The sequence below is a fragment of the Chanos chanos genome, chromosome 12 (assembly GCF_902362185.1).
Source record: "Chanos chanos chromosome 12, fChaCha1.1, whole genome shotgun sequence".
NCBI lineage: Eukaryota > Metazoa > Chordata > Actinopteri > Gonorynchiformes > Chanidae > Chanos > Chanos chanos.
The window spans coordinates 19,814,451-19,919,493 of NC_044506.1; the positions used below are offsets into that span (position 1 = coordinate 19,814,451).

Genomic DNA, 105,043 nt, shown 5'->3' on the forward strand with positions numbered 1-105,043 from the left:
ATTCGGAATAGGTTGTCGGTTATCTTAATGACAAATAGCTCTCACAAACTAATTTTCACAAAATGAATTTACAAATTATGGCGACATTAATTAACATGTGTATTATCTGTTTACTTTTCCGCCAGCGGTTTAAAAACAGTTCATTTAGTAGGCTGAGTTTGCGACTTAAAGCGGAGATTTTGTGCTCCGTGGTCCTGTTCTTCCTGCGCTTTGTGGCATGACCACGGTGTTTCAAACTTACAGCAGACACACCTCCGCTGTCTCAGAAAACGTTTGCTTCTTCTCCCCGACCCGCCTCTCTTGCTTCTTTCCATTAAAATGTTATCAGGTCACCATCCACAGCATTAAACGCTTGCGCTGTCGAAGACGTTCATACGTTGATGTCAAGGGCAACAAAGTCTTTCATTAACGAGTTTAATTGACAGAGGAGGGTCCGCGCTGACGGTCACAAAGTCCGAGTGGCTCCACAGACCTTGAGCGCCTTCGCTAAGGTCTCCGTGATGATAAGGTTCGATGGGTGTGCGCCTCTTCGCGGACATGTGAGAGGTAGATCGTAGGTTGACAGATCCCTCACTGGAAAAGCAAGAATTTTCCGAGGACTGGTTCCCAGCAGCTATGATCACCTATCAACCGCGGTGCACGGGCAGGGACACGGCGCCCGTGTATTCCTCTGGAACCAAGTCAGTCATAACTCAGACTGATAACTCAGACACACGCATTAGAAATACAGGGGACTAGGTACTGCATCAGAGTATGCGTGTCAGTGGAGTTGATCACAAATCCGTGTAATCCCGTGGGAGAAACGGACAGAGTCCTATACTTTGCCTACTCGCGTACACACTTCCGGCTGATCACGTAGAAAAGGGGTCGTTGAAGTGAGGAGGGGGCTTGGTGGAGTAGGCCTGTTCTGGACTAACCCACTCTCTCCCTCTTCCAACATACCCCTCCCCACACGTCACACACGCGCGCGCGCACGAACGCACGCACGCACGCACGCAGGGGATATAAATGGCATTGATGAGGGGTCACAAATGTTTAACCAGTATAACCAAAAGAAACAAACAGCCATTTTTTTCTTATGAATAACTGGATGAAATTGAATTTCCATAAATTCTGTAAACATTTTGGATTTGTCCACAGGTAACACTGAGATGCATTCAAATGGATTTTCTCAACGCTATCATTAGCATGTTCCATATAAACAATGCGACCGTTTGTCAATGTAGACTTCGTATATCAAAATTACAAGTCTGAGACGTAGAGGTGCGTTGAGTTTGCATCTCTGCTGTTCACAGCTTGTAATTACTTGTGACAACTACTGCAATTTTTTTTGTTGTTCTATTTTTACTGTTCATTGTGTAGAAGCCATGAAAATACCTGTCATATGTCTTGGGGAAAATAAATGAACAGAAGTCTTCAAACTGAGTTCAGTTTGTGCCTCTGAGTTCAGTTTGCGCCTCTGACAGTCATGTGGTGACGCATTCCATCAGCCAAACAGAGCTTTGTCTGTGTGCTTCAGATTTTCCAAAGAATCCTGCAACCCGTTACATTAATGTCCCTTTCTACACTGATTTCTGTGTCACAGATCCCCATTACTTAATACTAACTTCATACTTCACAGTAGGAACAATGTTCTCTAAGGGATGGGCAGTGTCATGTTGTGTGCTGACAGATGAATAGCACAAAATATGTCTGTGACCCATCTGTAGATTTTCATTTTTAAAGCTTTTAAAATGGGTCTAAAGGAAGATGTTCTGGGGAACATCTAGGTGGTGCAGTGGTGCAACACACTTACTTCAGCTATTTCATTTTTTATTGTCCTACAGCTGTATTAATGTTCAGGGGGAAAAAAAAAAGAACTTGTGAACAACTTGAGAGATATTTTCAGCATTGATCGATATTTTCTAAACCGGAGTTTGCTCCCAGATAAGAACAAAAACTACATGTGCTAACGAACATGCGCAGGTCTTTCTTGATTGGTTGTCAAGAATGTTAAGGCTGGTAAATAGAGATATGAATGTGTGTGTGATGTCACCCCCCCCCCCCCCCCCCACACACACACACCCACCCCCACACCCTCAATACTAAAATCACCTTGTCTTCTATGAAACTGTTTACTTGTGTTAGCCATTGGCCTTCATCATTAAGTGTAGTTGGCCATGAACAGAATCAGGTGTCCGTGCATGTTTCGTGAATTCCATGTTGGTTTTTCATATGCACATACTTTTTCCTGTAGACTGTTACAAAAAGGAAACGGCACAGTTTAAGAATGTATCAGAAGTACAAATAGATGTCTACAGCTCTTTCACTGCGTTAACAACATAAAGCCTTAAAGTTTAGGAACATTTCCCAAATTATCAAATGAAGCTTCCCTTTAATTGCTGGAGGGTGCACGCGTGGACTTTGGACAGCCAGCTGAGAGCTGTCCGTGACATCATCCAAGCCTATATACTTGTATTGCTCCTTGACCCAATGAGACAGTGAAATCAGTTATTCCTGGTTTTTTTCTCTCTTTTGCGCTGAAATTATGTTCAGATAAACGTCCCCCTCTGAACTCGTTGGGTTCCCAATGTTCCTTCAGCTGTCTGTGCCCACCTCACCCCTGTAGACTGACCTTCGCGATTTCCTCAGGCATGAGACTGCATTTTTACCTGAGACCAACAATTTTGCTGCTTTGCAATTTTTGCTTAACCAGATTTGATATAAGCTTGGCCCTAAGAGCTTCCTCTGATGTTAGGATTACAGAGACGGGAGGCAGTCCTCCTGGTCAATTTGTTCCTGGTATTGCCGATGTATTGCAACACTCACAGTAAAGTGCCCCCTCTGCTGGTCAATTATAGAAGGACCATATTTAGTCATTTTCCAAAAAAAAAAAAAAATGTTTTGTACTCGAACCAAATCATGTCCCACAGAAATGTACACCGTGTCAATAAAACATCTTCACGTTAATTCACTTATTTATTTCAGCTTTTCTTGAGTAATACAAAACTAGCAAACTGAAAATGGCAGAGCGTAAGAAACAGGGCAGGACAAACATTTCTCGACGCAAGACGCAGCCCGTCTGTTCGTACACCCAGGAGAGTGACTATCCCCACAAGCGCACCCACACACACATTTCGTCTTAAACAGACCAGACAGAAATGTCTTTAATATTTATCAAAGCCTAAGGTTTTTCCAATCCACATCAAAACAAGCATGAACCTTGAATGTTTACTGAGTAACATATGAACACAGCAGGCTTTCCCGTAGCCTATGACACGCCATAACTGCTATAACCCAAGATGAAGGCAAACTTTTGTGCTCAAAGTGCTCAAATTTCAGAGGCATCCTCTGCTCACAATTAAAACAGTAAAAAAAAACCAACAAAACACAAAAATCAGGTTCTCAAAGACAGAAAAACACTAGGTACAAAACAAGACGCCACTGAGAACTCCAGAGTTCAGCCACTGGTTTCTCCATGACTGCAAATCTTCCAGACCAGACGTAACATGTAATGGTCTAACACGTTTTTGGTCTTGTTTTTAAATTGTAAATGGGCGGGGCACATTTAAGTGCTTCATCGTCAAAAGTACAGTCCTGGTTTGGGTCGGCGTGGAAACAGTAACAGCATTTTGATGCCCATACTTCTCAGTCTGTTGTGTTCACAGGACGTCTCTTTTCTGTCTCGAGTTTAATGTACTGCTCTTTTTATATATTTCAGCCAGTAAAAAAAAAAAAAAGTTAGAGCCAGACGCTTTGGAAGACCTAAGACTGGACGGGCGAGTCATTCAGTACTCTGGTGGGTTTGGTTCTGAGGAGGCTGGACGGACTCCAGGGCACACGGGACACGATGTCATTCGGAATAAGAGAGAGAGAGCTGGAGGGCGCGTGCAGGGGTGTCAGCTGGTCCACAGTTCCGTTGCCCAATTCTGGTTATGCGAGAGCCACTTGAGAGCAGAGCCCAGGTCCAGATGAAAGAGTTGCTCCCGGGTTTGATTGACAGTTGTGTAACGGACAGTCAGCTTGGGGTTTGGAATGAGAGCAGCGGAGAGCAGGCGAGAGCCGGCAGCCAAATACAAACTCTCCTGGTCTTCAGGTGCCCTGAAACAGACCCATGCAACACGGCAGCTGTCAATCAAACAAACGTACCTACAGACAACGGGACACATATTACATGAAAATCTGGAAGCTATGTGTGCTGGGCACCTCAACATGCAAACGTGATGGGTTATTGTTCCTAGTTCTGCTGGGGAAAAAAAATGCATTGGTACCACACAGACACTGGTACCATACACATCCTTATGTCGCTGTACTGGAGATTTCTGTTAGACTAGAAGTAATAATTCACCATATTTTCACCAAAAGTCAACTCATACTGAGTGCTATTCTACACCAAGAGTCGCCGCATTCTGCCATTCTCAAACGTATTTACCGCGGCTGAGTGGAAGCACGGTATTTACCAGCCTTTTAGCAAACGTACTCAGAGAGAGAGACAGGGACTCTCAGCGCTGGAGAAGCAGACACACACTCACCGTTTGAGTGTGATGTGCAGAGTTCGTGGGGGGTCGCTGGGGCTCGGCGGGGACAGGTTACGGGTGACGAACATTTCGAAAGCCAACGTCATCTCGATCTCGCTGAACTGACACGGCAGGATCAGAGAACCACAGCCACACTCCATGTCTTTATAGTGGCCTGCAGTCTGAGCACCTACCAGACAAAGTGTTTCGTCTGTAAATAACATGCACACTGTCTGTGCATTGTCCGTAGTGCTTGGGCTAGAGAGACACCAATGGCCGGAGCCAAATTCCTTGTGCGTGTTAACATATTTGGCCAATAAATCTGATTCTGATTCTGAAGTGTCATACACACACAGACACACACCCACAGTCACACACACACACACACACACACACACAGACACACACAGCCAATGTCACCAAGGTAAAGCAAATGAAAACCACTGCGATTCAATGTACACAACGACGGTCTGTAATCTTTAGTTCTAATCGGTCATTTCCATGTAGATCAGACTACATCGCTCACGTTTGAACAGCGTCCTGGCACGGCTCCAGTTGCTCTGTTTGCCCAGTTTGTGGATGAGGTTCTGGAGCAGCGTCATGTCTGTCGGCAAACCCCGCATCAACATGAAGTCCAGAGTATCTGCAGCCACCGGCAGCACTTGCCTCTCCATGCAGACTTGTATGTGGGTATTAAACAACCTGGCATAATCATTCACCTCAACTCCCTCTGATACAGAGACAATCACACACACACACACACACACACACACACACACACACACACACAGAGAGACAGTCACAGTCAATGTGATTCACTGGAATGTCTGTATGGCTTAATGTCTCCTTTAATCCAGTATTGCAGACATGTCATTTTGACACTGCCAAAGGCATCAGCACAAGCAAAACTCTGAATTCAGAATTTTCATGTACACTAATTTGACCTCTCACCTTACCCAATGGGCCATTAATGTGGGGTCAGGGTGACCGGCAGTGTGGAGGTTACAGACGTACTAACTCACCTATGGCTTCATTCAGTCCTGGCAGCTTGGTGAGGACCTCCAGTGTGTCTCTGTGACACGTCCTGGTGGCCAGCTGTGTCAGGAGCTGTCTACGATGTACAACATCCGCCTGCTCACAGGGCCAGGAATCAGAACTCACAAACCACTCGTGAGCTATGAACACACACACACACACACACACACACACACACTTACTTCTTTATCCCATACCGCTTATCACCCTATTTGACATAATATTCATAGTATTGTTAGACGCTTAAAAAAAAAAAAAAAGTTTTACACAGACACATGAGGTAGTGAAGGTGCATTTGTAATCTGTAACAATACACGCAGGCCTGAGGTTGTCCAACACCTGTGTCTGTAAGTGTGTGTATGTATGTATATGTGTGTGTCTATATGTGTGTGTGTGGTGTGTGTGTGTATATGTGTATATGTGTATGTATGTATATGTGTGTGTGTGTGTGGTGTGTGTGTATATGTGTATGTATGTGTGTTGTGTGTGTGTATATGTGTATGTGTATGTATATGTGTGTGTGTGTGGTGTGTGTGTAAACTCTTAACTAATGATTTTACCTCGCAGCACGTTCAGTGCTCCCTCAACACTGCCGCTGTTCAGGACCAACTCTGCTGCCATGGTGATGAGCTGACACCGGGATGCCCTGTTCTCGGTGCCGAAAAGGCCCTTTAACGTGGAGTAGTCAATATGTAGCCTGGTCATCACGTTGATCAGCTTCACACCCTTACAGAACACACACAGACACGCAGGGACACACAGACGCGCAGGGACACACAGACACGCAGGGACACACAGACACGCAGGGACACACAGACACGCAGGGACACACAGACACGCAGGGACACAGACACGCAGGGACACACAGACGCGCAGGGACACACACAGACGCGCAGGGACACACAGACGCGCAGGGACACACAGACGCGCAGGGACGAAGGGACACACAGACACGCAGGGTTAGTCACCAATGTGTTCCCTGGACAACGCATTTAAATGAAAGCCTATTCAAACCCTTACTCACTCTCTCTCTCTCACACACACACACACACACCCGTCATTACCTTTGGCCACTGCTGCGTTCTATGGTATCTAATCATTAATGAGACTCCAGTTCGCCCCAGAAGGCTTTTAACCTGATCATCACATGGCGCTTGCTGACAAACTGAGACAGGAAGAAAGAATAAACACACACACACACACACACACACACACACACAGACACACACACGCAGAAACACAGGCCTTTCAGTTATTTTATTTGTGCCTTGGTCAACAGATGATGGGACAGGCCAAAGAGACACAGGCAGCTTCCCAATGAGAGACATGTATGTATGTGTGTGTGAAAAACATCCATTCTGCCTGAGTGTGTGTGTTTTTAGCTGGGTTTGTCTGCGCGTACGTCTGTGTTTATGGCTGTGCGTGTCTGTACCTGACTCTGCAAACAGGTCATATGGTAGAGTGACCCGAGCTTTAGGCTCTTTCAGGAGCGCCATGGTAACGCAACTGCAGAATCTCATCAGCTCACTGGCACTGCGCGGACTCACACACACACTGCAGAAAACACTACCAAGCCTAGCCCAGTCCTCCTGCTGTTTACACAACTGTAACAAACACACACGCACGCACGCACGCACGCGCACACACACATGCACGCACACACGCGCACACATGAAAACAAAGGCAGAAGCCTTATGGCACAAGCAAATACGTGTATGAAAGCAGACAACGGTCATAATGAAAAGACAAAGGGTGAATTGATTTGTGTGTGTGTCTGTCTGTGTGTGTGTCTGTCTGCGTGTGTGTGTGTGTGTGTGTATATATGTGTGTGTCTGTGTGTAGTCTCACCTCCACATTAACAACAGCCTGTGCCAGTTCAGAGATCTCTGCAGTGTGTGGGTTTGTCGCTAAAGCCCTGTAGGAATGACGCACGGGAAGAGTTAGTGTTCCAAAAAAAATAAATAAATAAAAACCTTTGAGACCATCAACAAGTTTTTTTTGCACATGCTGGACATCATAGACCAGAAATTCTCAGTCATTCACAACACCAGTTTGCACTCATATGTCAGCACATTTACTCCAGAAAAAGAGAACAGAACAGTTTGATCTTCAAAGAACCTCACATTTCACTCCCATGTACAAACATGTTGATATTGCTGTACAGAGTGAGAAATGCATCTCTGAGTGTGTCCTGTGAAACATGCACCCGTGAGTGTGCATGGGTCAACTGCTCATAGTCTGCATGAATCGTGTACCCCTGAGCGCACGCGCGCGTGTGTGTGTGTGTGTGTGTGTGTGTCCCACCTGCATTTGACGGCGAGGAAAATGTCCATATGTTGTCTAGGCACCTGCAGCAGCTCCAGCTGGTTCTGCATCATCTCACACTGGTCCACGCTGAACACACACCCGGCCTCTGCCATCTACAGACACATACGTTAACACACTTTGTGTTTAAAACCTAGTGTATGTGTGATTTCAGCAGTGACATATTTTACCTCATGGCCTCCATATTTATAAGTTTCCCTCATTCCAGACTGAGGACTGAAGTTCATCAATTCATCTTATATCAAAGTTCAGTTACTACAGTGTATGTGTGTGTGTGTGTGTGTCGTTACCCTGGAGGTGAGGTGGATGAGTTCTGGCACTGCATTGAGGAGTCTTCTCTCTCTCACGAGTCCAAACAGACTCAACACCATCTCGGGAGGAGGCTGGAACACACACACACACACACACACACACACACAGTCAATGGGTCATTAACATACAGCCACACACACACACACACACAGAGTCAATGGGTCACTAACATACAGCCACACACACACACAGAGTCAATGGGTCACTAACATACAGCCACACACACACACACACACACACAGAGTCAATGGGTCACTAACATACAGCCACACACACACACAGAGTCAATGGGTCACTAACATACAGTCACACACACACACACACACACACACACACACACACTCAATGGGTCACTAACATACAGCCACACACACACACACACACACACAGAGTCAATGGGTCACTAACATACAGCCACACACACACACAGAGTCAATGGGTCACTAACATACAGCCACACACACTCATTCACATGTATACATACTCACCCATCTTTTGTGTGTGAGGAGTGTGTTAATGACAGTCACCACGTTGCCCAGCAGAGCAAAGTTAAGGAGAGAGGAGAGTAAGGAGTTGACAGTCTGCTGATCAAATACTACACCAGGAGAATTATTCCTGTAATACCCCACAAACACGTCCGCTGCAAACACAGAGAGAGAGAGAGAAATTACACCAAAACAGCCCTCATGACAGTCAGAAAAAACAAGTTAGGACAAAGGATGAAAACGTGTGTGTGTGTGTGTGTGTGCGTGTGTTTTAGAGGTCTGAATGTCTCTTACATGCTCGCTGCACGACACCAGGACGCCCAGTCCGACAGAACTTATGCACAGTGTCCATACAGAACTGCAGGGAAAACAGGTTTACATGGTCTGCTCCCCCATCAGTCTTACAATGCCTCCCCTTTCATCACGCAAAACATGACAAAACATCGTCACCCAGCACACACACACACACACACACACACCACATGTCCCTCGTCACCCATACACACACACACAAAACATGCCCCTCATCACCCAACACACACAAAACATGCCCCTCATCACCTAACACACACACACACAAAACATGCCCCTCATCACCCAACACACACAAAACATGCCCCTCATCACCCAACACACACACACACACACAAAACATGCCCCTCGTCACCCAACACACACACACAAAACATGCCCCTCATCACCCAACACACACACGCACAAAACATGCCCCTCGTCACCCAACACACACACAAAACATGCCCCTCATCACCCAACACACACACACAAAACATGCCCCTCGTGCCCCACACACACACACACACAAAACATGCCCCTTATCACCCAACACACACAAACACAACATGCCCCTCATCACCCAACACACACACACAAAACATGCCCCTTGTCACCAACATACACACACAAAACATGCCCCTCATCACCCAACACACACACACACAAAACATGCCCCTCGTCAACACACACACACAAAACATGCCCCTCATCACCCAACACACACACAAAACATGCCCCTCGTCACCAACACACACACAAAACATGCCCCTTATCACCCAACACACACACACACACAAAACACGCCCCTCATCACCCAAAACACACACACAAACAAAACATGCCCCTCATAACCAACACACACACACACACACACACAACATGCCCCTCATCACCCAACACACACAAAACATGCCCCTCATCACCCAACACACACAAAACATGTCCCTCATCACCCAACACACACACACAAAACATGTCCCTCATCACCCAACACACACACACACAAAACATGCCCCTCATCACCCAACACCCACACACACAAAACATGCCCCTCATATCCCAATATGGATACCCAACACACACACACACACACACACACACACAAAACATGCCCCTCATCACCCAACACACACACACAAAACATGCCCCTCATATCCCAATATGGATACCCAACACACACACACACACACACACACACAAAACATGCCCCTCATCACCCAACACACACCTTTTCATCCCCGTCCCTGGGCACGTGCAAGAACCAACACGTCATCCGAAGGCAGCAGTGGTGTTCACTAAAGTAATACCAGCAATACTGGATATGGAGAGTGAGAGATAGAGAGACAGAGACAGACAGACAGAAAGAGGCTGTTGATATGTCTGCACATACATGAGAGATAGAGAGAAACAGAGTGGGGACAAGAGTTTCTAAATTTTCATTTTCATACACTGTGCGTTCTACATTTCTTTCTTTGTAATGTTTTTCTATTTTTTCTAAGACTCACTTTATCATGGCCTGGTACAGGTCTGAGGGCACTGGCATCCTTACTGGGCATGACATGTCCTTTTGACCAAGACAAACAGGAGGGATGGGGGGGGGGGGGGGGGGGGGGTGCAGGTCATTTACCTTTGTACATTTTCACTCAATTCACAACTTTTACCTAATTTTACAGCTGAGACATAAGAAAAAAAAATACTAGCCCAGCATAACTGTATAATGCAAGGTTCACATATAAAGAACAGACTGAGAGAGTTAATTTGCCATCTAAACAGTTACGGGTCATAACGTATGTATCAAGAGTGCACCAATACCATTCTCTCGTGTGTCCACTCTGACCACTGACTGTCCTGAAGTCACAACTTTATTGTCAGGCACGCTCTGCACACTGGACGAGGACAAAGATGGAAACAAAGATGAGTTAGAGAGAGAGAGAGAGAAATTTGTTCTTTATACAGCTAATACATTTTCACAGACAATATCCTTCAGTAATCTGAGTGAGCTTTCCCTCACAGAACAGATGAGTAGCGTTGATTTGGATTAGCAGATTTGGCTAATCCAGTGATACCTTATGCTGTCAGACCCTTCATCTGAGAATTTAAATTGGACACGTTTAAAAAAGGCCTGATACCCCTCATCAATAACAGGAGAACCCTGAGGAAAATTCTTTCTTACATAAAGAACTATTCAAAACATTACAATGCTTTGTCAATACAGCACAAGAACTAATCACACAGACAATTACATTTTCCATTTGATCTGTTAGCAACTTTTGTAGGTTACTTCTTATATACAAGTCATTTTTTTTTTTTTTTGCAACATGCAAACCAAGACTCCTAATGCTCTCTCTCAGTGTACTCCTGGCTGAATTTTAGACAGTTCAAACTTAACTAACAGGTCTACTGTAGATCAACAACCGCTGACCGTGAAAACCAGTCCGTCACAACAAGGCTCCTTATCACTCATAACAACTATTTAGTTCCACAATCACAGAGTTCACCTCAGTGGAAGGTCAGAGAGGGAGAGAAACATTACTGGAATGGAAATGAGAAAAAGCATCCAGTGAAGCGTTCACCTTGGGTGGAGCTCAGAGGAGAGTCTGTCCGCTGGCCCGTTCTCCTGGTTATTGTTATGGTCAGTCTGACTCTGTTAAAACACGGGAGGGGAGGGGCCAAGACACATCACTCAACATGACTCGCCGTCTTTCTCAGGCAAGAGCAAAAAGACAGGATGAGAACAGAAACTCCGTTTGAATATTTAGAAGATTTCTCTACTTTCAGTCGTTTGTGCCAAACGTAAAGCGGATAACGCATGAGAACATACAGCTACTGCTGCTGTTCCCTCACACATTCAGTCTGTGCTGATTAATGAGCCAAAGCAGTGGCTGGTATTTTATTGTGTGCTTTAAGCCTGCACCGTCAGTCCGAATTACACACACGTGAACATGAGGGCATTCCAGGACTCACACATAAACAGATATAAACACTGACCTGTTGTGGGGTGGGAAGTAGCCAGGTTCTACCATGTGATGACTGGGGTTTGGAGCAGCTGTCAGTTTGACTCTCCTCTTCTAATAACAAAAGATAATTCGCATTAAAGAAAAAAAACACAGTAGTTTTAATCGGAAAAGACTATCCTATGAATACAACACCCAGGCCATATCACTTTCTTTCAGTGAATAACTAGCTGGTTGTGTGTGTATCTGTGCTAACTGTATGAATGAGCACAGGGTCAAACACAAGGGACAAACACCAGGAGTTTCATTTCACATCTAAACCAAACTTTTTTTTTTTTTTTTAAAGAAATAAGGTTGCATTTTCCATGCCCACATTTTAAGGTATTTCAAAATAATTTGCAAGTGAAATACAATCTGTGATAAATCTAGAAAAAGGGAGAACATCAGCCAGGTAAAAATGGAAAAAAAAAAAAAAAACAAAAACAAAAAAAACAATTTGACACATCAAAGACAATTATGTTTGTAAATTTAGCATTTTGCATTTAGTGCGATGATAAAAGTAAGAAAGCATTCACACCACAAACCTTTCTTGACCAATGGAGCAATCTCCTCTGACGGTTCTTTTTTTATGTCCACAACAACGTTCAGGCCTCCACCTCTACCACTGCTTCAGGAGACATTAGAGATTTTGATCCAAAAACAAGGAGCCAAAACGTAATGAAATTACATCAGCACTCAAACACGAACAACTATGATCTCTGTTGAAGGTATTAGAAATCCGACTGATGCACCAATTGTAAGTCGCTTTGGTAAAAAGCGTCTGCCAAATAACTAAATTGTAAATTGTAAATTGTAAACTTCCTCACACATACACGCTCTTAAATACACACACCTGTCTGGCTTCACGTTCCAGAAGATCCTTCGATGGTTCTTGGGAGGAGTTCTGTTCTCGGGTCGTGGTGAGGTTACCTTAGGGGTTAAGTCACTGAGCGCCTTCCGGGCTACGTGCTTTTCAGAGGACTCTTTGGCGACAACTCCAAATAGCTCTGGATCGTCTTGAATCACATCCAGGATTATGGCATCCTGTTCATACGCTTGGGCGACATCCAGAACACCATCATCTCCGAGCACAGTGCATTCTGGGGTAGTGGAGGGAAGCGGGGAGGCCTGCGTAGGGCTTTCTTTAGTGTCCCTGACCTTACACAAGACAGCAGGAGATGATCCCTCATCAGCTTCTCCAGAAGCCTGATCATCAGCAAACTGTTCCTCAGAAGACATGGCACTGGCATTGCCACCATCTTCATCAGAGGAGGAAGAAGAGGGTGAACGCATGAGGTACTCATATCGAGATTTACATTTCCTTGCTTCTTTAAGAGGAGTCACTTTGGGGGAATAAGAATTATCCACAGGTTCTGTTTTAGGAAAGCCATTTTCCAAAGACTGGGAAAACAGGCAAAGCCCAGAGGACTTGTCTGTGGGATTTTCATTCTGTTTTTCCCTTTCAGGTGGGGTGGTATCGGGAACACTATTTGATTTGATAAGATCTTCAGTCAAACTCTGGCATGTTTCAAAATCACCTTGAGGTGTGGGAGCTTCCACTAATCTGACTGATGATTGTCTTGGAACGTCATGGGATTCCATTACATCACACAAAGGGTTCTGCCACTGTGGAACCCTGGCAGCTGGAACCAACTCAACCTTTTCACGAGAGAGAATCGCCATCTCCACCTTCTCCTGTGTTCCTTCACTCCACCCATTCTCGAAGGGCGCTCGACACGTGCCGCCTGTCTCGTCTTTACTGTCTGTCTGCTCAGTGGAGGTTTTCAGAGAAGTCTCAGCAGTCTTCGCGTTTAGCTTGTTCACATCTGCTGCTGCTGCTATGGCCAGCACTACCTTGTGCTTGGCTTCATGCTGTGATGAACTGAGGCTGTTAGCTGTGCCACGGACAGGGAAAGGCCAGGACATGTAGGTGCGAGCGCAGGATGAACGTGGTCGTGATACGAACGCCTGAGTCCTCTGGCAGGAGAACTGATGAGGGAGGCAAATCTCGTCTTCTAGATCCTTCTGTGTGTCACTCTCCTCCTCTGAGGAAAGAACCACCTCCTCCTTTCTGTCAGAGAATCCATTTCCGTGTCGTGCATCCTCGGTCGCTAAACTCTGGGAGAGGTCGACGGGTTCGGATACCTTATTGCCAGTGAGTCTTCTCAGCACTAGAGGTGGCACACGACGCATCAATGGTGAAGCAACTTCGCCTCCCTCTGAAGCTGCTGGCTGTTTCCCAGAACCAATGACGAACTCTCCCCAACGGCTACCCTGACTGTGGTCTGACTGTGCGAGCACCTGTGCAGGATGGCAAGAGTAACCTGGAGCTCCACCCCCACCGGACAGTCTCAACCTCTTACGACTCTGTCTCGTTGCCACGTAACTCCCCGTGTCTTTGGTAGATCCCTCCGGCTTCTCGACCAGCTCCACAACGCATCCACCTAATGGGAGAGAAGCACAACTGTTGGTGGAAGTGGAGACATCTTGGCTTTTGCTTGGATTTCTGCGCCCGTGGGTCCTGTCGCTGTGGGGTTGGGGGCGGGTCAAAGCCCTGTACTCTCTCTTTAAACAGTGAACCCTTCCGTGTTGTTTCTTTTGTGACAGTTCAGGTGGCAAGACGCACGAGAAATCGACTGAGGGCACATCGTTAAACACTCGAGCTATATCGCACAGTTTCACCATGGGGTACTTTCTAAGCCAGATGACAAGCCTACTGGAGGACCGACTTTTAGCTGCTGGGCCGGTCTTGGTCTGGTTCTGTTTATCTGTGTGGCCCGAACGAGGATTGTGAAAGCCAGAGGGTTTGTTCCTGGAAGGAGGAGGAGTGTATTTAACGTCGCCACACAAAGGGCAGCATGAGTTTTTCACTGATCTTTTGACACATGTCCCTGAACCAAGATGGGAACCCATTCTGAAGCCTCTCCTCAGTTCATACCTCCTAAAAATATCTGCAACCGGAGATACACACCATCAGAGGGTCGTTAACACAGAAATGAATGACAAACAAGAGCCCGTCAGTATTTCATCTGCATCATACGACTAGCCTGGTTTCATAAGGGGGCATTTGATCTAAGATTTTGATTTTTAAAACTGAGTAAATCTATCATATGAAATTAATCTACCAGTTCCAGCAAGATACAATGAGAGACCAAGCTAACACTGCTGTGTGCTTCCGAGCAGACATTTATTAAAAGCACCAGCCTTTCATTTAATTTGGCTGGAAACTCCTCTTCCAGTGAATGAGTCTTACTTGGTGCTCCAGATATGGCTGATTGAGTTCCCCTCACTGTGGGGCGGGCTCCTTGTTCATCGACAGAGCTGTTAAAATCCTTAGGTTTCCCTGACTTAGGACTCCGCACTGTTCTAAAGCCATTTCGCAAAACACTTAAAACCTGCACCCTCGAAGTCTCCGTATTATATCCATCAACTTTTTTAGGTCTACCTCTAACGAGGCGCGGCGCTACCTCGTGGTGTTCTAGCCTACTGTATTCACCTGTATGTGTATTCTCACGTTTGATATCAGCGTTTTTCAGTTTCCTCACAGCCCGAGCGGACCTTTTGAGTCCAGCTGCTTCTCCAACAGATGTTTGGTCTCTAAGCTTTTCGTGGTTTCTAGCGCAAACAGAAACGTTCCGATTTACAAAAACGTCATTACTGCTGATGTAATATGACACCTCATCCTTTTCACGCTTAATGTGCGTGTGCCTCATGCATCTCTCGTCGTTTTGCCGCCTGTCTGTGTCTTCACTGCAAAAGCACAATGCAAATCGCACTCGACAACGAATTTCTCTTTGATGCCCGGATAAACTTTCCAAAGACCCCCAGCTCCCAGATACAGACTGACTTGAGTTTGGACCCTCATTTCTACAATCCTCTATTTTAGTCTCCGTTTTGAATGTCCCACCAAAACGACTAACCGTGCCATTAGACGGCGCAGTACCTTGCTTGTACCCACTCAGAGCTGGTGCGCCGTCCTCGCCACCGTCACATTCTCCGATGGGCTCACAAATTTCCCTCTGCAACACGGCTGCCGTTGAAGAATGTTGCGCTTCAAAGCTAAAGGCTTTAAATTGCGATCCAGTCATCCTTGGCACTACTGCCGTCTCTCCTTCTCGTTTTACGAGACCATCTAACCCTGTGACAGGATCGCTAATTGTGTCAGAGCCTTGTACAATACAGGGGGGGCATCTCGATTTTGGTGGAACATTAACAGTTTTGAATGCATTACGGTTTAATTTTACAGGAGCATTACGGTTTTGCATCATAGTGCTCAAATAAAGGATGATCAGCTTGAACTGGTTAAACTCTTTTTTTGTATTCGCTTCGACAAAAGCCTGTGCAAGCAACCCTGCTGCTACAGTCGGCATGCCCGTTAGCATGACATCTGTGAATACGATGTTAAGTTACTTTGCAGTCCGCAAACAGCGTGCTACGGCCCGACCACGACTTCGTGAGTTTAAGAGACAACTTAATTAGCACAATTACAATCGCTTATCAGCCCTGCAAACTTAAATATTTCAAGCAAACTTAATTAACTTAAAAAGATCCCGGGCGATCAAGTAATTGTACATGATGGATTAAAGCCTAATAGCTAAAACTAGCTACTGTTACCTTGTGAACAGTTATTTCTTTATACACAAAGATATAGACCCGTTCTCAAATTCGTCTAAAGACACAGTGGCTAGCGCACATCCGTTATATTATCTATGTGAATTTTGTTGATTGCTTCATTCACCAAACTACGTTACCGAGTATTTTCGAAGTTTACATTCCCTCCTGCCTTACTCCTAAGTTTGTCCTAAATGTCTTTAATTGAGGATTTAGCACCTGTCACAATGGTTGATACGGTAGCGCGTGCGCACTCGCCTGTTCGACGTCTCACCGCACTGGCGTCAGCAATAAAACCCTTTAAATTGGGACTGACACCTAAAAGTACAATGCACTGCTATGACGTTTTCATCAAACTAAAGACATCCGATAATCCGTCATGCATCGAGTGGCCCCATTCACAGGGACTGTTCTTAAAAGATGATAGGTCTTTCGCATGTCCAGCAAATAACTACCCCGACGTAAACCAAACGCTTTAACGAAGTTCTTGCCGTGTTTCTGCTTTTGCATAAGCAAGAAAATTGAATTGTGATGAACAGTATGATTTTGAGCAACCATTGTTCATCTGCGATGACGTATGAGACTGATTAGATTTTAAATTACACAATCCTGGGCCTTTAAATCTCTCACAAAGGTCTGGGGATACAAAATATTACAGCAGATTAAACACTGCACAGCTTTTCTTTAAAAATAAAACCAAATCATAATACAAAGATTAGACTTGAAATGACTTAAGAGTAAAGATAAATGACAAACTATCAGAAGTCAGGAAAGTCACTTGACAGAAACCTCTCTAGTAACAAAAAAGAAGGGGGAAAAAAAAGAAGACAAAGTAGAATTGAATTCTGGACACTGTAGGCAAACCAAGCAACACTGTGAGTCATAGAAACTGACATAGGAACTGACATAGAAAAAATGTAAAGATTGTGACCCAGACACCTGGTAGAAGTCAGAGGAAAATCTAAGATGATTTACACAAAGGAAAAAAAACCCTGCCTAGAACAGAGTGAGAAAGGACATTACACAAATTATAATAAAAAAATTATATAACTCTCCCCAAAACCACACTGATTAACATCTCTCTCTTTCTCCCTACAGCATGTAGTAGGGGCATTCTGTCAGCACTGATCACACCAATGGCATCTGTTAAAGCAACAGCCCAGTGAAAATTAGTTTAGCTTGTTTAGTTTGGTAGGTGATGGATGCATCTTTTGTTGGGTCTGATCACAGCAGTTTTTGATGGGATGAGCTTTTTTTTTTCTTTTTCTTTTTTAACTGACCTTATCTTCTCTGTGGAGTATGTGATATCTAAATCTTAATTCATATTGCTGTCTTTTTCTGTCCGGGTATAATGATGTTTCCGTTCAACTAGGTTTTTTCTTTTTTTTGTCCATTTAAATATTTAGTTTTCAACTAGTTTGGTGTTGAAGCAGCCTGGAATAGCACACTCTCAGCGTGTTCTGTTTTACCACTCATCTGAATCCAGTCAGAGGCCTAAAAGTTGGACATCATCTGAGAGGCTTATATTTATGTATTGCAGAAACTGCATTACACAAACGTGACAGACATTACACAGACTGCTTTAATATCTTACAAAGAAGCCTTTAAAAGAGAGGCCACAGTAGTGTATTATTTCAGAAACTGTGTCAAAAGTGTCAACCGCAGCCATGTTCATTAAACAAACATCCAAACAGCAATACTCAGTTCCCTCCACACACACAGGGTGTTACACAACTTTAGATATTTTATTTTTCATTACTGAACTTTGTTAGAATTAAACACACATGCCCGCACGCGCGAGCACACACACACACACACACACAATCTCCCTTGACCTTTTGCCCAACACACCATTTCTTAATACTCTATTTTCAGAGTCATAGTTTAGTCTCTGTCTCTGTGCATGTTAAATGGCTTTTGATTCGTGGTTCAGGCACCAAAACTAAACAAACAAACCAACAAAAAACTGTATTATATTTGGAATGGTCATTAACAGTTCAGTTTACATAAGCCTGGAGGACTTGAGGGGGAAGATGCATTACCCTCACTGCAATGATGAAGCAAACTTGTAAGACGGTTGGAGAACCTTCACATATATCACACCCATAGTGCTGGTTAATTCTTATTCCTCTCATGAGCGACTGAATTTCCTTCTCTTTCTCGTCACTTTAAACACCACAATCCACTAAATCCACTTCTTTTCAGCAACCACACCTTCATGTCCTCCTATCACCCTCTTTCACTCTGTTCCATATTTGAAGGATTGTCTGGTTGAAGTCCTCTGACTGGTCAGCAAATACATAATGTCCAGCTCCTCTTATCACCTAGGAGATTAAAAACAAACAAGGAAACAAATAAGCAAAGTGCATTCTGGGAGGAGAAATGCAATAACTCTAGAACTATATAGATGCTGCTCACAGTAATCTCTGTTAAAGAGTTGGGCCGGTGTTCTCGGATTGCTTGTCCTGATTGGCCATCAATGCTGGAACGTGATCCATAGATAATTGAAATGGGAATTCTGGGATCCATCATCTCAATGCGATGCATCATGGGTCGCTGTGCCCAGCCATAGGGTATCGTCATGTTCTTAAAGGCTGTCTCTCCACTGTCACATAAGTCAAAAAATACATAAATGCATAGACAGATAGATAGGTACATTTATAGACAGGTACACTAATAGATAGGTACGCTGATAGATAGAAAGTTAGATGTACATGTGTGTGTTTGTATGAAACATACCACACATATATGAGCTGGTGAGCTGGTGTGTGTGTACATGTGTGTGTGCATGTGTGTGCGTGTGTGAAACATATTACACATATACAGACACATATATATAAATGAGTCGGTGTGTGTGTGTGTGTGTGTGTGTGCATGCGTGCGTGTCTGTGTTTACCTGGGGGTCTGTGCATTAAGATGGTAAATGTATTCAGACACAGTTTCATCATCACAGACAGATGAATATTTCTGCTTAAAGTCTGGCCTGAGGGTCTGCAGTAAAATGGGACCTAACAGGATACAGACAAACACAGACAAAAGGAAATAAGACAGACGTGGGGATAACAGGAAAACACAGACAAAAGGAAATCAGACAGACATGTGAGGATACAGACAAACACAGACGAAAGGAAATCAGACAGACATGTGAGGATACAGACAAACACAGACAAAAGGAAATCAGACAGAAAGATGGAAATGTGAGGAAGACGGTAATGTGCCTGTCACACAACAATGTGTGATTCTTGTTTGCAACTCTCAAGTGTAATTTTTTTTTTTGAGAAATGTGACTGAGAAAAAGTATATATGTATGTAGGTTGCATCTTAGTTTGGTTAAGGGTGAATTTAGTGTGTGTTTCAGTGGATTACAGGTTAAGAGTGAATTTGGTGTGTTTTTGGTCAGTTTTTCACTGAATTAAGGGTTAAGGGTTGAATTTGGTGTCTGTTTCAGTGAATTAATGGTTAAAGGTGGATTTAGTGTGTGTTTCAGCGAATTATGGGTTAAGGGTGAATTTAGTGTGTATCTTAGTGAACTAAATGTCAAGGGTGAATTTGGTGTGTGTTTCAGTGTGTCTTTGTGTTACCCAGGGGGCCAGCAACTCTGAGGAGGGCCAGTGGGTTAAATGGGCTCATAGCAGCACCCAGAGCTTTAATCCACATCGGAATCTGACGCTCCGCTTCTGGAACACTGGGCCGCTCGGGAAAACCCCATGGCTCAACTAACACCAAATGTTTAACTCTGTAGTGATAATCACAGCAACACATAACTCCGTTAATACCATTACAGCAACATCTGTGACAACCCTGCAAAGATGACTTGCAACACAATTTAACAATCTTACAGCAATGCTTCCGTGGTACATGAAGTTTACTTTTTTAAGGTTGACTTTAGGGAAAACTTTCAGCAACATCAAATGACTGCACATACTCCAATACAGAGCAAATCTATGAGTATAACAGCACATACAGACCTGTGTGGGTACTTCAGGGCATAAGCTGCAGACAGATATCCTCCCAGGTTGTGTCCCAGTAGAATCATGAGCTCAGCGCCTACTGCTGTCCTCCACTCTTCTAACGACCGGACGAACTGTTCCTCCACTTCCTGCGGGTCGTGGCTGAAGGTTGGTCTGCTGCTACGTCCAAATCCCAGAAGGTCCAGAGCGTAGACAGGGCCGCCCTGAGACAAGGCACCCAGATTCTTCACCCACAGTCCCAGCCCTCCTCCAAAACCATGCAGCAGAACCAGGGCAGGCCCCCGAGAACCCACTGCATGGGCCGGTAGCGTCTGGGGTTCGGGTGGGCTCTCTAGGTTCTCCGCTGCGTTACATGACAGAGTCCAAATGAAGTTCCCATTGGATATGGGAACACGTCTTCTGATAAACTGGACTTTAAGATCTAAGAGAGGAGGGGGGAGACAGAGAGAGAGAGAGAGAGAGAGAGAGAGAGAGAGAGAGAGAGAGAGAGAGAGAAAGAAAAGTATCAAGAGTGAAGAGAATGGATTATAAATGTAGTGCATGTAATGTATTTTAGAAGAGGAAACAAATAAAAGGGACACACACAAGCACACGCACGCACACACACAAACACACACACAAGCAGAGAGACCCACACACACACTTACACTGGAGTATTCTATCTTCTGCATCCTTTAGATGGGAGGGAGATGTGGGACACCAGGAGGGCAGCCAGCTAGATATCCACCAGGACCTTTTACACACACACACACACACACACACACGAGCGCACGCACACACGCACACGCACACATACAGAGGGAGAGAGAGCGAGAGAGAGAGAGAGAGAGAGAGAGAGAGAGAAAGAAAGAGAGAGAGAGAGCTACGAAACTAATCTTTGATCCTGAAAAAACGTCTTATTCAAACTCATTACCCTTTGAGCTTCCACAGGGCCTGTTTATCTGAGCCTGAACACCTCCAATAGCCAGAGACATGACTAGAAAACAAAGTATTTAAGAGGTAAAGTGCATGTGTCTAAGTTCTCCTTCAGAACAGCTGTATGAAACCACAGAGCCTTCAATCAACTAACCCTTTTTATGATAAATGTATTCAGAATGTAAAAAGCAAAAGAGAATTTTAATCATATATATATGGTTCTAATCAGATACATAATGTAGAAATTGTGCGACAGCGACGCGGCCAATATATTGTTCTCGGGGGTGTCTCAAATCATTTCTATGTTTCCAAAACCCAACATCCTCTAATTCAAGACCGCCTAATTATTCTGAACCTGATTCCTTTTCTCATAGCACGTGCTGTCGAATAGCGTTAGCCAGAGTCTCTAAGAGATACTGTACTTTTGAAAATCAAATCATTGCGATAGCATAAGGACCGTGTTACTGATGGCAGTCCGGCAGTTTACTCGAGCCATAATCACTATTGATTCGTTGTCGAAACACACGACAGAGCAAGCAACATGAAAGTAAAAAGAATGAGATGTTTCGTTTTAGTGACTTTTTAATCTTGTTCGAACTCATGCACTCACACAAACATAGGTGCCCACACGTACCTACTCTGTGCCAGTTCTTCTTCCGTATCGGCCAGGGGGTTCATGGTTGAGTATCGCCTCTTTGCTACATCAGGGAAAGGAAAGTAATTTCATATCGGTCAGGCGTGGCCAGCGATGATTCCGTAAGCACACCTTTCACCTACTGTGATCACGGATTTACCGGCCGATAGGGGGAGATACTGTACCGCTGAATTAAGGCTGGCCTTGGCGTTAACCCACATCTATTTTATATTATTTACTCTAGCTTAATATTAAAACTCATGAACATCTGAGCTAGACGTTTCAGAATACTTTTGTGAACATTTGAATGTGTGTGTGTGTGTGTGTGTGTGTGTGTGTGTGTGTGTGTGTGTGTAATTACTCTTATCCTTTCCTCCCTTCATTCACACGACTGTACAGAATTAACCACCCAAGGAAAATCAAGAAATATTTCAGCCATAATAGTTGAAGCACTAATATTGTATATTATACATAGTGGGTGATTTCTTATTTTTTAACAGGTGGATGGCCCAATGGTCACTGATACTTCTCTGTAGAGTATATGAGGGGATGGCTACAAATTGCCTACTGATTATATATACTATCGTTCTTAGGCTCCCCCAGTGTTGAAGAGAGCTGATGTTATCGAAAAACTAGTCTAGAGGTTAGAGAACTGGGCTTGTGGGGTAACTGGGTTACTGGTTTGATTCCCAGGACCGATGTCCATGGCTGTGTGCACTTCACCCTAATGCCCCCTGGGTGCAAGGAATGCTGCCCACTGCTCCCGCCTCTGGTGTGTGTGTGTTTTCGCTACCGGTGTGTTGGATGGTTTAAATGCAGAGGACAAATTCACTGCTCACTGTGATCACACACACACACAGTATGTGTGTGTGTGTGATCACAGAGATTTACATTTACACTGAAAATATGTTGTGCTCATGAAAAATGACAGTGTCAGTATTTTAACTGACTGCTGAATGTGTTTATTTATTTATTTAATTTCTTTAAAAAAGTTGTTATACACAAATAGCCATGAAACAGGATAGAAAAGAACAGCCACCTATTGTAATGTGAAGAAAAGAAAAGAAAAGAAAAGAAAAGAAAAGAAAAGAAATCCAGTAGGGACAAGAGGGAAAACAACATTTTAGTCAGCTAATAATTATCACAATCGTTAAATTAAGTATAGTGATGCAACATCCCTTGAGTCAAGTCAATGCTTATAAAACTAATGTTGCAGTTAAGAGCTTGTACCACAGTCTTTCAAAAAGTCACAATACTCATTAAACCTCCCTTCACTTATGACACCAGGCTCTCCTAATTCTTGTAGGCTATTGAGGATATTGCGGTAATCATTGATATTTTTGGGTTTAAATATGAGCTTTATCTTATCGCGAAAACGTTCACTCAGATCCTTCTCCATGTCCAGTACTTCCATTAGATTGTTGTTATTTGAGTCCCACCCGTAAAAACCTCTCTTGTCCGGTTCAATCCAGGAGCCCCCTCTTGCCATAGGATTAGAGTTGATGAACAGTTTACACTCTTCAGTTTGATCATCTATAGGGTCACACGCTGCAGAACTGAGCAGGAAAAGAGCAAACTGACGGAAGTTTCTCACCGATTCAGCAAAGACTGCAGCCATGAAGTAGTGCCCCAATCTATAACAATCATGATGACATATCTTTTCTTTAAAGGTTTGGGAGCAAAAATAATGAAACTTTCTACCTTTGTTTGCGCCTAAGCCATTTAATATTTCATTGTATGTGGTAGGTTGGTAACCCACATAGCCAGCTTCATTTACATTGCCCACTCTGCCCACTAGATGAACATACATATCGTCTGTTTTCACACGGTATATGCTCTGGTTCAGTTTATAAAACACATATTGGTGTTGGTTCTCTATGTTTTCCTTGGCATGGCGCCTGATTTCCCTAACTACATCCCTTATGTCGCTTATTATGAAGATCCTGTCATTATTACTAAATGAATTTTGTGTCCACTGAATGTGGTTATTATCAGGTTTCCATATTATTTCATTAACCTCATGAAAAATGGGTCTTTCTTGATTGTCTCCATCTATGAAAATGGCCCATGCCAGTGCCTGCAGAAGTCTGAGTGGTCCAAACTCCTGATATGCTTCTGGGAGAAAACGTGTTGGCTGTGTTGGCCAGGGTCTGTCCTGCAAAGCCTGTCCCTGGTAGTACGGGACAATTCTCCCTCCTCTGCTCCCCTCCACCCTGGTCAGCAGCTTTCCTGTCTGGTCCAGTTGGGCAGTGACTTTTGTCCTGTCATCCCCAAGCCTCCAGACTCCATCCTGCTCATCCTTACTCAGCGTTTCCCCACTCAGACTCACAGAGAGCAGGGCACTGTGCAGGTGAAGTCTGCTTTCTACACCCAGGCTCCTGAGCTCTCTCAGCAGACGCTCTGCAAACTGGAGGTCTTTTCCCAGTTCACAGCCTACCAGACTGACCGTCTGGATCTCTGTGCCCATTGTACTCACCAGTCTGGCCAGCTCCTCAGCTCCATAACCCCCCAGTCTACCAATCCCATCACTACCCTTGACCCCGTGACCTACAAACGTGACCTGACTGTCGGAGGTCAGACGTGACCCTGATCCCTTCAGAAGCAGCGTTTGCTCTTTGTGATAGTGTAGGAGTGTGGAGACTGAAGGGTTTCTCTCAAACAGGGAGGAGGCGGCCTGCAGAACTACAGGGTCATCTCCCAGAGCCACAATGTTCTGCCAGTCATATCTGGTGGAGACATCATTCCATTGCACTCTCTCTCTTTCAGACTCGATCTCATCATCACACACATTCTCCTCATCACACACATGAACTGTGCTGTTTTTCTTGGCTTGCGGCAGAGGCTGGACTGTGAGTTGATTATAGTCAGCACTGAATATTAGCTGTAGATCTTCACCAGTGACACTGGCAGTGACTGACTGACCCGTCCCCTCTCTCAGGTGTGCTCCATGCTGGAATGACCAAGCAGAGGTTTAAAGGAGACAGACACATGTACAATTAATGGTATGGGAAATGGTAGAGTATTGTGCATTTTTTAATTGATATCTACATGGACATGGACCATGATTTTGTTTCTTTTTTTTTTGCTCTTTTGCAATGTTCTAATCAAGGAAGATAAGTTTCTTATTAAAGCATACAGGTGAAAGGAAATTGTTGCTGTGTTGGGAACAAAGAAATAGTAACTGTCTAAGCTAATTCATTTATGTTTGCAGTCACTCTGAGCCCTGTATTAAGCACTAATAAGTGTATAAAGGTGAGTTCAGAATTCAGTGTTCAGAATCTTACCTCATGTGGTTGAATAGCTGCGTTGTAGCACTGCACAGGTATCCCAAAGTCCCTATGAGAACACAAGAAATTTGGCCTTTAAAACAAAATCAGGCTCCTTATGGTAAACTGACTGATATACTTCATGTGTATTTGATTAACTGACTAAAGGAGTTAGCGCAGCCATCTGATTGAGTTGTATGAGACAGAACAATCATATAGTGGAAGGGCAGCAGAGACAGACAATACACATGACAAAATTCAGTTCTATTCAGTTCAGCTTGAATTTACTTGACTTTACTTTCACAACAGACATTGTTACAAATCAGCTTTACAGGACACTGGACCCGATACTGCCAACAGTGGCAAGGAAAAACTCCCTTAGACTGAGTAAGAAACCTTCATAGAGACCGAAACTAAACAGGAGGAGCTTATTCTCCTCTCGTGAACCCAGGGTGGTTAGATTGATACAATAAAACATTTCTTTTTTTTTTTTTTTTTTCAAATCTTGAACAACTGGGACAAATGTCAGAAGAGTTAAGTCTGTGTGTGTTACCTGAGGCAGAGAGTAGCGAGAGTAAAGAATAGAGGAGTGCGATGATGATCCTCATCTTCATTCTTCGGTCACTGATCTGCTGCTCAGCCGTTCAGCTGCTCAAATATTTATACCTTTTTTATTACCTCCTAGTAAAGGATATCAGTAGCTCCACATGTCCAACAGTAAAGTACTGTACTGAACTGAACTTTGCCTACAGGCAAAAAGTTGGTTGGCTGTATGATTGGATGGACGAGCCAACATGAGTGACCCGATCCACTGAGACGTTTGCATATGATATGCATGTCATGGTCAAACATTTCTGCCAAGAGTCTGAGAGCACAGTTGATATTATCCATAAAACAAACACAGATGTGTAACTTTTCCTGTCAACGTCTGTTTCACTGACAGGACACTTACACTTAGATAATTTAGTAGTACAGGCAGTGGGTGATTTGTTACATTTTTTAACCTGGGGGATGGCCCAGTGGTGAAGGGGGGGTGGCCCAATGGTCACTGACAGTACTTTGTAGAGTATATAGGGGGATGGCAGGTTAACAAGGGGGATGCATTTTGGTCATTTTGCTATGGCATCCTCCCTCATCCCCCTACAAGTCGCCTACTGAGTACAGGAGTGAAAAACCACAGTTGGAACAGTTAATAAAGAATAATCTGTCTTACTGTGCCATGCTGATGACAGCAGCAACAAATACCAAGAGTTCTGATCCTAGAGTTTTATTGGCTGTTTATAATGTGGACACTGGAGTTCTTCTTTACTCTGTCAGTCTCCAATTAACACAATTTAAAACACAAGAAACACTACAGAGTCTACAGAGGCATCAATGTACAACGTCACCAGTAAGATAAAACCTTATTAAAAAAAGGATCATTTCTAATGTCTAATTTACACTACTCAACACATTTTAAAAGAGTTTAAAATATCCATTACAGAAGATGTGGAAGAGGGACTTTGAGTGGAGTAGCTCAGACACTGGTGACGAGGGGAGAAGGAACTAGTCAAACCAAAGACTCATCAGAACAGACGGACCAAACTCAGAACAAGAGACTGTTTCTATCCTCAGCAGAGATCACACAGAGAAACTATCTGTGTGTGTAATGTGTGTCGTTTGTAGAATATTCTGCCGCATTCTAGGTTAACCACGTCACTGTCATGTCTTTAAAGACTCAGCAGAGGCCTCATTGATACATTGACGAATGATATCAAAGTGTCACAAACAGATTTTCCACAAAGACATGAATGTGCACATATATTTTCACTTAATTCCCTGGACAAATGAAAAACACAGGCATTCTTACATTTTGCATTTCACTACGAGAGAAAATTTGAATGAGCATACAGTGGCAGCCGCTGTTACGGGGTTTTGAATAGTAACGGTTGTGATAAGGAAAGTGCAGGGACATGAATTATCAGTCAGGGTCATTTATCTGTATTAACATGTGTGGTTTAGGAGAAAGAACAAGAAAGAAAATTTATCATCCTCAGTGCTGCTCCTCACCCCATCTAGCACAACATCTGTCATTCTCTATGGCACAACCTGCAGTGAGACACAACCAGATGACCATGTGTCTAACCCCTGTTGGTGACTGCCAAAGATAAGGGAAAGTTCCAGTTACTGAGGAACACAAAACATATTGCCCTGACCCAAGTGCCTATTTCACAGGAGACATGAGTCTGGTAGCCATTTCAGCCCTGGAAGGGATGTTTAATTTTAGGAAACCAAATTATACATGCAGCACACATAGGCAAAGGTGCTAGGACAATGGGTCCAGGTATGGTGGTGTTTCACGCAGGTGCTGTCTGGAGGGGGTCCCGGGCCTTGGAGTGGTCACCAGCACAGGCAAAGACTGGTGTGTGGCAAGCTTTGAGACGCTTGGGCCGGATCCAAACTGGGTCCTCCTGCTCAGATGGCAAGTGTCTCTCCTCTGGTCTACCCGGAGAGTAGTGCAGTGGGCACTTCCAGCGATGGCTTGACAACAGGCTGGGGAACTGGCAAGGCAGCTGTACCCACGGCTGACCTCTGCACTCTCCCTCTACTGGTCCACTCTGCCAGCGATGATCGTCTCCAGTGGCAGTTCAGCAGGGTCTGGGAAGCTGGGCAGAGATGTTGACTCAGCACTGCCTCAACACACTCTCCTCCTTTCCTTTTCCCAGACTCCTGCTCTTATCCTGCAGCTCATGGGTTTCCATGATCCAATGATCCCCGTGCCTGTGTGTGTGATCCCCTGTGTGTGTGATCCCCTCTGTGAGTGATCATCTTCATGCTATCGTCAAACATTTCTACTGTCATTATAAGATGTAACAGAGAGTATCTCTGGGAGCTCCACTCACACATAGATACAAACTGAAGTGTGGATGGATGAGTATATGCTGCCGTCATTAAAAACACAGCAATGCATGAGTTGAATGTGTCAGGTTACTTTTGTTTGTATGTGAATTAGTGAAGTAGTGAGAGAGTGAGTAACTGAGTTAGCAGTACATGTGTGACTGAATGAGTGAGCTGTGTTCTTGTTGCTTTATTTACTATAGGTTCATCATTATACTAGCTGGACATGGCTTTTTAATTAACCATTCCGTAAGTATTTCAGCCGTAATTACTGTTATAAAAAGCAAAGCTTTCAGAGCTGCGTTTCTGCTCTGTTATTCAGTCCTGACAAGAGGACTATAGATATCAATACACTGCGTGAGTATTATTCAATGCTTCATATATTTATTCATTTCTTAAAAAAGAAAAAGCTTTTACACAGAAAGAGTCAGAGTACAGGATAGAAAAAAACATCAACAGTTATACTTGTGGTGAAAAGCAATTTGCAATCAGATGGAGCAGTGTGAGATAACATTTCAACCAGCCAATACTCAAAGCAGATACAGCAACTTTTAGGCAAATCAAATTCTTCAGTCACGTCGCTCACAGACTTTGACATTGTAAATGTTGGAATACTCCTTAAATTTGCTTACGTTTATGATATTAGGTCCCCCTAGTGACTCTAGACCATTGAGAACATTGAGAACATCGAGATTGTCTTGTTTGTTTTGATTGTTAGAGCATATCGTTGTGACTAAAACCGCACTCACTTCTTTCTCTAAATCCAGCACTTCCTTTGCATTATTATTATTTGAATCATCCCACCCATAAAACCCTCTCTTGTCTGGCTGTACCCAGGAGCCTCCTCTTGCCATAGGATTTTTATCAGCAAATGTTTTGCACTTGTCAAGACTGAAAGAACAAGCAGCAGAACTGAGCAGGAAGAGAGAAAACTGACGAAAGTTTCGAACAGATTCAGCAAAGACTGCAGCCATGAAGTAATGACCCCACTGATAACAATTACTATAACGTTTAGAACCTGCAAAGGTCTGTGTGCAGAAATGATGAAAACCGCCACACTTAAGGGGTTTCTGTATCTCACTGTAACTCTCTGCTTTGTAGTGCAGAAAACCATTATCATTTTTAAGCGTTTTATCTGTTGTGCCAACCAAATGAACATACATATCTTTTGTGCGCACACGGTAAATGAAATCATTCAGTTTATAAAACACATATGGGGATTTTTCCTCTATGTTTTTTCTGGCATGATATCTGATTTCTCTAACTACATCTTTCATATTGTCAATTTTGAAGACCTTGTTCTTGTTGTTTTGAAATAAATTATCTGGTTTCCATTTTATGTCATTAACCTCATGAAAAATGGGACGTTCTTGATTGTCTCCATCTATGAAAATGGCCCATGTTAATGCCTCTAAAAAACTCAGCTCCTTGTATTTTTCTGGGACAAACCTTTGCGGCGCTTCTGGCCAATCCCTGTCCTCCCTCACTGCAGGTTGTTCTTTTCCTTTCCCTTTGGGATTTTTGTTTTCCCCTTGTCCTTTTCCTAAAGCCTGTCCCTGGTAGTACGGGACAATTCTCCCTCTCCTGCCCCCCTCCACCCTGGTCAGCAGCTTTCCTGTCTGGTCCAGTTGGGCAGTGACTTTTGTCCTGTCATCCCCAAGCCTCCAGACTCCATCCTCCTCATCCTTACTCAGCGTTTCCCCACTCAGACTCACAGAGAGCAGGGCACTGTGCAGGTGAAGTCTGCTTTCTACACCCAGGCTCCTGAGCTCTCTCAGCAGACGCTCTGCAAACTGGAGGTCTTTTCCCAGTTCACAGCCCACCAGACTGACCGTTCGGATCTGTGTGCCCATTGTACTCACCAGTCTGGCCAGCTCCTCAACTCCATAACCCCCCAGTCTACCAATCCCATCACTACCCTTGACCCCGTGACCTACAAGCGTGACCCGACTGTCGGAGGTCAGACGTGACCCTGATCCCTTCAGCAGCAGCGTTTGCCCTTTGTGATAGTGTAGGAGTGTGGAGACTGAAGGGTTTCTCTCAAACAGGGAGGAGGCAGCCTGCAAAACTACAAGGTCATCTCCCAGAGCCACAATGTTCTGCCAATCATATCTGGTGGAGACATCATTCCATTGCACACTCTCTCTTTCAGACTCGATCTCATCATCACACACATTCTCCTGACCACACACGTGAACTGTGCTGTTTTTCTTGGCTTGCAGCAGAGGCTGGACTGTTAGCTGATGATGGTCAACACTAGCTGTGAATTGCAGATCTTCAAAAGTGACCTCACTATTGAACAAATCAGACCCATCTCCTCTGAATGTTTCTGTGAACTGGGATAACCAAGAAATCATGGACATGTATTTAATGGTGACAGTGATAACAGTAGATCCAGCCCTGTTGATACATGCATCATATGTTCTAACTGAGAATATGATGAAATTTTCTTACTTCTGGTGGTTTAATATCAGCTTCAAAGCTCAGATCGCTGAATAGTAAGTCTCTTTGGAACGTTGACCTTTAAAATGAAGAGAAGGAAATTTTAGGACATGTTTGCAGACATACTATAATTTTGGACTGGAGCCCTGATTTCCACATTTATATTTGCACCCTAATATGACCATGTTTTTCTCTAATTTCAGACAGAAAGGGGTCAGGGCAGTGGAAAATGAGCATTTATTGTCACTATGCATATTTGTATAAAAATCAAAAAAGTAACAGTGTTTAACATTATATAGACCACTGCTAGAGATGAGCCAAGTAACTAATTCCCAATTAATATAGCAGGCAATGTCTGTAAAAGGGAACAAAAAATACAGTACACACACACACAAACACACACACACGCACACACACACACACACACACACACACACACACAGACATATATATATATGTATATATATATATATATATATATATATGTATATAAATATATAGGGTGACCATACGTTCTCTTTTTCCCAGACATGTCCTCTTTTTCAGACCTAAAAAATGCGCCTGTCGGGGATTTCTAAATCGGCAAAAATGTCCAGGATTTGGCCTTTGCTTTCCACAGTCGCCATTCATTGTGTGTGCATTTGCATTGCTTTGACCTTTTTCTTTAGGTCCCGCCCTCTCGCACGCATCCAGTGAATGTCATGTCTCTCAGGCCATAAAGATTGGTTAAACTGCATCTCATTCATTACCAATAACACCGCAGCAAAAGCCAAGAGACCTTAAGAAAGACGTAATGCCACTAAAACTTGAATGGAAAGAAATAAGGTCATGTTGCCGCTGTTATTATGCTAGCAGTTATTTGTCTTATTAAAAACTGGCAGTTAATTACAGATGCAGTTTCACATTGCATTGTCAACAGGAAACAAAAATGATATACGCTTAAATTTCCCCGGAAATTAGGAGGGGTATGCATCACAAATATGTGTATGTGTATATATATATATATATATATATATATATATATATATATATATATATATATATATATATTTATAGGGGGCTGTACCTGACTTAGAACTTTGTCAATCGAATGGGATTTGACTGTTCAATGCGAAGATTAGACTATTCATTCATTTTTTATATATATTTACAGACTATCTGCCAATCAGAGAATCCACTGGCATGAATTTCAGTGATGATGTCCACAACATTAACATAGTCAAGTGCAACAGAGTCATGGGGACATATTTTTGAGCATTTAAAAATCAGTAAAAGACAGCTGCACATGATGCAAGATTTGAACTGCGGCCTCTTTGAATTGCCGACATATCATATCGTGCTACCATATGGATTTGTCGGAAGAATAAGACAGGCAGCACACATGTATTTCTCTCTAAATCAAGCTCTTATAACCTAATTTTTTAAAATTTCACTTTAAACATTTAAAAACAACAAGTAAATGAATAAACAATTGAAACAGTTTAAAATAAGTTCACTGCATTGCCTGCTACGAAATAATAACTTGTCCTCTTCAACAGGACAGGCTCGTTAGGCTACTGTATTTCTCTTTAAACATAATAAATAAATCTTAACTGTAAACAAATAAATAAATGAATTAAACACTTGCACTTTAAGATTTGAAATCTTTAAGATGAAAAAGGAAATGTTTATTTTCAGTCTTTTCTATGGCCACCTAGCTATGCAATGTGCTTAGGATTTTTTTTTTTTTTAATTTTGTATCCAAATGCAGTATGCCAGTGTACAAATACTTTTCTCTGTAGTTCTCACATAGACAGTGACAGACTAGACAGTAGAGAGCGGACATATAGTTCCACTCTGCTTATGGCTTGTTACAGGAAACAAGAACACTATAATTCTTTGTACAGCACTGAAAAGTTAGTATTTATGCAAATGAAATCAATTGCATACCCAGCTGCTCCTCTTTGGCTATTAACCTGATCCTGGATCAAGGCTGTGAAGACACAAAGAACCAAACCAAACCATTAGCCTTCCAGGCACAGATCTGAAATAAGAGCCAAAAGCATTCATCCACATCATTATCAAACCACTCTTTTAAAATTGTTAAACCAACTGACATCCACATAATTTAAGTTTAGCCTAATAGTAATTTTAAGATCAAACTGCAAATAATCAATGTGCAAAAACTGTGCACATTGTTAAGCTAAAAAAGAACAAGATATTTAACATATTATTAGTAGTAGTGCTGTCAAATATAACAGCATAATATTTCCATTATCTGTTTTTGTTCCTGGAACTATCTGAGAAACCAGTATGGTTTATTACTATGATTTTTTTTTTTGGCAATAGAATGTAGCAGCATGTACTGTACCAGGGATCCCAGGGAGAAAGAGAGAGGAGATGAGTAGGAGGAGAAGAATGGTCTCCATCTCTGTGTGTGTCAGTCTCCACACACTTTATGGACCTTATCTGATGGTGTCCAGTACGCCTGACCTGTTCAGGGTTCAGAAGTTTAAGGTCAATAGCTAATGCCTTTGGTGTCCTGTCTAACTGAGATTAAATTGGAATGGGGACCGCTGATTGAGTATGTACATCAGCGCACTCAGAACAATGTAGCTCCAATACTTCATTATATAAAATTGTAGTGTCTTTCACAGAAGTATAAAATTTGTGCACTTTCAAGCTATCGTCTTATTCCAAATGTTCGAATAACTCCCAACAATAGCATTTACTGCCAGAGTAAAGATAAGCGTAACTGCACAGAGTCAACTGGTACACTTAATTATTTTAATAACAGTGCAGTTGATAGTGCAACCGCTTTTAATAACATACACTCTTAGTAAAAACAGAGCTCATAATAAAATAATAAAATATACAAATAAAACATTAATACAATAATTACTCACAAAAATGTTAGTTATGCCTTTTTGTGGTGTCCACTTTCCATGAACAAATACGGATGACAGAATCGAGTTGTTTTCATACATGAACCTCTAATTTAGCAGTTGGCTCTAACCAGCTTTTATAGGCCCTTGTGGAAAGACACACTTCTGTTTTTCAAATCCTCAAAATCATCAGTTACAGCAAAAACAAAAAAAAATGTCCTCATACTTCTAGGAATTCATGTACTTTTTTAAATGCAGAACTTAACTGCAGAACTTCCCTCTGCTTCTTTTCTCTGAAACAAACCAAAGCATGTCAACATACTGTATCCAACATCACTGCACATGAAAACATACACATAGTCCTACACGAAAAAATGAACTGGGCCCCTTTGACTGTTCACATGGTATAGATTCATTTACCAAAATATCTGTCCCATTTCTGTTCCTCTTTCCTTCATAGATCACTTTGTCATTGAATTCTACTTTCTAAACTCTACTCTCATCTGTATCCAAAATTTACACTGAGCCAAGCAGGAAAGCGAGTACAAGTCCTGCTCTCTTTGCTTTGAATGGACTACCATGAACTTTAAAACGTTCATAACCTTCAGTGACCTTTAAGGACACAGACATTTTCGACAGTCAGCTGAGAAAATGCCACTTTACTCTTATCTCTGGCCTGTCACTCTATCCTTGATCTTTTCTCTGTCGAGTTTCTTTGCAGGTCTAATTTCATTTATTTAATTTTTTTAGTTTCTGTATTGCCCTAGGCTAACAGCGTTAGGTAATAATGTTGGTGAATGATGATTCAATAAACTTGCATGATCACCAATAAAACAATGTTTTGACAGGTTGTAATAGGACATGATTATGTTACAACTGTTTCTGACAATTGGCATATGATGATATTGTGATTGTGACGCTGTAAGTTGCTCAGTCATTTCATTTCTGGTTGTTTTGTTCCCACAGTCACATGACAGCACTTATCAGAACAGTCTCATGGCAGCTCAGCTATATACATATTGTTTGTTTTTTGGTATGTAAGTTGCTTTTGGGAGAAAAGTGTCTGCCAGATGAATGGATCTAATTTAAACGTAATGGTATGAAACTGCTGTTACTGCCCTGCAAGACATTTAGAGAAAAGACAGTTAAATAATAAAAGCTTAACGAAAGAAAGACATGGTTGGAGGACGTGATTATTCATATGTTGTTACTGTATTTTTTCACACTCCTTCTACTCATGTTTTCTTCATTTTCTTTTGTCTAATACTACTCTTAATTCATGTGAACTGTATTTCTGAGTGTGCGACACCTCACAAGAGATGAGGACGGCACTGATGCTTGTTTGAACACTGTTTGCATTCAGTTGAGGAGCACTGCAGTGTAATTATAATTTATATAATATAAATTAAAAATGAAAGATTTATATTATTATACTTTTTTGAAAATGTGACAATAATGTGTGATGCTCAGTCAGCATTCATAAAAATGTAAAATGTCAGATGACAAAAACAAAAACAAACAAACAAAAAAAGACAAAATGCTAAAGTCTGCAAATGTGAGCATTTTGAGCAAGTTCTTCTCTCAGTTCTGTTATCTGTCTGACATTTTAGCATTCGCACATACTCTCAAGTTCTCTCTATAAAGACACTTCCCTCCACAGAGACGTTCAGAACTTAAACCTGGGGTCACACAGTTTATCCACACTACGAAACACTGTAGCCAAACTTAAATACACAGTGCAGTCAGCCCTGAATGCCACAGTAATGATTAAAGAAATATGTATTAATTAGTACAAATTGTGAAGTAGTGTTAATAAACACAAATAAAAATCTTACTTAATCTAGACAAAATAAAAGAAATGGTTAGAACTTGAATAGACTGACTAACATGTATCACTACGCCAATCTTAGTGGGTCAGATCCTTTAGGCATGACATAGAAGATGTGAGATGCAGCTTCATAATGAACTCTCCACTGTGGTGGTGGTGAAATTTATAGGATAACTGTGGGCATGTTTGCCTGGAACCGAATCAGAATTTGCCATTGAGAATTCTCTTGTTCTCATTTTGAAACATAAAATATATATCATCGGTAGCACTTTACAATGAGACTACCCCTATAAAGGATTTATAAATGGTTTGTAAGTAGATTATTAATTTGATTGTAAACACTTTATACTTCATTAATAACAATTATAACAATTCATTAATAATAATTATAAAGTTATAACACAGTTTTCATACATCAAGGCGGGCTCACTATTTGGCAAGATCAAGTTACTGTTGCACTTTTCATCTATCTGTTCTGTTAAATCTCAGATCTTGCTAGTTGCTTAGCTTACTTTATCTTGTCCCTTTATCAGTCAGCATGTTAAACTGTCAGCTTCATCATCTCATTTTTATGATCATATATTTATGAGTTTTATGACCATATATTTATGTTTCAACACTTTGCCGAGCTTCCGAAGTGCAGACTCTTCGAAACACTGCTCTGAAGTGTGGTTCAAAACGTTCATGTCACATGACCATCGCAAACTGAGGCTTTGGTGTATTTCACTGCTATTTTCAACAGGTGCGTGCGCCCCTGCATTTGATTGACAGTGTCTGGAATAAACCTGATCACACATCTGTCTCAATGGCAAACTCTCAAAATGGTTAAAAGTCAAGCAAACACATCCCAACTTCAAGGATTTTTGTGAGAGGTGAAAGATTTTGAGAGATAGTGACATAGTGACATATAGCGATTGCCGGTGCAAGTAGTGAGGGATAGTTAGGTGAGATATAAGGTTAGTGATACATATTGATTGATAGGCTAGTGAGAGACAGACAATGAGTGATAGTTAACATAAATATAGTGACGTATTAATATATAGAGAGTGATAGTGACAAATAGCATGAGATAGGTGAGAAATAGTATAGCAATTTGACAGGGGTAGATAGATTGATAGATAGGCTAGATTAAGATGGAGAATCCATGTAAGAGATTCCAATCTCTGGTGCGGGATAATTTCAACTTGAAAAACCCCAAATACAGTGAGGTTCCTAGGACACATGATCCTCTGGTTTACTGGCAGGAGCAATGTGTCGTATATCCACACCTTAGTTGGGAGTTTAGCCGTGGATGTTTCTCCTACCAGTCCTGAAAATCAAACTGGCAACCTTTCGGTCACAAACCCGCTTCTCTAAGCATACGGCCATGGGCTGCCCTCGTAAATTGTTATTGTTATTTAAAATGTGTCCCACTAAGGAAAAAATGTTGAAAAAATGCTGGCCTCATGAAAGTTTTACTAATCACAGAGTTTTATATAAGAAGTGATATAACTGGTATTCAGAATAGTATGATCAGCACAACGACAGCATGAAAATTGCAGAAACCAAACCAAGAAGTTGACACCTAGTCCTATTCATGCATTAGCGTAGTAAGTAAACCTGCCTCGAACAGTTTCTCCTGCAATGGATGCTGCCCGTAATTAATTTCTATGGACTAGATAAGGCTGTGCTTCACCTGCTTGGTTAGAAAAAGAGACCCGTAGTTCACAGATTCCCTTTAAAGCTTAGTAACTGACTTTGTCGTTGTTACTTTAATTAGGCTTTTGGCCCAGTTATCACATGATTTTTCCTCAGCGGTGTCTGTGTTACGACACCCCTGTCTTAGATCATGCCCATTTCTAAATAACACATATTTACGCACGTGTAGTTGCTGAACTGGAAAACAAAAAGGCATAATGGGAAACGTAAATGCAATGCTAATTTGCATTTGCCTTTTCATTTTGTCAGATGCAGTGTGTTCATACTGAACATTAAATCGGAAACTTTTCAATATGTTTATCCATTTGTTGTTGTTTTTTTTTTTGGTTGTTGTTGTTTGTTTGTTTGCATTTTGTTAATAGGAAAAATAACAATTCAAATGAAATAATGCTCACAAGTGTAAGAAGTCAGAAAGGTACATTAGTGTCATTGAGAGAAGGACACAAGAAGGGCTTTGAATAGTTTTAACATATTTGGGTGGTATGGCCAGTTAAGGACAGCACAAACTGGAAAGGCCAGGTTCACACTCAGAACTGGAGTGTACCTGTGGTTTTGGAAAGGTACCAGCTTGTTACAGAGTCTAGCCACCTTCTGTTTGTGTAACCAAATTGATGTGAATACCCTTCAGCGTTCTATTAAAATACCAGTGGTCTGAGATGTGCGTATGTATATATGACAGAAGGGCATATGTCTTTATGAAACATATTTAATGAAGCATTATGAGGTTATGATGAATGCTAATTATCTTTGATAACTACAGTTGACTGATGTTACACAGTTATTACAGTTTGAGGAAGAGACTAGACTAGATGCATGTGCAGGGTTGTCTCAGTTTTATCTAAGAGGAACATAATACAAAAGACTTCCAGGAATTTACAGGATTAAAGATTCAGGCTTCATAATACACACGACAGGTTGGCAATCCAACACAAAAAACTGAGGGGAAACCAGGAGTATTTATACAGACAGAGCAAGACTGGATTAACCAAACACAAGTGGAGCCAATGATTAAGCTGATAAGGGGAGGCAAAGTATATTAGGGAGTAACACAAAACCTAAGAAAACTGACCAGTAGAGGGGGAAAGAGAGATCCAGAGCGTAACAATGCTAAGATTTAAGGACATCAAGATCAACGAAACACTTAGGATCATAGAAAAGCATTTACAAAATTCTAAACAAAATTAATTTACTCATTTATTAAAATCGACTTAATAATCAAACCTAACTACAATTTAACATTCTGTTTCTCTACAAAAAATTGTTTTAACATTAGTTTTTCTTTTGCATTTTCTTTTAACTAACTTTGCATAATAGAGCTTATGAAACTAACATAGTAAAAATTACTCTACTTTAATACTAAGTATCTGTAACTTAATGTTATTCTAATTAAATGTAAATTGCTCTAATTCACGCAAATTGCTTTAACTTAACATACATTTCTATAATGTATTAACTAAATTAATAATAAACAATTTAACTTTGTCCTGTTTCATCCCAGTTTGGATTCTCCAGATCCCAGTATTACTCTAAGTCCCTGCCATCATACTCCTCTACGTGCCAGTAGAGGAGTGTGAGGTCTAAACCATTGGGCCATTCGCTTGGGTTTTAACATAGTTGCACTCCAACACAGTGCTGACCTGATAGATTTGACACTTCATGGGGCAGCATTGCATCCACTTGGGCTGTGTTTTTTCCTCATAACCTGGGGTTATGAGAAGCTTGAACTTGGCCCTGATGTTTCTGGAGACATGTAGTTCAGAGTCAGGGATGTTGTGCAATAGAATGACTTCTTTCAGAAACATTGTTTGTGTATACTTCCTTCATGGCTGTTTCAGCCTCGTTAGTGCAGTAGGTAGCGCGTCAGTCTCATAATCTGAAGGTCGTGAGTTTAACCCTCACACGGGGCACACCCTTTTTACATAAAACTGTTCGTTAAAGGCACCATTTAGATGGCTGCTCAATAGTAAAATGGATTGTGTTTGTGACCCCACGTGAGGATTGCGGGATTCATTAGGACCTGACATGTATCTCTACTGGTACAGTTTTTGTGTGAATGCACAGGTGACCAGCTGCTTGTTTCACTGTATGTTTATGAATTTCTGTAAAAATACGGCACACACAAAAAAAGGCTCGGTCTACTATGCCTGCCAGTTTCTTGAGGTGCTGGAACCAGCAATTGAAGCCTTAGAGCATGCCAGTTTAAGCGTTGATGGTGTAGTGGTGAGCATTGCTGCCTTCCAAGCAGTTGACCTGGGTTCGATTCCCGGCCAGTGCAGTTCAGCTTTACTCCCTGCACCCTCTGAGGTTTGTGTTTGGCAACCGACACCAGCTTTGGCAGCTCAGGCACAGCTCTGATAATCACAATGGGTTTGTGAAGGTGGGTGAACATGGTTCACAAGCCCACAGCTTCTCATCAAAAACTGATGATGATGACACACACAAGAGTATTTCACATGATGTGAAAAGCATTTTAGTGGTAAAGTACAATGAGCATGGTAAAATGCCACAAGTGACATTTAATAAAGTGAATGCCAGTTTAGATGTTTATCCATGGGAATAATAACGAGGAAATAATCAGCAGATGACACGTTGGGGCTCTTAGAAGACCAGCAGCACTCCAACACTGCCACAATGAAACGTGCGTATGCCAAGTTTGAACCTGACACAGAGATGAGTACTTTTCTATGTCAAAGACTGTTTTTTTTTTGTAAATGTGAACTTTGGCATGGATTTGAGTGTATGCACATTCTAAGATCAAATCTGTGTGTGATAACTTTTTATAAATGAGACCTCTGGAGTCTGTGTAGCGCAGAGTCAGGGATGACACGCGACAGAATGGGGCTGTGACAAACGTTTTTTGCCTAAAGCCTCGAGCCGCAGTTTTCAGCCTCGTTAGCGCAGTAGGTAGCGCGTCAGTCTCATAATCTGAAGGTCGTGAGTTCGATCCTCACACGGGGCACAAGCCTTTTAACATAAACCCATTTAGGTGGCTGCCCAACACCTTGGTGATGTTAAAAGGCTTCGAGGTTGCAGCTCTCAGGTCTACCTCATGGCTTTCCTGAGGTGACGGAACAGACCATAACAGCCTTGGAGCACACGCATTCCAGCGTTGGTGGTATAGTAGTGAGCATAGCTGCCTTCCAAGCAGTTGACCTGGCTTAACATAAATTTCTGTAATAAATTAACTAAGTTAATATAAAAAAAATTAAAATTGTCCTATTTCATCCCAGTCTGGATTCTCCAGATCCCAGTATTACTCTAAGTACCTGCCATCACATGAACCCTGTGCCAGAAGAGGAGTGTGAGGGCTGGGGCCTCTTCCTAGGGTCTCCAAAAACTGCTGCAGCATAGCCTGTGAGTGACACATTGAAATGAAACTAAACTTAAATAGTCAAGTGAGCAGGGAGTTTAAAAGATGTTGTCTGAATGACTTAATGTTTCTGATAGACTCAAACATAAAATTCTACTCTTGGTTCACAGATTGAAAACTGAATGATACCTGTGCTAATTGGTTGTCAGTCAGTCTTCAGGACTGGACAGCAGAAGGTACAGATCCTCCTTATAGATGGACTTAAAGCATCCAAAGAGACTCCTGGACATCACCTCAGGTATTGTAGTCATAGCTAATGTAGTCTGACAATGAGCATAATCCCTGTTGTAAAACTCGAACCCTGTGCGCAAGAGCAAAAAAGGTCATTGTGCCATTCGCTTGGGTTTTGACATGGTTGCATTCCAACACCTGACCTGATGGATTTGACACTTCTTAGGACAGCATTGCATCCACTTGGGCAGTGTTTTTCCTGATAACCTGGGGTTATGAGAAGCTTGAACTTGGCCCTGATGTTTCTGGAGACATGTAGTTCAGAGTCAGGGATGTTGTGCAATAGAATGACTTCTTTCAGAAACATTGTTTGTGTATACTTCCTAGTTGGCAGCTTCAGCCTCGTTAGCGCAGTAGGTAGCGCGTCAGTCTCATAATCTGAAGGTCGTGACTTCGATCCTCACACGGGGCACAGTCTTTTACCCCTTTGGATGTGTGCCTGGTTACGCGTCAACTTCAAAAGGTTGCAACACTGTGGCTGCCCGCCCAGGTGCTGGAACAGACAATAACAGCCTCAGGCTCAGAAAAGCTCAGCGTTGGTGGTATAGTGGTGAGCATAGCTGCCTTCCAAGCAGTTGACCCGGGTTCGATTCCCGGCCAACGCAGTACATCTTTACTCCCTGCACCCTTTGAGGCTTGTGTTTGGCAACCGACACCAGCTTTGGCAGCTCAGGCACAGCTCTGATAATCACAATGGGCTTGTCACCCCATGGAACATACATCTGATGTGCCTAGTTTGCAACGCGCTTCAAGGTAGGCGAAAATGGTTTACAAGCCCACAGCATCTCATCAAAAACTGATACAGCATTCAAGAGTTTTTCACACGATGTGATGTATCTCCACCAGTACAGTGTTTGTGTGAATGCACAGGTGACCAGCTGCTTGTTTCACTGTGTGTTTATGAAGTTCTGTAAAAATACGGCACACACAAAAAAAGGCTCGGTCTACTATGCCCGCCAGTGTCTTGAGGTTCTGGAACCAACAATTAAAGCCTTAGAGCATGCTAGTTTCAGCGTTGGTGGTATAGTGGTGAGCATAGCTGCCTTCCAAGCAGTTGACCTGGGTTCGATTCCCGGCCAACGCAGTTCAGCTTTACTTCCTGCACTGCTGAAGGCTTGCATTTGGCAATCAGCAGCAGCTTTGGTGAAGTGGCAGTTGTCATAGTGAGGTTGCTTCCCCAGGGAATGTGGACGTGGTTTGCTTGCAGTGCACATCCAGAGAGCCCTTCAAGTTGAGAGACTTCAACTTATCTGCCAGTAACTAAAGTATGCGGTGTGTAAGTTCACTCTTTCTTTTGCTCTCCCTGTCCCTTTGACCCGATCGTGGCTGAGGCCTGCTCTCCTTCCCTCACTGCCATTTAGTGTAAGTCACTCCATCCATTAGCACATCCTTTAGGTAGCTTCTTGTCTTGGTAAATTATTATCTCTGTTGCATAACCAAATGGCAGAACATCTGATCCGTCTGTAAAGACTTTCCTGCTTTCACGAGACAGGCTGCAATGCATGATGGTCTAAGTCGATCAATGTAATACAGCTTCTGTACACTACATTTTGGTGTGCCTCGCAATAATTTTGTAGTGCACTATATAGTTTTGTAAATGTACAGTTGAGAATTGCTTGTCTAATAAACACAACATAAAATCCGCTCATTCAAGTTCCAAATTGTATACCTAATGAAAAAATCATAAAAAATATTAAATTATATATTTATCGAATAACATAAGTTAAGGCCATTTTACCACAGGTTAGTTTCATGAATCTTCCAAACTAACTCAATGGTAATAATATCTCCATATCTCCAGTTCCATTTTTTCTTAACATACATCTTTTGAAACCAATACCAAAGTCACAACACTGTTTAATCTCCTAAAACTTAACACAGTCCTGGACTTTATTTATGATTGTCCATTTTTGTGTGTGTCTGAACCTTTGTGTGAGTGTGTTTGTGTGTGTGTATGTCTGTCTGTCTGGCTGTTTGAGAAGGTGAATATTTAGCCTATCTTAAAAAAACACTAGCTATGTTCCAAATGTCCACTTGCCAACTCACTGACTCACTCACTCACTGACTCACTCCTTATATAATGTTTGCTACATAGAACACTCACTAGGGGATAAGGGCAGACAGCTGTTGATACATTTCAGATGCTATTTAGATGTTTCGCTGCTACATAATTATGCACCGGGTACAACCAGAAAAAGAGAGCCTTATTGTAAAGTGTGAAATACATCAGAATGAGTCACTAACATTTATAACTGCCAAAAGGGAGCCTTACTGTAAAGTGTAAAACACATCAGCATTTACTAATGAGTGGCTGAATTTTCTCTACAGTGAAGACAGTGCCTTCTATTTTGCAACAGTACAAACCAGGAAGTAGCATAATGCTAACACCGCAGGAGGGAAGTACATCATTCATGCAGACAATTACATTTACGGTACACAGATTACATTAAACTATCACAAAAATTAACAACACAACACAAAGACTACATTATGAACAATACACATTCACTTCTACTAGCCACAACAGGAAACATTAACTGGGGTTAAACAACAGTCCATTGCCCCAAAGCATGCTGGGAAGCTCCAGCTATCTAATCCCAACACGCATCACAATATACCACTTTAATATGATAGCATTTGTCATATCAACCCCCGTGATGATAATTAGGACGGCTGCTGATAGCATGCTGAAAATGTCAAGGTAAACAATATTGCATCCTTAGTGTATGAATCTGGTATGTGACATGCAATAATTGGATATGCCAAATGAAACTTTTTGGACTATTAAGATATGCTAATGGTGGTTAAATGCAAGTAACTTATTAACAAATATCTGATGGGGCTGACAGGTATAAATGCTGGCTGATGGAGAAGACAAAGCTAAGTAAGTAACCAATGAGATCAGAGGCGTAATAGTACACATAAATGTGGGATCACTATTTGGCAAGCAACAGGTCACTGCTGCACTTTTTATCTAACGGTTTATAACAGCTTATTAATGATTTATAAAGTGTTCGCAACCTAATTAATAATCTAATTATAAACCACTCACAAACCCTTTATGAGGGTAGTCTTATTGTAAATTGGTACCAAAAATAATTTAAGAATGGAAACAACACTACAAAACGGCTGATTCATTATATACTGGACATTTGGAACACAGCAATGAACATGTATCAATGCAGACGACACCGCAGAAGCTGTGCATGTGTGAATAAAAATCATTTAATAAAATAAATAAAAGTAGCGAGAAGTGTGTAGTCTAATGTAATGAAGTACAAGTACATTTTTTAAAGTGTAAATGTACTCGAGTAAGAGTGAAAAGTATTATGCATTAAACCTTGTAAGTACAATTTAATGGAAAAAGTTACTTCAGTACATGTAACGGGGTAAATGTAACACATTACTACCCACCTCTAGTTGCTGGTTTGTGGAGGTGTCAGTCTGCACCCAGGGCTTTTAGTGGGCAATGTTCTGCCAGGTAGGAGTAATCCTCCATGTGGCCTCCAGCAGCGTGGTCTGGAAATCAGGGTCCAAGGTCTACATTGGGAAACCTTGCTCCAGGGGGGAGCTCTTTTCCCTGTATAAGTGTGCCCGCCGTCCAGGAGCCTGGAGGTCGGGATCCAGAGCCTCCACTGGGCAATCTTCCCCCCAGGGCTTAACACTCTTCCCTGGGTCAGTATGGATGGCCGCTAGGAGTGTGAACATCATGTGGAAGGTCTAGTTTCTTGCATGACTAACTTTGTTGAGCAGACATGCGGGAGGTGCAAAGTATTGCCACAGCAGGCCCCCAGTGCATGAAAAACAGCCGTTCAAATTCCCAGTGACGCATTCTCATCCAAAATAAGCTCTGGTGGACAGGACCTGGCCCGCATTGGCCCTCAAGGGCTCCCACTGGCCCCAACCCAAATAAGCCCAAACTAGGCAAGACGCTGAAGAAAACCGGATTTGTGACCTACACTTGTAGCATAGATCATTTCAACAGCATTTCATCCAGCTAGACAGCACTAATCTGAGAGTTTTGACAGTTCTTGGAGCAGCATATCATCCAGCTGGGCAACGTTTTTCATAATGAACTGGGGTTATGAGAAGCTTGGCCTCGGCCCCAATGCTTCTGGAGACATGTAGGGGTGCAGGGTCAGGGATGTTGTGTGAGAGAGCTAGTGGTGCTGGAAACATTGTTTCTGTATCTAGCTGGACTGAGGTTTTTCAGCCTCGTTAGCACAGTAGTTAGCGCGTCAGTCTCATAATCTGAAGTTGGTCAGTTCTCGCATGGGGCACAGCCTTTTTACATAAACCCATTTGTTAAAGGCACCATTTGGATAATGGATTGTGTTTGTGACCCCACGTGAGGATTGCGGGACTCATTAGGACCTGATGTGTATCTTCATCAATACATTGTTTGTGTGAATGCACAGGTGACCAGCTGCTTGTTTCGCTGTATGTTTATGAAGTTCTGTAAAAATATGGCACACACAAAAAAAGGCTCTGTCTACTATGCCTGCCAGTGTCTTGAGGTGCTGGAACCAACAATTGAAGCCTTAGAGCACACCAGTTTCAGCGTTGGTGGTATAGTGGTGAGCATAGCTGCCTTCCAAGCAGTTGACCTGGTTTTGATTCCCGGCCAACACAGTTCAGCTTTACTCCCTGCACCCTCTGAGGCTTGTCTTTGGCAACTGACACCAGTTTTGGCAGCTCAGGCACAGCTGTGATTATCACAATCGGGTTGTGAAGGTGGGTGAACATGGTTCACAAGCCCACAGCATCTCATCAAAAACTGATGATAATGACACACACAAGAGTATTTCACCTGATGTGGAAAGTGTTTTAGTGGTAAAATACCACAAGTGACATTTAATAAAGTGAATGCCAGTTTACATGTGTATCCATGGGAACAAAGCATGTGTGGCGGTCCCAAAGCATGTGTGGCGGACATGGAGATACTTTTCTATGTCAAAGACCATTTTTATACATGTGAACTTTGGCATGGATTTGAGTGTATGCACATTCTAAGATCAAATCTGCGTGTAAGACCTTTTTATAAACGAGGCCTCTGGAGTCTATGTAGTGCAGAGTCAGGGATGACACAAGATAGAAATGGGGCTGTGACGAACGTTTTTTGTCTAAAGCGTCCAACTCTTCTTTTCAGCCTCGTTAGCGCAGCAGGTAGCGCGTCAGTCTCATAATCTGAAGGTCGTGAGTTCGATCCTCACACGGGGCACAAGCCTTTTAACATAAACCCATCAACATGGCTGCCCAACACCTTGGTGATGTTAAAAGGCTTCGAGGTTGCAGCTCTCAGGTCTACCTTGTGCCTTTCCTGAGATGATGGAACAGACCATCACAGCCTTGGAGCACACGTGTCATCCCTGGCTTCGCTTGGGTTTTGACATGGTTGCGTTCCAACACAGTGCTGACCTCATGGATCTGACACTTCTTGGGACAACATTGCATCCACTTGGGCAGTGTTTGTCCTGATAACCAGGGGTTATGAGAAGCATGAACTTGGCCCTGATGTTTCTGGAGACATGTAGTTCAGAGTCAGGGATGTTGTGCAATACAATGACTTCATTCAAAAACATTGTTTGTGTATACGTCCTACATGAAAGTTTCAGCCTCGTTAGCGCAGTAGGTAGCGCGTCAGTCTCATAATCTGAAGGTCGTGACTTCGATCCTCACACGGGGCACAGATTTTTTATCCCTTTCCATGTGTGCCTGGTTACTCGTCAACCTCAAAATGTTGCAAAACTGTGCCTGCCTGCCTGCCCAGGTGCTGGAACAGACAATAACAGCCTCAGACTCTGACAAGCTCAGCGTTGGTGGTATAGTGGTGAGCATAGCTGCCTTCCAAGCAGTTGACCCGGGTTCGATTCCCGGCCAACGCAGTTCAGCTTTACTTCCTGCACTGCTGAGGGCTTGTGTTTGGCAACCAACACCAGCTTTGGTGGAGTGGCAGTTGTCATAGTGAGGTTGCTTCCCCAGGGAATGTGGATGTGGTTTGCTTGCAATGCACATCTAGAGAGCCCTTCAAGCTGAGAGACTTCAACTTATCTGCCAGTAACTAAAGTGTGGGGCATGTAAATTCACTCTTTTTTTTGCTCTCCCTGTCCCTTTGACCCGATCGCGGCTGAGGCCTGCTCTCCTTCCCTCACTGCCATTTAGTGTAAGTCACTCCATCCATTAGCACATCCTTTAGGTAGCTTCTTGTCTTGGTAAATTATTATCTCTGTTGCATAACCAAATGGCAGAACATCTCATCCGTCTGTAAAGACTTTCCTGCTTTCACGAGGTAGGCTGCAATGCATGATGGTCTAATTCGATTGATGTAGGAAACAGCTTCTGTACACTACATTTTGGTGTGTCTCGCGATGATTTTGCAGTGCACTATATAGTGTCATAAATTTACAGCTGAGAATGGGAACAGCACTACAAAATGGCTGATTCACTATATACTGGATTATACAATGGGTGAGTGGACATTTGGAACACAGCAATGGCATCAAAGCAGTCAACACCGTAGAAGCTACCTTTATAAAGGATTCATAAATGGTTTACAACTGGGTAATTAAGTTGTAAACACCTTATAAATCATTAATAAGCAATTACAAACAAGTTATAACTCAGTTTTCATACATCGATGCAGGCTCACTATTTGGCAAGATAAAGTTATTGCTGCACTTTTCATCTATCTATTCTGTTATATCCCCGATCTTGCTAGTTGCTTAGCTTACTTTATGTTCTCCTTTTATCAGTGAGCATGTTAAACTGTCAGCTTCATCTCATTTTTATGACCATATGCTTATTAGTTACCGACATTTATAAGTGCCGAAAGGGAGCCTTATTGTAAAGTGTGAACCACATCAGCATTTACTAACAAGTTCCTAACATTTATAACTTCCAAAAGGGAGCCTTACTGTAAAGTGTAAACACATCAGCATTTACTAATGAGTGAAAAGTGGCTGTGGCTTAGTTGGTTAAAGCGCCTGTCTAGTCGCTACAGTAGAATCAATGTTGTGAAAACTGTGGGAGTAGCCGAAAACAACCATAATAATAATAATGAAACTTAAGAACAATATGTGATTGCACAATCACATAATATTGAAGAAATAATCAGGCAGCAGATGACACGTTGGCGCTCTTAGATTTCCGAAGACCAGCAGCCCTCCAACATTGCCACAATGAAACGTGCGTATGCCAAGTTTGAACGCGACATAGAGAAAAGTACTTTTCTATGTCAAAGACCGTTTTTATACATGTGAACTTTGGCATGGATTTGAGTGTATGCACATTCTAAGATCAAATCTGCGTGTAAGACCTTTTTATAAATGAGGCCTCTGGAGTCTGTGTAGTGCAGAGTCAGGGATGACAAAAGTTTTTTGCCTAAAGCGTCCAACCGCTGTTTTCAGCCTCGTTAGCGCAGTAGGCAGCGCGTCAGTCTCATAATCTGAAGGTCGTGAGTTTGATCCTCACACGGAGCCTTTTAACATAAACCCATCAACATGGCTGCCCAACACCTTGGTGATGTTAAAAGGCTTCGAGGTTGCAGCTCTCAGGTCTACCTCATGGCTTTCCTCAGGTGATGGAACAGACCATCACAGCCTTGGAGCACACGTGTCATCCCTGACTTCGCTTGGGTTTTGACATGGTTGCGTTCCAACACAGTGCTGACCTCATGGATCTGACACTTCTTGGGACAACATTGCATCCACTTGGGCAGTGTTTTTCCTGATAACCTAGTGTTATGAGAAGCATGAACTTGGCCCTTATGTTTCTGGAAACATAAGAGTCAGGGATGTTGTGCAACAACAGTGAAACAAGCAGCTGGTCACCTCTGCAAACTAGGCACATCAGATGTATGACAATCCCATTGTGATTATCACAGCTGTGCTTGAACTGCCAAAGCTGATGTCGGTTGCCAAACACAATCCTCAGAGGGTGCAGGGAGTAAAGCTGAACTGCGTTGGCCGCTTGGAAGCTGCTTGGAAGGCAGCTATGCTCACCACTATACCACCAACGCTGCTAAGGAGAGTCTGAGGCTGTTATTGTCTGTTCCAGCACCTGGGCAGGCAGCCACAGTTTTGCAACCTTTTGAAGTTGACACGTAACCAGGCACACATCCAAAGGGATAAAAGTCTGTGCACATTGTCAGACTACATTAGTTATGACTACGACACCTGAGGTGATGTCCAGGAGTCTCTTTGGATGCTTTAAGTCCATGTACAAGGAGGATCTGTATCTTCTGCCGTCCTGACTGACAACCAATTAGCACAGGTATCATTCAGTTTTCAATCTGTGAACCTTCAGATTATGAGACTGACGCGCTACCCGCTGCGCTAACGAGGTTGAAAACAGTAGCTGGCCACTTTCCAGTCATTAGTAAATGCTGATGTGTTTACACTTTACAGTAAGGCTCCCTTTTGGAAGTTATAAATGTTAGGAACTTGTTAGTAAATGCTGATGTGGTTCACACTTTACAATAAGGCTCCCTTTCGGCACTTATAAATGTCGGTAACTAATAAGCATATGGTCATAAAAATGAGATGAAGCTGACAGTTTAACATGCTCACTGATAAAAGGAGAACATAAAGTAAGCTAAGCAACTAGCAAGATCGGGGATATAACAGAATAGATAGATGAAAAGTGCAGCAATAACTTTATCTTGCCAAATAGTGAGCCTGCATCGATGTATGAAAACTGAGTTATAACTTGTTTGTAATTGCTTATTAATGATTTATAAGGTGTTTACAACTTAATTACCCAGTTGTAAACCATTTATGAATCCTTTATAAAGGTAGCTTCTACGGTGTTGACTGCTTTGATGCCATTGCTGTGTTCCAAATGTCCACTCACCCATTGTATAATCCAGTATATAGTGAATCAGCCATTTTGTAGTGCTGTTCCCATTCTCAGCTGTAAATTTATGACACTATATAGTGCACTGCAAAATCATCGCGAGACACACCAAAATGTAGTGTACAGAAGCTGTTTCCTACATCAATCGAATTAGACCATCATGCATTGCAGCCTACCTCGTGAAAGCAGGAAAGTCTTTACAGACGGATGAGATGTTCTGCCATTTGGTTATGCAACAGAGATAATAATTTACCAAGACAAGAAGCTACCTAAAGGATGTGCTAATGGATGGAGTGACTTACACTAAATGGCAGTGAGGGAAGGAGAGCAGGCCTCAGCCGCGATCGGGTCAAAGGGACAGGGAGAGCAAAAAAAAGAGTGAATTTACATGCCCCACACTTTAGTTACTGGCAGATAAGTTGAAGTCTCTCAGCTTGAAGGGCTCTCTAGATGTGCATTGCAAGCAAACCACATCCACATTCCCTGGGGAAGCAACCTCACTATGACAACTGCCACTCCACCAAAGCTGGTGTTGGTTGCCAAACACAAGCCCTCAGCAGTGCAGGAAGTAAAGCTGAACTGCGTTGGCCGGGAATCGAACCCGGGTCAACTGCTTGGAAGGCAGCTATGCTCACCACTATACCACCAACGCTGAGCTTGTCAGAGTCTGAGGCTGTTATTGTCTGTTCCAGCACCTGGGCAGGCAGGCAGGCACAGTTTTGCAACATTTTGAGGTTGACGAGTAACCAGGCACACATCCAAAGGGATAAAAATCTGTGCCCCGTGTGAGGATCGAAGTCACGACCTTCAGATTATGAGACTGACGCGCTACCTACTGCGCTAACGAGGCTGAAACTTTCATGTAGGACGTATGCACAAACAATGTTTTTGAAAGAAGTCATTCTACTTCCCTTACTCTGAACTGCATGTCTCCGGAAACATCAGGGCCAAGTTCATGGTTCTCATAATCCCTGGTTATCAGGACAAACACTGCCCAAGTGGATGCAATGCTGTCCCAAGAAGTGTCAAATCCATGAGGTCAGCACTGTGTTGGAACGCAACCATGTCAAAACCCAAGCGAATGGCACAATGACCTTTTTTGTTCTTGCGCACAGGGTTTGAGTTTTAGGTATAAATGGTATAAATGCTGGCTGATGGAGAGGACAAAATAACCTAAGTAACCAATGATATCAGAGGCTTAACAGTACACATAAATGTGGGATCACTATTTGGCAAGCAACAGGTCACTGTTGCACTTTTTTTATCTAACGGTTTATAACAGCTTATTAATGATTTATAAAGTGTTCGAAACCTAATTAGTAATCTAATTATAAACCACCCACAAACCCTTTAACAGGGCAGTGGTAAAGTGGTACCAAAATAATTTAAGAATGGCAACAGCACTACAGAATGGCTGATTCACTATATACTGGACATTTGGAACACAGCAATGAACATGTATCAATGCAGACGACACCGCAGAAGCTGTGCATGTATGAATAAAAATAATTTAATGAATTAAATAAAAGTAGCGAGAAGTGTGTAGTCTAATGTAATGAAGTACAAGTACATTTTTTAAAGTGTAAATGTACTCGAGTAAGAGTGAAAAGTATTATGCATTAAACCTTGTAAGTACAATTTAATGGAAAAAGTTACTTCAGTACCTGTAATGGGGTAAACGTAACACGTTACTACCCACTTTGAGTTGCTGGTTTGTGGAGGTGTAAGTCTGCACCCAGGGCCTCTAGTGGGCAATCTTCTGTGACCCCACGTGAGGATTGCGGGACTCATTAGGACCTGACGTGTATCTCTACCAGTACAGTTTTTGTGTGAATGCACAGGTGACCGGCTGCTTGTTTCGCTGTATGTTTATGCATTTCTGTAAAAATACGGCACACACAAAAAAAAGGCTCGGTCTACTATGCCTGCCAGGTTCTTGAGGTGCTGGAACCAACAATTAAAGCCTTAGAGGCTACCAGTTTCAGCGTTGGTGGTATAGTGGTGAGCATAGCTGCCTTCCAAGCAGTTGACCCGGGTTCGATTCCCGGCCAACGCAGTTCCTCTTTACTCCCTGCACCCTCTGAGGCTTGTGTTTGGCAAGGAATACCAGCTTTAGCAGCTCAGGGACGGCAGCGATAATCACAACGGGCTTGTCACCCCACGGAACATACATCTGATGTGCCTAGTTTGCAATGTCCTTCAAGGTACCCCTAGGATAGCAATAACACCCCCCCACACTGAGCATAATCCTGTAGCAGTTGTAAAACTCTAACGCTGTATGACAGAGCAAAAAAGGTCATTAGGACTTTCGCTTGGCTTTTGAAGTGGTTGTGTTCCAACACTGCACTGATCTGATAGATATGATGCTTCTTGGGGCAACATTGCATCCACTTGTGCAACATTTGAGCAGCACGGTGGTGCAATGGGTAGCGCTGTTGCCTCACAGCAAGAAAGTTCAATTCCCTCCCGGGCAGTCTTTTCTGCCTGGAGTTTGCATGTTCTCGTGGTGTCTGCGTGGGTTTCCTCCAACAGTCCAAAGACATGCAGGTTAGGTGAATTTGAGACACTAAATTGCCCCTTGGCATGAATGTGTGTGTTTGTCTGTGTGTCTACCCTGCGATGGACTGGCAACCTGTTCAGGGTGTTTCCCTGCCTTACGCCCAATGAACACTGGAATGAGCTTGAACTTGGACCTAATGCTTCTAGAGACATGTCACACAGAGTCAGGGATGTCGTGTGATAGAGCTGAGACTGTGGGAGATGTTGTTTTTGTATACAGTAGCGTGTCAGTCTCATAATTTGAAGGTTGTGAGTTCGATCTTCACACGGGGTACAGCCTTTAATCCCTTTGGTTGGCTGCCCAGCTCCACATCAACGTTAAAACGCCACAAGGCTGCCGCTTCTGTGCCTGCCTGCCAGTCTTTTGAGGTGCTGGAACCGACAATGACAGCCTTGGAGCTCAGTGATCTCAGCTTTGGTGGTAGTGAGCATTGCTGCCTTCCCAGCAGTTGACCTGGGTTTAATTCCTGGCCAGTGCAGTTCATCTTTACTCCCTGCACCCTTTTAGGCTTGTGTTTGGCAACCAACACCAGTTTTGGCAGCTCAGGCTAGGGTGGCAATTATCACAACGAGGTTGTGCCCCCGGAATGTGGACATGGTTCACTTGCAATGTGCATCTAGAGAACCCTTCAAGTTTAGAGACTTTCATTGGCCTTTCACTGCTCTGCCAGCAATTAAAAGTGTACAGTGTGTAAATTCATGCCTTCTTGCCCTTCTTTCCCCCTCTCTTTCTCTTTCTCTCTCTGTCTGTCCCTGTCCCTTTGACCCGATTGTGGCTGGGGCCTGTTCTTCCTCTGCTCTTTCCTCTCTTTCCTTCACTGCCATTTAGTGTAAGTAACCCCATCATCCATCAGTTCATCCTTTAGGTAGCTTCTTTTCTTGGTGTGCACGCTTCTCAGCCAGACATTGCATTTCGTTGGTCGACAAGAAAAACAGCAGGACCATGGCCCTCCAGGACTGGATTTTGACACCCTTGCCTAAGAGAGTAGTCACTGCCACATGTTTCATACTATTTCACCTGTATTCTAAATGTAGTGAGGTTAAGTTACTGTTATCATCACTTTGTTAATTTTGCTGTTTATAAGCTATAGTGTGTGTGTGTGTGTGTGTGTGTGTGTGTGTGTGTGTGTGTGTGTGTGTGTGTTGCTGTCTATTGATAGTTTAAGTTCTTGTGAGAGGAGACCCATGTGTATCTTTCTGCAGCTCACTCTCTTTCTTTCCATCAACTTTTCTTACACTTGTATCCGGTCTTATACTGAATGTAGCAGGAGGACATGTGCAGTAGACAGCTGCTTAAGGCTATGTTTGCTTTGTTTTCCGCCATTGGGGGCCTGGAGGCCAGGATCCAGGGTCTCCACTTGGCAATCTTTCCCCCAGGGATTAGCAGTCTTCTCTGTGCTCATAGTGTGTCTTTCAACTCTAGAAGCTGGAATCCTGAAGATCTATTTAAATTAATGCAAGCTCATCGCCATGTCACTAAAGTAAGAGGAAATGCATTCTAAACATATTTTGATGTTATCCTGATCTGTATGGGAAAAATAGTCTTGTTTAATTCCCAAAGTGTTTCACAATGAAATGTGCGTATGCCAAGTTTGAACGTGACATGGAGATACTTTTCTATGTCAAAGACCATTTTTGCAAATGTAAACTTTGGCATGGATTTGAGTGTATGCACATTCTAAGATCAAATCTGTGTGTAATAACTTTTTATAAATGAGGCCTCTGGAGTCTGTGTAGCGCAGAGTCAGGGATGACACGAGATAGAAATGGGGCTGTGACAAACGTTTTTTACCTAAAGCGTCCAACTGATGTTTTCAGCCTCGTTAGCGCAGTAGGTAGCGCGTCAGTCTCATAATCTGAAGGTCGTGAGTTCGATCCTCACACGGGGCACAACCTTTTAACATAAACCCATTTAGGTGGCTGCCTAACAGATTGGTGATGTTAAAAGGCTTCAAGGCTGCAGCTCTTTTTTTTCTCTTTTGTCAGAAATACTTACAGTACACTACAGCAACCAGTCAATGTCCATTACAGTCCCTTAAATGATTAGCATTTCACCACCGCACTGCCCGACCCGTAAAAATATGCATTAATTAACCACCCGAACCCCGCCCAACCCGCAATCCGCCAGCTTTAGCCTGTATAGCAATGACATCCATCTCACAGAGCGAAAGATAGCGTTCTCTTATTTAGTGCACATTTTAAAAAGGACAGACACTCGTATAGACAACAAGGTTTTGCACTAGCCACTGTAGGCTCCAGCAGAGTGAGCAGTGTTGCACTAGGCAATTTCATTTTTGGCCTGTTTGCCCAAACATTAGCATAATACATTGATTGCAAGGCATAGTCTATTGTATCTTAGCTTAAGAGCGTCTGGATCTAGGCTACTAAATAAACAGATAAATAGTTCCAAACGGTGCTCTTGATATTTTCTAGTAAGCTTACCTAAACCTGCCCCACCCATGGGTTATGGGTCAACCCGCGCATCACTAATGGGTACAATCTTATCCAATAATTAGTCACTCCTGGTTCCATGAAGGCATCTTTACAAAAATGAGAATAAAAAACTCTTAAAGGGCAGGCAATAAAAGGGACATTTTCATCCTTGGTTTTTAAAAACACATCAGGTGTATTACTTCCATTTCCTTGTATATTTTTTCCATTTTTTTTTATCCAATCCTTTGGTATAGCCTCTTTCGATTTCTTGTATTAAGTTTTTTATAGTTACTTTGCTCTGAATTCCCTCTTTCTCCTCAGTTGTGTCTATATTAGCTTGTAGTGCCACCCCCTCGTTTCACTTCATTTAAGATGTCCTTTATTTGCCTTACTCCTGCACTGAACCAATTTTTGTAGAAGACCTCTTGACCATTATAATGTACCAGTACATGTAAGAACGACGGTCCTTCCCTCTATGTCTTTGTGGCGCTGTGGCTTAGTTGGTTAAAGCACCTGTCTAGTAAACAGGAGATCCTGGGTTCAAATCCCAGCAGTGCCTTTCATGAGAAACAGATTCTTCAACCAAGTTCTTTGTCTGTTGTCAGACAAAGAATGGACAATAACAGAGGGTGTGTTTTTCCTGATTACCTGTCTGGTGTCATGACTGAAGGGTTGTGCTCCTGGACAAGGCACCTTACCCCCAGATGCTGCCCACTTCTGGTGTGTGTAATGGATGCAGAGAACAAATTCTCTGTTCACCGTGTGTGTGATTGCAGTGATTTACATACCTGTTGTGCAACTCTAACCCTGTGTGCAAGAACGGTCATTGGGCCATTTGCTTGGGTTCTGACATCAGAATCACCTTTATTTGCCATGGTACATTACACTAGGAACTTTTCTTGGTGTTCTCCACGCAGTACACAAAATATACAATAAACACAAAAAAATACAATAACAGTGTTATCATAACAATACAACAGTGGGCACAAGACGTGCAATATACAATACAATGCACGATGCAGGACCAGCAATATACGTACTATAGACACAACAATACCGGTTGTATTTTGCCTTAATCAATTGCTCTTGGCTCCAACAGAAATGCAGCGCCAAAGGTGTGAAGCTTTCTTTGTATCTATGGTAATAAGACCATCAGGTTAAACAGTTCTCCTATCATGAACCATGTCTGTTCAGATGTCACTATAATCTCACAAGGTGTTGAGGAGAGCTACCGTCTTGTGATAGAAGCTGTTTTGGTGTCGTGTGGTTTGGGTCTTGATAGACCTGTACCACCGTCCGGAGGGGAGTCTTATGAACAGGATGTGGGCTAGGTGGGAGGGATCAGCCACAGTCTTCCAGGCATGTTTCCTAGCTCTGGAGCTGTGTAGGTCCTTGATGGAGGCCAGGTGGCAGCCGATGACCCTCTGAGCCCTTTGGATGTGTGCCCAGTTACTCGTCAACTTCAAAAGGCTGTGAAGCTGTGGCTGCCTGCCTGCCTCTCTGCCTGTTTCTTGATGTGATAGAATGGACAATAACAGAGAGGGCAGTGTTTTTCCTGATGACCTGGGGTTATGAGAAGCTTGAACTTGGCCCCGTTGTTTCTGGAGACATGTAGCGCAGAGTCAGTGATGTCGTGTGATAGAGTTACTGCTGTTGGAAACATTGTAGTGCTTCAGGCTCACAATCTGAAGGTCGTGAGCTGGATCCTTCCACTGGGCACAGCCTTTTCTCCCAACTTTAAAAGGCTGCAAAGCTTTGGGTGGCTGCCTGCCTCTCTTGATGTGCTGAAATGGACAATAACAGCATTGGTGGTATAGTGGTGAGCATAGCTAGCAGTTTATTTATTTCAAACTTAAAAGAGGTTATGGTGGGATAGTTTGAAACAGAACATAAAGAACAGAACAATCGACAGAGTACAGGAGGAAAAGAAAGAATTAAGACAGGAACAGAAAGGAAAATAAGGAAAAACCTTAGTATTGTGGAGTTGGAGGAGAGATTAAAAGGCATTTAAGAGGAAAAACATAAGAGACATGTGTTTTAAAGTAAGGTATGGGAGAGATTCGGACAAGTTGTCCTGTCTGATGACACCATTACAGACTACATTATCTGCTCGAGTTGTGTGGCATCGTACAAATATGATGGCCATAAGACACACGGGCCTACATCAAATCTGAATCAGAATTTATTTTGTGGCGCGTTGAAATAGATTAAATCTTAGAACTGTGGATTCCATTCCTTTTCTGCACAGTGCAGCCAAACACTAGGCTAAAAAAGACAGTACAGACCTACAAATGTAGGCTACTTTTAAAGTTCGTTAAGATGTGATGGATGCATTGTTTGTGTGTGCGTGTGTGTGTGTGAGAGAGAGTGAGTTCATGTCTTTAATGAAGAGTTAGTTGTTTTGCAACTATTCAACAATAACGAGCACCGTTTATAACATTTCATCTGTTTATTTAGTAGCCTGGACCTAGAGGCTCTAGAATGTTAAGCTTCCCCACCCGTGAGAACTTGCTTAAGACCTGCAGCAGGGGAGAGGCTTGGCAGCAGTAGCATTCAAACCTGGACCCCCGAAGAGACTGCAGTCTTACCCCTGCACCTTAGACAGCTTCCCCAACGTTACCAGTTCTCCTGGTAATGTTCACAATCGTTATTGTAGGATGAGAGGCAACAAATAGACAGATGAGGTTTTACCATTCTGACAGTATAATGAAAGACAATGGCAGCGGTGGGATTCGAACCCACGCCCCCGAAGAGACTGGAGCCTAAATCCAGCGCCTTGGACCGCTCGGCCACGCTACCTCCTACTGCATCCCTTGAACAGCCTGCCTGGAAGGCAGCTATGCTAGCCACTATTCCACCAACACTGGAATGAGTATGCTCCAAGTTATTGTCAGTTCAATCACATGAGGTAGACCTGAGAGCTGCAACCTCGAAGTCTTTTAACATCACCAAGGTGTTGGGCAACCATCCAGATGGGTTTATGTTAAAAGCTTGTGCCCCGTGTGAGGATCGAACTCACGATCCTGTTCGTGACGTCTAATTTCCATTCACTTTGGGCAGCCGTGGTCTAAAGGTTAGAGAACCGGGCTTGTGACCGGAGGGTTCGATTCCCAGGCCCGACATCCACGGCTGTGCGCCCTTGAGCAAGGCACTTAACCCTAATGCTCCCCGGGTGCAGAGGAATGCTGCCCACTGCTCCCACGTCTGTTGTGTGTTCGCTACTGGTGTGTTGGATGGGTTAAATGCAGAGACAAATTCACTGCTCACTGTTCACAGTGTGTGTGTGCAATCACGGAGACTTAACTTAACTTAACTGACTACTGAGCTAATGAGGCTGAAAATGATGAATGGACGCTTTATGCAAAAAACATTTGTGACAGGCCCATTTCTATCGTGTGACATCCCTGAATCTGAGCTACACAGACTCCAGAGGCCTCATTTATAAACTGTTGGGACTGTTGGGCATGTTTGGAAGTCACCCCCAAAGAGACTGGAGCCTTAATCCAGCGCCTCAGACTGCTCGGCCATGCTACCTCCTGTGGTGCCTGATCTTCAATCCAAGTGTGATTCATCAAGTCTTGCCTATCGTCATCTGATCGTCGAATCATGTTTTTGGTTTTTTGGTTTTTTTGCTCATTGATCCATATTCTCATCTGTGACATTGGCTTCCATTTTTTCCACACCAGACGAAAGAGCTGAAACACCCAATTAAATCATTTGTCTTCTTGTGTTAACTTTTGCTTCCTCGCTTGGACCGAGACTACCAGCTGGCTCGCTCTCTGATGCATTAAATTTCAAAACAGACACACTGGCAGCTCTTAAGGTAAGAGGCCACATACAACAAGGGTCTTCCCACTTTAGGTGATGAGACTGAAGGAACAGCAGTGCGGTATGGCAGCTTTTATTGGCTTTATTTTCTTTCCCAACAGGAACAGTTAAAATATACCACTTTTTCAGTCGTGGCTCTGCTGCAACTGCTACTTCCCCACACATCCCATTAGTCTATCCCACACTCTCAATACAGCCTGCCCCTTATTTTAGTAACACTTGGCATAAGAATTTATTTTGTCAGACATTCAGCACCCCCATATAGCCAGAATGCAGTGATCATTGTGCCCTATGCTGAGGTTATGAGGTTGTATCTCAGCATTACTGGAGGCTACTGGAGGTCAGGTAGTGAACACAACTGACTGTGTTCTGAGAGGATCAGCCAAACAGGGGCCTCTTCCTGCCATCACATTTCACTGACTCCTAGAGTCAATGGGTCATCTGCACAATTGCGGGTGAACCCAGTGGAACAGCAGGGACCTCCAGAAATGCTTTGCTCCCATGGATACACGTGTAAACTGGCAGGTGAACAGAAGTGGTAGTTGGTATGAGAGGACACATGCTCTGAATCACATCACCTGTGTTTGCTTTATGTTCTTTAGTCTAAAAATAATGGGTTTGTTTTATTGATGTATTTATTTATTTTTCAAATTATAAATTATAGTATTCATGCATTAAAGATTAAAAATTCTAAATAAACCACAGAAATTTCTTGGGGTTGCTCAGGGGGTGCTATGGCTTTCCTGGGGGTAGCTACCTATCCTCCCTGGTGCCGCCCATGCTTTGGGAAGTGAACAACACTATCCATCCCACGCAAATCAGGGTAACATCAAAATATCTTCAGAATGTCTTTCTTCTTGCTTTAGTGATGTTGCAATTAGTTTGCATTCACTTTATTAAATGGGGCATTTACCATACTCGTACTTTACCAAAATACTTCTCACATCACGTGAAAACCTCTTGTGTGTGTCATTATCATCAGTTTTTGATGAGATGCTATGGGCTTGTGAACCATTTTCACCCACCTTCACAACCCCATTGTGAGCTGTGCCTGAGCTGCCAAAGCTGATGTTGCCAAACACAAACCTCAGAGGGTGCAGGGAGTAAAGCTGAACTGCGCTGGCCGGGAATCGAACCCGGGTCAACTGCTTGGAAGGCAGCTATGCTCACCACTATACCACCAACGCAGAGTTTGGCATGCTCTAAAGCTTTAATTGTTGGTTCCAGCACCTCAAGAACTTGGCAAGCATACTAGACGGAGCCTTTTTTTTGCACTTCATTTTCATAGAAAATCACAAACATGAAACGAACATGGTCACAAACACAATCCATTTTGCTATTGGGCAGCCATCCAAATGGTGCCTTTAACAAACAGGTTTATATAAAAAGGCTGTGCCCAATGTAGGGTCGAACTGACCACCTTTAGATTACGAGACTGATGTGCTACCTACAGTGGCAACGAGGCAGAAAAGCGCTGTCAAGCTGGATACACAATGTTTCCAGCACCACTTGCTCTCTCACACAACATTCCTGACTCTGCACTACATGTCTCCAGAAGCACTGGGGCCGAGACCAAGCTTCTCATAACCCCAGTTTATTATGAAAAACATTGCCCAGCTGGATGATATGCTGCTCCAAGAACTGTCAAAACTCTCGGATTAGTGCTGTTTAGCTGGATGAAATGTTGATGATCGGTGCAACACATGTAGGTTGCAAATCTGGTTTTCTTCAGTGTCTTGCCTAGTTTGGGCTTGTTTGGGTTGGGGCCAGTGGGAGCCCTTGAGGGCCAATGCAGGGCCCCCTCACAGGTCTTGTCCACCAGAGCTTATTTTGGATGAGAATGCATCACTGGGAATTTGAACGGCTGTTTTTCATGCACTGGGGGCCTGCTGTGGCAGTGCTTTGCACCTCCCGCATGTTTGCTCAACAAAGTTAGTACGTTTCATGCAAGATCGACTTAGACCATCATGCATTGCAGCCTGTCTTGTGAAAGCAGGCAAGTCTTTACAGATGGATCAGATGTTCTGCCATTTGTTTATGCAAAAGAGATAATAATTTACCAAGAAAAGAAGCTACCTAAAGGATGTGCTGATGGATGATGGAGTTAAATGGTAGTGAGGGAAGGAGAGGTAAGAGAGTTGGCCCCAGCCACGACTGGGTCAAAGGGAATCAAAGGAAAGAAGGAGTGAATTGGTTGCCAAACACAAGCTCTGAAGGGTGCTGGGAGTATAGACAAACTGCGTTGGCCAGGAATTGAACACAGGTCAACTGCTTGGAAGGTAGCTATGCTCATCACTGTACCACTATAAACTTTTCAGAGGCTGTTATTGTCTGTTTCAGCACATCAAGAAACTGTACCCAGTGGGAGGATCGAGCTCACGACCTTCAGATTGTGAGCCTGACACACTACAATGTTTCCGACAGCAGTAACTCTATCACACGACATCACTGACTCTGTGCTATATGTCTCCAGAAACAACGGGGCCAAGTTCAAGCTTCTCATAACCCCAGGTCATCAGGAAAAACACTGCCCAAGTGGATGCAATGTTGTCCCAAGAAGCGTCAAATCCATCCGGTCAGTGCCATGTTGGAATGCAACCATATCAAAACCCAAGTGAAAGGTTGGAGTTTTACAACAGGTATTTAAATGCAAATCTCTGTGATTGCACACACACACTGTGAACAGGGAGCAGTGAATGTGTCCTCTGCATCAAACACACACCGGTAGCGAACACACACCCCAGACGCAGGTGTTTGTGTTCGTTGGGGTAAAGTGCCTTGCCCAAGAGCACACAGGCATGGATATTGTTCGTGGGAATTGAACTGGCAGTCATGACAACAGACAGAGAATTTGCTCAAAGAGCCACTAAAGGCACTACTGGGACTTGAACCCAGGATCTCCTGTTTACAAGGCAGGTGCTTTAACCTACTAAGCCCCATCTGCATGGTGATTGTAGGAGTTACCCGTCAATTTACACAAAGTGTTGTAGAGAGGATGGAACAGGTTGCATGAGATCAGTGAGGCAGAGGATGCAGAATGGAGGTATGTGAAAATGATTTGCCCCGTGTGAGGATCGAACTCACGACCTTCAGATTATGAGACTGACGCGCTACCTACTGCGCTAACGAGGCTGAAAGCAGATGTTGGGCGGTGCAAACAAAATTTCACATGGCCCCAGCTCTATCACACATCATCCCTGACTCTGCGCTACATGTCTCCAGTAGAGGTCTACAGAGATGTCATTATCTGTATCTGTACCTGTTCAACCAACAAAATGATCTGTCTCCGTATCTATTCAGGTAGTATGCCGGAGGTGGGCGTGGTTTATACTGGAAGTCGGGCACATGTTGCATTTTCTGCCCTAATATTCATTGGAGAGTCAAAACTCTCAGATGAGTGCCGTGTTGGAGCACATGTCAGAACCAAAGCGAAAGGTTCATTCATGGGCATTTGTGGTCCGACTTGCAAGGTTCAACTTTTACCTCAGGTATGGGTTTGTGTTAATGGTGTCAGACAGCTTGTCTGAGGCAGGATTGACAGAATAAGCCTGAAGTGGCTGAAACATATGGGAAGGCGCAGTGCACTTTTATGTGTGGAACAGCCTGATGATTTCTTTAATGGCTTTGCCTTTCTCTTGTTTGAACTTATTTTCTTTCCACTGCTAAAACAGAAATATATCAGGAATCACACTTTCCCTTCCAGGTATTCTTCTCTGAACATGTGCCACTTCTATACACTGCCTTGTCAGTCAGCTGTATAAACATGAATAATACAAATACCTCACATTCCAAGTGCCCAGCGTCTTTCTCTTTCCATCAAAGTGACATTCACTCTCACTTTCAGCTGTTAGAACAACTGAAACATGGAATAGCAGGACCAGCAATATACATACTGTAGACACAACAATACAATATACAGTACAATGTACAATCTGCAGTAAGCAATACACAATACAAAATACAATACAACAGACAGCACCAGGATAGTGCGTAGTGTAATGAGTAGACGAACGCTAGATGGGAAATGATGTGTGGGATTCAAATAGGTCAGTGGTATGTGGTATTAGTGATTGATACAGAGACACAGAAGGTGGTAATGGGTATGCGAGGTCAATAGGCACAGTGGTTCCACATAAGCACATATACAACAAACAGTGCAAGAGTTCAGGAGGTGTTGAGGAGAGCTACTGTCTTGGGATAGAAGCTGTTTTGGTGTCGGGTGGTTTTGGTCTTGATAGACCTGTACCACCGTCCGGAGGGGAGTCTTATGAACAGGATGTGGGCTGGGTGGGAGGGATCAGCCACAGTCTTCCATGCACGTTTCCTAGCTCTGGAGCTGTGTAGTTCCTTGATGGAGGCCAGGTGGCAGCTGATGACCCTTTGAGCCCTTTGGATGTGTGCCCAGTTACTCGTCAACTTCAAAAGGCTGTGAAGCTGTGGCTGCCTGCCTGCCTCTCTGCCAGTTTCTTGATGTGATAGAATGGACATAAATTATGTAAATAAATACGTAAGATATTGAGAATAAATTGCTTTAGTGTTGTTTCAACTTTAATATGAATTAATAAACTTGAAAATAAATTGCTCTAATTCATGCAAATTGCTTTAATTTAACATAAATTTCTGTAATGAGAAACTTGGTCACATGCAATCTGAGCTGTGTTCTGTCAGGGGAAGAGCTGATGTTGTCTGAATGACTTAATGTTTCTGATACGACAGACTCAAACAAATTCTCCCAAGCTCTTGGTTCGCAGATTGAAAACTGAATGATACCTGTGCTAATTGGTTGTCAGTCATCAGGACTGGATGGCAGAAGACACAGAAGACACCTCCTTATAAATGGACTTATAGCATCCAAAGAGACTCCTGGACATCAACGCAGGTGTTCAGGTCGTAACAAATGTAATCTGACAATGGCCTAAATCCCGCACCAATGTGGCGTCGTGGCTTAGTTGGTTAAAGCGCCTGTCTAGTAAAGAGGAGATCCTGGGTTCGAATCCCAGCGGTGCCTTTCATGGCTCTTTGTCTGTTGTTGTGAATGAAGGATTGTGGCTTTGATTCACAGGACTGATGTCCATGGCTGTGTGCTCTTGGGCAAGGCACTTTACCCCAACAAACACACACACCTGTGTCTGCATGCAGAGGGCGCCCTGTTCATGGTGTGTAAGTTTTACATTTACATACCTGTAAAACTCTAACCCTGTGCACAAGAACAAAAAAGGTCATTGGGCCATTCGCTTGGGTTGCATTCCAAACCCAGCACTGCACCAGTCTCGTAATCTGGAGGATGTGAGTTCGAGCTTCACACAGGGCAAAGCCTTTAATCCCTTTGGTTGGCTGTCCAGCTCCTCATCATCGTCAAACCACTGCAAGGCTGTCACTTTTGGGCCTGGCTGTCAAGCGCTTGAGGTGCTGGATCCAACAATGACAGCCTTGGAGCTCAGTGCCTTCAGCGTTGGTGGTATAGTGGTGAGCATAGCTGCCTTCCAAGCAGTTGACCCGGGTTCGATTCCCGGCCAACGCAGTTCAGCTTTACTCCCTGCACCCTCTGAGCCTTTGTTTGGCAACCAACACCAGCTTTGGCAGCTCAGGCAGAGTGGCAATTATCACAGTGAGGTTGCTCCCCCAGGGAATATGGATCTGGTTCGCTTGCAATGCACGTTTAGAGAGTCCTTCAAGTTTAGAGACTTTCATTAGCCTTTAACTGCTCTGCCAGCAATTAAAAGTGTACAGTGTGTAAATTCATGCCTTCTTGCCCTTCTTTCACCCTCTCTTTCTCTTTCCCATGGTTAAGCGTGTCTCATCATTGCTGCATGTTTCATACCATCTCACCTGTATTCTAAATGTGTTGAGGTTAAGTTACTGTTATTATCACCTTTTTAGTTTTGCTGTTTATAAGCTATAGTGTGGGTGTGTGTGTCTGTGTCTGTGTGTGTGTGTGTGTGTGTGTGTGTTGCTGTCTATTAATAGTTTAAGTTCTTGTGAGAGAAGACCCATTTGTATCTTTCTGCAGCTCACTCTCTTTCTTTCCATCAACTTTTCTTGCACTTGTATCCGGTCTTATACTGAATGTAGCGGGAGCACATGTGCAGTAGACAGCTGCATAAGGCTATGTTTGCTTTGAACTCTGCCTTTCTTGGAAGTCGCTTTGGATAAAAGAGTTAAATGAATAAATGTAAAGGTAATGTAAATGGTGTTCATCTCTTTACTTAGAGCTCTTTCCTGTACGTACGTAGCCGAAGAGTCTAGCTCCATCTAAAGCCCATCTAAAGCCCATTTATTCAACCATAAATTCAATCTGCACCACAGCTTGACTGCTGTAAAAAAGTTGATGTTTGCATTTCTATACTCTGAGTATTTGATTAATTATTTCCTAGTTTACTGACTGTGGTGATCCAGGAACAGGAGTTATCTAGGAGAATTGATTTCAAAGAGTGTTATTGTACTGGTTGCATTAATGCTGTAACTGAATATATGTTAATGCTAATGAAGCGTTACTGTGAGTAATTTCAAGGTTCTGTGTTTAAAGCGTTGAACTACAACTAAAATTTGTAAATGTAACTGTAACTTAACTGGATTCAGATTCTTAAATGAGCATATGGTGATAGCTTATTGAGGCTTGGTAATAACAGAGGAGCTCTGTCCCTAGGTAAGTGTATCAGGTATCTGAGGGCCTGGAGGTCGGGATCCAGGGCCTCCACGAGGCAGTCTTCCCCCCAGGGATTAGCACTCTTCTCTGGGTCAGTGTGGAAAGCTGCTGGGGGTGTGAACATTATGTGAAGATGGATGCACTAACTTTGTTGAGCAGAAAGGTAGGAGGTGCAGCTCTGGGGTCTACTTCATGGCTTTTCTGAGGTGATTGAACCAACAATAACAGCCTTGGAGCCAGTTCCAGCGTTGGTGGTATAGTGGTGAGCATAGCTGCCTTCCAAGCAGTTCGATTCCCAGCTAACGCAGTTTTACTCCCTGCACACTCTTAGGCTTGAGTTTTACAACCAACACCAGCATTGGCAGCTCAGAGACAGTGGTGTTAATCACAATCGGCTTGTCACCTAAAATAACGTTTGTTATCGTTACCAAGAGAACTGGTCATGTTGGCGAAGGTGCTGGGGTAAGACTGCAGTTTCTTTGAGGATCTGGGTTTGAATGCTATTGCTGCCAAGCCTCTCCCCTGCTGCATATCTTAAGCAATTTCTCACTGGCGGGGATGCTTAACATTCTAGAGTCTTGAATAAATTGTTACTATTTTCACCTGGCGAGCAACAGAAGCACCATAATTTGACTTGTGCGGCAGCAGGGCTCTGCGGACCGGCAGTTACAATTGTTATTATTTTCAAAGCAAGAGGTTCAGTCAAGGGGACTGGGTCCTAACAGTTTCCTCGCCCCACCCCTCCGCCGGTCCAAGGATCAGAGTTTGAGAAACGCTGACCTAAACTATCAGTCTCTGGTGCTGTCATTGGATTTGGGCTACGCTGGCAAGATTGGATTTGCGCAATGGGCTAGGAAAAGAGAAACCTTGGCAAGGGGCAAAAGGAAAACACAGTAAAGAAATCACCAGGCTGCTGAACAAATGGAGTGTGTATTTCTCTATTGATTTCAGGTGGGTGAAATGGTTTACAGGCCCACAGCATGTCATCAAAAACTCTGGAATAGTATCTGAATAGATACAGATAGATAATTTTGTTGGTTGAACAGATACAAATACAGATACCGATAATGACGTCTCTGTACACCTCTACTGGAGACATAGAGTCAGGGATGATGTGTGATAGAGGTGAGGCCATCTGAAATTTTGATTGCACCGCCCCACTGATGTTTTCAGCCTCGTTAGCGCAGTAGGTAGCGCGTCAGTCTCGTAATCTGAAAGTCGTGAGTTCGATCCTCACACGGGGCATGTCCTTTTCACATAAACCCATTTAGGTGGCTGCCTAACAGATTCAGTGATGTTAAAAGGCTTCAAGGCTGTTCTCCTTTATCAGAAATAATTACAGTACATTACAGCAACCAGTCAATGTCCACTGCAGTCCCTTAAATGATTAGCATTTCACCTTAAGTACTGTTGTTGTAAATATCATTTCTTGCTTTTCTTTAAGAGCAAAAGAGTGTGTGTGCGTTTGAGAGAGAGAGGGTGACAGAGAAAGGGGAAGAGAAGGTGGAAGGTGGACTAGTAATCACAGCCTACCCTATTGCACGCAGTTTGGAGAGCCATTCCTCAATTCCTCAAGGCTGAAAACTTATCTGTTTAGCCAAACCTTTTGCTAACAGCTCTTTAATAGGTAAAGGAGCAGATCTGGAGGGTTCTCGGGCATACAATGTTTGGTGAACTGGGATGTTTGGATGCTGTCGCCCCCCCCCCCCAATCTAACATGTTTACTCAGGTTTGTTGACGGTGGAGTGGGTGGCCGCCTTGTGTCCCAGTGTGCCCTCATGTCCGTATTACCTTCTAGCTCTCCCTTTTAGCTGTAATATACTGTAATAGCTAGTCTTACTGGAGTCCCTGCCTGCACTTAGCACACGATGTACATCGTCCCTTAACCATTATGTGGAAATGAACATCTAAAAATCTTTCTCTCTCTCTCTCTCTCTGTCGAGCCACACGTGCTACTCCTGAGATACCAGTGATCCTGACTCCTCCTGCCCTCTGAACAGATCCATCCTGGTGTTATCATCTTTCATCCCCCTGTCAGCCTCCGGTCAGCATCGTCATCCCCTTTGTCCATGCTCTAATTTACTTGAAATTGTGACTGCCCGCCAGGTCGGCACCTATTGCGCACATGTCTGGCCAAGAAGGGGTCTCCTCTCTCTTTGGTCCCTCTCAAGATTTCTCCCATTTTCCCATTTCCCTTTTGGGTTTTTGGGGAGTTTTTTCTTGCCCGCCATGAGGATTAAGTCAGGGGGTGCCGTCCTGTTTGGATTTTGACTGTTGTGGCCTGTAAAGCCCTTTGAGACTGTAAACAGTGATATTGGGCTCTAAATAAACTTGAAACTTGAAACTATAGCCTCTTTCAATTTCTTGTATTGAGTTTTTTATAGTTACTTTGCTCTGAATTTCCTCTTTCTCTTCAGTTGTGTCTATATTAGCTTGTAGTGGCAAAAAACCCCATTTCACTTCATTTAAAATGTCTTTTATTTGCCTTACTCCTGCACTGAACCAATTTTTGTAGAAGCCCTTTTGCCCATTATAATGCACCAATAGGTGTAAGAACAATGGTCCCTCTCTACATGTTTATCTGGTGCCGCAGTAGGCAGCGCATCAGTCTCATAATCTGAAGATTGTAAATTTGATCCTAACATGGGGCTCAGGCTTTTATCCCTTTTCGATGTGTGCCCGGTTACTTGTCAACTTTAATAAGCTGTGAAGCTGTGGCTGCCTGCCTGCCTGCCTGCCTCTCTGCCGGTTTCTTGATGTGATAGAATGGACAATAACAACCTCAGAGGCTTACAATGTCAGCATTGGTGGTATAGTGGTGAGCATAGCTGCCTTCCAAGCAGTTGACCCGGGTTCGATTCCCGGCCAATGCAGTTCAGCTTTACTCCCTGCACACTCTGAGGCTTGTCTTTGGCAACCGACACCATCTCAGGCAGAGTGGCAGGTGTCACAGTGAGGTTGCTCTCCTGAGAGTTGAGAGACTTCAATTGCTCTGCCAGTAACTAAGAGGTGTAGTGTGTAAATTCACTCGTTCTTTCTCATCCATCAGCACATCCTTTAGGTAGTTTCTTTTCTTGGAAAATTATTATCTCTGTTGCATAAACAAACGGCAGAGCATCTGATCCGTCTGTAAAGACTTGCCTGACCTATGAGGGTTGGGGCCAGTGGGAGCCCTTGAGGACCAATGCAGGGCCCTTATGCAAGGGCCTTTATGCATTTATGCATTTATGCAAGGGCTCCCACTGGCCCCAACCCAAACATGCCCAAACTAGGCAAGACGCTGAAGAAAACCAGATTTGTGACCTACACTTGTAGCATAGATCATTTCAACAGCATTTCATCCAGCTAGACAGCACTAATCCGAGAGTTTTGACAGTTCTTGGAGCAGCATATCATCCAGCTGGGCAACGTTTTTCATAATGAACTGGGGTTATGAGAAGCTTGGCCTCGGCCCCAGTGCTTCTGGAGACATGTAGGGGTGCAGGGTCAGGGATGTTGTGTGAGAGAGCTAGTGGTGCTGGAAACATTGTTTCTGTATCTAGCTGGACTGAGGTTTTTCAGCCTCGTTCCTGCAGTAGGTAGCGCGTCAGTCTCATATTCTGAAGTTGGTCAGTTCTCGCATGGGGCACAGCCTTTTTACATAAACCCGTTTGTTAAAGGCACCATTTGGATGGCTGCCCAATAGCAAAATGGATTGTGTTTGTGACCCCACGCAAGGATTGTGGGACTCATTAGGACCTGACATGTATCTCCACCAGTACAGTGTTTGTGTGAATGCACAGGTGACCGGCTGCTTGTTTCACTGTATGTTTATGAATTTCTGTAAAAATATGGTACACACAAAAAAAAGGCTCCGTCTACTATGCCTGCCAGTATCTTGAGGTGCTGGAACCAAGAATTAAAGCTTTAAAGCATGCCAGTTTGTGTTGGTGGTATAGTGGTGAGCATAGCTGCCTTCTAAGCAGTTGACCTGGGTTCAATTCCCGGCCAACGCAGTTCAGCTTTATTCCCTGCACACTCTTAGGCTTGTCTTTGGCAACCAACACCAGCATTGGCGGCTCAGGCACAGCTGTGATAATCACAATGGGGTTGTGAAGGTGGGTGAAAACGGTTCACAAGCCCCTAGCATCTCATCAAAAACTGATGATAATGACACACACAAGAGGTTTTCACGTGATGTGAGAAGTATTTTAGTAAAGTACGAGTATGGTAAATGCCCCATTTATTAAAGTGAATGCAAACTTATTGCAACATCACTAAAGCAAGAAGAAAGACATTCTTAAAATATTTTGATGTTACCCTGATTTGCGTGGGATGGATAGTGTTGTTCACTTCCCAAAGCATGGGCGGCACCAGGGAGGATAGGTAGCTACCCCCAGGAAAGCCATAGCACCCCCTGAGCAACCCCAAGAAATTTCTGTGGTTTATTTAGAATTTTTCTTTTTCTTTAATGTGTGTATACATTAATTTATAATTTGAAAAATAAATAAATACATCAATAAAACAAACCCATTATTTTTAGACTAAAGAACATAAAGCAAACATGTGATCTGACACATATGTCCTTTCATACCAGCTACCACTTCTGTTCACCTGCCAGCTTACACGTGTATCCATGGGAGCAAAGCATTTCTGGAGGTCCCTGCTGTTCCACTGGGTTCACCCGCAATTGTGCAGATGACCCATTGACTCTAGGAGTCAGTGAAGTGTGATGGCAGAAAGAGGCCTCTGTTTGGCTGACCCTCCCAGAACACAGTCAGTTGTGTTCTTTACACTACCTGACCTCCAGTAGCCTCCAGTAATGCTGAGATACAACCTCATAACCTCAGCATGGGGCACAATGAAATTTACTGCTATGCCACACAGAAAACACCTAAAACTACTTGTAGGAGTGACCCTGAGTAGTCTACTATTTGACGATTCGATCTAAGGGGCCTGATTTAACTGTGAGACTGGCAGTCGAATCAGGCTTCTTAGATCGAATCATTGAATAGTACCACTCCTACATCGTCGCAGTGGTTATGAAACAAGGATCAAAGCTGCCATACCGCACTGCTGTTCCTTCAGTTTCATCACCTAAAGTGGGAAGACCCTTGTTGTCTGTGGACTATTACCTTAAGAGCTGCCAGTGTGTCTGTTTTGAAATTGAGTGCATCAGAGAGCGAGCCAGCCGATAGTGTCGGTCCAAGTGACGAGGCAAAAGTTAACACAAGAAGACAAATGATTTAATTGGGTGTTTCAGCTCTTTTGTCTGGTGTGGAAAAAATGGAAGCCAATGTCACAGATGAGAATATGGATCAATGAGCAAAAAAAAAACAAAAAACAAAACATGATTCGACAATCAGACGACGATAGGCAAGACTTGACGATCAGATTCGACTATGTCAATTCTTAGTGAGGGACACCCCTAAGTACTTGAAGTATTTTTTCCAGTTTACTACTAATTTGATCTGAATTCAATGTAAATTAATAAACCTTAATTTTGACTAAGTAGAACGTAATTGTAATTTAAGAATTTTCTCCCAAATTATGCAACACTTGGAGGAGCTTGGTCACATGCAGTCTGAGTTGTGTTTTGCCAGGGAGAGGAGCTGATACTTCTTCCAAAACTGCTGTAGCATACCATGTGAATGACAAATTGAAATCAAACTGAAATTAAATAGAATCAAGTGAATGGAGAATTTACAAGATGCCGTCTGAATGACTTAATGTCTCATATAGACAGACTCAAAAAAAAAATTTTGCTCTCAGTTCACAGATTGCAAACACAATGATCCCTGCACTAATTTGTGTCCAGTCTTTAGGGCCAGTAGATAGTAGAGGGTCCAGTAGAGGGTGTGAACATTATGTGAAAGGTCTAGTTTCTTGAATGAGATGCACTAACTTTGTTGAGCAGACAGGTAGGAGGTGCACAGGCGTGCCATAGCAGGCCTCCAAGGGCCATTCTCCCAAAAGTGTTCAAAATGTGTCACAGCTGGACAAGACTGCCATGGCAGGTGCCCTGGGGCCCCCGAATCAAACATTGGCCCAAAAGGCATTCAAGATGGGACAGAGGTGGACAAGAGCTCCAAAGGTGGTCTCACTGAAGCCCACAGAGGCTTGTGCTGATCCCAATCTGAAAGTGACCCATGGGCTCAGTTACTTGGGCAGGTAGTGTGGCCGAGCGGTCCAAGGCGTTGGATTAAGACTCCAGTCTCTTTGGGGGCGTGGGTTCGAATGCCAACGCAGTCTATGGATTGCTATGCATACTTCTTGCAAAGAAAGACAAACTCTCATCATACCATTACAGACCTAAAACCTTCCCGATTCACTTTCAATGGGAAAATAAGCGATTGAACATGAAACATGCGTATGCCAAGTTTGAACCTAACATGGAGATCAGTACTTTCTATGTCAAAGACCGCTTTTATAAATCTGAACTTTGGTGTGGATTTGAGCGTACGCACATTGTAAGATCAAATCTGTGCGGAGGAACGTTTTATAAATTTGGCCCCTGGAGTCTGTCTTGCGCGGAGTCAGGGATGTCATGCGATAGAAATTTTTTTTTGCACAAAGCATTATTTGCTTTCAGCCTCGTTGCCACTGCAGGTAGCACATCAGTCTCGTAATCTAAAGGTGGTCAGTTCGACCCTACATTGGGCACAGCCTTTTATATAAACTCATCTGGATGGCTGCCCAACGGCTTAGTGATGTTAAAAGGCTTCGAGGTTGCAGCTCTACCTCATGAGTTCCTGAGGTGATGGAACTGACAATAACAGCCTTGGAGCACATGCATTCCAGCGTTGGTGGTATAGTGGTGAGCATAGCTGCCTTCCAAGCAGTTGACCCGGGTTCGATTCCCGGCCAACGCAGTTCAGCTTTACTCCCTGCACACTCTGAAGCTTGTGTTTGGCAGCTCAGGCAGAGTGGCAATTGTCACAGTGAGGTTGCTCTCCCAGGGAATGTGGATGTGGTTTGTTTGCAATGCACATCTAGAGAGCCCTTCAAGGTTAGAGACTTTCATTGGCCTTTCACTGCTCTGCCAGCAATTAAAAGTGTGTTGAGTGTAGATTTATGCCTTCTTTCTCGCTCTGTCTGTCCCTGTCCCTTTGACCCGATTGTGGCTGGGGCCTGCTCTTCCTCTGCTTTGTCCTCTCCTTCCCTCACTGCCATTTAGTGGAACTCCGTCATCCATCATTACATCCTTTAGGTAGCTTCTTTTCTTGGTTAAGCGTGTCTCTTTAGTTCACATGTGTCAAAATCCTGTCCTGGAGGGCCAGGGTCCTGTCAGTTTTTGCTTTCACTTCTTAGTAACCTGTTGATTTTCAAGAAAAACAGTAGGCCCATGGCCCTCCAGGACTGGACTTTGACACCCTTGCTTTAGAGAGTAGTCACTGCTGCATGTTTCATACCATTTCACCTGTATTCTAAATGTGTTGAGGTTAAGTTACTGTTATTATCACCTTTTTAGTTTTGCTGTTTATAAGTGGGTGTGTGTGCCTGTGTGTGTGTGTGTGTGTGTGTGTGTGTGTGTGTTGCTGTCTATAATAATAGTTTAAGTTCTTGTGAGAGAAGACCCATTTGTATCTTTCTGCAGCTCACTCTCTTTCTTTCCATCAACTTTTCTTGCACTTGTATCCGGTCTTATACTGAACGTAGCGGGAGCACATGTACAGTAGACAGCTACTTAAGGCTATGTTTGCTTTGTCTTCCACCTTTCCTGGAAGTCGCTTTGGATAAAAGCGTCTGTTGAATGAATAAATGTAAACGTAATGTAAATGGTGTTCATCTCTTTACTTAGAGCTCTTTCCTGTATGTACATGTACATGCTAATGAGTCTAAGCTCTATCTAAAGCCCATTTTATTCAACCATAAATTCATTCTGTGCCATTTGAATTTGATTGTTATAGTGTAGTGGACTGGAAATACCTATGAACTTGAGTTCAGTTCATAGGTATAAAGATTAAAAAAAACAGACATCCCTCTATTTTTAGTTTCATTATTAATTTTGTATTTCAAACAGCCGCTAAAATACAGTAACATCCATTTCCCTGAGTTTCAAGCTTATTATATGCTATTTAACATCAATCCGACCATACTTCAATGTGAATTCGCAAAATGCCAGGGAATTGTAGATTTAATAATGTCTGGCTTCACTAGGACAAATACAAGGCATGGCTTGAGAAAGACCAGGACCCGGGGCGTGCAAAATGTGGGCTGTGTCATAAAACATTTGACATCTTGAACATGGGAGAGGCAATGCTAGCTAGCCATGCTAAAGGAGCTAAGCACCATCCTGCTGCTGCTGCTGCACGCGAAACAGCTCACAACTCTATCACCGGCTTTTTCACCCCGGTGAGCAACATGACACCCACTGCCAGCTGCAGTGCTCCCCTCTCATCCACCATCAAACAAGGGACCATTTTGGGCACTGTGTCCAAAAACAAAGCCCTAACTGCAGAGGTACTGTGGGCACTAAAGGTGGCTCATTCTCACTATTCCTATAAGTTACGCGAGGACAAAAGCCAGCTTTTTCAGGTCATGTTCCCTGACAGCCAGATAGCTGCCAGATTTGCATGCGGTGAATGCAAATGCTCATATATATGTACTTTTGGACTGGTTCCTTACTTTAAGAAACTGACTTTGTCCAAGGTATCGAAGCAAAGGTTGTATGTCATTTTATTAGATGAAAGGCTGAACCACTATTTGCAGGCTAAACAGTTAGACATACATGTCAGACTATAGGACGGGCCCAAAGTGAAGACTAAATACATCTGCTCAGAGTTTATGGGCCATTCATCAGCTCAAGATATCACTGAGAAAATGAAGGACTTGCTTTCTCAGGTCGGGATCACAAATCTCATCCAAATCTGAATGGACGGGCAAAATGTGAATTGGAAAGTGTTCAAAATACTCCAGAAGCAAGTGCAGAATGATGTGGGGCAGTCGCTGATCAACATCAGTTCGTGCGAGTTGCACATATTGCACAATGCATTCAGAGATGGATGTAAATCCACCAGATGGGAAGTTGAACACGCACTCTCTAGCCTGTACTGGTTGTTCCACGATTGCCCTGCCCATCACAAGGATTTTATGACAGCAATTGAATGTTGTACGCTCATGCTTAAGTTTTGCAAGCACCGGTGGATTGAGAATGTCAGCATATCAGAAAGAGGATTGCTGCTCTGGCCACATGTCAAACTCTACATCGAGATGGTAGGGAGAGGTGAACTACCCAATAAAAGGTGAAGTCATCTGAGGAGGTGAAGACCTGCTGTGCCGATCCTCTCTTCGCAGTGAAATTGCAGATGTTCAACAGCATTGCAAGAGAAATCAACCCCTTCCTCACCATGTATCAAGCAGACCAACCCATGCAGCCCTTCCTCTCTGAGGACATGTACAAGCTCATTAAAGGTAAGGATAAACATATTGATGGTGTAATTGCTAATGTTTTATTTTATATATTGCAGTCTATTGGAAACACACACAAATATATGAAGTGTGGCTATTAATCACTTGTTTTCCATTTTACAACTCCTAATCCAGAGCAAAATGTTGTATAAGTGTAATAGGTTAATAAAACATCACAAAGCTGGCATAACAGGCTTCATAAACAGTCACAGGCAATTTAACAGCATTGTTGTCCATCACATATTTAGTTTCAGTTTTCATTTGTACATAATTTCTGGAAGTGCAATTGGTAACATTTTTTGTTGTCTTAATAGATATAAAACAACAATAAACACTGGGGGAAAATGGCCCCAGGAATCAGGAGAGGTCTCTGGTGGCTCAGAGGCTCATTGTTGACCACATCAGATCTGTTGGGGGCATAACCAAGGTAGAGATCACAAAAGTAATTATGTTATTATCTCGAGAAAACAAAGCTTCCTTATTTCGTAATAATGACATAATGAAGTCGAGATCTAAAGAAAACAAAGCAAAATAACACGTTATCACGAGAAAATGGAATCTAAATTAAATGTAAATTCATGGCATCTTTGGGCTTCCATAGGTAGGCTAACTAATTTGCGATGCGATTGGTTCAGTTGGACTTGCAATGTCAGAGTTTGTATTTCGAGGTCAGAGAACTTTCCCTGCTTGGACGTATTACGCCCCATCCATGTGGTAAACTCTAGGGGCACGGCCTCTGAACCTAGAATACTTAGGGGCGTGATATTTAAATGACCACCACATTTACCAATGCCCGATCATTCTTACGCTATAATCACACATGAACTGTCGTAAGATGATTTCTGCGCTCGGATCTGCGCTGTGTTCTATGTTAGATTGATAAATGAGGGCCATTGTGAGTAATAAACCCCACCCAAGCCATCCCCCAACAAAAACTGTGTGTCTGTTCAAACCCCCAACCCCCCTCCCCATAACATAAAAAAAAACGAAAGGAAACACTCTGTACTGACTGTAACTGTAATTTTTATTCATTTTCTATACTAAACACAGTGGAACACATTTGAACACATAGTGACATATTTGTTAAGAAAGGTTAAGCAATTTTGTCTTTCTGACATGACAGTGAAAGACAATGGCAGCGGTGGGATTCAAACCCACGTCCCCGAAGAGACTGGAGCCTAAATCCAGCGCCTTGGACCGCTCGGCCACGCTACCTCCCACCACTCCACTTGAACAGCCAGGCAGTTTGCAATGGGGTCGGTAGGAGCCCCTGGGGGCCTAGGTGGAACCCTCTTTGGAGCCTTTGTCCACCTCTGACATATCCCGAATGCCTTTTGAACCATGACTTGACTCTGGGGGCTCCCTGGAACCTGCCATAGCAGTCTTGTCCAGCTCTGGCACATTTTGAACGCTTTTTGTATTCCATTAAATGAAATTAAAGTACTGGATTGCTTACAAGTGCCGTGTTAGTCAATATTAGCGTCATTCTTTCACTTGCAACCCTGGATGCGGCCTTGGAGAGGTCATCTGCTTGCAAGGTTTTTTTTTTTTTTCGCCATAATGTCAATGCAGTACAGCAGCCATTTCACTGAATATTAAATATTCAAAAAATCAAGTGATTGTCAACACATTACACGAAAGTCCACTTTGTCTGACAGATGTGCGTTACAAGCTTGGCAAACCAGATCTGCATTCCCTGGGGGAACAACCCCAGTGTGATAACTGCCACCCTGCCTAAGCTGGTGTTGGATGCTAAACAGAAGCCTCAAATGGTCCTGGGAGTAAAGCTGAACTGCGTTGGCCGGGAATCGAACCCGGGTCAACTGCTTGGAAGGCGGCTATGCTCACCACTATACCACCAACGCTGAGATCTGTGAGCTCTGAGGCTGTCATTGTCGCTTCCAGCACCTCAAGAAACTGGCAAAATGGCCTTCTAACCAAGGCCTTTGGACAGCCAACTAAATGGGTTAAAATGCCGTGCCCCGTGTGAGGATCGAACTCACGACCTTCAGATTATGAGACTGACGCGCTACCTACTGCGCTAACGAGGCTGTAATCAGTCAATGGACAGTATACAAAAACAACATTTCCGACGGCCCCAGCTCTCCCACACGTCATCCCAGACTCTGTGCTACATGTCTCTAAAAAGTGTTGGAGCTCAGATCATGCTTCTCGCAAACCAGGGTTATCATGAAAAAAGCCGCCCAGCTGGATGACATGTGGCTGTAAGAAGCGTCAAAACCCGCAGATGAGTGCCATGTTGGAGCGCAACCATGCCAAAACCTAAGTGAATGGTCCAATGGCCACTTGTTGTCTGATGTGCAGGGTTAAACTTTTACCTCAGGTGTAGGTCTGTGTTAATGGGTCAGACAGCTTGTCTGAGGTACGGTAATCGGACTAAGGCTGAAGTGGCTGAAACATATGGGGAGGCGCAGGGCACATTTATGTGTGGAATGGCCTGAAAATTTCTTTAATGGCTTTGCCTTTCTCTTGTTTGAACTTATTTTCTTTCCACTGCTAAAACAGAAATATATCAGGAATCACACTTTCCCTTCCGGGCATTCTTCTCTAAACACATGCCACTTCTATATATTGCCTTGTCAGTCAGCAGTCTCCTCCTTGCTCCTGGATGGCATTTTGGACATAAAGTGCAGTATGTTTAAGTATGTTAAAAATTATGTGAGTAGACTAAGAGTGTGAGTAAATGACCATGTGTATGCTTGTTATCTTGCCTGCTACCAGCAAATAAAGTTCATAAACATTCACCATCCGGCGTGCTTAGTGTGCTTACTGCAACCAAGCAACCTAACAACCTGTTGCTCTTTCTCTCACATGCCATGCTTCTGCCATGAGGGCAGAGGTCTGAGAACAGCTACACCGCTTTAAGCAGCTGCATTACATTACAGATTGTCAGAGATAACTGGCTACCCAACATACTAAAGTGAACACTTTTTCGATCCAAAGGGCTACCAAAACATTTTCTATGTCATGTGGAAAACTCTTGTATGTTATTATTGTCAGTTTTTGATGAGATGTTGTGGACCATTTCACCCACCTGAAATCAATAGAGAGACACACATTCCATTTGTTCAGCAGCCTGAGGATTTCTTTATTGGGTTTTCCTTTCGCCCCTTGCCACAGCCGTAACTTCTCTTTTCCTAGTCCATTGCGTCCCACACACCCAAATCCAATCTCTTCACTGTAGCATCCTGCCAAGTTTCTAGCTTGAGCAGCAGGTCATTGGCCTTGAGCAAATGGCTTTCTCTGGGTGCCGCGTAGCTTGTGACCTCATGATTACGCCCACAGCCTCCCGACAGCGTGGAGGTTGATAGTCTAGGTGGCCCCCGTGCCATGGAAGATCTTTCTTTGCAAGACTGAAGTGCAGCAAGGGAGAGGCTTGGCAGCAGTGCTATTCAAACCCAGGTGGCCTGAGAGATTGCAGTCTTGCAGTCTTAAACTGCTTTGCCCATGCTACCACGCTGATGCTTCTCCTGTTAACGTTCACACATGTTCTTTTAGGAGGAGAGGTAACAAATAGATGACATTTTGCCAGGACAATGAAAGACAATGGCAGATTCAAACCCACGCCCCCGAAGACACTGGAGCCGAAGTCCAGCACTTTTGACCGCTCGGCCACGCTACCTCCCACCTTTCCCCTTGAACAGCCAAGGAGTTTGCAATGGGGTCGGTAGGAGCCCCTGGGGGCCTAGGTGGAACCCTCTTTGGAGCCTTTGTCCACCTCTAACAAATCCTGAATGCCTTTTGAACCAAGATTTGATCCTGGGGGCTCCCTGGAACCTGCCATAGCAATCTTGTCCAGCTCTGGCACATTTTAAACGCTTTTCATATTCCATTAAATGGAATTAAATTACTGGCTTGCTTACATGTATTCTTGTGCTGTGTTAGTCAATATTAGCGTCATTCTTTCACTTGCAACCCTAGTTGTGTTAAATGGTCTTGGGAGACCCTCTCACTATCTGTGCACCAAAGTGTGATTATCAGACCCGGCCCATCACATAGGTGGTATAGGTGAATGCTTGAGGCACCGTCCATCCATGGGGCGCCCCAAATGAGGGAAGAAAAGAAAAATCAAAATTTTTAACTTTTATTATTTTTCACTAATACTATTTTCTCTATGTCATGACAAGTTGACAACTTAGATCACAGGGTGCCTCATGCTCTAGAATCTTTTATGACAACATTTGAGCTCTCATCATTGATACAGTCATTAGACCGCAGCTGTTAACGAATAAGTAGCCTGTCTTGTCTGTGTGATCAGTCTAGACCTGGGTGTAACCTCAAGAAAATGTCTATAATACAGCATGCACCGATTTTAAGTGACAAAACAAAGACAACTGACGTCAGAGCCGGATTTTTGTATCTTGTATGTGTATATTTTCACCATTGTTTTGGCACCCCCCTTCTCGTAGCGCCCCCATGCACTGCATATGTTGCATACCCCCTTTTTGTACCTCTGAATTCAAATATATACAGTGTATCATGAAAAAAAGACCAAAGCCCTCTGGTGCCCAGGGAAGAAAAAGAAGAAGAGAAGAGGGGGGAAAACGAGAAAAGACAGAGATAATGTGATGAGTGAATGGTTTATCTATTGCACAGCAGTTACCGTTGGAGCAATGAAACATGCATATGCCAAGTTTGAACCTTGACGTGGAGCTAAACACTCTTCTAAATCAAAGACCGCTTTTATAAATCTGAGCTTTGGTGTGGATTTGAGCGTACACACATTGTAAGATCAAGTCTGTGTGGAGGAACGTTTCATAAATTTGGAGAGTCAGGGATGTCGCGTGATAGAAATGGGCAAACGTTTTTTGTACAAAGCACCCAAGGTTGCTTTTGGCCTCGTTAGCGCAGTAGGTAGCGCGTCAGTCTCATAATCTGAAGGTCGTGAGTTCAATCCTCACACGGGGCATAACCTTTTAGCATAAACTCATTGAGATGGCTGCCCAACGGCTTGGTGACGTTACAAGGCTACCTCATGGCTTTCCAGAGGTGACTGAACCGTCGATAACAACCTTGGAACAAACCAGATACAGCATTGGTGGTATAGTGGTAAGCATAGCTGCCTTCCAAGCAGTTGACCTGGGTTCGATTCCCGGCCAACGCAGTACATCTTTATTCCCTGCACCCTTTGAGGCTTGTGTTTGGTAACTAACACCAGCGTTGGCAGCTCAGGGACAGTGGTGGTAATCACATGAATCACCAAAAAGGCCATCCTCATGAAGCAATTCTGGTACAAACATCTCAAGCTGGACACTGCACAAGGCTGGCCCTACTTGGCCTCTCACACTGCCTTTCTTGCCAGCGCAGGGGTCACTTTTGAGATTTTTCACAGTGTGGAACTCCTTGTACCTTTAGATTATGCTTTGCTGTTACGGCCGGGCACACCAACCACAACATAAAGGGGACACAGTCAGTTCGGCTCAAAGTCTGTTTTTTTTTTTATTGAACTGAAAAGCACGGAAAACATAACATAAGTCAGCGCAGCCTGCTCCAAAGTTTAACCGCCCGCCCTCTTCATGCCAGGCTTGGGGTGTATTTTTAGACAGGAGCAAAGCATGCCCAGGTGAGCCAGACAGGTAACTTAAAGGTGACTCCTACCTGCCTGGAAGAATAGAAAAGAAGAGAAATAAATAAGGCAAGTCACCAGCAGGGGAAAACACAATCAATGTCACTGTGCCATCTTAAGGGGCAGAGGAACACAACATTTGCACTGTGACCAATGTCACTTGAAAACACTTGGATATGGCCTTGTAGCTTTTCCCCGTCTTGTGAGCAGCAACAGTGTGCATCAAGAGGTCCTCACTAAGCTCTTTGGTTTTAGCCATGACTTGCAATTGATTAGAAACTGTCTAGAGAACATTGTAGAAATGACCAGGACCATTTGGAATGGTCAGGCTTGGGGAGTAACAGAATACATGGAACGGCATTACGTGACTAGGATACAAAAAAAAGCAAACTGTACTCTGTTAAAGTTACAGAAAAAAAGATGTAATCACAATGGTCTTGTCGCCCCAGGGAACATACAGTTAAACCCAAAGTTATTCATACCCATGCCAAATTGTGATTTATTGTGAATTTTTGGTTTCATTTGGCTGAAAATGACATAAACAAGTGACAAAAGATGGTAAGATATTATTCATACTCCTTTGAAACTGTCACAAATTTTTGAGAAAATGCAAGCGCCTATACCATTCCCAGGGTTGGGAGTGTTGTGAAGTGCTGTAATGTGTGCGCATGTGCATGGTAGGACATTGTTCTTTGTTATGTGATTGCGTTAGCAAGAACATATTGTCCTTCTATGGATAGTGGCAGGACGAGGTATTGTACTCCATTAAAAATTAATGGTTGGGGTTTTGTATTTTCGGTCGGTTTTCCCAACATTTCTACTTCTGCAGTTTTCACGATATTGATTCCATCGCAGTGCTAACAGGTCCGTCCTAATGCTGTGTAGTGTGCTTGTATAAGTTTTTTCTATTGCTGTTTTTAATCGTTTATTTTCTCATTAAAAATGAATGGGGAAGTTTTAGGTCTCAGCACAATGAGGGTTTGCACACAGCGGCAATCGATAGTTGTATTTAATGGCCTTTTGCTCCGTGAAGCGATTGATCATAGTTAGACTTACAGCACAAGCCAGTTATGAAATACAGGTTACAATATTTTAACAGGTGCATATATGTGTATATTTGTGTAGCTTTTGTTGTAATGCTTGTTTGACAATAATGTTTGGTATTTTGTAGGAACCTGTAGTGTGAGGCAAGCATTGACCCAAGGTCATGTAATGTATTTTTAAACAAATGTAATGGAACTACCTTAGTGTGTTTTGGTTTTAACAATACTTTTTGTTTTTTAGTTATTAATGTAATTGCTGAATGTACATAGCCTGACAGCAAAGCTCGTGAATTGCTGGGTAAACAACCTCATCTAGTCAGCACGTTGCTATCTGTGGCTGAGAACTGCTGGTTCTTTGCAAAAGGTATAGAGCTTTTCATAGGAATATTTGCCTATGATTGTTGACTGCTGTTTGTTTGATTGGTCCGCTCTTTTTTTTTTTTTTTTAATAGGAATATTTGCTTATGATTGTTGACTGCTGTTTGTTTGATTGGTCCACTCTTTTCTTTTTTTTCATTGCTGTTTTAAATTGCTTATTTTCCCATTGAAAATGAGTGAAGGAAGTTTTAGGTCTCACGTGGTATGACAAGGGTTTGCACACAGCAGCAGTCAATGGTTGGATTCAATGGTCTTTTGCCTCGTAAAGCAACTGAATCTATTAAGATTTACAGCACAAGCCAGTTATGAAATCTCATTCAAAAACTGATGCTGCGGTACAGTCACATTCACATTTTCTGGCAGAAATGCATCTAGAAATGCATCTCTAGTTTCAAAATGCATTTTAAAATTGTAATCCTGCTAATAATCCCCATTTTTACTAAATACATCGGTAATCTAATTACGTCTTTTTTTTCTGTAACTTTAACAGAGTACAGTTTGCTTTTTTTTGTATCCTAGTTACATAATGCCATTCCATGTATTCCGTTACTTCCCAAGCCTGACCACTCCAAATGGTCCTGGTCATTTCTACAATGTTCTAGAGCATTCTGATCAACTATAAATTGAGAACAGCTCATGCAGTAGCTCTCTAGACAGTTTCTAGTCAATTGCAAGTCATGGCTAAAACCAAAGAGCTTAGTGAGGACCTCTTGATGCACATTGTGGCTGCTCACAAGACGGGGAAAGGTGACAGTGGCCATATCCAAGTGTTTTCAAGTGACAGTGGCCACAATGCAAAGCATAATCTAAAGGTACAAGGAGTTCCACACTGTGAAAAATCTCAAAAGTGACCCCTGCGCTGGCAAGAAAGGCAGTGTGAGAGGCGAAGAAGGGCCAGCCTTGTGCAGTGTCCAGCTTGAGATGCTTGTACCAGTATTGCTTCAATTCATGAGGATGGCCTTTTTGGTGATTCATGTGATTACCACCACTGTCCCTGAGCTGCCAACGCTGGTGTTAGTTACCAAACACAAGCCTCAAAGGGTGAACGCAAAAATGTGCTGCGTTGGCCGGGAATCGAACCCGGGTCAACTGCTTGGAAGGCAGCTATGCTCACCACTATACCACCAACGCTGGAACTGGTATGTTCCAAGGTTGTTATTGACGGTTCAATCACCTCAGGAAAGCCATGAGGTAGACCTGAGAGCTGCAACCTCAAGGCCTTTTAACGTCACCAAGCCGTTGGGCAGCCATCTAGATGAGTTTATGTTAAAAGGTTATGCCCCGTGTGAGGATTGAACTCACGACTTTCAGATTATGAGACTGACGCGCTACCTACTGCGCTAACGAGGCCAAAATCTGCTTTGGGTGCTTTGTGCAAAAAAGGTTTGCCCATTTCTATCACGTGACATCCCTGACTCTGCGCTACACAGACTCCAGGGGCCAAATTTATGAAACGTTCCTCCACACAGATTTGATCTTACAATGTGTGTACACTCAAATCCACACCAAAGTTCAGATTTATAAAAGCGGTCTTTGACTTGGAGGAGTGTTTAGCTCCACGTCAAGGTTTAAACTTAAACTGCTATGCAATAGACAAACCATTCACTCATCACATTATCTCTGTCTTTTCTCGTTTTTCCCCCTCTTCTCTTCTTCTTTTTCTTCCCTGGGCACCAGAGGGCTTTGGTCTTTTTGTCATGATATACTGTATCATGAATTCAGAGGCACAAAAAGGGGGTATGCAACATATGCAGTGCATGGGGGCGCTGCGAGAAGGGGGGCGCCAAAACAATGGTGAAAATATACACATACAAGATACAAAAATCCGGCTCTGACGTCAGTTGTCTTTGTTTTGTCACTTAAAATCGGTGCATGCTGTATTATAGACATTTTCTTGAGGTTACACCCAGGTCTAGACTGATCACACAGACAAGACAGGCTACTTATTCGTTAACAGCTGCGGTCCAATGACTGTATCAATGATGAGAGTTCAAATGTTGTCATAAAAGATCCTAGAGCGCGAGGCACCCTGTGATCTAAGTTGTCAACTTGTCATGACATAGAGAAAATAGTATTAGTGAAAAATAATAAAAGTTAAAAATTTTGATTTTTCTTTTCTTCCCTCATTTGGGGCGCCCCATGGATGGACGGTGCCTCAAGCATTCACCTATACCACCTATGTGATGGGCCGGGTCTGATAATCATACTTTGGTGCACAGATAGTGAGAGGGTCTCCCAAGACCATTTAACACAACTAGGGTTGCAAGTGAAAGAATGACGCTAATATTGACTAACACGGCACAAGAATACATGTAAGCAAGCCAGTAATTTAATTCCATTTAATGGAATATGAAAAGCGTTCAAAATGTGCCAGAGCTGGACAAGATTGCTATGGCAGGTTCCAGGGAGCCCCCAGAATCAAATCTTGGTTCAAAAGGCATTCAGGATTCGTTAGAGGTGGACAAAGGCTCCAAAGAGGGTCCCACCTAGGCCCCCAGGGGCTCCTACCGACCCCATTGCAAACTGCCTGGCTGTTCAAGTGGGGTGGCGGGAGGTAGCGTGGCCGAGCGGTCAAAGGCGCTGGATTTCGGCGCCAGTCTCTTTGAGGACGTGGGTTTGAATCCCACCGCTGCCATTGTCTTTCATTGTCCTGGCAAAATGTCATCTGTCTATTTGTTACCTCTCCTCCTAAAAGAATGTATGTGACAGGAGAAGCATCAGCGTGGTAGCATGGGCAAAGCAGTTTAAGACTGCAATCTCTCAGGCTACCTGGGTTTGAATAGCACTGCTGCCAAGCCTCTCCCTTGCTGCACTTCAGTCTTGCAAAGAAAGATCTTCCATGGCACGGGGGCCACCTAGACTATCAACCTCCACGCTGTCGGGAGGCTGTGGGCGTAATCATGAGGTCACAAGCTACGCGGCACCCAGAGAAAGCCATTTGCTCAAGGCCAATGACCTGCTGCTCAAGCTAGAAACTTGGCAGGATGCTACAGTGAAGAGATTGGATTTGGGTGTGTGGGACGCAATGGACTAGGAAAAGAGAAGTTACGGCTGTGGCAAGGGGCGAAAGGAAAACCCAATAAAGAAATCCTCAGGCTGCTGAACAAATGGAATGTGTGTCTCTCTATTGATTTCAGGTGGGTGAAATGGTCCACAACATCTCATCAAAAACTGACAATAATAACATACAAGAGTTTTCCACATGACATAGAAAATGTTTTGGTAGCCCTTTGGATCGAAAAAGTGTTCACTTTAGTATGTTGGGTAGCCAGTTATCTCTGACAATCTGTAATGTAATGCAGCTGCTTAAAGCGGTGTAGCTGTTCTCAGACCTCTGCCCTCATGGCAGAAGCATGGCATGTGAGAGAAAGAGCAACAGGTTGTTAGGTTGCTTGGTTGCAGTAAGCACACTAAGCACGCCGGATGGTGAATGTTTATGAACTTTATTTGCTGGTAGCAGGCAAGATAACAAGCATACACATGGTCATTTACTCACACTCTTAGTCTACTCACATAATTTTTAACATACTTAAACATACTGCACTTTATGTCCAAAATGCCATCCAGGAGCAAGGAGGAGACTGCTGACTGACAAGGCAATATATAGAAGTGGCATGTGTTTAGAGAAGAATGCCCGGAAGGGAAAGTGTGATTCCTGATATATTTCTGTTTTAGCAGTGGAAAGAAAATAAGTTCAAACAAGAGAAAGGCAAAGCCATTAAAGAAATTTTCAGGCCATTCCACACATAAATGTGCCCTGCGCCTCCCCATATGTTTCAGCCACTTCAGCCTTAGTCCGATTACCGTACCTCAGACAAGCTGTCTGACCCATTAACACAGACCTACACCTGAGGTAAAAGTTTAACCCTGCACATCAGACAACAAGTGGCCATTGGACCATTCACTTAGGTTTTGGCATGGTTGCGCTCCAACATGGCACTCATCTGCGGGTTTTGACGCTTCTTACAGCCACATGTCATCCAGCTGGGCGGCTTTTTTCATGATAACCCTGGTTTGCGAGAAGCATGATCTGAGCTCCAACACTTTTTAGAGACATGTAGCACAGAGTCTGGGATGACGTGTGGGAGAGCTGGGGCCGTCGGAAATGTTGTTTTTGTATACTGTCCATTGACTGATTACAGCCTCGTTAGCGCAGTAGGTAGCGCGTCAGTCTCATAATCTGAAGGTCGTGAGTTCGATCCTCACACGGGGCACGGCATTTTAACCCATTTAGTTGGCTGTCCAAAGGCCTTGGTTAGAAGGCCATTTTGCCAGTTTCTTGAGGTGCTGGAAGCGACAATGACAGCCTCAGAGCTCACAGATCTCAGCGTTGGTGGTATAGTGGTGAGCATAGCCGCCTTCCAAGCAGTTGACCCGGGTTCGATTCCCGGCCAACGCCGTTCAGCTTTACTCCCAGGACCATTTGAGGCTTCTGTTTAGCATCCAACACCAGCTTAGGCAGGGTGGCAGTTATCACACTGGGGTTGTTCCCCCAGGGAATGCAGATCTGGTTTGCCAAGCTTGTAACGCACATCTGTCAGACAAAGTGGACTTTCGTGTAATGTGTTGACAATCACTTGATTTTTTGAATATTTAATATTCAGTGAAATGGCTGCTGTACTATATTGACATTATGGCTAAAAAACAAAACAGAAACCTTGCAAGCAGTTGACCTCTCCAAGTCCGCATCCAGGGCCTCCATTGGGGAATTTTCCACCGGGAAAGAGCACTGTTCCCCAGGTCAGCGTGGATGGGACCTTAAAGCCAGCATCTAAGGTCTTCAGCGGGGAACTTTTCCCTATTGACGAGCAGTATTCACTGGCTAAGTGTCTCTGGTATCAGGGGGCCTGGAGTTCAGGATCCAGGGCCTCCACTGGGCAGTCTTACAATTACATTACAATTACATTTACTCATTTAGTAGACAGTTTTATCTGGCCCGCCTGCCAGTTCCTTGAGGTACTGAAAGCGACAGGGACAGCCTCAGAGCTCAATGACTTGCAAGGTCAACTGGGTCACAAATAAAAGGCTTGCAAGGTCAACTGCTTGCAAGATTTTTGTTTTGCTTTTCTTATCATTGGTAGTATAATGGTGAGCATAGCTGCCTTCCAAGCAGTTGACCCAGGTTTGTTTCCCGGCCAACGCAGTTCATCTCTACTACCCTGAGTTTACGCAGACACTGGAACCGGGCTTTGAGCATGCCTATTGTCATCTCAACTCGGGCTCTAGTTCTACAGTGTGCCACATTGAAACGTTGTTGGGGGCCCAGCTCAGGGTCAGGGTAAGGGGTCAACAGAGAGGGCTGGCAGGGGTACCCTCTGTCATCAAACTCTCCTGTAATTATAGTAGATACATTGAGGGTGTTAAAATAGGAACAAATATCATTCCATTTCTAGGAAGCTTTACAAATCTGTTGCTCAGTGTACACTCACGATACATTCGGGCCACTTGGTGATGAAGTGTGCTGCGTCACATATGACTTTGACAGTGCAGAGAATGAGGGATATTAGTTGCAGTATATTGTGATGTATAGTCTTTGTAAGACAGTAGTCAGTGTACCTGCACATTAATGCTGTGGAACGACTACCTATTCACATAGTATCCTTCATTAACTGAAGGAGCAGTGATGGGGATGTGTGTTCCTTCGATGCAGCCGATGACATTGGGAAACCCTACAACATAAAAACTAACTACTGATCCCAGGCTGAGCTCGCAGCAGAATATCATGAATAGAATACAATTTAAAATATGGTCATTAACTGAATGATTTCTGCATCAGTCACCTGCAATCCTGTGGAACTCTTCTTTGATAGTCCTTACAGGTTTGTGCCCAGGAAATAATTTCGAATAATTTCGGCTTCAACGTCAATCGGGTTTGCGATGAAAGGACACGCCATTTTTGACAGCTGCTTCGGGTTCAGTCAGAGGGAGGAGTTAGGGAGAAACTTAGGGTTTGTTGAAGAAAACCTGCCAGCGAGCAGGTTAGGTTCACAGAGTCAGTTACTACGGTAACTGAGCCAGAGTTTGAGTTACCTCGCTTTCTGGAACGGAAAACCCAGAGTTTCCTTCGTCTCAGGGTTAACAAACTCAGAGTTTTCACTAAACCCGCTTTCTAAAATACCCCCTGGGGGGTGTTCCAGAAAGCGGGTTTAGTGAAAATTCGGAGTCAGTTAACTCAGAGTAAGTAGTAAACCTCCTAACAGAAGAGTCCTATGGCTTCATTCTCCTAGCAAAACAAAACCACCAGCTGTCATAAAACAGTGTATAAGTCATAAATCATCAGTAACATAACATAAACACATCTGGGTGGCTGCCCAACAGCTTGGTGCTGTTAAAAACTTCAAGGCTGCGGCTCTCATGTCTACCTCATGGGTTTCCTGAGGTGCATTGAAATTCGGCAAACAGAGGCAGACGGTTGCAAACAGTTTTGAATGGTTTTCCGTTTGCTTTGAGTTCACTGCGAACATTTGCAAACACACACAAATGGACTGAAGAGGCAAACAGACATGGATGCTGGACTAAGGGAATGTGTGCCCAGATAGGAGCTATCCCAGAAAATATACTTTGTGTTCGATTTTATTTAATCTTCTTACAACAGTTCAAGTGGTTGACTTGTCTACCTGTCAGTTACATTAACACTTTTTCTGAACGCGTCTTTTTTGTATGCTATCATTATCAATCCTTAGCGTCAGCTAAGCATTCGGATTGCTCATTGTGGTCATTAGTTTAGGATAACTCGCATAAGTTTTACAAATGTAATAACAGGAGTTCTGCTTCAGAGACAGGACATAGAACCATCCAAAAGGGCTGTTTTTCAAACATTCAAAATGCCTCAGAAGGCATTTTGTGTCAGAGGTTCATGGAAAGTGGATTTTTATGCCTCCGCAAGCCTCAGTGTGCCCTCTGCTGACCATTCTGAGCTTCACAGGAGAATAGATCAACATGTCATTGTCACTGGTACTGATTCAGGCTTCTAGGGGACCTTCTGTTTACACGATTATTTTAACACAGGATGCCAGTTATCTGTTGTAAAACTATATGTTAGACCTATAGATTATATTAATTCATTACTAGTTCATTCTCCTTTCAACACTAATTGCCATAATGCAAATGACTTTAATTTAACAAAAATTCCCTAAAAATTACTCTCATGTAAGAAAACTACAATATAACTGGATTTAACTTAAAATCATTGATATGCTAATCCCTTTACTTTTATGCACCGTAATTATTCAGATTTAAACTTTAATATAACCTAATATTTAACATAACCTAATAGCGCTATAATTTAAAATAGCATGTTTATATATCTGTGAATTTACATTACTCTAATATAACTTTAATTTTACGAAAACAAATAGATAACTTATTGTGAATAAATTGCTTTAATGTAACTTGAAATTTAATATAAATCAATGAACTTGAATACTTCAACTTAATATACATTTCTGTAACGTGTTATAAAAACAGATCAACTTTATCTTTGTCCTATTTCATTACAGTTTAGATTGTCCAGTTCCTAGTATTACTCATGACCCTTGTGCAAGTAAAGAAGTGTGATAGCCAGAGCCCTGCTGTTTCCTAAAGCCACCCATTGATGCTAGGAGACAGTAAAGTGTGACGACCTAGTCTCTAGTAATGCTCAGATACAACTAAATAATCTCAGCACAGGGCACAATGAAATTTACTGCTATGCCACATCATGAACACCTAAAACTGGTTGAAGTTACAAGTATTCAAGTATTTTTTCCAGTTTACAACTAATTTAATTTCAACTTAATGTAAATTACTTAGTTTTAACTGAGTAGAACGTAACTGTAATTTAAGAATTTGCTCCCAAATTATACAATGTAAATCTTACAGAATGTTCATTACTTTAATATAACTTTGCTTGTATATAATGCCCAGGCTGCAACCCAGGCTCCATAGACAGGTAAGATTTTCCATAATGGTGTGAACCAGTTGCTCCAGTCCTGTTTGTCCAAATGGAGATAATGACATTGTTACGGTTGAGGTCCTGAGAAACATCTGTAGCAGAGCTCCCTGTCTCCCAGGGCTGTAGTGCTTGAATCCAGACTCAAGACGCTTTTTCTGTTGTTTCAGACTTGTCTTGGACTCGTTGGTATTTGCACTCCGACTTGTCTCGGCCTTGGTCATTGGCCTCGCTGCCTCTAAAAATATATGTTGTCTTTTTTCTGTGTTGTTTCTGATAGGACAGACTCAAACATAACGCTCTGCTCTTGGTTCACAGGTTGAAAACTGAATGATGACTGTGCTGATTCGTCGCCAGTCTTCAGGGCCAGACGGCAGAGTCCTGGTCTGGGTCCTGGACTTAAAAGGCTCCTGGACATCACCTCAGGTGTTGCAGTCACAACTAATGCAGTCTGACACTGAGCATAAACCAATATGTGTTGTAAAACTCTAAACCTGCGCGTCAGAACCAAAAAGGCCACTGGGCCATTTGCTTGGGTTTTGAGCTGGTTGCACTCCAGTACAGCACTGATTGAATAGATTGGACACTTCATGGGGCAACATTACATCTACTTGGGCAGTGTTTTTCCTGATAACCTGGGGTTATGAAAAGCTTGGATTCGGCCTCAATGCTTCTGAAGACATGTAGTGCAGTGTGTGAGAGAGCTACTGCTGTGGGAAACACAGCTTGTGTATATGACCCATGAGAATTTTTCAGCCTCGTTAGCGCAGTAGGTAGCGCGTCAGTCTCATAATCTGAAGGTCGTGAGTTCGATCCTCACACGGGGCATAATCTTTTAAGCTGTTTAGTTGGCTGCCCAACTCCTTCTCAACACTGTGCGGCCTACCTGCCAGTTTCTAGAGGTGGTGGAACCATTTGTGGCAGCCAGCGTTGGTGGTATAGTGGTGAGCATAGCTGCCTTCCATGTCTTTAACCCCTGCACCCTTTGAGGCTTTTGTGTGGCAGTAAAAATTAAGCTCAATTTTCTTGCAGCGCTTTGTGACAACTCTAGATTTAGGCTATGTACACAGCAGACAATAGAAAACACCTTCTTTTTCAACACTATGGAGTCATTACTACGGACAGGTGAATGAACAGAACAGCAGCATCAACACTAGCATTTTCTACAAAATGGCCATTTAATGTTTTTTTCTTTGGACATCGTATCTATTCTTACATCCCATTTATGTTGTCTGATGACTAGAATAACCTTTTAGAAATAGTAATGTATAGATGTAAAGTTATACTTCAGGAGAGATTTCACCCTTTGTCTGTACTGACAGAGAATTCCCAGAGCCTGGAATGAAAACCACTAGGTCACTGTCCATGGGAATCCTGAATCTGCGAATTACATATATTGATCATTTTGATTGATTAAATAAATGCTCAGTCAGTCTCTCTGCCAGACAAACAGGATCATGTACAGTAGGATTATTAAAAGATCTATGGTCTCTAAAAGACCTGTGTTACTAGTTCAGTCCATCTTCTGAATAGTGAACTCTCTGAGGTCAGAAAATGATAAACGGATAGAGTAGGCATGATGACACACAGTATCGACCACTTTCAAACATCAAAGTATATACATGTTTACCATTGAGTGGTTCATGTACACCATAGCTGCCATAAAGCATTGTATAAGTCATAGATCATCAATACATGGAATAATGGAAAACAACTCATACACACACACACACACATACACAGTCTATTGGCATTGCTAATCTGTATCCCTAGGTGGCCTCTGTGACAAACCATCATGCTGGCCAAGTTCATGACCTTCTTTACTCTCAAACAGTAGGGTGGATTAACAATGGATCTGTTCTGACCTTTTGGAAAACTCATACGCTGTTCTGTTACTGAGTATGATTTGATGTTGAGGGAGAAATATGTTTTTTAGGAATGGGGCCAGTCTCACTGCAGTGATTAGGAAACCTCTGACTTTCCAAGGTCAACTAAGCTCTCTTGCACCAGCCTACAGTAGGCTAAGGTCATACAAACACATATACACATACACATTATGAAACTTATACTCAGGCTGTGGTATAATTTTAATTTAATCCTGTTTTGTTTTTGTATAAATACTCCTAGTTTTACCTTGTTCTGTTGTGTGGAACTGCATTGTCAATGTGTTGTGAAAACCCAGAGTCTGAATCCTGACCCTTTTAAGTGCCAAGAAGTCTTTTGTTCATTCTGTTTATTTCTAATAAGATGGAGAAAGCTGCACATGTATCCAGAATCTCCTCACTGTGACAGTACTGAGTTTAGCACAGCGTGGCTTGACTAGATTCCAAAATAATACATATGCTCCATTCCATCTTGGCTGTCTCACCACTTCATCTTCACTTTTATCGATATGTAACTGTTCCGTTACAATCAAGTTAATATGTTAGAAGTATTATTTTCGTTCTCTTAAGTAATTCTTTATGTGTGTCTGTATTTCGTTGCAGTCACTTCAAGAATTACTGGATGTTAGTGACAGGAAGTTATATTGCGTGACCAGCAATCAGGAAGTAAGTGAGCATGATACTGAGAGCTGTTGTTTTATTATATCTGAGATAATCCAGTGACATCTGCATACATCTCATGCCTTTGGTAGCATCGTGGGTATGTACTGATTGTTTTATTGTTATCTGTGGTCACAGATCATTATTTTTTGGGTTATATTCTGTGAGGTTGGATTCCAGAAATCTGCTAGTTACAAGTTACTGTTGCTATTGACTACATTGTTCGAAAGCCATTGGAAGTTCATATGAGAATAATTACAAATAAATAAAAGAACAGATGATTGATTACATGTTAAAATATGATGCCATATATTACATTTGAAGCCAAACCTGCAATAAATACATACGACCTGTAATAGTAAAAAATTAGGGGATTTAATTGATGGTAAAATTTAATTGCTGTATTTACATTGTGTATATCTGAACATGTTAAAAGCAAGCATAGTGTTGATTATGCTTTTGTATGTTTCAGTTCAGTCTTGGTGTTAGTGTAACCTGGGCTTACGAGAAGCATGAACGGGGCCCCGACGCTTCTGGAGACACGTAGAGCAGAGTCAAGGATGATGTGCAATAGAGCTGGGGCCGTCTGAAATGTTGTTTGCGTATACTGTCTATTTGCTGTTTTCAGCCTCGTTAGTGCAGTAGGTAGTGCACCAGTCTCATAATCTGAAGGTTGTGAGTTCAACCCTAACATGGGGTACAGCCTTTTAACATAAACCCATTTGGGTGGCTGCCCAACAGCTTGGCAATATTAAAAGGCTTCGAGGTTGCAGCTCTCAGGTGTACCTCACGGCTTTCCTGAGGTGATGGAACAGACAATAATGGAATGCGTAATTAAGTGTTGAGCATACCTGACAAGCGATATTAGCATTCGGTCTAATAGTCACAATGAACTATTAAGTGTAATTTATCTAGACCATTCGCTCAAGAATGCATTATGCCTCATGTCAAACTGCATCAGGTGGGAAGGTGCAGAGGCTCTATCAGTCAAGAGGCAACTCTTCCTGAAGGCAAGTGTTGCTGGTTTGTGGAGGTGTAAGTCTACACCAAGGGCCTCTAGTGGGGAATCTTCTGCCAGGTAGCAGTAATCCTCTTTGTGGCCTCTTTTCCGTGGATAAGCGTGTCTGGTGTTCGGGTAGCCTGGGGGTTGGGATCCAGGGCCATGACTCGGCAATCTTTCCCCCAGGCCTCAACACTCTTCCCTAGGTCAGTATGGATGGCTGCTGGGAGTGTGAACATCATGTGGAAGGTCTTGCATAAGATGCACTAACTTAGTGGAGCAGAAAAGTGGGAGCTGCACAGCACTGCCACAGCAGGCCATGATGAAATAGCTGTTCAGATTCCCAGTGATGCGTTCTCATCTAAAAGGAGCTCTTCGATGTGGTCTGGACCTATGAAGGGTCCCTGCATTGGCCCCCATGGGCTCCCACTGGCCCCAATCCAAACATGCCCAACAGCCTGACGCTAGGCAAAAAACTGGATTTGGGACCTACACGTGTAGCATAGACCATTTCATCAACGTTTCATCCAGCTAGGCAATAATCATCTGAGAGTTCTGACAATTCTTGGAGCAGGATATCCTTTATTCTGGGCAGCGTTTTCCTGATAACCTGGGGTTATGTGAAGCTTGGACTCGGCTCTATGCCTCTGGAGTCTATGAAGCAAAGAGTCAGGGATGTCATGCAACAGAAATGGGGCCATTGCAAATATTTTTTACATAAAAACAGAAATATTGCAGAAATGTTGTTTGTGTGTACTGCCCCTCTCATGTTTTCAGCCTCGTTGGCGCAGTAGGTAGCGCGTCAGTCTCATAATCTGAAGGTTGTGAGTTCAATCCTCACACGGGGCACAGCCTTTTATCATAAACCCATTGGTTAAAGGCACCATTTGGGTTGCTGCCCAGCAGCTTATCGACATTAGAAAACTGTGAGACTGCCAGACGCTTTCTTGAGGTGCTGGAACCCACAATAACAGCCCTGAAGCTCAAGGATCTCGGCGTTGGTGGTATAGAGGCAAGCGTGAGTTCACAGAACGCTGGCTTTCCTGACATGACTGAACCAACAATAACAGCCTGGGAGCTCACCAGTGGCTGCGTTGGTGGTATAGTGGTGAGCATAGCTGCCTTCCAAGCAGTTGACCCGGGTTCGATTCCCGGCCAACGCAGTACATCTTTATTCCCTGCACCCTTTGAGGCTTGTGTTTGGCAACCAACACCAGCTTTGGCAGCTCAGGCAGAGTGGCTATAATCACAATGGGCTTGTCGCCCTAAGGAACATAAGTCTGGGGGCTGTTCCAGAAAGCAGGTTTAGTGAAAACTCGTAGTTAGTTCACTCAGAGTAAGTAGTAAACATCCTAATAGAAAATCTCTATGGCTTCATTCTCGTAGCAAAGCAAAGCCGAAGGGCTCTTCTTATAGGAGGTTTAATTTAACTGAAGTTAACTAGAGTTTTCACTGAACCCACTTTCTGGAACACCTCCCTGCTGTGCCAAGCTTGCAACGCATGTTTAGAGAGCCCATCAAGGAGACGCAGAGCGCCTTTGCTGGATGTGTATTCTGGTTCTTCCTGACACTGAAGTTGGCCCAGTAACTTATTATGCCCCAGGTCAAACTGCATCAAGCAGGAAGGTGCAGAGGTCCTGAGTTACGCTTTCACAGCAAAAAACCACTCTTCCTGGAGGTAGGAGTTGCTGGCTTGTGGGCATTCCGCAAGTCAGCATCCAAGGCCTCCACAGGGCAGTCGTCCCCTCAGGAATTAGAACTCTACCCTGGAACAGTGTGGATGGCCAACCCTTCTTAAGAAGAAATTTGTTCTTAAACCCCCACTTGTAAGAGCCAATAGGAACAAGTTGATTAATAATAATTTAGTTAAAAAGAATTAAAAATTGGCAATGATAATTTCATTATAATTTATAAGGTTTATATTAGTTAGCATAATTTAATAATGTGCAAATGATAAAAACGTTTCTGTATTTTGGACTTTTGATTATACAAATATGACATCACTGTTTAATAGTAACACTGATTGGACGTCATTTTAGTTAGTTTGCAGTTTTCTGACCGTGCATTTGACGGTATAATTTTATGATTTCAAGTAAACATTTAAAAAGAAAGTTATCTTATCTTGTCTTGTGTTACAAAGACTGTTTGTTATACTCCAAAAAGTGGTACTGTTACGAGGAAGAAGAAGGAAACGGAGCGACACTAAACCACTTACACAGTTTTCTGACATTCGCCAGTGTTTTCTTACTTGAGATTTGTTCTTAGGTAAGAACAGAATCTACGCACACTCAAGAGCACCCTTATGCACATTTAAGTGCTGACATATTGGTGCAAAATAATTGTTTGTTGTGTTTTCTTCAATTCTACAGTTGTATAATATTATTACTATTTTTATCATTTATAATATTTTTTAAATAATTATTTTCATTTTACAAGGCATTATGGTATTTTAATATAAATAAACACGTCACTACACTTCACGTAACACTCCAGAGTGTAGTGCATATTTATTCATACTTTTGCACAATGAACAAAAAGAGCATTATGAGAATATAACAGTTGATAGAAACTTTAATAAGTGAGCAGTAGTTTTGCATACACTACTTATGGGTTATCCCATCTGAAACCAGACAGGTTGTAAAGCAGGTATGAGAGAATCAGTCAGTTTTACTTTTACATTTGGGTAAATATTAAAATACCTGGACAGAGCAGATGCAGCCATTGTAGCCTTCGCTCCTGTCTGCTACTGTACGGGCGTTGCATTGAACCATTAGTTCATTAACATACTGTAATGACTCACTAGCAACACAGAGTTAACACTAAAAGTTTCCCTCCAGTAACAAAACCTTCGTTGTCCCTGTAAGTGTTATGAAATTAATAGAAGTGCTAATGAGTTGGAAAGTGTTAATATGCGCTTTAACTGCTAGTTCTATGAGTTTGAGTGTAGTCATAAAGTATTGTCTTGGTGTGGTCAAGGAATAATAACTAAACATGGGCTTACAAATTCACACGCTCACGAGCATTTGTAATGAAGTGGTGGCTGCCACAGACGTTCAAGTGTTTCATGGACCTGCTGAGTGTATGAGTGAAAGGGTTATTGTTTTAACTTTGCGTGCTCCCTTAACGGAAATGTATGAGAAGAACTACATGAAACTGATTTGTCCCTCTCACACTGAACATTTTTGCAGGTATGAAAGTTTTCTCAGTTTTATTTTTCTGCTTGTATTTTCTGTATTACTACTTAATGCCTGAGGACATTGCTGTTTAGAACTCCGCATGCCTTTGTCTGTTTGCCTTTATGATTACTTCCACTATGCGATCAGACACTTTATATGTATGGCAAAATAATTTTTTATTTTCCTATGCTGTAGTATTCGGTTAAATGATCTATAACCCCTTCTCAGTCTGTGAGAAGCTTCTGTGAAAGAGAAATGTATGAGAAGAACTAAATGAAACTGATTTGTCCCTCTCTCACTGAATATTTTTGCAGTAAAATATCTGAAGGTAAAGCAGTGGTGTTGCTCAGTTATTTCCTGTGGTGGAGTGAGTGCAGGACCGCTGCAATAACACACTAGAGTTTTCCACATGAAGTTGAAAAAGTGTTTTGGTAAAATATGTTGGGTAGCCAGTGTTCTCTGATGATCAGGATCTTGCAAAAGCTAATGAGTATGGAAGTGACTGCAACCTAACCGCAGCATCACTAAAGCAAGCAGAAAGACATTATATTAAGACAAGATATTTTGATGTTACCCTGTTTTGGACAATGTGTTTCATTTCCCAAAGTGTTTCTCTGACCATGTGTGACGTAAGTAGACTTTGACGTAATGCAATGACATAAAGCGGCGTAGCTGTTCTCACTGCCCTCACTGCAGAAGCATGACATGAGAGAAAGAGCAAACAGGTTACAAACGCAGGTCACGAATGATGTGTATTGGTTACGTAATTCGTTGGGTTGTGAAGCAGGTGATATGTTACTGTAGGCTGTTTTTCCATGTTTTGGTTGTTCTAACAGCTGAAAGTGAGAGCAAATGTGACATTGATGGAAAGAGAAAGACTCTGGGCACTTGGAATGTGAGTTATGTGTATTATTCATGTTTATACGGCAGACTGACAAGGTAAGATATAAAAGTGGCCCGTGTTCAGAGAAGAAAACCCGGAAGGGAAAGTGTGATTCCTGATATAGTTCTGTTTTAGCAGTAGAAAGAAAATTAGTTCAAGCAAGAGAAAGGCAAAGCCATAAAACAAATTCTACACATGAACGTGCGCTGCGCCTCCCCACGTTTCAGCCACTTCAGGCTTATTCCAGTCATCCTGCCTCAGACAAGCTGTCTGACACCATTAACACAAATCCATACCTCAGGTAAAGCTCTAACCCTGCACGTCGGACCACAAATGGCCATTGGGCCATTCGCTTGGGTTTTGACGCGCTTGTGCTCCAACTCAGCACTCATCTGAGAGTTTTGACGCTCCTTACGGCAACATGTCATTCAGATGGGGAGCTTTTTTTCAGGATAACCTAGGCTCACTAGAGGCATGAATCCAGCTACTACACAGCTTTCCTGAAGTGATAGACCCGACAATGCCAGCCTTGGAGCGTGCCAGTTTCAGTATTGGTGGTACAGTGGTGAGTGTAGCTGCCTTCCTAGCAGCTGACCTGGGTTTGATTCCAAGCCAACGCAGTTCATGTTTATTCACCAACCAACACCAGCTTTGGCAGCTCAGACACAATGCTGATCATCACACTGGGTTTGTTGCCCCAGGGAACATAGACAAGCTTGCAACGCACGTTTAGAGAGCCCGTCAAGGTCACAGGGCTAGCAAAGCAGGCCCCCCGAGGGCCTTCTTCCAAAAAGAACGTAATGCTAAATCAATGGGAAAACGTTTTCGTAGTATAGGAGAACATTCCACACTGTTTATGTGAATAATGTTAATCAATTTAAAGCCAATATGCCTTTTCTTTTTTTTCCCCTTTTCCAGTGCAAGAAAAGATACCCATAATGTTTATCATGCAGTGTGTGTATACTTTAACTGGGCAGACTTGCAACAGTTTTAATGACTGTGTTAACCAAAAAAAAAAAAGGTCAAAGCAGCTGGTCATCTTTTTCAGATGTCACAGGTTTCTCCATCGTCATTTCAGGACACTGCTCCTCTCCTACAGAATCCTATTAAAAGTAACACGTTTAATAAATGTTTGGTAAAGAGGGTTTAGTGAGAAAGAATAAGCTGCTTTTTAATTGAGTGGATTGCCAGCATCTGTCTAAGATCAGAGACGTGTATTACTTTCATACAAGCCACAGCCTGTTATTAAAACTACCAGGAGGATGCGATGGTGAGAAAATCTGTGTATGGACGCCATCTGGCAGAAGGTATCTCGCTCACAGTATGCAGGCTTTCTCTGCCAGGGCGTGTAGCTGCTTCTTCCCCCAAGCTCTCAGGCTTCTCAACACCCTGCTGCCCACCACCACCACCAAATCTGACTCAATAAATAGGACTCAAAGTTACAGCTGCTTTTCTGGACTGACGTTATCACTACACTCACTGGACTCACTTACCGCTCTTCTGCTGTCTGTCTTATATGATTTATAGTCTAATGTCATGTTCAAACATCATATTACACTTAACCATATTACGTGCTGCTAGGTGGGTGTTGCTGATTTCGGGTTTAGTTATTCCAACAATTTTTGCACATTATGTACTTAACCTATGCTGCACATATTCTTACAGTCTCTAGATTACATTTCATACTGTCCCACGTGTTTATTGTGCATTTACTCTATACTGTGTGCGTTCACTCTGTAACTGTCCTGCGTATGTACTGTATTGTGTTGTGCCTGCACTTGTCATGTCCAGGTGGCACTATGTGTCACTAGTCTTGCACTGTCTTGTTTACTCACGCTGTGTGTATTTCTGTGTACACTGACACTGTGTGTGTGTGTGTGTGTGTGTGTAAGTTGCATGTCGGTCCAGGGAAGTATTCTTTTGTTCCACTGTATACTTGTATATAAGTGAGATGGCAACAATGTTTTCTTGACTTGGCATGAGGATGTGTAGGTGGATAATGTATGTTGATTGTATGTTTACGCTGGGTTACACTGTGGGAGCAATTAGCGGGCAAGGTGATTGCACTGTACATGATAACTCAGCTTCATTATGAGAATCTGTGTAAATTCTGTTTACATGCTTTTGTATCACATCAGACAGTTAGCTGTGATGGGCCAGATTCACTTCCCTATGGGCAGTGATGTATTATGATGTGTTTTTCCCCTGGTATTTTCCATCCCTCATAATTTTGACCAATATGTTTATCCTGCTTTTCAAGAAAAGTGGTCTTGCATGTGAAGTCTTGAGGGTTTTTTTTTTTTTTCTTCTGTTTTTGGTGTTTGGTCCTGTCCCTATTTTTTTTTTCTTCATGCATCTGCCTTTCTCTGTGTGCTTAGCTCTTGCAGATGAGATGGGAACTCTTTCAGTTAACTTTTTTTCAAACACAAACACATTTTTTTTATGGTGGGGGGGGGAATTCTTCTGCTTGTGTGGAATGGAGTGAAGTGATTCCTTGCATTCACTATTCTCTGCATTTTCTGCTGTTTTTTTTTGTTTTTGTTTTTGCTGAAGTTCAAGTCTTGTTCTATTTATTTAAGAGTTTATTTATTTAATGAGAACCTGTAAACTGAAGCCTACTGCCTCTCCATGTCCTGCGGTGTGTAACCTGCTTACTGAGAAGGTGGATGCCTTGGTGGGTGGAGTGGTACAGCAAACATGACTCACGCACACACACACACACACACACACACACACACACACACACACACACACACACAGCTGCTGTGGTCAGGGCTGTAGTGTTGTACTTGTAAATGGACTAAGGCGTGCCAAAAGAGATCTAAATGTTAGCATAGTAATTACAGAGGGAGGAAAGAGACAGAGAGGAAGCGATGGACAGGGGCAGAGCAGGAAAAGGACGAATTGGTACAGAAAGCCACAGGGACAAAGACTTCCTTACACTCATATGGTACTGAAAAAGAGATAAAACTGTAAGTGTCGAAGAGACAGAGGCCCTGGCCAATGAAAGACACAGAGAGTAGAGATAAAGGAGAGACATGTCTGACATATCTGAGATCAGAAAAGTAAAAGTACAAAAAGTCGACTAGTTGACTCAAATGAGTAGAAAAGGAGAGAGAGAGAGGCACACTGAGGAAAAAGAGAAGGATAAAAGCGGAGAGGAAGGAGTAGAGATTAAGAACCGCATGTCCCAACCACATTCTGAGAGACTATAATTTGGAGTCTCCCAGAATAGTGAGTAAACGAGTAGGAGGAGGCACAGAGCAACATAAACTCTTTAGGAACATGCAACACACAGAGACGCCACATCACACCACAGACCCACACTCAGTACATACACTGAAATAACACACACACATATGGATAATAAAAAAAAAAACACAAATATTAGCATACACAAAGTTTTTTCAACCAGCATAAACATGACACTAAAACCCGATCAAAGTAATAATGAATGACAGATTCACATGTAAGCCAAAATATCCATCTTGGAAAAAATGAGAGACAAGGTCAAAAAGACGTTTTTATTTGATCATAACTGATCAATACATGGAGTAACACAAGCCTAGCTGATTTATTTTTATTTTATTTGTATGACACGTCTCAGAGTAGTCACTGTTACAAAGTGACACACCAGCTGACAGCTGAGCACTGACCCTAATGCAGTGCTTGTTTAGCTTATCGGCCTTCACTGATGGATCTTTCTTTTGGTTTTGGTTTTGCTATGAATGACCTTGGGAACGAGTGGAAAATATACCCGAAAGAGGAGGTGAAAGGAAAAAGGGAAGGGAGAAAATGGCACCAGATCTCTGAGCACAAGGTGGCAGCACTGGGACAACAATATGCAACTCTGTTAGAAATTGTAAAAAGGGCTGCAGGGTTTTTTTATGGTCACACCAACTTCCTGTGTGAGTTAAATCAGAAATTGTGAAAACCATTTATATATACACATATTACACGGCTTTGTTGAAAACACGATTCTGACTGGTCAATTACGGCATTCTACGGTCTGTTATTTCTAAATAGCAGACCGCTGCTATGGACTATTTTTTTTAGCGGAAGCAATAAAATAATTTTTAAATCAATAAAATAATTTTTAAATCAATATTTTGTCAAATTATTGATTTCGTTAGTGAGTAGCCGTGTACTATGCGGGATACTGTACAGCGAGCCGGTCATCATTGCGAAATAAACCCCTTCACGATGATTCAAGAACCCACCGCTTTGCGTTGGGGTCCTGCATGACCCTGTCTGGGTTTATTACACGATGATCGGATCGCTGTACATTATCCCTTATGTGTGTGTGTGTGTATTTCGGCCTTTACGTCGATAAAGGTACTAGATTAAATACTCATCATAAACATTATGAACTTCTCTTTGTATAAAGGATGAACACAAACCACACTGATGTCAGATTTATAAATAATATTTCCCTTTTATCTTCTAAATAAATTTAAATAAAATGTATTGCTGTTATGTCTCTTTCTCTCTCTTTTTTTTCCACATTATCCTCAAACGTTCAACTAAAATAAGGTGCTTGGAATACATGAACGAATTCACACACACATAGTGTGAGCCTGCACATACGCACACACACACACACACTAACTCAACAACGGACGGCAACAAACCCAAAATTAAACAAAATAAAATGTTGCAAACCTGTGTAGAAGCTTGTGAGTGTTATGACCTAAAATTTGGTAGTACCTGTTTCTGCAGTGTTCTTTCGAGCCTTAGCTCTCTCTTACAATCGTTGCAGCCTGTCCTTAAGCAAGATGGTGAGGTGTATTCATAGGATGTTGATCCAGCGGTGTCAAAGGAGTTTTGAGCATTTGACGGGTAGCCCGAAGTGCTATCTGGCTAATTGTCTCTTAGTTTCCAGATCAGAGACGAAGGTGACTCGACCCAGTCGTATCGGATGTGCACGTAAAAGTCAACTAAAACGTCGTTCACCTCCTCAGTGAACGGGTAACGACTTGGCTAATGAATTAGCTTGGTACACTTGTGAAAACACTCATCTATTCAATATGAAGATTCTACCAGCAATTTACGAGTAAACACCATTCAAATCTTCCTCACAATCATCGAGTATATAATCATAAAGGAACTAACACATTAGAACACATAAATAATACAAGACATGGTTCATACGAAAAGTTTTAGAATTAGCTTCTCGTTGACCCTCTTAACTGGTGCTCGTATGCGCGGTTTATCGTGAACATCCGTCATATCGAAGTATAATAAACACGTTTCGAAATAAACCTTTTTAATCATGAGAAAATCCACGAGCTACAACAATAAGGCAATGAACTTTCGCATACTAATCATTTTAACAATGCTCAAATGTATTTTTACCTAGGCTACATATGAATTATCGTTGAGAGTCACTGCCCCCAGGTGAGTGCACGGTGTGTGGTGCTTGGGAAGTGAATGGAGTGACAGCATTCATATAAGCCTCAATCTGCAAATTTATGACAGAGTTGTTAGTAAGTGTCTGAAGTAGAAGTGTCGAAATATCAGCCAATTAACCTATACCTGCTAAAATCAACTGAAGGATGAATCGCATTCATTGTTTTCATTAGCCTAAATAGATTCATCAAACATGATTTGTATAACTACACAAACTGTTATTTTGTTTGTCTTGGAATAAGAAAACTCAAGACATGATTGCCTTTGGGTTATTTTACTTTTAGATGGATAGCAATAACTTCTAAAGAACGTAAAGCCACATTTAAGTGCAAACCATGAATGGATCACAAATACATAGCAATAACTTCACAGAAAGTTAAAAATAAATAATATTCATAGATTGTGAAAATTACAGATGCATGATAATGAGCAAATCAATTAATATGTGTTTTTACTGCGCTTTTATGCATCAGTTCACACTCTCTGCTCTTTTCCTACTCATGCCTACAAAGACATCTCACACAAATGAAGAAAACTGAAGAAAACTACAGGCAATTCTGGGGGTATATTGCCTGCCCAGAATGCTACGTGAAACCAGTCTAGCTGTTGCAATGTTGTCGTTTTGCTTTACTCACAATGTCCCATCCCTTTCCAGGGGCATGATTCTCTGTAGCCGAATATTTCACTGTTTTTGAGAGAATGAGCTCAGCGTGTCTCGACCTGATGTGCTTGGCTCAAACTCAGCTGAACGCTCCACATCAGACTGATCATCCTCAATTTCAGTGTCACTTTTATCACCCTCTGTCAAACTCTAACTCGTCTGAATTGTACAGGATTTCTTATGCGGCCCCGTGGCGTCTCAGTATGCTTCGAGCACCTTCCTCGCGTGTGGCGTCATCATGCAAGTTCCACTGGCTTCCTGTTAGTGCTTGTATTCAGTTTAAGATTCTGGTCTTTACCTGCTCACGCACTACTACTTTACCCTGTACAAAAAAAACTTTTAATGTATCAGTTCTGGTACTTTGTCATGGAAAGGTTCCATACTTAATGGTGACATATTATTTGTCTTCTTCTACACAACATTAATGCACTTATTGTAAGTTGTTCTGGATAAGAGCATCTGTTAAATAATCTAAACTCGAACTGTAAATTGTCTTGTTGTCTTGTTATGAATGACATCCTTCCTGAGAGGAATTATGTATCAATTCCATTATTACATTACAATAAAAATATTGAAATTCACAATTCTTCAGTCACATTCAAATATTAAAATTCACAATTCTTCAGTCACATTCATAATACCAGTATCAAACAGTTCAATTTAACATATCTGTGAAACAAAAAAGCAGAAAGATAAGAATTTGAACCGAACATTTTTTGATAGGTCTGGAGGAGAGAAAAAAGATGATATATACATGATTCACTGGTTATATAGCCACATCATTTAATGACAAAAGAGATGAGTGTTTTATGTTGTTGTGGAAGTCTGTGTTGTTGGTGAAATATACAGAACTCTAAATGGATCAAAAAAAAAACCATCCATCTGGAGTACTGATGAATGTTATCAGCGTTACAATGTCAAAATGGGTGAACATTCCCCTTAAATGATCTGTATCACAGAGGGTTTGTGCATAGCACCGTTATTGATTATTATACAAGCGTTTATTTTTAGCTTATCTGTAAATCTACTCCATGAGCCCCCCTCTTCAAACTGCACTGCCTCCCATAATTCTTCGAATGACAAATATGAAAGTGTATTAACACAGTATTAATGGACTGAATCATTTGTCGTGTGTTTTATGTAACACGGTGGCCATCTCTCCCAGTGCTGGCTATCGCACTGACTTCACTGAGCAAATCTTTAGCCAAACGATTCTCATATCTGTAGCCTAACACATCTACAAGACAGTGCTGCTAACACCGCCCTTGACTGGTTAACCTCTGTTACACTCATTCCCCCTTAACACTCCTTCCCCATTCATAGCACAAATGTGATGAGCTGGTCTTGAACTGCTGATGTCAGGGCATGGAATCAGACACCCTAGCAGGTGAGCTAAGAACTCAGAGTCACTGGGGCTCTTGAGTGAAAGGGGTTCACTGGCACTGCCTTTGACTGGTTCACATCCCCTACATCTGCATTGCCCTCGAAGCTATCCAGTCTGGCTTCGGTTTTTAAATGGAACCATTACGTGAGATTGGCTTAGGCATGGATGGGTGCACTCAATAGTGTTGTGTCCTGCATCTGGGTTTCACAGTTCAAATTCTAGCTGGTCACACTTATTGACTATGGTCAGGGGTGCAGGGAAACATGGCTGACTGACTCTGGGTGTGTGTCAGACAGGGTCGTCCCTCTCATGGTTCGTTTATGGTCAGTGCCAGGCACTTGTACAGATGGGGGTGTTGTTACATGAATAGTGCTCTACTCCAAAGGCAGTATGCCACTGGTGACATCAGACATCCAACTGAGAGCTGTGATATTTTCTGCTGCAGCCATGTTTTGAAAGGAGGGGCACTGCAACTTGTTAAAAAAAGAAAAAAAAGAAAAGGAAAAGGAAAGTAGAGAGCAAAAGGAAAGCCGTCTGATTTACCATGTTGAGGACTATCCAGTCTCAGAACACAGCTGTCTTGGAAGGGTTCTGGAGGATGATTTGGCCCTTCCTGGTTGTTCCTGGCCCTTCCTAGATGTCCATAGAGCTCATGTAACAACGGTCTCAAATGATGTAGATGTTTTTTCATAG

The 105,043-nt window shown here is 42.8% G+C and overlaps 1 protein-coding gene and 34 non-coding genes across 35 annotated transcripts; 24 read left to right on the forward strand and 11 right to left on the reverse strand.

Moving 5' to 3' along the window:
* Window positions 1-18,767: 18,767 nt before the first annotated feature.
* LOC115824815 (1-acylglycerol-3-phosphate O-acyltransferase ABHD5-like) lies at window positions 18,768-23,689 on the reverse strand. The gene is made up of 8 exons (XM_030788567.1): window positions 23,302-23,689; window positions 22,072-22,135; window positions 21,170-21,255; window positions 20,520-20,943; window positions 20,133-20,287; window positions 19,448-19,559; window positions 18,970-19,156; window positions 18,768-18,875 (listed from the first exon to the last, which is right to left on the reverse strand). Exons 1-8 carry the CDS (start codon window positions 23,687-23,689, stop codon window positions 18,768-18,770), a joined length of 1,524 nt encoding a protein of 507 aa, XP_030644427.1.
* Window positions 23,690-39,249: 15,560 nt separating this feature from the next.
* On the forward strand, window positions 39,250-39,321 carry trnag-ucc (transfer RNA glycine (anticodon UCC)). Its single transcript has one exon. It is a non-coding gene; the product is annotated as a tRNA-Gly (tRNA).
* Window positions 39,322-39,932: 611 nt separating this feature from the next.
* On the forward strand, window positions 39,933-40,005 carry trnam-cau (transfer RNA methionine (anticodon CAU)). Its single transcript has one exon. It is a non-coding gene; the product is annotated as a tRNA-Met (tRNA).
* Window positions 40,006-40,986: 981 nt separating this feature from the next.
* trnam-cau (transfer RNA methionine (anticodon CAU)) lies at window positions 40,987-41,059 on the forward strand. The gene has a single exon. It is a non-coding gene; the product is annotated as a tRNA-Met (tRNA).
* A 121-nt stretch (window positions 41,060-41,180) lies between these two features.
* Window positions 41,181-41,252, forward strand: trnag-ucc (transfer RNA glycine (anticodon UCC)). The gene has a single exon. It is a non-coding gene; the product is annotated as a tRNA-Gly (tRNA).
* Window positions 41,253-41,659: 407 nt separating this feature from the next.
* trnag-ucc (transfer RNA glycine (anticodon UCC)) lies at window positions 41,660-41,731 on the forward strand. The gene has a single exon. It is a non-coding gene; the product is annotated as a tRNA-Gly (tRNA).
* A 4,064-nt stretch (window positions 41,732-45,795) lies between these two features.
* On the forward strand, window positions 45,796-45,868 carry trnam-cau (transfer RNA methionine (anticodon CAU)). Its single transcript has one exon. It is a non-coding gene; the product is annotated as a tRNA-Met (tRNA).
* Window positions 45,869-46,261: 393 nt separating this feature from the next.
* On the forward strand, window positions 46,262-46,334 carry trnam-cau (transfer RNA methionine (anticodon CAU)). Its single transcript has one exon. It is a non-coding gene; the product is annotated as a tRNA-Met (tRNA).
* A 126-nt stretch (window positions 46,335-46,460) lies between these two features.
* On the forward strand, window positions 46,461-46,532 carry trnag-ucc (transfer RNA glycine (anticodon UCC)). Its single transcript has one exon. It is a non-coding gene; the product is annotated as a tRNA-Gly (tRNA).
* Window positions 46,533-50,080: 3,548 nt separating this feature from the next.
* trnag-ucc (transfer RNA glycine (anticodon UCC)) lies at window positions 50,081-50,152 on the reverse strand. The gene has a single exon. It is a non-coding gene; the product is annotated as a tRNA-Gly (tRNA).
* Window positions 50,153-50,277: 125 nt separating this feature from the next.
* Window positions 50,278-50,350, reverse strand: trnam-cau (transfer RNA methionine (anticodon CAU)). The gene has a single exon. It is a non-coding gene; the product is annotated as a tRNA-Met (tRNA).
* Window positions 50,351-51,484: 1,134 nt separating this feature from the next.
* Window positions 51,485-51,556, forward strand: trnag-ucc (transfer RNA glycine (anticodon UCC)). Its single transcript has one exon. It is a non-coding gene; the product is annotated as a tRNA-Gly (tRNA).
* Window positions 51,557-53,876: 2,320 nt separating this feature from the next.
* On the forward strand, window positions 53,877-53,949 carry trnam-cau (transfer RNA methionine (anticodon CAU)). Its single transcript has one exon. It is a non-coding gene; the product is annotated as a tRNA-Met (tRNA).
* Window positions 53,950-54,977: 1,028 nt separating this feature from the next.
* Window positions 54,978-55,051, forward strand: trnat-agu (transfer RNA threonine (anticodon AGU)). Its single transcript has one exon. It is a non-coding gene; the product is annotated as a tRNA-Thr (tRNA).
* A 2,158-nt stretch (window positions 55,052-57,209) lies between these two features.
* On the reverse strand, window positions 57,210-57,291 carry trnal-uag (transfer RNA leucine (anticodon UAG)). The gene has a single exon. It is a non-coding gene; the product is annotated as a tRNA-Leu (tRNA).
* A 2,144-nt stretch (window positions 57,292-59,435) lies between these two features.
* On the reverse strand, window positions 59,436-59,507 carry trnag-ucc (transfer RNA glycine (anticodon UCC)). The gene has a single exon. It is a non-coding gene; the product is annotated as a tRNA-Gly (tRNA).
* Window positions 59,508-61,379: 1,872 nt separating this feature from the next.
* On the reverse strand, window positions 61,380-61,452 carry trnam-cau (transfer RNA methionine (anticodon CAU)). Its single transcript has one exon. It is a non-coding gene; the product is annotated as a tRNA-Met (tRNA).
* A 1,802-nt stretch (window positions 61,453-63,254) lies between these two features.
* trnat-agu (transfer RNA threonine (anticodon AGU)) lies at window positions 63,255-63,328 on the forward strand. Its single transcript has one exon. It is a non-coding gene; the product is annotated as a tRNA-Thr (tRNA).
* Window positions 63,329-63,769: 441 nt separating this feature from the next.
* On the forward strand, window positions 63,770-63,841 carry trnag-ucc (transfer RNA glycine (anticodon UCC)). The gene has a single exon. It is a non-coding gene; the product is annotated as a tRNA-Gly (tRNA).
* Window positions 63,842-66,138: 2,297 nt separating this feature from the next.
* On the forward strand, window positions 66,139-66,211 carry trnat-cgu (transfer RNA threonine (anticodon CGU)). Its single transcript has one exon. It is a non-coding gene; the product is annotated as a tRNA-Thr (tRNA).
* A 1,556-nt stretch (window positions 66,212-67,767) lies between these two features.
* trnag-ucc (transfer RNA glycine (anticodon UCC)) lies at window positions 67,768-67,839 on the forward strand. The gene has a single exon. It is a non-coding gene; the product is annotated as a tRNA-Gly (tRNA).
* A 1,050-nt stretch (window positions 67,840-68,889) lies between these two features.
* trnar-ucu (transfer RNA arginine (anticodon UCU)) lies at window positions 68,890-68,961 on the forward strand. The gene has a single exon. It is a non-coding gene; the product is annotated as a tRNA-Arg (tRNA).
* A 2,784-nt stretch (window positions 68,962-71,745) lies between these two features.
* trnag-ucc (transfer RNA glycine (anticodon UCC)) lies at window positions 71,746-71,817 on the forward strand. Its single transcript has one exon. It is a non-coding gene; the product is annotated as a tRNA-Gly (tRNA).
* Window positions 71,818-75,489: 3,672 nt separating this feature from the next.
* Window positions 75,490-75,571, reverse strand: trnal-uag (transfer RNA leucine (anticodon UAG)). Its single transcript has one exon. It is a non-coding gene; the product is annotated as a tRNA-Leu (tRNA).
* A 578-nt stretch (window positions 75,572-76,149) lies between these two features.
* trnag-ucc (transfer RNA glycine (anticodon UCC)) lies at window positions 76,150-76,221 on the reverse strand. Its single transcript has one exon. It is a non-coding gene; the product is annotated as a tRNA-Gly (tRNA).
* Window positions 76,222-76,334: 113 nt separating this feature from the next.
* Window positions 76,335-76,407, reverse strand: trnam-cau (transfer RNA methionine (anticodon CAU)). The gene has a single exon. It is a non-coding gene; the product is annotated as a tRNA-Met (tRNA).
* A 2,806-nt stretch (window positions 76,408-79,213) lies between these two features.
* Window positions 79,214-79,286, forward strand: trnam-cau (transfer RNA methionine (anticodon CAU)). The gene has a single exon. It is a non-coding gene; the product is annotated as a tRNA-Met (tRNA).
* Window positions 79,287-79,409: 123 nt separating this feature from the next.
* Window positions 79,410-79,481, forward strand: trnag-ucc (transfer RNA glycine (anticodon UCC)). Its single transcript has one exon. It is a non-coding gene; the product is annotated as a tRNA-Gly (tRNA).
* A 2,942-nt stretch (window positions 79,482-82,423) lies between these two features.
* Window positions 82,424-82,495, reverse strand: trnag-ucc (transfer RNA glycine (anticodon UCC)). Its single transcript has one exon. It is a non-coding gene; the product is annotated as a tRNA-Gly (tRNA).
* Window positions 82,496-82,641: 146 nt separating this feature from the next.
* trnam-cau (transfer RNA methionine (anticodon CAU)) lies at window positions 82,642-82,714 on the reverse strand. The gene has a single exon. It is a non-coding gene; the product is annotated as a tRNA-Met (tRNA).
* Window positions 82,715-85,505: 2,791 nt separating this feature from the next.
* trnam-cau (transfer RNA methionine (anticodon CAU)) lies at window positions 85,506-85,578 on the forward strand. The gene has a single exon. It is a non-coding gene; the product is annotated as a tRNA-Met (tRNA).
* Window positions 85,579-85,691: 113 nt separating this feature from the next.
* Window positions 85,692-85,763, forward strand: trnag-ucc (transfer RNA glycine (anticodon UCC)). The gene has a single exon. It is a non-coding gene; the product is annotated as a tRNA-Gly (tRNA).
* A 4,286-nt stretch (window positions 85,764-90,049) lies between these two features.
* On the forward strand, window positions 90,050-90,122 carry trnam-cau (transfer RNA methionine (anticodon CAU)). The gene has a single exon. It is a non-coding gene; the product is annotated as a tRNA-Met (tRNA).
* Window positions 90,123-93,613: 3,491 nt separating this feature from the next.
* On the forward strand, window positions 93,614-93,686 carry trnam-cau (transfer RNA methionine (anticodon CAU)). Its single transcript has one exon. It is a non-coding gene; the product is annotated as a tRNA-Met (tRNA).
* A 242-nt stretch (window positions 93,687-93,928) lies between these two features.
* On the forward strand, window positions 93,929-94,000 carry trnag-ucc (transfer RNA glycine (anticodon UCC)). The gene has a single exon. It is a non-coding gene; the product is annotated as a tRNA-Gly (tRNA).
* Window positions 94,001-105,043: the final 11,043 nt, after the last annotated feature.

Bases quoted from the DNA above. Each gene is read 5' to 3' on its own strand.
- LOC115824815 (XM_030788567.1), bottom strand. From the start codon at position 23,689: ATGGCTGCAGTCTTTGCTGAATCGGTGAGAAACTTCCGTCAGTTTGCT. The intron at 22,136-23,301 runs GTACAAGCTCTT...TCCCTGATGTAG, and splicing joins TGACTTTTTGAAAGACTGTG to CAAAGAGGCGATACTCAACC. The intron at 21,256-22,071 runs GTACGTGTGGGC...TGTGTGTAAAAG, and splicing joins GAAGAACTGGCACAGAGTAG to GTCCTGGTGGATATCTAGCT.